Source organism: Chiloscyllium plagiosum, unplaced genomic scaffold, assembly GCF_037043375.1.
Source record: "Chiloscyllium plagiosum isolate Xiang-an unplaced genomic scaffold, Cpla_swu_hap1 HiC_scaffold_14, whole genome shotgun sequence".
NCBI classification, from domain to species: Eukaryota; Metazoa; Chordata; class Chondrichthyes; order Orectolobiformes; family Hemiscylliidae; genus Chiloscyllium; species Chiloscyllium plagiosum.
The window spans coordinates 91,663,938-91,808,116 of record NW_028270152.1 but is presented as its reverse complement, the minus strand read 5'-3'; positions in this window follow the sequence as shown (position 1 = coordinate 91,808,116).

The window sequence follows — 144,179 nt, the reverse complement described above, 5'->3', positions numbered from 1 at the left end:
CTGTTTTACTTGGGAGAAGGAGTAGACAAGTATAGAATACAAGAAGATGGACTGGGATGTTCATGAGCGGATTGATGCAAGATGTGAGCAGGAGATGAAGATTTTGTCTGGTATAAAATTGGACAAGTCCACACGTCTGGATGAGTTGTATACCTACTGCTGTTGGAAAAAAGGTAGGAAAGGCAATAACTCAAATGTTTAAGTAGAATCTCGTCACACGGGAAGTGCCAAAGGACTGGGGGGAGGGGCGCGGGGGGCACGCTTTACCGGAATGTGGGTGGAGATAGACCAGGGAACTGTAGATCAGTGAATATCAGAACAGTGTCAGGGAAACTATTGGAGAAAATAGGGAAGGAGAAAATTGATCTTCATTTAGAGATGCAATTTTGATCGGGGTAGTCAGCATGAAGTCATTAGGGGGCACTCGTACCAAACGAATTTTATTGACTTTTTTCGAAGAGGTCATTTATGTGGTTTTTCAGTCAGGCCTTTGATAAAGCCCCACGTGCGAAACTGATAAAGAAAGTACTTGCTAAGGGTTGCTTGCTAAGTGACATTCAAATTATTTTAGTGGCAGGAGACATAGGGTGGTGGTAGCAGCCTGTTTGTGTGACTTGAGACCAATATTCCCGGGTGTACCCCAGGGATCAATTCTGTGTTCATAGAACATAGAACATTACATCACAGAACAGGCCCTTCAGCCCACGATGTTGTGCCGACCACTGATCCTCATGTATGCACCCTTAAATATCTGTGACCATATGCATGTCCAGGAGTTTTTTAAATGTCCCCAATGATCCTGCCTCCATAACTGCTGCTGGCAACGCATTCCATGCTCTCACAACTCTCTGTGTAAAGAATCCACCTCTGACATTCCCTCCATACTTTCCTCCAACCAGCTAAAAACTATGACCCCTCATATTCGTCATTTCTGCCGTGGGAAATAGTCTCTGGCTAGCGAATGCAATGTTGTCTCTTATCTCAAGAGGGTTGGAATATAAAAGCAGAGATGTACTACTAAGACTTTATAAAGCTCTGGTTAGGCCCCATTTGGAGTACTGTGTCCAGTTTTGGTCCCCACACCTCAGGAAGGACATACTGGCACTGGAACGTGTCCAGCGGAGATTCACACGGATGATCCCTGGAATGACAGGTCTAGCATATGAGGAACGGCTGAGGATACTGGGATTGTATTCGTTGGAGTTTAGAAGATTAAGGGGAGACTTAATAGAGACGTACAAAATAATACATGGCTTGAAAAAGGTGGATGCTAGGAAATTGTTTCAGTTAAACGAGGAGACTAGGACCCGTGGACACAGCCTTAGAATTAGAGGGGGTAATGTCAGAACAGAAATGCGGAGACATTTCTTCAGCCAGAGAGTGGTGGGCCTTTGGAATTCATTGCCACGGAGTGCAGTGGAAGCCGGGACGCTAAATGTCTTCAAGGCCGAGATTGATAGATTCTTGTTGTCTAGAGGAATTAAAGGCTACGGGGAGAACGCTGGTAAGTGGAGCTGAAATGCGCATCAGCCATGATTGAATGGCGGAGTGGACTCGATGGGCCGAATGGCCTTACTTCCACTCCTATGTCTTATGGTCTTATGGTCTTATGGAGTCTATCTATGCCTCTCATTATCTTGTATACCTGAATTAGGTCCCCTCTCCTCCTTCTTTTCTCCAATGAAAAAGGTCCGAGCTCAGTCAACCTCTCCTCATAAGATAAGCCCTCCAGTCCAGGCAGCATCCTGTTAAGCCTCCTCTGAACACTCTCCAAAGCATCCACATGCGGTCTAAACAAAGTTTTATAGAGCTGCAAGAAGATCTCACGACTCTTAAACTCAATACCACTGTTAATGAAAGCAAAAACACCATATGTTTTCGTAACAACCCTGTCCACTTGGGTAGCCATTTTAAGGGATCTATGTACCTGCACCCCAAGATCCCTCTGTTCCTCCAAAAATCCTATCCTTCATCCTGTACTCAGCTTTCAAATTCGATATTCCAAAACGCATCACCTCGCATTTATCCAGGTTGAACTCCATCTGCCACCTCTCAGCCAATCTCTGCATCCTGTCAATGTCCCGCTACAGACTACAACAGCCCTCTACACTGTCAACGACATCTCCAACCTTTGTGTCATCTGCAAACTTGTTGACCCATCATTCAATCCCCTCATCCAAGTCATTAATAAAAATTGCAAACAGTAGAGGCCCAAGGACAGAGCCCTGTGGAACACCACTCACCACAGACTTCCAGGCAGAATATTTTCCTTCTACTATCTCTCGCTGTCTTCTGTTGGCCAGCCAATTCTGTATCCAGACAGCTATGTTCCCCTGAACCCCATTCCTCCTGACCTTCTGAATGAGCCTACCATGGGGAACCTTATCAAATCTGAATATGTGTTGCTGGAAAAGCGCAGCAGGTCAGGCAGCATCCAAGGAACAGGAGAATCGACGTTTCGGGCATAAGCCCTTCTTCAAATGCCTTGCTGAAGTCCATATACAGGAGAAAGTGAGGTCTGCAGATGCTGGAGATCAAAGTTGAAACTTTATTGCTGGAACAGCACAGCAGGTCAGGCAGCATCCAGGGAACAGGAGATTCGACGTTTCGGGCACAGGCCCTTCTTCAGGAATCATTCCTGAAGAAGGGCCTGTGCCCGAAACGTCGAATCTCCTGTTCCCTGGATGCTGCCTGACCTGCTGTGCTGTTCCAGCAATAAAGAAGTCCATATACACCACATCGACAGCTCGACCCTCATCAACCTTTCTAGTCGCATCCTCAAATAACTCGATAAGGTTTGTGAGGCATTACCTGACCCTCACAAAGCCGTGTTGACTGCATTTAATCAAGCCATGCTCTTCCAGAGGGTCATAAATCCTATACCTCAGAATCCTTTCTAACACCTTGCAGACGACAGACCTGGTCTGTAATTGCTGGGGATTTCCCTTTTTCCCTTCTTGAAGAGAGGAATTACAGTTGCCTCTCTCCAGTCCTCAGGTACGACTCCAGTGGAGAGCGAGGAGAAAAAGATGCTCGCAAGTGGCGAAGCAATTACATTTCTTGTTTCCCAAAGCAGCCGAGGACAAATCTGGTCCGGGCCTGGCGACTTGTCAATCTTAATTTTGACAAAAGTTTCATCACATCAGCTTCCTCTATCTCTATCCATTTCAGCATGCACACCAGCTCTTCAATGGTTTCATTCACTACAAAGTTTCTTTCTTTCGTAAAGACAGAAGCAAAAAACTCATTTAGGACTTCCACTACCTCCTCAGACTCCACACACAAATTCCCTATGCTATCCCTGATCGGCCCTACTCTTTCTTTGACCATTTTCTTATTCCTCACATAAGTGTAAAATGCCTTTGCATTCTCCCTAATCCGTTCTGCCAAGCCTTTCTCGTGCCCCCTCCTGGCTCTCCTCAGACCATTTTTAAGCTCCTTCCTTGACTGCCTGTAATCCTGTAGAGCTGAGCTTGACCCTAGCTTCCTCCACCTTATGTCAGCTATCTTTTTTCTTTTTGACGAGAAGCTCCACCGTTCCTTATTATTTGTGGTATATATAAATGATGTAGATGTGAATGTGGAGGGGTGGGGGTGGGGGTTGTAAAAAATAAGATTGTGTTTGATACAGAGATTGGCTGGATGGTTGGCAGTGAGGAGGAAGGCCTTATGTTAAAGGTAGATACAGATGGATTGGTCAGATGGACAGATCAATAGCAAATGGAATGTAACCCTGATAAATATGAGGTGATGCACTTTGGAAGAAGGACCCAGACAGGGGAGGACTCAGTGACTAGCAGGAAGCTCAGAGAGTGCTTCTCCACACATCCCTGAATGTGACTGGACAGTGTAATAGGTTAGTTGAGAAAGCACTGTGGATAGTAAGCATAGTGTTTACTCATCGAAACATAGATTATTATAGCTATACATGACTTTGGTTTGACCAGGATGGAATACTGTGCGAAGTTCTGGGAGTCACATTGCAGGAAGGATATGTTTGCACTGGACGGGGTGCAGAGGAGATTCACCAGGATGTTCCCTGGAATGGAGCATACCTGCTGTGGAGAGAGGCTGGATAAGATCAGGTTCTTTATTTTGGAGCAGGGAAGGCTAAGGGGGATGTGATTCAGAAGGATAAGATTGCGAGGAGCATGGACAGGGTGGATAGACAGCAGCTGTTCCTTTTAGTCAAAGGGTCAGAAACAAGACAGCAGACTTTTAAAGTGAAAGTTTGAGATTTGCAGAGGATTTGAAGATGGATTTTCACCCAGAGGGTGTTGTGGTCAGGAATAAATGCCCTCAGAGGGGAGTAAAAACGGGAAACTTCACAACTGTTAAAAACTAATTGGGCCAGCACTTAGAGTATCATTAACATTTATGGCTTCGCATCTCATCTCAGACAGTGGAACGAATGTAGATCGTGCTGCTTTTCTGAAGGTAAAGAGTCTTTGCTTCTGCAATTGTTTGATGGTGGATGCTGAAAGCAGTTAGGGAGATAAATGGTATGTTGAACTTCATTTCCGGGGGATTTGAGTCCTGGAGTAAGTGTGCCTGACTGCATCTGTACAGAACCTTGGTGAGACATCATCTCGAACATTGTGCAGTATTGTGTTCAGTTTTAGTTTGCTGACAAATTAAAGGACAAACCTGACATTGAGGGAGAGCAGCAAAGGATGACCAGACTGATCTCTGGGATGACAGGCTTGTTGTGGGAGCAGAGTTTGGGGCGACCAGGCCTGTATTCCATGGGCTTTAGGAAAATGAGTGGAGATGTCAGTGAGATATATAAAACACTGACAGCGTGAGACAGATTGGAAGCGCAGATTATATTTCTCCAGGTGGGAAGTCTCAAACAAGGGGACACATTATTAGGTACAGGCAGGCCACTCTGCATTGAGATGAAAATAAATGTCTGCACTCAGACTCTGGTGAACATGGGGAATTCTCTACCACATAATATAAATAAAGATTTCAAGACACAAAAGATATGGGGAGAGAGAAGAGTATGGAGAGGAGTTGGAGAATCGGCGATCATTACAGGTAATTCTGCAATATTGCAGCAGCTGTGTCCGATGAAACACCGTATTGTAGAAAACGTTGCAATGTAAATAATGGGGCCTAGGGGAAAAAGAGAATAAGGGCCGAATCCCCAATAAAATCAGGAAAAATCAAAACAAAACTAATAGTCAGTCTAACACAAACTATAGCACAGTGTGTGTAAATCTTCAAATCATACAGTGCCATGAAATAGTTCAGTAAATGTAATGCTTTAACATTACAGTGAGTGACTACAGCACTGCAAATTTCACCAAGCTCTTCACCAGAAAGCGTGCAGAGCTGACTGACCACGTGATGCCAAAGCGGGATTCCTGTTCTCCTCAAGATTCTCCCCCTGGTTTGAAATAAAGTTCCTTCTAACTGGAGAGTACAATTCCCAGTTTCAGGCGTTGTTTTAAGGCTTTCGGAGTGGATTACATTCCTGTTTTATCTGAACACACTGAAGGGCCATTTTGCAGACAGAGGATCCTGAGGTTGAGATTTGCTCTTCAGCTATTGCTGGGAATGGAATCGTGTCACAGTGAATGGGAACTTTCTTTATAAATAAAGGTGCGCAATTCACAAATCATATGGTAACAAAATCATGTTTAATATGATACCCGTTATCAGAAAACTGCCTATATATTGAATGGAGGAGCAAAATTGATGAACCAAAGGGACTACACCAGTTCCTATTATTTATGTGTCGATGTTAAAACATGTTAAGGGATATGAACACTTTGGGGAAAACTGCATTGAAGAGGGTTTCTTCACGAATGAGAATGGGGAAGGCTCAATGTGTCTAAGGCCTACTTATTTCTGTATATTTCTGTATAGCCTGTGGAAAGCTCTGTAAAAGCTGTCACAAGCTCTCAGATATTCGGAAGAAGACCTCTGCAGGATTGAGTTTCCCTCTCCCTTTTTCCGATATCGAGGCAGGTGTCGTGTGTTTGGTCTGGGTTTATCCTATAAGACCTCGGAGCAGTTTGATACAATAGGGTGTCTTGCTTGGCCGTTTCAGAGATCACTGAAGTGTTTATCACATGTCTGTGTATCTGGAGTCACTTTTAGTCCAGACCAGGAAAGCACGGGAGATTTTCTTCTTGCAAGTACATTGGGGAAGGAAATTGATGTTTACAATCGACATTGACTTCAAGGTCACTGTTACTCACACCAGGTTTTAGATCTCGATACTTTATTAAATGTTTTTTTAACTTCCACAAGCTGCCAGAACATTAGCCTGGTCTGGATTATTAATCCAGTGATATTTCTACAACAGCACCATCTCCACGTGGGGACCTATCAGAAATTACAGTGAGCTGGTTATTTCTGCGCTGCTTGACAGCGCTGTCAAAAGGAACTCCCACCAATTTGACTTTTGTGATGGGATTGAGGGAATGGTAATTTGTCAGATTGTAATATTCCCCTCTTAGGGGACTGGTCTTAGCTGAGTAAGTTTCCATATTGCCAGGGAATGAAACAGCTTCTCCAGGAGCACAACTTGTTGTGCAGCACAAGTCTTCAGTCCTATTGCAGGAATGGCGTCAGGGCCCAAAAGCCTTTGTCGTATCTACTGTGTTCAGCTGTTTATTCATGTCACGTGCAGCGAATCAAATTGGTTGAAAACTTGAATATGTGATTCTGTGGGCATCATGTTGAGGGTAATGTGGATCATCCACTCAACACCTCTGGCTGAGGATGGTGCAGATACTACATCCTTATCTTTTACACTGATGTACAGGGCTGTTCCATTATTGGGATGAAGACATTTGTGGCGTCCTCTTCTCCAGTGAGTTGCTTAATCGTCCATTGACATTGATAACTGGATGTGGCGGGACTGCAGAATTTAGATCTGATCTGTTGGTCTTGTTAGATATTAGTTCTGCTGTTTAGAATATAACTAGTCAAGTTCAGAAGCTTTAATTAGTTGCTATCAGGTTCAGGTAGACATGGTTCTGACCCTGGCATGTTCACCCACACTAGTCACTGAACCATAGATCGGCTTGATGGCATTGGTAGACTAGGGAGTTGTCCCAGGAAAAAAAAGCTACAGGTTGTGATTAAATGCATTTCTGCAGCAGCTGCTGCTGCTGTGATCTACGGCATCACATGAATGACTAGTTTGAGCTGCAATATCTAAAATTCAATTATACTGACTCTCCCCTAGTTCACACCGAGACCCATTCACCCACCATCCCTGTACTCAGTGACGTAACCTTGGTTTCTGATGTGGGAACACATTCATTTTCATACTCTCATTCTATTAGTTTCTCTCCCTGGTGTCACACCTCCAATTTAATACATTACCCAAACTCTTTAACATATTCATCTGAATACTTTCCATTGCCGCAATGTCGTCATCTGTGTTTGATCTGAATGTGTTTCCCTCTGTTTCTCTCCCTGACCTTGATTAACAGCTTTGTAGTGTCAGTGATGCCAGCCTTATGCAGCTGTAGAACAAATAAATGTGTTATCGTTCACTTCTCTGTGTATGGTTTTCCATGTTGGACATGGCATTTGAGCAACTTTGATACATACTTGTGGTACTTGTACAAAAACAGAAATAGCTGAAGAAACTAAGCAGGTCTGGCAGCATTTTGGCATGAAAGTAGAATTAATCTTTCGGGTCCAGTGACCCTTATACAATGCTTCGAGTTTCTCCAAAAATATTTGTGTTTTTATTTCCAGTATCCGCAATTATTTGTTTAATTGAAAATTTGTGCTGTGCCTGTGCAGTTATGGAGAAATTCAACAGGTGTGGATGCATCTGCAGAGACAGAGAAACAGAGTTAGCGTTTCAAGTCCAGTGTGACACTTTTTCAGAATTGAGAAGGATTGGAAACTGAGATTTTTAATCCCTTGCCAGAGTTGGGGGATGGGTGACAGGGAAAAGAACGCGTGGCAAAAGATAAACGGGCTTTTAGTAATGGTGAACTAGAAGATGATGTAAAATGTCTTTAAATTAAAATGCGAATGGGGGAAAGGGATTCTCTCTATTTAGTGGAAATAAAGAAGATACAAACACACAAGGTCATGGCGAGACCAGGAGGGAGAATGTATGAGAAATGGAGAATGGTGTCCAAAACGGTGTCAGGCTATGGAATTGAATATTAACTCCTACAGGCTGTAACGTACCAAAGTGTAAAGTGAGGTGTTACTCGATCTTGGGTTGTGCTTCATTGGAACATTGCAGCAGCGCAGGACCGAAATGTTAGCATGAGAGCAAGGTTTGTTATTCAAATGGGACTCAATGAGAAGGTCAGGTTTATTCCGATAGACAGAGTAGAAGTGTTCCTCAAAGCAGTCTCTGTTTGTTCTCCTCGGTGTAAGGGAGATTGCATTGACAGCAGGAATGACAGGAGACTGGATTGAAGCAGTACAAGTGAAGGGGGGAACGGAGTGAAGGCAGCAGCGTGGGAGATGGGGCCGTCACAGCTGAATGCCCTGACCACCAGAGTTAGGGGATTTCTGGTTTGAGGGGAAAGGAGGTCACATCAGAGGCCGCTCACTGGAATGTGGCATCATCGAACAGAAATGGTGGAGATGGAGAAACTGGGAGAATGGAGTCAGTCTCCGCTGATCATGTGCTCAGCCACATGCAGAAGCTCCCCCTGAACGATTGAAAAGAACCAAACATCTAAATTGAGATTTTATGTCTGGCATCTGGTCTGAAGCATGATGTGGATATAGATCCAGAGGAAGGTCAGTGGGTATACACAGGAAGACATTCAAACAGATAACCCATAAAGCTGAGCAATTATTGTTTCTGCTCAAAAAGAAGGACTCGATAAGAAGGTGAACCACCCATGGTTGACAAAAGCTGTCAAGTTTACTATTGATGAGCATGAGTGTACGGCCAGATTTATTATGCTTATTTCAGAGACCATAAGCAGATGCTCGGAATGAATTTCAGCTGTGTTTCCTGAATTACCGCCCAGAAAACCCTGCCATTGCTGTTCCATTCTCTTCCCTGCTTGTCTCCCCTTCCTGATTTCAGGTTCTCCCTCTGCAATTACAGAGCACATTCTCACCTTATCGTCCCTACACACTTCAACTAAAGCTCTTTGATCGAGTCTACCTTCCCTGCACTAGCATCAAGTTACGTTTTGTGCTGCCATTTTGCCTCTGGTCTCTGTCTGGCTCAGCCTCTTCATTCATGCTGTTTTACACCTCCCACTTACATCTCACTCCGGAAAGTTTTCTTCTTGTAGTAAACCTTATTGAAAATACCTCTCCCCCATGCACTGAGTTCACACTGTGATCCAAATTTCAAAAAAGTAAACTTAGCCTTCATCTCAGTGTGCTAAAGGTAACTGCATGCTGCCCGTATGGTATAAGAATTCCCTTTCTGACATCGATCTGGGCAGAGATGCATTTTCACTGGAGAGATCATCACCCAATACAGACGAAGGAATTCAGGTGTTTGACTTCTTATTGGCACAAGTAAGAGTTCCATGCTGCCTCAGTATTGTAACATGGAGAAAAACAAATCATATTATGAAGTTTGGGCTGAGTGTTGTTTACTTGTCATTTTGAATATTGTTTCAAATTTGTAGTGCTTATGTTTAAATGCTTGTTCTTGAAATTGGTATCAGATGGAGTGCAGGAGGTTGAGGGTTGACATTATAGAAGTTTGTAAAATCATGAGAGGCATGAATATGGTGAATAGCCAAGGTATTTTCGACAGGAAGGGAGAATTGATACATAGAGGACATAGCTTTAAGGTGAAATGGGGAAGATTTAAAACGGACGAAGCAGCAACATTTTCACACAGACAGTGATGTGTGTATGAAATAAGCTGCCAGAGGAAGAGTGGTAGAAGCAAGTACAGCTCCAACATTTCAAAGACGTTTGGACAAACATATGAATGGGAAACGTTTAGAGGCATATGGAACAAATGCAATCAGATATGACGAGGTTAGTTTGAAAAAAACTGGTCAGCATGGACAGGTTGGAGCAAATGGTATGTTCGTATTCGATATGACTGCATGAATCTAGAAAGCAGTGAAAAGGGAAGAAAAGATTTGATGTAAGCACATTGGCAGAAAACATAAAAACACGCATTATAAACTTTCCTGTGTATATAAAAACAGTTCAAGATGCGTGTGTGACCTTTAGTAGAAATGAAGTCAGGAAGGTATATTGAGGACATTTGGAGGATGTGACTGGGAAATTGGCTCAAGGGAACAGGCAGATAATTTACACCAGTATTTTACATCATTCCTCACAGGGGAAGGCACTGTTAGTATATCAATGATATAGACAGAATGGTAATCGGAAGGAAGTTCTTGAACCATGCCTAATGAAAGGAACCAGGTTTCTAAAAAGCAGATAAGAGTAAGGGTAGACAATTCAGCAGCAATTCTGAGTTTGTTTTAAAAGAAGTGGTCACAGTCTTGGGATCATTGCTCCCCGTCTATCAGATGTTAGTTCTGCTGTTTCTTTAAGTAAGCGGTAAGTGCAGTAGCTTTAATGGGTTGTCATCAGTTATTGTTACACATGGTTCTGACCCTGGCATGTTCACCCACGCTCGTCACTGAACCATAGATCAGCTTCATGGTAATGGTAGATTGCAGGATTATCCTGGGAAAAAGTTACAGATTGTGGTTGAATATAATTCTACTGCTGCTGCTTCTGTTATGATTTGCAGCATCACATGAATGCCCAGTTTGCACCGCAATATCTGCAATACAATTCTGCTGCCTGTCCCCATTTCATACCGGGACCCGTTCACCCATCACCCCTATACACAGTGACCCCCACCATCGATTCTGATGTAGGAACACTTTGTTCATCCTGTTAGGGTCTCTTAATGATGTCATGATGCAATTTATTACATTCCTCAAAACGATGTAACGTTTTCATCTGAATCTTTTCCCCTCCAGTAATACCATCTTCTGCTTGAAATGATTGTGTTTCCCTCTGTTTCTCTCCCTGACCATGATTAAGAGCTCCGTAGTGTCAGTGATGCCAGCCTTACGTAGTTTCAGAACAAATGAATTTGTGCCCATTGCGTTATTGTTCACTTCCCGACGCGTGTGAGCAGCTTTGAGAAACATATTTGAAATACTGAGCAGGTCTGGCAGCATCTGTGGAGTGAAAGCTGAGTTAATCGTTCAGGGCCTGTGATTGTTCTTCAAAGCTCCTAGTGTCTGCAACATTTTTTGCTTTCGTTTCAGATTTCATGTATCCAATGATCTTTGCTATATTGAAAATGTGTTCTGTGACTTTTCATTTTTGAAGATACTTCGTGGGTCTGGCAACATCTGCAGAGACAGAGAAACAATGTTAATGTTTCAAGTCCAGTGTAAAACTTCTTCGGAAGAGTAAAGTATTGTAAAGTGAGCATTTTAGTATCTTGGCAGAAGTGGGGATGAGTGTTTGCAGGCCCAGTGCAAAAGCCAAATGAGCTTTAAATTGTGGTGGAAGAGACACAGATGTAAAATGGGTGTAAATTAATGTGTAAATATTATAAATTGATTTTGTCTGTTGACTGCAAGATAAACAAAAACAGTCGTAGGGAGCCCAGGAGGCTGTATGAAAATGGAGAACAGCCATAATGGGGTCAGGTTGTGAAGTTATGGAATTGAATATTAACTACTACAGGCTGCAACATACCAAAATGGAAAGTGTGGTGTTACTTGATCTTGGGTTGTGCTTCACTGGAATATTTCAACAGCCTGCATTTTCTTAGAATCCCTACAGTGTGGAAACAGGCCCATACTGACCCTCTAAAGTCTATGCAAACCAAACTCATTCTCTTCCCTATGGTACATTGACCCTTGACTATTGCACCAAACCTCCACATCTCTGAGCACCAAGGGCAACTTAGCATGGACAATTCACCTAATCTGCACAACTTTGAACTGTGGGAGGAAACCGGAGCACCCAGAGGAAATCCACGCAGACACGGCGAGAATGTGCAAACTCCACGCAGGCAGTCTCCCGAAGCTGTAATCGACCCCAGTCCCTGCTGCTGTGAGACAGCAGTGTTAACCACTGAGCAAACGTGCCGCCCAGGACCGAGATATTATAAGGCCACAAGACTATACGTGCAGAAATGAAGCCATTCGGTCCATCGACCCTGCTCCACCATTCGATCATGACTGATAGATTTTTCAACCTCATTTTCCTGCTAGCTTTTCGTAACCTTTGATCCCCTTGGCAATCAAGAAATTAGCTGTCTCTGTTTTGAATATACTCAACGATCTGTTTTCCACAGCCTTTGGTGGTAAGGAATTCCACAGTTTCACCACTCTCTGGCTAAAGAAGTTCCATCTTATATCCAATCGAAAGGGTCTTTCCTTTGCTCTAAGCCAGTGCCCTCAGGTCCTTGTCTCTCCTGCCAGTGCAAACGTCCTCCCAATTTCCTCTGTGTCCAGGCTATTCAGTATTCTGTCAGTTTCAATCAGAAACCCCTCATCCTTCTAATCTCCATCGAGTATAAACCCAGATTCCTCAAACATTCCTCTTTTGTTAAGCTTTTCATTTCTGGGATTATTCTCGTGAACCACCTCTCGACACCCACCAATGCCAATGCATGCTTCCTGAGATATGAGCCACAAAACATTGAAAATGTGGTCTGACCAGAGCTGTAGAAAGCATTAGAGTCCCCACATTTATACTCTAGTCCTCTCGAGATGAATGGCAACTTCGTATTAGCCTTTTAACGACTGACTCAACCGGCAAGTTTCCCTTCGGCGAATCCTGGACTTGGAATCATAAGTCCCTTTGCACTTCAGATTTCTGAATTTCCATCCCAGTTAGTAATAGTCCATGCCTTTATTCTTCATACCAAAGTGCATGACCTCACACTCTCCCACATTATATTTCATCCACAACTCTTTTTCCCACTCTCCTAAACTGTCGAAATTTTTCAGTAGGCTCCCTGCTTCCTCAATACTACCTGCCCCTACACCTATTTTTGCATCATCTGTAAACGTAGCCAGAATGCCCTCAGTTCTGCCATCCAGATCATTAACTAATAAAGTGAAATGTCGTGGTCCCAGCACTGACCCTTGTGGAACAATACAAGTCACTGGCTGCCATCCTGAAGGACCATTTTATCCTCGCTCTGCCTCCTCATAGACAGCCAACCTTTTATCCATGTTAATACCTGACCGATAACAACATGGGTCCTTAATTTGCTCTGCAGTCTCCTGTGCAGAACCTTATCACAGGCCTTCTGGAAGTCCACATCGATAACTCCCATTGGCTTTCCTTGATCTAACCTACTTGTTACCTCCTCAAAGAATTCTCATTAGCTTGTAAGCAAGGTAGATTATCGAAATGGGAGGTGGGTGGGGGGGGGGGTTCAGAATTTCAGGGTCATTCCTACAGACAGAATGGAAATGTTCCTCAAAACAGTTTTTTTTTTGTCCGCTAATGTAAAGGAGACTGCATTTTGAGCAGCAAAGACAGGAGACTGGATTGAAAGCGTAAAAGTGAAATGCTGCTCCACCTGGAAGGTGTGATTGGTGCCTTGGTCAGTGAGGAGGGAAGAGGTGAATGACCAAGTGTTGCAGCTTCTGAAATCACATGGAAAGGTGTCATGGGGGAGTGGGGAAGTGTACGAGGTGATGGAGGGTGTCACAGAGGGGATTGTCCCTGTGAAATACTGACAGTGGACGGGAGGGGAAGATTAGATTACTTTACAGTGTGAAAACAGGCCCTTCGGCCCAACAAGTCCACACCGCCCCGCCGAAGCGCAAACCATCCATACCCCTAACCCTACATTTACCCCTTACCTAACACTATGGGCAATTTAGCATGGCCAATTCACCTGACCTGCACATCTTTGGCCTGTGGGAGGAAACCGGAGCACCCGGAGGAAACCCACGCAGACACGGGGAGAATGTGCAAACTCCACACAGTCAGTCGCCTGAGGCGGGAATTGAACCCGGATCTCTGGCGCTGCGAGGCAGCAGTGCTAACCACTGTGCCACCGTGCCGCCCCAGATGTGTTTGATGGTGCTGTCCTGCTGGAGGTGTTGGAAGTGGCGGAGGATGATTCTGTGAATGTAGATTCTAGTGCACTAGGAAGTGAGGACAAGGGGAGATCTATCATTGTTGTGGGAAGGAGTGGATCGAGTGAGGGCAGAAGTGAGGGAGATGGGGCAGTTACAACTGAAGGCTCAGTCCACCCGAGTTAGCGGATTCCTCAGTTGACAGAAAAGGTGATCATGCAGGAATCTTTCTACTGGAATGTGGCATCATCAAACAGAAATCACAGAGCCAGAGAAACTGTGAGGATGGAGTCACCCGCAGCTGATGATGTGTTCTTACACATATGCAGGTTCCCCCGAGTGATTGAAATGAGCCAGGTATTTCAGTTGCAGATTTATGCCTTATATCTGTTATAAAACGAAATGTGAAAATGGACCCAGGTGAAGATCAGTAGATATGTGGTGTAGAAATGTAAGCACATATTTCATAATGCTCTGCAATGATTGACTCTGGTCAGAAAGAAGATGATATGACGATGTGAAGATGAACCACCCATGATGCACAAACGCTCTGAAGGATCCTAATCAATCACAAACGATAGAACTCAGATTCGGGAACACTCGTGTCGGCCAACTTTGAAATGTGTATTTTTGGAACCAGAAGCAGATTGTATAAAGCAAGATACAAAGAATAATATTCCAAAACTGACAAGAAATATAAAAAACAATCTAACCACAAGACCTTTACCATATCGATTAAAAAAAAAACGTTCATGATGTGTGTGTGAGACTTTGGAACAAAGGCAGGAAAGTATATGTGGAACACCTGGAGGATGTGACTGGGGAATTGGTTTCAGAGAACAGGCAGAGAATTTAAAACAGTATTTTACATCGTTCATCACAGGGGAAGTCACAAAGCGTTTCAATAATATAATCAAAATTGTAGTCAGATGAAATTTCTTGCAATGTCTCTAACAAAACGAAAAAGGCTTTTCTCAAACAGATATGACCAATGGTAAACAGGTCATCAGCTATTCATAGCTGGTTTTAATAGAAGTTGTTACGGAGTTCTGTTGGTACTGTGTGAAATATTCCACAACTCTCCAGATTACAGAAGTGTTCCAGCAAAACTGGAGACCCTCCAATGTGGTGCCTATCTTCAAGATGAGAGTGAGTCTTCAAGAGTTTAGGTGCTCCCTTTGTCTGAATTTTGGAGTATATTTGAGAGGCCTAATGGCCTCATGACGCACTTTCATTCTGAGTGATTTAAAGAAAATAAAACTCTGCACGTTCCCCTGATTTGTTGCACACTGGGGAACGAACATTTTCCTGAACTTGGGAAATATTTGGAACATTGTACAAACGACTTCGTTTAGATAATTCTAGAAACAGCAATCAACAGGCCATTTTATAATAATGTGGGGGTATTGCGTAGGTGAGAGAGGGAGAATTTGCTGCATGCAGTACTGAGAGTGATGGAGCCTCATTCTGGAGAAGGCGCTGGAACAGATATACAGTGAGTGTGAGGGAGCAGAGAGAATATGGTGACCCTTATCCTGACAGAGCGGGAAGGTAATTGGTGCTTGTCCTGTATTGCTGAACATTTCTTCAGACTGCAGATACTGCACTGAACTGGGTGGTGAGCTCAGACCATCCTCGGTGGGTCTGGTGGTGTGGCCACCTCTGGGAAGAGAATGGCCCTCCTCTATACTAGCCCATTCATCAGGACGTCCGTGACCCTGTCTACAAACCGTGGTGTAATTTCCACTTATCTCCATGCACAGGGTAAACTGTGCAGGGCAACACCAAGCTGAGAAAGCTTACCTGTGTGACCATTGGCCGTTTAAATATTGAACCAGGGAATCACGGAATACCCAGGGGCATCCGGGCAATGGCGAGTACCTGCAGCCATGATGGGTGGGAGAATCTGGCTGGTATTGAATGAGAGGGACACCTTGGGGTGGGGTGGGTAGTTAATGAGGTGAGTTCGATAAGATAACACCAGGAAACTAGCTCGGCCTCGTGCAGAGAATCCCTCTGTCACACTCAATGAAAATAGTACTGACCCAAATTATTGTTTGATTCAGCCCAATGAGTCAAAGACTCTGCTGACCCTGCTTCCAGTTAAAAAAAAACTGCAGAACAAATGCTATCCAAAACTCTCTATCATCTTAACTCTCCAACATTTTATAAATATCCTGTTCACCAATCATTCCTGGAAACAGTCGCCTTTTTTGCAAGATGTTTTCATTTCACAATTTTTAAACCTACGATCAGGTCCTTCTCTGAAATTGTCTCGCAAACTCCCCGTCTTTTTTAACCAAGCTCCTCCCATTTGGTGGTATTTCAACGGATTCATGGCCTCTCTCTGGCAGTGATTTTCACATCCACATCACCCCCTTGTCAAGGTACAGTGTAAATGGACGGGAGCTGCACAGCCTGTCACTTCCAGCATGAGCCGCCCGCAAGTCTCCCCACACTGGACAGTGATCTAACACAGTGTTACTCAGCAATGCGGTGGTTGTTGCACACAGTTGTATATGCTGGGAAGGTAACTGCTCCAGATTAACAGATAACTTCACTGCTATTCACTGCACACTTTCCCATGCTGGACAGATACCCAGTCCGCATTTAGAGATCAATGCACTTGTGTGTTCTGCACAGCGCCCTGTGCGGAACAGATTATTTAGCCCAGGTTTATAACTCAGTGCACTTATCGACAGATATGTAGTGGACTGGTGATCCCTGAACAGTGTTCGATCCTGGACGGATTGCTGAGAGGTACACTAGCTTGGTCTTCGCAGTTCTTCATGATAAATAGATATCTCATATTGGCTTATATGTGTCCGGGCTGGATCTGTGAGGTGGAATGAGTATCCGACATAACTCCTTACATAAATATCATTCCTACATCTCGGCCCATTCCGCTGTTTAACCCCATATGTCTGCAGCATGTTGTCCATTAAGTAATTACCCAAGTAAAATCTGAATCTCTGTCGCCCTTGTTATGGACCAAAGCACCCCCTCAAAATACACACATCCCCTCGGACCGAACGTGCTTTTTGTTATATTTTAAAGGTAAATGTGAGGTGCTGTGTTTCAGATACGATTCGCTTGGTCAAAATATTCAACATTAAGCAAAGCACAATTTGTTCAAACACTGCTGACAAAATACAACAAAAGGAAGTGGAACTTGGAATATATTAATTCTGTTGAAAAACTTAACAGAATAATAGGTTACTTAACTACTAAACAGTAACAGCTCCAATTTGGCAACATCCTATAAGTACAAACTTGTCAAAAAATAAGTTCAGGAAACAAATTTTCTGACATGCCATTCTCCAGTCCAGGAGGAAAAAAGCATCAAAAGACAATTCTGAGCGAAATCTCAGAAAGAGTGTAGAAACCTGGAGAGATTTACCGCCTTCCAGCTCTGCTGCGACCCCAGCAATAACTGGCGAAAGGTAAAACTAAGTATCCTGTTTCGAGGAGAATTCGACTATCACATCACAGGACGAGGCCGCAGCTGCAAGGACAACAAGGAATGGACTGTATCTACACAGTCTATGGTGCTGTAGGAACTTGGCAAAAATGCCTAACCCCACCTAAACCGTTAAATGACTGTCAGATAAATGTCAAAGTGAAACATAAATAAATAAAACAAAAGGATACAGCAGGCTTGGCCATCAGACACAGACGGTCTCAGGAGCCCAGCAATTCCTACCCTGCCAAAACACAATAGAATAATCGAGCTTGTGAACAGAAAGCATCATCTCTCTCCCTCACCCCTATCTTTATAGTTGGAGATGTGTCAGTAACCCAATAGTCAGCAATATCAACATCCCACCTGCACCAAGTACTATTGTGACATATGAGCGTTGTTATGAAAGGGGTTTGCTAGAGCTGTTTGTTCAATGACTGCGTTTAATATCAGGCTTCCTGGACCTAACTGTGTCATTGGAAGGTTTCCCTTTTCAATAATTATGGGCTTCTTTCAACTTATTATGCCATAGTATTCGGCGCAGATTCAACCTCAACAAGATTCGGATCAGCAGCTACAGAGAGAGGGAGAGATCAGAATTTGGAGAACATTAGACTGGAATGATCCAACAATGGATCAGAATCTGAGAACATTGAACTGGGATGTTCCAACTTTAGACAGGAGTTTACCCTTGGGTCTTTACTATCTTTCTGAGGATTGGACATGGTTAGAGTTGCGGATACAAGCTGTATTGATTATTATTCAAGTAGGCGCTATCCCATCCTCTCTATTATCGGTGTTCCTGGTAAGCCTATATCTATCAATTCTATAAACGATGCTGAAGGTTATTTCTAATCCGGTTAATTACGTTTCGCAAATACATAAACTATCAGTCTCAAACTCCACTTTCTTTTCATGCATTTCCAAACTATGTACCCATAAACATGTCACAAGGAAGAAGACTGTTTGGAACCTTGATCTCCTTTTTACCCTAGACTGTTTTATTTTCCGCATTCTCTCTGTAATCAACTCTGTCGACATCCAGTCTGCAGCTCTGCCGCAGTGCTGTTGCTGAATTGCCATCATCTACCTCTTCGTTAACGATAGATTATATAGCTCCAGTTCACTTCTGACCTCTCTTCCAGTTACAAATATTTTGACCACAAACTTGTTCTTGTATCTGCAGTTACTTCACAACAGGCACTCGGTATAAGAGTAATAATGTCACTGACCCATATCATTCAATGGCACAGGTTATGACTCTCAAAGCATTGTTTGAAATTCTACCACAGCTGATTACTAAACTTAATTCATAGAACATAGAACAGTACAGCACAGAACAGGCCCTTCAGCCAACGATGTTGTGCCGACCATTGATCCTCATGTATGCACCCTCACATTTCTGTGACCATATGCATGTCCAGGAGTCTCTTAAATGTCCCCAATGACCCTGTCTCCACAACTGTTGCTGGCAACGCATTCCATGCTCTCACGACTCTCTGTGTAAGGAATCCGCCTCTGACATCCCCTCTCCACTTTCTTACAACCAGCTTAAAACTATGACCCCTCGTGTTAGTCATTTCTGCCCTGGGAAATAGTCTCTGGCAATCGACTCTGTCTATGCCTCTCATTATCTTGTATACCTCAGTTAGGTCCCCTCTTCTCCTCCTTTTCTCCAATGGGAAAAAATTCCGAGCTCAGTCAACCTCTCCTCATAAGGTAAGCCCTCCAGTCCAGGCAGCATCCTGGTAATCCTCCTCTGAACCCGCTCCAAAACATCCACATCTTTCTTATAATAGGGCGACCAGAACTGGACGCAGTATTCCAAGTGCGGTCTAACCAAAGTTTTATAGAGCTTCCATAAGATCTCACGACGCTTAAACTCAATACCCCTTTTAAAGAAAGCCAAAACACCATATGCTTTCTTAACAACCCTGTTCACTTGGGTGGCCATTTTAAGGGATCTATGTACCTGCACACCAAGATCCCTCTGTTCCTCCACACTGCCAAGAATCCTATCCTTAATCCTGAACTCAGCTTTCAAATTCGACCTTCCAAAATGCATCACCTCGCATTTATCCAGGTTGAACACCATCTGCCACCTCTCAGCCCATCTCTGCATGCTGTCAATCTCCCGCTGCAGCTTACAACAGCCCTCTATACTGTCAACGACACCTCCAATCTTTGTGTCATCTGCAAACTTGCTGACCCATCCTTCAATCCCCTCAACCAAGTCATTAATAAAAATTACAAACAATAGAGGCCCAAGGACAGAGCCCTGTGGAACACCATTCACCACAGACTTCCAGGCAGAATATTTTCCTTCTACTACCACTCGCTGTGTTCTGTTGGCCAGCCAATTCTGTATCTAGACAGCTATGTTCCCCTGAATCCCATTCCTCCTGAACTTCTGAATGAGCCTACCATGGGGAACCTTGTCAAATGCCTTGGTGAAGTCCATATACACCACATCCACAGCTCGGCCCTCATCAACGTTTCTAGTCACATCCTCAAAGAATTCAATAAGGTTTGTGAGGCATGATCTGTCCCTCACGAAGCCGTGTTGACTGCTTTTAATCAAGTCATGCTCTTCCAGATGGTCATAAATTCTATCCCTCAGAATCCTTTCTAACACCTTGCAGACGACAGACGTGAGACTTACGAATTACAAATGAGTTACGAATTCGAATGACAAAAATTGGATTGAAACCTAATTTCTCTTAAAGCAACGATAAAACATCAGGATTTATTTTGTTATTTCGCTGGGAGCCTTTGATAAAGAAACTTAACATTTTTGCCCAGTGTGGACTAAGTGTGATTTCAGACCCACAACAATGTAGTTGGCTCCATATTCTCTTGACAAATGGCCGCGTGGTCAAGGGCCATTAGTGATGGACAACAAATGCTGCCCTTGTCATTCATGTTGAAATCCCGCGAAATAACAACATTAAAGGTGAAATAAACCAAGGAACTGCGGATGCTGGATATCTGAAATGCAATTTTCTATCATCTGAAAAAATGTTGGAGAATGTCAGCAAATATGGCAGTCTGTCGGGAGAAACACAGATAACGTATCGAGTTCAGTGACTATCAAAACTGAATGCAACTGAGAAACTAATATTATTCATATCAGGAATGGTTGGAATGGTGACTGGGAGGTGAGTGTTGAATGGATGGAGAAATGTCCAGCAAGAGAGAGAGAGAGAGAAAGAGAGAGAGAGAGAGGAAAAGCAAGCAAAATGATTGCTGATGAAAGACTAGAAGGAAAATATAATGGGAAGTTATTATAACATTTCCCCTTTTACCATGTTCCTGAATATCACACTCATTTCGAGATGTCCCTACTTGAAGAGAGTTATGTTAGCTCTGACTCTTTTCTCTGAATGTGGTGATCAACTCCATCGGCAATACCGGCGCTGGCGTTATAGTAGCCGAGATACAGAGAAACGTAATATTACATTGTCAACTGCTTCTTTAGACACAAGAACTGTTACTGCGGGACTGTGCAGTGATGCAACGGCTTTCTCAGCCAGGAAGAGAAACTGAGGAAAGGGAGCCATTTTCAACACTGAATGGGTGCACCATGTGTGTGGGGAACTGACTTGCTTTTGTCATTAAAAAGTCAGTAGAGTTTCTGTAGATGGTGTTCTCAGGGTTGTGTTGTCAGCTGCTGGGATCATTCAGGGAGAGCCGAGGGTCTGGTAACCCTACTCTGGACACTGTATTTACAGAGAGGGGTCTTGGTCCATGGCATCAAATGGTACCGAGGCGAGACAGAAGGCAAGCTCTTGTAAGCAGGGTGGAGCAAGACATTGCACTTTCCATAATTTCCAGGAACATTTTCTGGACCCATTCATGTGTAAAGGGTGAAACCAGCTTGTTTCAAAATTGAGGTGGTCACTGAGCTGTGTCCCCTCCTTCAGTATAACCTACACACTCACACCAGGACTGTGCTGACACGCACCATGAAGTGAACTGTTTCAATTCTGAAAGTTTCCAGGCAGGAGTGGGTTATATATCCACCATCTCTGAAGTGCAGTCCTCCGATCTATTTACAAACTGACAGAAGCCATCTGCCTGCTGAGAGGAATACATTGGTTCCATCCAGGGGAAGGTACAGAAACTAACTTCCAGAAATAGTAGGAAACGGGAAACTGTTAAAAATGAGCAACTGCAGGAAATTAAAATTAATGAAGTGTATGCTTTTGAAAATCTAATTTAATTAAAGTTTCATAAGTTGCTGCATCTGATGAGTTACATCCCAGAGGTTTTAGAGGTGGCAACAGAGCTAGTGAAAGAATTCCTGTCTATTCTTCGAAGCTGTTTAGATTCTGGAAAGTATCCTGCAGTCTGGAAAGCAGCTATTGTAAACTTAAACATTCAAAACAGGGAGAGGGAAAAAAGAAAACTAAATAGCTTGATGTCAGCTGTGAGTAAATCATTGTAATCTTTTATTCGAATGTAACAACTAAACACTTGGAGAACAATGATCTGATATGGTAGATTCGGCCGCGATTCAGGAAAGAGAAATGATCTTTGATAAACCTGCTGGAGTTTGTGAGAATTGTCCATTGTGACATAGACAATTGAAAACCAATGTGAATGGAGTATTTGGATTTTCAGCAGATATTTGACACGGTTGAATACAGGTGCGTGCGGAATGTTAGAATCTATGTGTAGGTTGATTTGGATATATACCATATGGATTAAAAATTGGGGAATGGAGATATGAGAAGAGTAATGTTTATCTCTGGACTGAAGGCTTGTGGAGTAACAGAAGGATCAGTGTTTGGCAATAGTTATTCACGAGGCATACAAACTGAATCAGATGGGAACAACAAATATCATCATTCAGAGACGTTGGTGAGACGTTGGCGAGTGCTTTTCTTGAAAAGGACCTGGATGACCTTGGTCAAAAGTCACTAACAGAATTCTTACGTGGCAGGAATTAAATGATATGCGGCTTTTCATACAAATTGAATGAAGTATCAGAGTTACTATATCTTTCCCAATGGTGGTGTTTTGTGGAAGGGAGTATTTGGTGCATTGTGTACAGATTTGGACTGCTTTATAAATAATGATCTCTTTGTTATCGAGGCAGTGCAAAAGAGTTTCACCAGACTAAACCCTGGCATGATGGTACCACGAGGAGAGAGTGCAGTAACTGTGTGTTCAAACTGTAGCGTTGTGAAAGAATAACTAAGTTGAAATTTAATGGTTATGGATGGACACTTATTTATGTACTATGAATAATTAAGCCACGTAGATCAATTTGGAGCAGTTGATCTGTTAATTTCCTGCTCCATTTGTTTGTGATGTTAGAGCATTTCTCAGACTTTCCTGTCCCTGTGTTAGTAACCTGAGAAGCTGAATGACCTCTTCGTCTTCCTCTGTAAGTGATTCCGTGTGTGAAATAGTCTCTTTTGGATTCCGTGTAAGTAATGTGTGGAGTGGGCAGATTCCTTCTCTTCCCATGTAATTGGCAGTAGGTACTAAATGCGCGATCATACGTCTTGTCCAAACGTTTGAGGGGCTGAATGACTTCCTCATCTTCTTGTGAACCCAGATTGAGATGCTGATTGAGCAGCACCTTTTATTGTCGAAATGTGCAGTGTCTAGCAGTGCTATTGCGTGAATGTTACCCAGACTTATACAGTACGATCTTGAATGGTGTCTCGTTCTTGTTGCACATGGACATTGACTAGTTGTTCTGAACATTATGTACACTTCAGTGAGTATCCTCACTTCTGTTCTTTTGGACTAAATGGGCTGAATAGCCTTCTTCCACACTGTAAGGATTCGATGATGGTAAACTGGAGCTTCCTGGGCTGAGGAAGCTACCCTAAAGATCCCCTGCAGGTGTGTGTGTGTGTGTGTGTGTGCCTATGTATGTTGATTGTGTTCTCAGTTTGGATGGTGCTTTGACTTACTTCCCTCCCTTTGTCCCTCGTACACTGAATCCCTGATGGTTTTCACCCTCCATTTCCACCTGTACAATGGTGGGAAGAGATCAGCAGTGACTGACTGCAACAGAATGGACAGAAATGAAAGGACCTTTCCTCAGAGCTCGTGTCAGGGGGATATTATGTCACTTTAAACACCACAAAGACTGTCAGACTTGTCCCACGCTGATACACACATACGCACACTAATACAGAGATACAGAGATATTCACTAATACAGGGAACTAATACAGACATGGAGTGTCTGTCAGCATTTCCCTTGCGCCATGACAACATTGTCAATGTTTCCCACGCTCTGTCTGGTGTGCATCAGCATTTCAGTCTGTCTTCAGGGATTGTGTTAGTATTGCACTTGCTCACACCAATGGGTGATTCAGCATTTTCGTGTGGATTGTGACTGCAGGACAATTTCAATTTTCGCAGATACCGACCTGGAAGAATTGTAAAGAGTGTGAAGGTGCTGCATGCAGTCGTGAGAGTGGTGGTGCATGAGCCTTGTTCGGGGTTCGGTGTTATAACAGATATACAGTGAGTGTGAGGGAGCAGAGAGAATACGGTGACCCTTATCGCTACAGAGTGGGAAAGGTTATTGATGCTTGTCCTGTATTAATGGACATTTCAACAGACCACAGATACAGCACTGAGCTGGGTGGTGAGCTCAGACGATGCTCGGTGGGTCTGGTGGTGAGGCCCACTCTGGGAAGAGAAGGGTTACCCTCTGTACTAGCCCATCCACTAGGACTTCCGTGCCCCTGTCGACAAAACGTGGTGCAATTGCCCGTAATCTGCCATGCCCCGGGTAAACTGTGCAGGGCAGCTCCAACCTGAGAAAGCTCAGACTTTATAAGATGGCACCAATGCCAGGGATAACGGAATATCCAGGGACATCCGCGCGATAGTGAGTACCTCCAGCCATGATGAGTGGGAGAATCGGATTGGCATTGAATGAGAGGGTCATCACGGGGTAGGTGCGTAGTTAATGAGGTGAATTCGATAAAACGTCACCAGGAAACTACATCTGCTTGGTGCAGACAATCCCAATGTCCCACTCAATGAAAATGGCACTGAGAAAAATTACTGTTAGATTCAGTCCAAAGAATCGAAGACTCGGCTGACCACACTAACAGATACAAAGCTGCAGCTGGTTGTCCAAAGCTCCCCATCACAGAGAAGGAGCTAAATGTGACATACTCTTGGGAAATAAGGTAGGGCAGGAGACCGAGGTTTCGGTGGGGAAAGCACTTTGGGACAAGTAATCATAATTCTCTTAGTTTTGAATTAGAATGGAAAAGGAATTACGATCTAAAAGTTAATATTCTAAATGGAAGGGCCAATTTTGGTGATATTAGTCAAGCCTTCCAAAGTGGATTTTGCAGATAAGGGACTATTTGAGAAGAGGAAAGCCTTCAAAAATGAGATGTCAAGAGCACAGAGACAGGATGTCACTGTTCGGGTGAAGGGTATGGCTGGCAGGTGTAAAGAATGCTGGAGGATTGAAGAAATTGAGAGTCTGGTCACGGATAAGAAGAACGCATATGTCAGGTAGAGACAGCAGGAATGAATGGTTTTCTTTCAGTATTTATTCACGGCATTACGATACCACTGGTTGGGCCTGCATTTATCCCCGATCACTAATTGCCTAGAGGGTAGTTAAGAATCAATCACATTATTGTCGGTCTGGAGTCACATGTAACCCAGACCAGGTAAGGATGGTTGTTTGTTTCCTTCAAGGATATCAGTGAACCAGATGGGTTTTTCCAACAATCCGAAATGGATTCATCATCGGCATCAGCCTCTACATTCCAGATTTAAAGTGATTGTCTAGAAGAATCTCAAGCCAGTCGGAATACACTTAAGAGAGAAATCCGGAGGCCATAAAGGGGAGATGAGATAGTTTTGGCAAATAGTGTTAAGGAGAATCTAAAGGGACTCGACACATACTTTAAGAACAAAAGAGTAACTCGGGAGAGTGTTGGGCCACTTCAAGATCAGCAAGGCTGCCGATGTACAGAACAGCAGGAGATAGAGGCGATAGTAAACAAACATTTTGCAAGTTAAAGAACCTCTGAAATAAATCATAACATCGTGAAAAGTGTCTGTATCACAGAGGAGGAGGTGCTGGAGTTTGTAAAGCCTGTAAAGGGAGAAAAATCCCCGTGACCTGATCAGGTGTACCCGAGAAGTGTGTGGGAAGCTAGGGAAGTGATTCCTGAGCCCCTTGCTGAGATATATGTATCGTCAATTGTCATAGGTGAGGTGCTGGAAGATAGGAGGCTTTCTAACATTGTGCAATTACTTACAACCTTTAGGAAGGATGGTAAAGAAATGTTGGGGAGCCTGACGTCAGTGGTGGGCAAGTTGTTGGAGAGGATTCTGAGGCACAAGTTTGCATGTATTTTGAAAGGCAAGGACTGATAATGGATAGGCAATATGGCTCGAGGCGTGGAAAATTGTGTCTCACTAAATTGACTAAGTTTTTTTTTGAAGAAGTGACTATGAGGATTCATTGAGGCAGAGAGGTGTACATTGTTGACATGGACTTCATGTTGACAACTTTCCGCATGGTAGACCGGTTAGCAAGGTTTGTTCACATGTAATGCAGGGCGAACTAGCCATGTGGATACAGAATTAGTTCCAAGGTAGGAGACAGAGAGTGGTGGTGGTTGATTGCTTTTCGAACAGAAGGGCTGTATTCAATGGTGTACTACAAGGATCGCTGCTGGGTCAACTGCTTTTCATTATTAATAGAAATTATTTGGATTTGAACATAGCAGTGATGGTTAGTACGTTTGCAGATGACAGCAAAATTGATGGTGGAGTGGTCAGCGAAGAAGGTTTACCTCAGAGTACAATGGGATCTTGATCAGATGGGCAGATGGGCTGAAGAGTAGCAGATGGTGTTTAATCTAGATAAATGTGAGATGCTGCATTTTGGAAATGCAAATCAGGGCAGGACGAATACACTTAATTGTATGGTCCAGGGTGGGGTGTGGTGGTGATGATGAACAAAGACACCTAAGAATGCGGGTTCATTATTCCTTGAAAGGAGAGTCGCAGGTATATAAGATAGTGAAAAATGTATTTGGTATGTTTGCCTTTATTTGTCAGTGGTTTGACTATATGAATTGGGAGGTCACGTTGCTGCTGCGCAGCACATTATTTTAGCGACTTTTGGAGTACTGCATTTAATTCTCGTTTCCCTCCTATTGGAAAGATATTGTGAAACTTAAAGGGAGTCAGAACAGATTTAAAAGGATGTTGCCAGGATTTCAGCTATAGGGCAAGGGTGAGTAGGTTGGGCTGATTTTTCCTGGAGCGAGAATGGCATGTATAGGGTGAATAGCGAAGTCCTTTTCGCCAAAACTAGAGAGCATGGATTTCAGGTGAGAGGGGAACAACTTAAAAATGACCTAAGGAACAACTCTTTCCACAGAGAATGGTGCGTGTGTGGAATGAGCTGCCAGAGATGGTGATGGAGGCTGTTATGTTTACAACATTTAAAAGGCATTTGGATGGGTACATGAAGGGGAAGGGTTTACATCGCTGTGGGCCAAATGCTGGCAAATGGTATTGGCTTATTTTGGGATATCTCATCAGCATGGACGAGTTGAACTGAAGCATCTGCTTCGTGCTGTACATCTCCGAAAATCGATGATTCTGTCTGATCTCACACCAATATCATATTATTTAATCAATCCCGGAAATACCAGCCTATGTAACTAGATGCCATCGATATATCTTCACTTCAGCATTCTGAAACTTGCAAAAGCATTCTTCCATAATACCGACTCTGAGTCTCTGTCCACTGTCTATTTCCGAAATCCCTCCCATTTGTTGGTATTTAAACTGTTGGTATTTAAACCCTGACATCCAGTTTTAATAATCCAATTTTAATGTGAATAACTGTCCCATATCTTTCTCTGGCCTTGAATGTTGCTTACCCGAGAGCATCAGCTTCCAAAATACAAAAGCCTAGAAACAATATTCTGAAAGCATAGCTTGCGTTTTCTTTGACTTCCCAGTGTCCTGCCCTGTGCTCCCTGTTGGAAAGTGGAGTTTCAGTTTTGAGGCACAACTTGGTAACTTGCTCTCTGCCTATCCATTGATCGCCTGTGTTAATCACTCTCTGCTGATCATGTGCTCATTAATATAAGGAATACCCTCTACTCTTACTGATTCAGACCAGAATTATCACTTGCATTTGTCGTAATTCTAGTTTTGGTACGTTCGTGGAAATGCTGGGGATGGTTTCCTGGAGGCTGTGTTTTAAGCTGCTGTGGAAATTCAGGAAGGCCAGATGTTTTGGTGACCCACTCTGGATGAGTCACGATGACTGTAGTTACAGCATCTGGGTCTACAACATGACCAACAAATAGAACAGAGACTGCAGAGAGGGGAATCTCTGTAAAATGGAATGAGGGAATCAAAATCAGATCAGCAATGGTTTGGGAAAATGTTGGAGCAGGATTGAATGATTCGCTCATTCAACGTATTCAGATATTTCTGTTAGTGACAAGCCAATTCCTCTTCTCTTCCAGCGTCTCAGAGTGGTGGGGAGTGAGTCACCTCCTCCTGTTCCTGGGGAACAGAAATCTGCAGCCTCACTTGACCCCAGACATCCCCATGTTCCAGTCTGGAGCAGGTGAGTGACTGCCTCCTGTTCCTGTGTCCCAGTCTCGAGCAGTTGAATGACTCCCTCCTGTCCCGGTGTCTCAGTCGCGAGCAATTGAATGACTGTCTCGTTTTCCTGTGTCCCATTCTCGAGCTGTTGAATGACACCTTCCTGTCCAGGTGTCCCAGTCTCAAGCAGTTGAGTGACTGCCTCCTGTAATTGTGTCCCTGTCTTGAGCAGTTGAATGACACCCTCCTGTCCTGGTGTCTCAGTCTTGAATAGTTGAATGGACTGCATCCTGTTCCTGTGTCCCAGTCTCGAGCAGTGAGTGACTGCCTCCTGTTCCTGTGTACCAGTCTTGAGAGTTGAGTGACGGCCTTCAATCCCTGTGTCCCAGTCTCGAGTAGTAGAATAACTCCTCCCTTTTCTTGTATCCGAGTCTCGAACATTTGAATGACTCCGTCCTGTCCTGTTGTCCCAGTTTGGAGCAATTGAATGACTGCCTCCTGTTCCTGTGTCCCAGTCTCTGTGACTGCCTCCTGTTTCTGCCTGTTCCTGAGCAGCAGTTTCAATGCTCTAACTGCTGTCTCAAAGTTATGAAAGAACGTGATAGCATGCCATTTCAAACAAGGAGCACCATTTCAGAAAGGTATCTAAACACTTTCCCATCAGACATTTTTTGCAGGCGGTCTGTTATTTTATCCCTGACCCTATAGAAACATGGCAAAACATACGCAACCCAGCAGTGTTCCAGCAATACTCCCACATACAGGGAAGAAAGATAAAAATAGATTTTAAGATATATAGTTTATCCTTCAACAACCCCATCCATTCCATTCAAACTAAGTAAATGTTCCCCTTTGTTGTGATATGTAAAATGATGTATGGAACTGGTTAACTGAATCTGTTTGTTTGCTGACTGTGATTAATGTCAGTCTGCGTGGATTCTAATTATCCCAGTGGAGGGAGTCCATATTTTAATGATAAATGGGCTCTGTTCAATGTGTTCTCCCATAGCATGGGCGGGAGCATCACCGACGGTACCAACAGGGATCAGCAGCAGCAGAGAGAGGGGACGGAGATATCAGAATCTAAGAACATTAGACTGGAATGTTCCAACAATGAACAGGGGCTTATCCGATTACGTTAGGTTTCTTTCTACATATTATTGGTTGTCATTACCAACGCGGATCCTATATGTACTTCGCCTCATTCAATATTTTTATTATCCTATCCTGGCTATTGTTGGTGCCCCTGGTAAGTTTCACTATCCATTTATTATTTGCATTGACCATGTGCGACTGTATACTGTTCTTTTAATTTACTATACTCTGTAAACATTCACTCTCCAAACCACTACGAACAACAGAGAACTTGTTCTTTCTTCCTCTCCCTCTTTCGTTCTGACACTGTGCCTTGTGGATTTACCTACTCAGTTTCAGGTATGAATCAGGTATGTATCATTGCCCTTGCTATTTAAAAATTGAAAGCTTGGAGTTCACTTGGAGAGAGAGAGAGGAAAGGTGCTGCATGCAGCAGTGAGAGTGGTGGAGCAGGAATCTTGTTCGGGGGTAGGTGATATAACAGATATACAGTGAGCATGAGGGAGCAGAGAGATTATGGTGACCCTTATCCTGACAGAGCGATGAAGTTTATTGATGCTTGTCCTGTATTGCTGGACATTTCTTCAGACCGCAGATACTGCACTGAGGTGGGTGGTGAGCTCAGACCAGCCTCAGTGTGTCTGGTGGTGTGATCCCTCTGGGAATAGAATGGTCCCCTCCTCTACTTGCCCATCCACCAGGACCTCCGTGCCCCTGTCAATAAACCGTGGTGTGATTGACCCTTATCTGCCATGCTCGGGGCAATCTGTTCAGGGCAGCTCCAAACTGAGAAAGCTCAACCGTGTGCCCATTGGCCTTTTAAAGATAGCACCATCAAGATGCAGCCGGACGACTGTGAGTACCTCCAGCCATGATGGGTGTGAGAATCGGGCTAGCATTGCATGAGAAAGACATCATAGAGTGGGATGGATCGTCAATGAAGTGAATTTGATAAGATAGCACCAGGAAACTAGCTCAGCCTCGTGCAGACATTTGCTCTGTCACACTCAATGAAAATAACACTGAGATTTATATTTGTTAGATTCAGCCCAATGAGGCTGTCCTCACTCCGAGTTACAAAGCTGCAGAACAAATGCTCATCCAAAACTCTCCATCACCTGAACTCACAGCAATATCCCATTCACTCATAATCCTCATTAACACTGACCCGCCTTGCATGGTACTATCGAAATGGCTTCATTTCAGCATTCTGAAAGCTGTGAACATGCCCTTCCATGACATTTTTTTCTCAGTTTCCCCCTGTCTCTCTCAACTCCAAAACACACTCATTTACAGCCATACTGCACGGTAACAGGCCATTCGGTGCAGCTGGTCCGTGCCAACCAAAATGTCCACCCACACACACACCATTTCTTTGCCCTTGTTCTGTATCCCTCTAATCCTTTCCTTTTCATGTATTGGTCCAAATACTTTTTTAATGTTGTTATTGTACCCACCTCAATCACTTCCACTGGCAGCTTAGTCCATATGCGTTCCACAGTCTGTGTAAAACGTTGACTCTCAGGTTCTTCTTTATTTTTCTGCTCTCCAAACATTAGCGGATGCCCTCTAGTACTTGATTCCCCAACCCTAGGAACGAATTTGAAATATTCACCCCTATGCACGCCTCTCATGATTTGATAAGATCTACACTTCTGTACGATGCCACCCCTCACCCCCCCACCCCACACACACATTTCCCACGCTGTAAAGAAATAGGTTCTAATCTATCCAACCTCTCCCTACAACTTAGAACCTTTGGCCCAGGAAACATTTTTGTAAATTTCTTCTACAATCTTTCCAGTTCAATAATATCCTTTCTAGAGCAAGGTGAATACAATTGAACACAATACTCCAACTGCAGCCTTACCAACATCCTGTACAACTGCAACATTACGTCCCAACTTCTATACTCAATGCCCTGATGGAGGCCAGTGTGCTAAAAGCCTTCTTCATTGTCCTGTGTATCTGTGACTCAAATTTCAGAAAACCGTGCGCCTGATCTCCAACTTCCTTTTTTTCCCCACTAAACACTTTAAGGCCCTCTCTTTCATCATTAAACTCCTACCTAGATTTGATTTTCCAACCTCCATTCGTTATTTCTCAGTCCACTTCCCAACGCCTTTGCTCTGTATCCCTCTAATCCTTTCCTATCTCTGTATTTGTACGAATGCCTTTTCAGTTTTGTTATTGTATCCACCTTAATCACTTCCACTGGAAGCTCAGTCCATATGCGAACCACACTCTGTGTAAAAAAGTTGCCCCTCAGGTTGCTTTTTATATATTTTTTTCCTTTCCAAACATTAATAGATGTCCTCTAGTACTCAATTGCCCAACCTTGGGAAAAATTTTGAAGTATTCACCCCTATGCACGCCTCTCTTGATTTTATAAGAGTTGCAGTTCTATAAGAACCCTCTCAGTTTCCTATGCTGTAAAGAAATAAGTTCTAACCTATCCAACGTCTGCCTATAACTTCGAACCTTTAACCCAGGAAACATCTTTGTAAATTTATTCTACATCCTTTCTAGTTCGATAATATCCTTTCCAGAGCAAGGTGAACAAAACTGAACACAATACTCCAACTGCAGCCTTACCAACATCCTGTACAACTGCAACATAACATCCCAACCTCTATACTCAATGCCCTGATGAAGGCCAGTGTGCTAAGAGCCTTCTTCACTGTTCTGTATATCTGTGACAAAAATTTCAGACAACCGTGCACCTGGTCCCCTACATGATTTTGTTCCACTACACTCCTTAAGACATTCTCATTCATCATTAAACTCCCACCTGAATTTGACTTTCCAAAATGCAAGACGTCACACTCACCTCTGTTAAACTCCATTTGTTATTTCTCAGCCCACTTACCTAGCTGGTCAAGATGCTGCTGCAAATTCTGATAATGTTCCTCACTGTAAACGATGTCTCCTATTTTAGTGCCATTTTCAGACTTACTAACCTTGCGTTGTGCACTCTCGTCCAATCATTGATAGAGATAACAATCAACAATGGTCCCAAAACCGACCCCTGAAGCATTCCACTAGTCACAGGCCTCCAGTCCGACAAGCATCCGTCCACCATAGTCATTTGCTTGCTAACATTAAGCCAATTGTGTCGCCAATTTGCCATTTCACCTGATATTACATGCGATCTAACCTATTAGAGCAGCCAAAAACTTTAACAAAATTTGCAAGGCATGGTCTGCCATGCACAAAGCTATGCTGACTGCTCAAAGTAAAACTCTGTTTTCCAAATGTATGTAATCTTATCTCTCAGACACTTCCCAAGTGGTTTACCGAAAACAGATGTGAAGCTTACTGGTCTATATTTCCCAGGCTTTTCTTTGCAGACTTTCTTGAATAAGGGCACAACATTTTCTACTGCCCAATCTTCCGGTACTTTGGCCCCTGAACTTTCTTCACTCCCTTTCTGGATATATCTGGTCAGAACCAAGAGATTTATCTGACTTAATGCATTCTAATATGTCCAGCAGCACGTCCACTGTGATATGGACTGTACCAAGATATGACAATTAACCCCCCAACACCCCCACCCGCACCCCACCAAAGGACACAGGTCTTCATGGCTTTCTTCATGGAAAGAAAAGTGTAAATTGAGACCTCGCCCATCTCTTGCAGTTTTACATACGCATGCCCATTTTGGATTTTAAGGCGTCCTAGTTTCCCTCTCGTTGTTCTTTTTCTTTACTATACTGAAACAACATCTTTGGATTCAACATAATCTTCTCAGCCAAGGCTACCTCATGCCCACTTTTCGCTTTGGTGATTTTCTTCTTCAGTAAACTCCTGTATCCCCTGTGTACTTTCAGGGATTCCCTTGATTCCAGCTGCATGAACCTGAGCTACGCCTCCTTTTTCACTGGTCAGAGCCCCACTATCTCTTGTCATTTAGGGTTCTCTCTCCCAGACTCACTTTGGCTTCACCTTCAAAGGAACATATAAACCTTGAACTGGGGTTATCTCACTTTTAACTGCCTCCCACTTGCCCGAGATCCGTATACCTGCAAGTCCCTGTCGAATTCCAATAAAGTTCGCCTTGCCCCAATTTAGAACTTGAATGTGTCGACCAATTTTGTGCCGCCCATAACGATTTTAAAATTAGTACAACTTTCGTCACTTTTCCCAAAATGCTTCTCCACTTTACCTCCGTCACCTATTCTGCCCCATTTGCAAACAGTAGGTCGAGTTTGTCCCTTCCTGAGTAGGAACCTCTATATACTGCTTGTGGAAATGTTCCTGAACACACTTGACAAATTTCATTCCATCTAAGTCCTTAACCCTCTGGAGAGCCCAGTCTATGTTAGGAAAATTAAAATAACCTATTATGACAACCTATTGCTACTGCAAGTCTCCCCAGTCTCCTTGCATATTTGTTCCTCCAATTCCCATTGATGATTTTAAGGCTTATAGTGCAACCACTATAACATCACCAACCTCCTCTTACTTGTTTGCACCATCCACAAAACCTCATCGGATATTATTTCAGTTATTTCATCTTTCAATACTGGAGTGTTACTCGCCTGAATCAGAACAATTGGTGTTTAAATTGTTTCCATTTATATCTCGTCCTCGCAGTGATGTTCACGTCGGAAGCACCCCTTGTCAAGTTACAGTGGAGATATGCAGCTGTAAATGGATGGGAGCTGCACATCCTGTCACTTCCATCATTTGGCTGCAAGTTTCCCCACACTGGGCAGTGATCTAACACAGTGCTACCGAGCAATGCAACAGCCTGGGTTTATATATGAATGAACCAGTGCGGTCTGCACAGCTCTCCACGCTGGACATTTAGCCCAGGATTATTCATCAAGTATGGGTGTGGGTTGCACAGCGTTCCACTCTGGACATTACCGGATTGCATGCAGCTGAATGCGAGTTGGATCTACACAGTGCTCCATCCTGAACGCATAATGGATGGGCTGGTTTTGTGAGTTGGACTGCGAATTTGAGAGAACTAAACATCTGGCAATGCCTTTATTTTGTGTTTTCATTCTTGTGATTTGATCCTTCAAATCCTGACTCATCCGGTTACACCCATCCCTCTGGATGAGTCATGGTGACTGTTGTTTCTGCATCTGGGTCGGTAACATGACCAAGAAATGGAGCAGAGGCTTCAGAGAGGACAGGCTCAGTAAAATGGAATGAGGGAGTCACAATCAGATCAGCCATGGTCTTAGTGAATGGTGGGGCACCATTGAATGGACCACTAATGCAACTTATTTATATATTCCTGTTAGTAACAAGCAAACACCCCTTCTCTCCCAGTGTCCCATACTGGTGGGGAGTGAGTCACCTCCTGTTGTCCTTGTGTAACAGGATCCTGTGGCCTCACTTACCTCCAGATTTCCCTGTTCCCCAGTTTCGAGCACTGAGTGACACCCTCCTGCCCCTGTGTCCCAGTATCAAGCAGTTGAATGACTGCCTCCTATTTCTGTGTCACAGTCTCGAGCAGTTGCGTGACTGCCTCCTGATCCAAGGTTTGTTAAAATACATGTCCTCCTCCTGCCACTGACTAACAGGCTCCAAAAGCTCTGTGCTCACCTGCTGCTCCTGTGGAATGGAGTCGAGAACCTGAATGGCCTCTTCTTATTTCTTACAGCTTCTCTAGACTAAAAGCCTTTCTCCTGTTGCTGTAAAATACACATCAAAATCTGAATGATGTATTTTTGTATTTTACTCTCAGCAATTTAGCAAACAAGCTGACTGACAGAATTCAGAAGTGAATAGCCTCCTCCTGTTCCTGTGTTATACACTGAAGATGCAATAGAGTCTCAGAGATCTACAGCACAGAAAAAGACCTTTCGATCTGATCATCCATACTGACCAAATATCCTAAATAAATCTCGTCTCCCTTGCCAGCACTTGGCCCATCTCCCTCTAAACACTTCCCATGCATGTATCCGTCCAAATTCATTTTAAATGGTGTAACTGTACCTGCCTCCACTACCTTTTCTGGCTGTTCAATCCATACACACAGCAGTCTCTGTGTGAAAATGTCCCTATTTAAATCTTTCCCCCCTCACCTTAAACCTGTGTCTTCTAATTTTTGACACGCCAATCCTGGGGAAAAGACATTGGCTATTTACCTTATCTATGCCCCTCATGATTTTATAAACGTCTTTAACGTCACCTCTCAGCCTCAACACTTGAAAATAGTCCCAGTATATTCAAACTCTCCCTGTACCTCTAACCCTCCAATACCTACAACACTCTTTTAAATCTCTTCTGCATCCTTTCAAGTTTGAGGACATCTTTCTGACAGCAGGGTGACCAGAATTAAAGGCAATATTACAAAAGTAGCCAAACAATGCAACATGTCACGCAAATGTTTAGACGTAAAGCGCGCACCAATAAAAGGAAGATCACCAAATTCCTTCTTCACTGCGCTGTCTACCTGTGACAGCACTTTCAAGGAACGGAGAACCTGCACCACAAGGTGACAGAGTAGCTCAGTGGCTAGCATTGCTGCTTCAGAGCGCGGCAATCTGGGTTTAATTCCATCCTTGAATGACTGCCTGTGTGGTGTTTGCACATTCTCCTCGTGTCTGTGTGAGTTTCCTCCAGATGTTATGTTTTCCTCCGGCAGTGTAAAGATATACAGATAAGGGTAGATTGGCCATGCTAAATTGGATATAGTACCCAGGGATGTGTAGGCAAGGTGGATTAGCCATGGGCAATGCAGGCTCAGAGGGATAGGGTAGGAGTTTGTTCAGTTGGATACTGTTTAGAGGTTCAGTGTGGCCTCGATGGGCCGAATAGCCTGTTTCCTGACTGCAGGGATTCGATAATTTCGATGGAGTTCTCCTTGATTGGCAACTTTCGACAGGACCCTACCTACATGTCTTGCCTTGATTTTTCTTGCCAAAATGCAACATCTCACATTTAACTAAAATAAACTCCATCTGCCACTCTTCGGTTCACCTAAGCAAAGTCCCATTATAGTCTGAGAGATCATTCTTCACTGTCGACTGCACCACCAAATTTGTTATTATCGACAAATGTACTGACCATCCTTCATTTCCACAAACGCAAACGATTTGTACAAGTAACAAAAGGCAGTGGACCCACTATTGATCTTTGCGGCAGGCAACTGGTCACAGGTCTCCAAATTTAATGAACACATGTCCACGATCACGTCCTGTCTACAATATTCAAGAAAATTTTGAATCTAAATGGCGAGCTCTCCCTGGGTTCAAGGCAGTCAAACCTTGCTAACCAGTCTACCATGTAGAACATTTTGGTTTTCTTACTGAATTCCATAAAGACAACATCCACTGTCCTGTCTGCATCAATCATCTTCATCACTTCCTCAAACAATTACACCGAGTCAGTGAGACGTGATCTCCAATGTACAAAGCACTCTTCATTCCTTGTCTTTCCAAATGCAAATCCATCCTTTCCCTCAAAATTCCCTCCAACAATTTAGTCACCATTGACGTCAGGTACACTGATTTATGGTTATCTGTTTTTTCTTTACTTTCTTAAATAATAACACAATGTTAGCAGACCTCAATTCTTTTGACACCTCACCTGTGGAAATCAATGATATAAATATATCAGCAAAATGCTGAACAGCCTCTTTCCTAGATTCCCACAAACGTTTAGGATACAACTGATCAGATCCCAGTGATTTGTTCATCTTTTTGTGTTTTGAAATATCCAACACTTCCTTGAAATATAGACACTTTTCAAGGTATCACTATATATTTCTTCATTTTCTCGCTCTTGTGACCTCCTCCAAATTAAATACTGAGAAGAAATACCTATTTCATATCCCTCCAATCTTATGTGGTTCCACACATAGGTCGCCCGACAGACCTTTAACGTGCCCTATTCTCTCCCTAGTTTGCCATTAAAGGATTTGTATAATTTATTCAATGCCTCGTTAACCGTATTTCTAAAGCCATCTCATGTCCACATTTTCCTGGCCCGATTCCCCACTAACTATACATTTGCTGCCCTTATACACCTCTCGGGATTCACTTGATCTCAGCTCTGTTTACCTGACATATGCCTCCTTCCTTACCTTGACCAGAGCATCAATATATCTAGCCATCCAGCACTCCCTGCACGCACCAGCCTTGTCCCTCTCACTAATGGGAACACGTTGGCTCTGGACTCTCTGAAACCACGTTTTGATGGCCTTGCATTTTCCAACCATCCCTTTACCTGTGAATAGGGTTTTCCAAATAGCCTTTCACAGGACTCGCCTAACACTTTCAAAATTGGCCTTGTTCAAAGTTAGAACTTTAATATTTACATCAGGTCTTTCCTATTCCAAAACTAATTTAAAACTAATATTTATGCGTAACAGACTTGACAGGTAAATAAACACTTCCTGCCCCTCTGTAACAGGTTCGAAAGGCCTAATGGGCTCCTCATGGCCCTCTGTAATAGACTGGAAAGGCTGCATGGCCTCCTCCTGACAGCAACTCGTGGATTATTAGCATCCGTTAAACTGTATCTGATGGAGGTCCATCCCTTCCCAGTTACAGAAGCACAAACAACACAATATACTCCAGGTTCCCTCTCAGTAACACCTCATACAGCTGCGGCAACACATGTCTTTCAAGGTTGGCCAGCAGCCAACCTTGTTAACCAGTCTACCAGGTAGAACATTTTGGTTTTCTTACTGAATTCCATAAAAAAAATCATCCACTGACCTGCTTTCATCAATTATCTTCATCACTTCCTCAAAAAATTTCACCGACTCAGTGAGACGTGATTGCCAATGTACAAAGCCCTCTTCAGTACTTGTCTTTCCGAATATATATACATCCTTTCCCTCTGAACCCCTCCAACAATTTAGTTACCATTGACGTCAGGCTCACCAATCTATGGTTACCTGTTTTTTCCTTAAATTATGTTGGCAATATGTGCCAATATTCTAGATTTCCACCTTTTCAAGTAGCAACCGACTAACATGGGTTGAATGGCTTTCTCTTATCCCTCTGTAACAGGCCCATAGGGACATAATTGCTTCGGCCTGTTGCTGAGCAGCAGTCTCAATGCTCTGTCTCAAGGTTATGTAAGGGTTTGATAACTGGGCACTTAAAACCAGGAGTAACCCCACACTGGTCAGTAAGTATTATACTTTGGGTTCAGGTATCTAGAAACTTGCACAACCGACTTTTTTTCAAGCAACCGATCTGTTATTTTATAATTGTCTCCTTTCATAAACAGAGTGGAACATATATAGACCCCTGCATATACAAGTTTAAAAAAGATTTAAAAGATTTAAAGATTTATGGTCCATCCCTCAGCAACCCTCATCCATTCCATCCAAACCCAGTGAATGTTCCCATTCACAGTGAAATGAAAAGTGATGTGTTGAATTGGTTAACTGAGCCTGTTTGTTCATATTATGGGATAACACATTGAACGGCGCCCATTTATCAAAGTACAGGTTAACTGAACCTGTTTGTACAAAGTTAAAAATCACACAACACCAGGTTATAGTCCAACAGGTTTAATTGGAAGCACACTAGCTTTCGGGGTGCCGCTCCTTCATCAGGTGATAGTGGAGGACACATTTCTCAGGCACAGAATTTATAGCAAAAATTTTATAGTGTGATGTAACTGAAATTATACATTGAAAAATACCTTGATTGTCTGTTGAGTCTTTCATCTGTTTGAATACCATGACAGTTTCATTTCTTTCATGTGTAAATCACAAAACCTTTTTCTTTTAAAGTTGCATTCTCAGTTTAGCAGTAACAATGAGTGTTAGCTAGACAATATGTTGAAGGTGTTAGCCACCTGTGTTCTCTTTCTCTGCCATGATGTTTAGATTGATTCCAATCTGAAAAGTGAGATAACAGAGTTTACATGAATTCATGCAGTTTTTGAGCAAAGTACAATGTAACTCTTCAAGTACAAATTCACCCCACAAAGTATATGTGTACATGTTCGTCTTTGTTTGTGTGTGTGTTTTTCTGGGTTAGAGGTTGTGAGTTTGAGAGGGATTGTATATGTGTGTGTAGTGATGCAGAGTGTCTTAAGAATATGAGGGGGTGCATGTGTGAGTGTGGGAGTGTGTGTGCATGTCTGGGGTGGTGTTTTTTTGAGTATCAGTGAGAGAGAGTGTATATATGTGTGCATGAGTGTAGAGTGGTTTACGTCTCTGAGCGGATGCTTGTGTGAGAGTGGGTGTCTGTACGGGGGTGTGTGAGTGTTTGTGTGCGTGTCTGTGTACGTGTGTCCGTATGTATGTGTGTGTATAGCAGTTCCTGTGTGTGAGTGTGTGTGTGTGTATAGCGCAATGGTTGTCATTTGTAATGTGACATGAGCCCAATGTCCCGGTTGAGGCACTCCCTATCGGTACCGAAATTAGTTCTCAACATCTGCTCGGCCACTGTTCGCTGCTGCCTGTCCTGAAGTCCGCCTTGAAGGATGGTCACCAGAAGGTCCGAGGCTGAATGTCCGGGACCACAGAGGTGTTCCCCAACTGGGAGGGAACCCTCCTGTCTGTTGATTGTTCATCCGTTGTCGCAGCCATTGCTCAGTTTCTCAGTGTTTGTTCAGTGACTGTGCTTAATGCCAATCTCCATGGATTCTCATTAGCCCAGTGGAGGGTTTCCATCTTTTAATGATAAATGGGCGCCGTTCAATGTGTTATCCCATAATATGAGCAGGAGCATCACCGACAGCACTGACAGGGATCCGCAAATCCAGAGAGAGGGGGAGGAGAGATCAGAATCTGAGAACATTAGACTGGAATGTTCCAACAATTGATCAGAACCAGAGGACATTAGACTGGAATGTTCCAAAAATGTATCAAAATCTGGGAACATTAGACTGGCATGTTCCAACAATAGACAGGAGTGTATCCGATTATGTTTGGTATCTTTCTGCATTTTATTGTTGGTCATTATCATTGCGGATCTATTACGCTCTGTTCATTATTCAATATTTTCATTATCCCTTCCTGGCTATCGTTGGTGTTCCTGGTAAGTGTCACTGCCCAGCTTTTCCTTTTTCTATAAACCAGTTATGACTGTATTACTGTTCTTTCATATAGTCTACACTTCTTGTCACTATTATTTTCCTGGTGAAACTCTCAATCGATATATCACTCCACAGACCACTACATCAATGAATGTGTTCAATTACTGTCTCCTTCTCTGCTCTGGCAGTATTACTCACGGGTCTCTATGTTGACCTACTCAGTTTCAGCGGAGAACTAAAATGTATTGTATCATTGCCTTTGTTATTTAAATATTTACAGCATGGAGGCCACTTTCTACTGTTCTGGTTACAAACTCCACTTCCTTCCACTGTTTCCATCTCATCCCTGGCCAATATCTGCGACTGAAGCAGACAAGTCACAACTGTGGGAGATCCCTTTGACCATAAGCTGATTCCTGACACCATTTCTAACTTGAAATGCTCACTTCAGAATATATCTCACTCGTTTATTCCATCCGCTGTTTGAACCTTGAGCTATGAAATACAGTCTTAAAGAAGCCAATAATCTGCTGCTGACGCTCCTGGCTTCACGCCTGCCGTAGCAAATCTGACTCGACCTCACACCAAACTCCCATCCATCTGTCATTCATGTGCACGCCGATGTATATTGCTGTTGTGTCTGGCAATGCCTTTATTTTGACATTCTCAAACACTTTATCTCATCTGTCCATGAAACTTCTCTCGTTCTCTCTCTGTCGATTAACAAAAAGTCGGCTAGTTGTTCTTATTTAAAATAGGTTCCTCCATGTGCGTTCCTTCTCAAACAATGAGTTTCACGTTCAACCACTCCAATCGCGCACACACACGCACTCTCCCTCAGTTTCTGATTAACACTCACGCACACACACACGCAGAAAATCTTCCCATAGTAGACAGTAAACTGATGCGAGTATAGTTTGCATATGATAGTAAAGTTTGCAATACTCTCCATGCTGGGCAGATAGTGCAGTTTACTGAGCAACACATTGGAAGGTCTGCACAGCTCTCCATGATGGGCTGTCACCTTGTCCCAGTTTATGGTATTTGTGATGTTCTGTGAAGCAGATTCAGAATATGATGTAACAAACCATTTCAGCTGATCTGACAATGCCCTTATTCAATGTTCTCATTCTTGTAATTTTACTCTCGAAGATCTCACTTCTCCAGTTAGTCACACTGCCCTGTCTTTTTCCCCATATTTCCACAACATTTTTCAATTAATTAACTGTCTGTTTCTGTCTTCAATGTGAATCTTTCTGTCCCTCTGCATCTTTCCCTGTGCTTAGCTTTTGGCTCCCTAGTGTATCGAGTGCTGGCAGTGTGAAGCTCAGAAACAGTGAAATGGTGTGTGTCAGCCTGTTGTTCACGTCCCACGTGATGGTCCACGGACAGGGGTGTTTCAGAGGTTATGAGACACATCCTTGTAACTTGGTCTGTGCCTGTATTTGTCCCTCTCAGGTGACCTTGCGATCAGTAACACGAGGAAGCCCCTTAAGTAAAAGACAAGGCATCGAAATTGTGTGAAAATGCTGTCACTTAAAAAAAAGATTCTTTTCGCCTTTCTTTAAATAAGAGATCTTGAAGGCCAACCTGTCTCCTGAAAACGGTTCAAGTAAATAACTTACGATGCTTTTAGTGTTTTTAATAAATAGTCGTAACAACGGCCTAGTTACTTATCCCCAGCTGCTACTCTCTCTGAAACCTGACTTGATGCTGTTTCCTCCTGGATTTGGTGAACTGTATGCAAGAATGTATGTCTCAATGTTCCTTTTTGCCAAGGGGTTTGTTTATGGGTTGTTAGTATATTGGAGCAGTTCATTTGTAGAAGATACTGTATCCATTATTCGGTTAAGGATTCCAATAGTTAAATTATTCTAAATTCCTCTTCATTGTGTATGGATTTTCATTAGAGTGTTTAATTATGTTGTGGTTCTGTTCGCCAAGCTGGGAATTTGTGTTGCAAATTCCCAGCTCGGCGAACAGAACCACAACAACCTCCACCCGAGCTACAAATCTTCTAACAAACTTTGAGTGTTTAAATATATTGTGTTTTGTTTAATGGTGAGTGGTTTGACTATTGGCATCACATCTGGAACTCCCACTTCACATCTACCTTTAAAATAAGAAACGGTTGGCATCCAAGCTACCTTCTTAAACTAGTTTGAGGCAGTCTGGATGGTCTATAGCAAATTGGGGACTCTTGTCTGGTTCGAAATCGGTAACACCAAATTGGGTTTAGAATTACAATCCCTACAGTGTGCGAACAGTCCATTCGATTCAACAAGTCCACACCGACACTCCGAGGAGTAACCTACCCAGACCCATCCTTCTACACTAATATTGCACATTTACTCCGACAAAGGATCTAGCCCACACATCTCTAAAAACTACGAACAATTTAGCATGGCCAATTCACCTGACATGCACACCTTTGTATTGTGTGAGGAAACCAGAGTATCTAGAATAAGTTCATGCAGACACTGGAGAGTATGCACCCGGAGACTATTGGGTTCAAAGGTCGTGTATGGTAGTTGTTAGTGTCTTTTGTTGCGGATATTGAATTCGGTTGGTTTAAACAGTGTTTTGTGAATAAAGATTATTTCAGTCATTAAGTGTTCTCTGGTTGTGGAAGAAGTGAAGTTGGGGGTTTTACAAAAGGTAATGAAGGCAAAGCTGTAGGAATTGGCAGACAAGCTGGAGTTGGGGTTGTGTTTGTCTGTGAGAAAATGAGAGATAATTACAGCTATAGCTCAGCAATTACATTTTGTTGAACCGCCATCAGACTCTTTGGAAATGGCTAGAATTGGTGGGCGGCACGGTGGCACAGTGGTTAGCACTGCTGCCTCACAGCGCCAGAGACCCGGGTTCAATTCCCGCCTCAGGCGACTGACTGTGTGGAGTTTGCACGTTCTCCCCGTGTCTGCGTGGGTTTCCTCCGGGTGCTCCGGTTTCCTCCCACAGTCCAAAGATGTGCAGGGTCAGGTGAATTGGCCATACTAAATTGCCCGTAGTGTTAGGTAAGGGGTAAATGTAGGGGTATGGGTGGGTTTCGCTTCGGCGGGTCGGAGTGGACTTGTTGGGCCGAAGGGCCTGTTTCCACACTGTAATCTAATCTAATCTAATTCAATTTCAAATGAGGGACTTTGAACATGAGAATGAATTGAAGCAATTTGAATTATGATGAAAAGCAGAAATAAAAGAAAAGGAAATGAAGAAAGAAAGAGAGAAAAGGAGAGAAGAAAAGCAGAAAGTTTCAACTTAAACAGTTAGCAATTCGAGAGGAAAGTTGAACAACTTCAAAGTTGACACAGAAGGCTGAGATGAAGGCAGACGGTCGGCTGGATGAGGAGGATAGTGAGATTGAACAACCCCATTGTAATCAATGGCCTAATGGGGTTCTGTTTAAATACACCCAGGCATTATCTAAATTTGATGAGAAGGATGGGGAAACCTTTTGAAATTCATTTGAGAAAGTGGCTAAACACATCCAGTGACCAGTGACCATGTGGATTTAGTTGATCCAAACAAAGCTGATTGGTATTTGCATCCCTATCGGAGGAGGTATCTGGCCAGTATGGGGTGATGAAGAAAGCCATCTGAAGTATATATGAGCTTGTGCCAGAAGCTGACAGACAGCGTTTCAGCAATTTAAAAAAGGGTCCCTGGTTAAACGCACATTGATTTTGAAAGGATAAAACAAAGTCATTTTGAAAGGTGGGGCAAGGTATTAAAAACAGAGCAAAGCTATGACACTGTTAAGAGATTCTTAGTTTGGAGAAGTTCAACAATTCACTGCCTGCAGTTGTGCGAACTCGTGTGGAAGAGCAGAGAGTAACAATGGCAAGATTAGAAGCTGAATTGGCTGATGATGATGATTGGGTTCAGAAATCAAAGTTTGGGTTCTGCGACAGATTGAGAAAAATGTGTGAGATCTTCGTAAAACATATCCCTGTGAGAGTAAGGTTTATTGGCATAGGCCAGGAGTAGCAGGTAAAGGGGTTACAGCATTAAGAGGGACAGAAGCATGTAATTCTTTTATGCTGAGACATGAGGAGCTATGTCTTTGAGAAGGACTATTGGAGAGATGAGAAGTGCTTCATTATGTAACGTGTGGTTGGAGTGTCCAGTGGAAACACCAACAGATTTATTACACGTTGGGGAAGGAGGCCTTGAGCTTGATGATGGCGTTACAACATTTCAGCATTTAAATTGCGAATAACATACATGAGCCAAATCTTTTTAACTGATCGTGACACCTTAACGTTTTCGGAGAAGTTTAGGGTGAGTATTACCAGTCTGTTTCGATTGAGCTTATTATTTCTGCCATTCAATTTGAAATTTTGCAGGTGACAGGGTGAGAAATCATAAGTTTTGACACGTTGGGGAGACTTGGATGAAGAAAGACAAAGGCATTCTGTGGCAGGAGTAAAATGACTGAAATCGAAACTAGTTGTGAACAATTGTATAATCAGAGAAATGTAATATATATATATGCTTTGCAGACTACTAACAGTGGAAGACTAGGAGGTCTAAAATGAATCCATTGTTGTATATTGATTGGTTATTTTATTAAAGGTGGAGTCGTGAGGATACTATCACTGTAAAAAGGTTATTTTCTCTTGGTTTTTTTTTTTGAAGTGAGGTTTTAAAGGCAGAGGTGCAGAACTGCTGTCTGAAAATAGTTTAAGCAAATAACTGAGAAAGCCTTTAGGTGTCATTAAAACGGTGGTAACAATGGAAGCGCAGTGGCCAGCTCTCCCAGACCAGGTTTCTGCGTTTTGTTTTTAGCTGCACCTTTCAGTAGCTGCTGGAGATCCCAGAAGGGTTGGAACTTTCAACACATGATCCATAGCTGCTTTTCTCTCTGATATTTCTGTTGACGTTGTTTCCTCTTGGATTGGAAAACTGCTGTAAGGATCTGTATTTGAATATACCTTTATGCCAAGCGTTTTAAACCAAGAAGGAACGATAACGATTGTTTGTGTAAGTGTTCCAACGTATTTGCTATCCAAAAATATTCTTTTTGATTGTATTTTAACTAAAGACTTTGAATAGATTATATTTTGCTTAATGTCGAGTGACCAGTCACAACATATCTGGAATGCACACTTCACATCTCTATTCAAAATAAGGAAAGGTTTGGGTCTAAGCGGCCTTCTTAAAATATTTTGGAGGGATCTGGACTGGTCTACAACACTTGTAGCCGAGGTGTGTTTGAGTGACTCCTGTAATTGGACATTTAGTGGAGGGATTGGGGATGGTTTGCTGGAGGTTGTGCTGTAAGCTGCCTCAGACATTCAGTGAGACCTGAGGATTTGAAAACCCAACTCTGTATGGAGTATGGGGACTGTAGCTACAGGATCTGAACCTGCAACGTGAACAACAAATGGAGCAGAAGCTACAGAGAGGAGAAGCTCTGAAACCACGCAGTGAGTGTGTGTGGGGAAAGGGATCTGCTGTATCCATCTCGGGTTTTCCAGGAACAGCTTCCCAAGCTTCACTTCACCCAGGAGCAGAGTGTGAGGGTACACTGATTGAACAAGGAGCTTGTCACAGAGAGGTGTCACCTCCTTCGACCTGTAGCTTCACACCAGGGGGAGGACGGTGCTGCCAGTGGCTATTAGGGTCACAGTTTCATTCAGCTTCTATGATCCAGAACTTTCTAGGCAGGAGTGGGTGACATATCCATCATTTCCAAGTATCTCAACATCAATGTCACCATTCGGTGATGGAGGATATATCTGGTGGATGAGGTAAATACATTGTTTCTCCCACAGCAGGGAGCTGCCGGGTGTATCCAATGGGATTCCCGATGGTGTACATGGCATCTGCAGAGTACCCATGTCAATGAGGAGATGTAGAGGAACTGAAGGAGCTCTCTCTCTATCAATGTTACAGTGTGTCCATGCACAGTACATCATGTTGGTGAATACCTACTGTACTGGCAGCAGTCACGGCCTCTTCATTCAGAATCAGTCAGCCATTCCCATCGTCATCGGGTCTCCACGTAGAAAGAAATGAATATATCTTGGATAAAGGCCGTCCCATTGATGCACGTTTCAAAACACCATCCCTACCACCAACCAACCACATCAAAGTATTCCATGTGTATGGAGAGCAATGGCGTCACTTGGAGTGTCTGGGAGCTGACGATCAGGGATAGAGCAAAACCTCCCATGTCCGAACTGATCTTAGTGAACCCCCCGCCCCCCCCCCCCCCCCAGTACAGAGTATCATTAAGTCCTGTAATCCCTCTCCATTTCAGTAAAGTATTGCTTTCCATTATTCCTGTAAATGAAATGACAGGTTATATCATGTTAAATTCTACCTGCCAAACTATTATCTATTGCCTTTACCTCTCTGAATCTTTTTGCAGACTCTCCACCTTCTCTTGATAATTTAATCTCTTGATTACCACAGCGACATCCACAAACTCAGCATCTGCATATCTGTTCAGATCATTAATATAGATTGGAAATATTTGAGAACCCAGCGCTGGTCTCTCTGTGACTCGACTGGTTACGTTCTCTCTAACTGATTGAGACTGATTTATCCTGAGTGCCTGCTCCTGTATGATACCCAGTCCTCCCCCATTCCTGTGCAACACAGTCGAAGAGTTGAATAAGAACAAGGAGCATCTGTGAGGAATCCAACTCCTCGATGAGGCTGATGTCAACGCGGCCTCTGTTCCACTTTCCTGTCATCTCTGCATCCTAAAACTCGAGTCTCTTGTTTAAGATTGCGTCACATGAAAAAATCCACTCCACATCTACACTTTCAATTACTTTTAGCATTTTACAGACCTCAATGAGATCTCCTTTCATTCTTATAAACTCTAGAGTATAGGCCTAAACTGCTCAAATTCTCTTCATAAGACAAAAACTTCAAATATGGAATCAATCTAATGAAGCTCTTCTGAATTGCCTCCAATGGAAATACCTCATTCTGCAGGACACCCAAACTGTACTCCAGTTCCGTCCTCACATATGCGTTGCATAGCTACACCAACACTCCCTACTCTATCCTTTTATAAATAAACACTGAAATTATGCTTGCATTTCTCATTACTTGCAGTACCTGCATGCAGGTTTTCTGTAACATGCAAGCAGACACCCAGATCCCTCTGCACGTAAATACTTTGAACTTTCTCGCCATTATGATAATAATTTGTCTTTCCATTATACTGGCCAACTTAAATAGCACCGTATTTTTGTTTCCAAGGTTTGTGAAGGTTTGTAGCTCAGGTTGATATTTAGAATGTAGGTTTGCTCGCTGCGCTGTAGGTTTGATATCCAGACGTCTCCTTACCTGGCTAGGTAACATCATCATTGGCGACCTCCAAGTGAAGCGAAGCTGTTGTGTCCTGCTTTCTATTTATATCTTTCTCCTGGATGGGGCTCCTGGGGTTTGTGGTGATGTCATTTCCTGTTCGTTTTCTGAGGGGTTGATAGATGGCATCTAGATCTATGTGTTTGTTTATGGCGTTTTGGTTGGAGTTCCAGGCCTGTAGGAATTCTCTGGCATACCTCTGCTTCGCCTGTCCCAGGATAGCTGTGTTGTCCCAGTCAAAATGGTGGCTTTTTTCATCCGTGTGCAGGGCTACGAGGGAGAGAGGGTCGTGACGTTTTGTGGCTAGCTCGTGTTCGTCTATCCTGGTGGTTATCGTTCTTCTTGTTTGTCCTATGTAGTGTTTGTGGCATTCCTTGTATGGAATTTTGTAGATGACGTTGGCTTTGTCCACGGGATGTACTGGGTCTTTTAAGTTTGTTCGTTTATGTTTGAGAGTGTTGGTGGGTTTGTGTGCTACTAGGATTCCGAGGGGTCTCAGTAGTCTGGCTGTTATTTCTGAAACTTCTTTGATGTATGGTAAGGTGTTTAGGGTATCTGGCTGTGTTTGGTCTGCTTGTTATGGCTTGATCTTAAGGAATCTGCGCACTGTATTTTTTGAGAATCCGTTCTCCTTGACTACGTTGAAAAGGTGGCTCTCCTCTGTTTTCTGAAGTTCGCCTGTGCTGCAGTGTGTGGTGGCTCGTTGGAATAATGTTCTGATGCAGCTTCGTTTGTGTGTGTTGGGATGGTTACTGGTGTAGTTAAGTATTGGTCAGTGTTTGTCGGTTTTCTGTATATGCAGGTTTGTAGTTCTCCCTTGTCCTTTCTTTCGACTGTGACATCCAGGAATGCGAGTTTGTTGTCAGTTTCTTCCTCCTTGGTGATCTTTATGCCTGTGAGGGTGTTGTTAATTATGTTAAATGTCTCTTCTATCTTGTTTCGTTTTGTGATGACAAATGTGTCATCTCCGTAGCGGGCCCAGAATTTTGGTTTGATGGTTGGTAGGGCTGTTTGTTCTCATCTTTGCATTACTGCTTCTGCTATGAATCCTGATAGCCAACATTCGGCAAGGAAAATTAAAGTGAATAAATATGGCGCTTTTAAGGTGTAGGTTTGCTCGCTGAGCTGTAGGTTTGACATCGAGATGTTTCGTTACCTGGCTAGGTAACATCATCAGTGGCGACTTCCAAGTGAAGCAAAGCTGTTGTCTCCTGCTTTCTATTTATATCTTTCTCCGAGATGGGGTTCCTGGGGTTCACCACAAACCCCAGGAACCCCATCCATGAGAAATATATAAATAGAAAGCAGGAGACACTGAAATTATGCTTGCATTTCTCATTACTTGCAGTACCCGTATGCAGGTTTTTTGTAACATGCAAGCAGACACCCAGATCCCTCTGCACCTAAGCACTTTGAACTTTCTCGCCATTTCGATAATAATTTGTCTTTCCATTATACTGGCCAACTTAAATAGCACCATATTTTTGTTTCCAAGGTTTGTGAAGGTTTGTAGCTCAGGTTGATATTTAGAATGTAGGTTTGCTCGCTTCACTTGGAGGTCGCCACTGATGATGTTACCTAGCCAGGTAACAAAACGTCTGGATCTCAAACCTACAGCTCAGCAAGCAAACCTACACCCTAAAAGCCCCATATTTATTCACATTAATTTTCCTTGCCAAATGTTGACCTATTCACCCAACCTATCCATATAGTTTTAAAATCTCTTGCATCATCATTCCGAAGTAATTTCCCACCGATGTGAGTGTCATTTGAAAATATGGCATCTTATTTTCTATCCCGTCAACTGAGTTCAGTAATACCATCGATCGCAAATGATTGCGGCATGAGTACTGAAATCAATGTCACCCCACAAATTGCATTTGCCAAAAGGAAATTACACATTTAATCCATCTGACGACATTTTGTTGGTTAACCAATCCTCCAATCAAGCTAATAGATTACTCCTAAACCCATGTTGTCTGGTCTTACCACTTACTCTTTGGAGAAGCAACATATCCGATGCCTTCAGGAAGACCAGATATGTTCCATCTCCTGGATTCCCACTATCCAACTTGTTTGTGACATCTTCAAATAACTTAAGAAAACAATTCAAACACGATTTAGCCTTCGTAAAACCATGTTGACTCTGACGAATTGTGGCTTAAGTTTGCAACTGTCCTGAACAATGGACTCTATCAATTTGCCTGAAATTACAATAGTTTATTGTTACACTTTTGTCCCTTAGCTATACCATTATTATAAGTTCTTCCCTTTTGAAAACCTTTACGTTTTCTTTGAATCCCTATTAAATGGGCACAAGGCTTTAAGAGATCTGCTCCAATTGCTGTGTAAGGGGTATGTGTGGCTGAATGGACTCATCATCCTGCTGGTGTACAAACTTGATGAGCTAACGTCTTTCTGGTGTTCCCATGTTTCTATCTCCAAGGCCAGAATGACCTCCTCCTGCTGATGCTTTAGAGAATTGGGAGATTATAGAATCTTACTGTTGCTGTCGAACATTTTGCGTGGCTGATGGGTCTTCTCATACTTCTCCATAACAAGTGGATATGCTGAACGGTCTCGTCATGTATCCCGGAGATGGGACCAAGAGATTGATTGGTCTTCTCCTTGAATGGATTAGATTAGATTACTTACAGTGTGGAAACAGGCCCTTCGGCCCAATAAGTCAACACCGACCCGCCGAAGCGCAACCCACCCATACCCCTACATTTACCCCTTTAACCTAACACTACGGTCAATTTAGCATGGCCAATTCACCTGACCCGCACATCTTTGTGACTTTGGGAGGAAACCGGAGTACCCGGAGGAAACCCACGCAGACACGGGGAGAATGTGCAAACTCCACACAGTCAGTCGCCTGAGTCGGAAATTGAACCCGGGTCTCTGGCGCTGTGAGGCAGCAGTGCTAACCACTGAGCCACCGTGCCGCCCATACAACAGAAACGTGTCTAAATTACCTCTTCCTTTCTCATAAAAGAAGTCTCAGATAGTTTCTATCCTTATCCAATTCCCTTGCAATAGGGTTGGTGGATCTTAATGGCCTCCTGTTATCCCAGTGTAACAATTTCCAGTCACTGTGTGACTTCTTCCAGTTCCTATGTTACAGACTTGAAGAGACTGAATGGACTGATCCTGTTGCTGTTTAACAGGATACTGGTGCAGCATGCCCTACTGTTATATGCTCGAGTGGCTGATTGGCCTCCTTCTGTAAATGTATATCAGGCTCCAGGGGCTGAATAGCCTCGTCCTATTCTGGTGTAACAGGCTCGAAGGCCTGAATATCCTTCTGTCGTTCCTGTGTAACAGGCTGGAGAACGGAAAGGATTCCTCCACTATCTGTGTAATTCGCTTCACTTGTTGACTCCTTTTGTCATCTATGTTCAAATAAGATCATCTTTAATTTTTTGTGAACTCCAATGTTTACTGGGTCAACCTGATCATCCTTTCGTTATAAGCTAGCACCTTCATTGCAGGAATCAGTTGAGGGAACCATCTCTGAGCAGCTTCAAATATAACATCACCCTTTCTTCATTGAAGAGATTAAATCTGTACACACTACTCCACATGTGATCTCACTGAGACCATGTACAGCAGCAACACTTTATCAGCCTGTTGTAAGGTTCCCACCCAGGTTAGAGCAGTCTCAGCTCTCTGGGGGAATACAGAACATTGTTGGAAGATCATTGTCCTTCTTTACTCCATCACCATAACGGGAGATCTGGAGAAATTAAAGTTTGAGAAGATCATAAATGATGTGGCGAGATGATCTCTACAATTAATCTCCCCAGAGCCCACGTCGCTCAGATTCCACAGAATCTAGTAAGGTGGGGCAAAAATTGATGGGAATTATATATCAAAGTTAAAGCTACAATACAAATCTGGACATGTTATAAAACATGAAATGAGATATACACATTTGTGAGTACTGCAGTAATAATGTACTGTTTAAACTATATCCAAATTGTGTTAACCTAATTGAATGCTAATGCTGGGAAAAATGGATTGCATGACCACGTGTGAGATGGTTTACATGAACATTATGTCGAGCACTGAGCTTGAGATCAGGGTTATTTAGGAATTGGTGTTGAGTGATCAGAAGAGCTAATTGAAAATTTTGCTGGAAAAGACCTTTTGGGAACAGTGACCACAATGCATTGGTTTTCTTTTATGCTGTTTGAGTACACGACAGTTTTTGTTTTATTTGAAGTAACCGTTATAAATCTGAGTCATGCAAGCCATGAAGGTGTGAGGAGAAAGTGGGGACTACAGATGCTGGAGATCAGAGTAGAAGAGTGCTGTGCTGGAAAAGCACAGTCAGACAGCATACTAAGAGCAGATAAATCGATGTTTCGGGCATAAGCCCTTCATCAGGAATGAACCTTATGGGCCAAGGGGGCTGAGAGATAAATGAGAAGATGGTGCGGCAGGGGGGAGGTAGCTGGAATTGTGATAGGTAGATGAAGGTGGGGTTGAAAGTGATAGGTGATGAAGGGAGACAGAAAGCCTCATCTACTGCATCCATTGAACCAATGTGGTCTTCTCTACATTGGAGCGGCAGGAGGTCAACTTGTGGATTATTTCAGAGAACATCTCTGGGACAGCCACATTGAACAACTCCATTGCGTTGTTGCTGAGCACTTTAATTCCCCTTCCCACTCTGCCAAGGACATGAGGGCCCTGGGCCTGCTCCATCGCCAAACCAGAGCCACCAGAAGTCTGGAGGAAGAAAGCCTCCTCTTCTGCCTTGGGACCCTCCAACCACAGGGGATCATAGTGGATCTCCCCATTTCTCCATTTCCCCTAATCCCACCTTATCCTACTCCAACCTTCCAAGTCAGCACCGCCGTTTTGAACGTTCCTATGTGTCCACCTTCCTTCCTATCAATCTGGTCCACCCTCCTCTCCGACTATCACTTTCAACCTCACCTTCATCTTTCTATCAGATGAAAGGAGGCAGCTTAGAAAAATGCCAAGTGTTGCAGTAAGCCAATGGATTCAGAGAAATGTACGACTCAACAAAGGATGAACAAGAAACTGAGAAGAAAATCAAAAAGAGAAAAAGCCTTCAAACGAAAGAAAAATATAAAGACTGCTAAAAAGCGTCTATCAATGTATAAAAAAAAAACAAGGTCAAATGTGGACCAGTTGGTGTGCGTTCAGGATAATTTATTGCAGAGAACAGAGAAATCACAGGGAAAAGAAACAGTTTATTTGTGTCTATCTTCACGGAAGAATGTCCAGAAATTCTTCCAGAAATACCAAGTGACAATGGGACTTGTGTAAGTAAAGTCTAAGATCATTCTTATCAATGTTGAGGTCATCTTTGAAAAGAAAGCTGGATTGAGTATTTATAAATCTGACAGACTAGATGTACTTCATACAAGAATTTCAGAGGAAGCAGCAATAGACATGTTGATTGCATTGCGGATTTTCACTTTATTTTACGACACATTCCCGAAAGGCATTTAGCCAATTTGGATAAAGCAAAGGTTATAAATATTATCCAACAGTTTAAGAACGTTTGGAGGTGGAGAGTGGTGAACTACAGACCAGTTACCTTGTCATCCGCTGTCGGGTATCTGTTGGACTCGATTACAAAGAACATGCTACTATATATATAGAAGGTAATAACATAACTGGGGACTATGATAATGTATCGATGAAAGGAAAACCAGGAGTGGCAAATATTTTTTGGAATGATTTGAAGATGATTCTTGGAGACTGAGGCAATGAAGAACCAATGGATAACGTGGAGTTGGATATTCAGGATCTCTTTTTAAAGAACTCACACAGTAAGCTCATAAGAAAAATTAAAGCGAGAGGTATTAGGAAGAACATATGGAAATGGGCAAGTAAAACTTAAGTTGACGTTTTTGTGAATGTAATTGGAATATTGAGGATGTAGTGAACCAGTTGCATCGAGTGTTGGTGAGACTAAATTTAGAGTATTGTGTATCGTTCGGAGTCCCAATCGCAGAAAGAATATGCTGACTATAGAGGAACTGCAAATGGTATCATCCAGATTAATCCCTAAAATGATTATCCAGATTAATCCCTAAAATGGCAAGATTGTCTGATGTGGAAACTCAGCCTGTGATCTCGAGTTTCAAAACATGAGAGGTGATTGCAGTAAAACTTAGAAACATAAGGGGACTGAATAACAGAAGGACATGGAGAAGTACAAGTAGGCGAGATAAGGGAGAAACCCACGATATTCTACACGGACAAGTAGAACAGAATAATCAGCAAACAGTTAGTGCCCATTAGAAACCAAAGGGACAATCTGTGTGTCAAGCTGGAGAACATTGATGGATTGTTACATGAGCCCTTCACATCTATTTTACTTGGGAGAAGGAGGATGCAGGGACAGAATTCAAGAAGATGGACTGGGAAGCTCTTGAACAGATTGATGTAAAATATGAGCAGGGATTTGAGGTTTTGTTCTGTATACGTTTGGACCAATCTCCATGTCTGAAAGAGTCGTATCACAGGCGGCTGTTGGGATCAAGGGAGGAAAGACCCTGACTGAATATTTTATCTAGAATCTGACCAGAGTGGAGGTGCCAGAGAACTGGAGAATAGCTAATATAATTCCACTTCACAGTAAGGGTGGGAGAGATAGACCAGGGAACTATAGACGAGTGAGTATTCGATCACTGTTAAGGAAACAACTGGTGAAAATAGAGAAGGAGAAAATTGAACTCCAATCAGAGTCACAAGGTTTGATCAGGGATAATTATCATAACTTTATCAGAAGGAAGTCACATCCAATGGGTTTGATTGAATTAGTTTGAGGAGGTCGATTGTTTTGTTTTGTAAGAAGGCGTTTGAAAAAATTTCCACCTGAGAAACTGGAAAATAAAGTAAAATCTCACAATATGTACGATAACTTGACAAGTTACAACGAAAATTTCCTTAGTGGCAGGACGCAGAGAGTGGTGAGAGAAGGCTGTTTGAGCGACTGGAGACCAGTGTCCCCTGGTGTACCACAGGGATCAATGATGTGTCCCTTATTGTTTGTGTTATTCATAAAAAAAAGATGTGACTGTGGAGGGGGCTAGTTGGAAAGTGGGGGAGGTGTGATAAGTAAGTGTATGTTTGACATACAGATTGACTGGGTGGTTAGCAGTATGGAGGAAGGTGGTGTACCACAGGGATCAGTGATGTGTCCCTTATTGTTTGTGTTATTCATAAAAAAAAGATGTGACTGTGGAGGGGGCTAGTTGGAGAGTGGGGGAGGTGTGATAAGTAAGTGTATGTTTGACATAAAGATTGACTGGGTGGTTAGCAGTATGGAGGAAGGTGGTGTACCACAGGGATCAGTGATGTGTCCCTTATTGTTTGTGTTATTCATAAAAAAAATGTGACTGTGGAGGAGGCTAGTTGGAGAGTGGGGGAGGTGTTATAAGCAAGTGTATGTTTGACATAAAGATTGACTGAGTGGTTAGCAGTATGGAGGAAGGTCTTAAGTTAGATGCAGAAGGAATGGTCAGATGGGCAGATCAATGGCAGATGGAATGTAACCCTGATGAATATGAGGTGATGCATTTTGGGAGAAGGAACCAGGCAGAGGAGGACTCAATAAATGGCAGCACACTGGGAACCTCAGAGTGTGCTTCTCCATACATCCCTGAATGTGACTGGATAGATTAATGGACTAGTTAAGAATTGGACCTTGGATGTTGTGTTTACTAATCAGGGCGTAGATTATAAGAGCAATACAGGGCTTTGGTTCGGCCAAAATGGAGTACTGTGTGTCGTTGAGGGAACAACATTCCAGGAAGGATGTGATTGTACTGCAGAGGATGCAGAGGAGATTCACCAGGATGTTCCCTGGTATGGAGTATATCAGCTATGGAGAGAGGCTGGATAAGCTCGGATATTTTACTTTGAAGCAGAGAAAGCAGAGGGGTCCGTGATTTAGAAGGATAAGATTATCAGCGACACGGACAGGGGCTGTTCCGTTTAGTCGGAGAGTCAAGAACAAAGGACCACACATTTAAAGTAAAGGGTTTGAGGTTCAGAGAGGATTTAAACTTGTTTTTTTTTAACAAGAGGGTGTTGGGTTTTGGGATTACTTCCTGAGAGGGGAATTATCACGTGTAACCTCACAATCGTTAAAATGTACTTGGACGAGCACTTGGAAGTGTCAAAGCATTCCGTCTATGGGCCTGCTTTAGGAAAGTGGGACTAATATAGATCGTGCTGTATTTCTGTTGGCACAGAGTCTATGCTCCTGTGAGTGTATGGTGTGGAACGTCAATTATTGATCAGGTTAAGGCAGGAATTGGTGAGTTTCTGAAGAGTATATTCACAAGGGTTAGAAGAGTGATCTGTAATAACTTGTTACATCATGTTAATGTAAGAAATATTAGAAAACAAGTGCAGCTTCCTTACAAACAGAAACTAGAGAATGGAGGATGGAAATGGCAGAACTATGAAGCCACTACTTCAGTTCTGTCTTCACAAAACTTTCTAACAATACCAGGAAAACCAAGTCTGGTGTGGGGAAACGATATAGTACATGGAACATAGAACATAGTAAGTAAATGGTTTAGGATAAATTATTGGGACTGAAAATAATGGTCATAGACAACTAACTGCAAAACTAACACACCAGAACTGCAAAAAGAGGAAGAGGAACACCTATACAAGGTATTCGCCAAAAACGGATATCCTCGCAATTTCATCAACAGATGCCTAAGGGAAAGACAACGGGACAAGGACATGTCGCAACCCAAAGGACTAGACACACTACCATACATCAAGAACATCTCTGAAATGACAGCCAGACTACTGCGACCACTAGGACTCATAACAGCACAAAAACCAACAGCCACACTCAGACAACAACTCACCAGAACGAAGGACCCGATACCCAGCATGAGCAAAACCAATGTAGTGTACAAATTCCCGTGCAAGGACTGTACAAAACACTAGAAAGGACAAACAGGAAGACAGCTAACGATCCGCATCCAACTACCACGAAACGACACGACCAGCTATCCCTCGTAGCCACACATGCAGACGACAAGCAACATGAATTTGACTGGGACAACACTACCATTATAGGGCAAGCGAAACAAAGAATATCCAGGGAATTCCTAGAAGCATGGCACTCATCCACAAACTCCATCAACAAACACATCGACCTGGACCCAATATACTGGCCACTACAGCGGACAGCTGAAACTGACAACCTGAAGCGGCTGGGATACGCCACTATAAATGCCGGAGGAAACACCACAGAAGCGCTTCACAGGAGGCTCCCAAGCACTGAGGATGTCACCTAGACAGGGGACGAAACGTTTGCAACAAAAACTTCCAGCTCGGCGAACAGAACCACAGCAGACAACTAACATAGATTTATGAAATGGGAATTATGTTTGAGAAACAGACTGGGAGACAAATGAAAGAGAAGCAAAAGAGGTAATACATGTTGGTTTTCTGAAAACAATTGGTAAAGCTCCAAGCCCAGTCTGCAAAATCAAATCTGAGTGGATTGGGGCAAATATATGGCCATGTTTCTAGAATGGGACAGCTGGCAGGAAACAGTGATTAGAAATAAACAGACTCGTCAAGCAACAGCCTGACATTGTCTGTAAGGTATGATTCTGTGAGTATGAGTATGTCCCAGACACCCCACGTCCTTCCCCAGATATCTCCTGTATCACCAGCAGGGCAGACACAGCAGATATGGCTACACAATGGGATACAGTTGGAAAAGAATTGCTCTGGGGAATTGCTCATGAACGAACCAACAAGAGGAAATTACATACTTGACCACATCCTTACTAATCTGACAGGTGTAGAAGTATCTGCCCATGACAGTATCGGTAAGACTGACCACCGCAGAGTCATTGTGAAGATAAAGTCCCACCTTCACATTGAGAATAACATCCATCATTTTGAGTGGTACTATTACTGTGCTAAATAAGACCAACTTCAAACACAGCTAGCTGCTCAAGTCTGCGTTTCCATAAAGTGCTGTGGGTCAGCAATAGCAGCAGAATTGTACTCCAGTGCAACCTCATGGCCTGGCATATCCCCCTCACAGCAATTACCCATCAAGCCAGAGGATAAACCTTGGTTCAATGGAGTGTGCAGGAGGGCAGGAGCAACACCAGGCATAACTGACAATGAGGTATCAGCCTGGTGAAGCCACTAAACAGGACAACGTGTGTGCCAAACAGCATAAGTGATAGACAGAGCTTAGTGATCCCACAAGCAACGGTTCAAATCTAAGTTCTGCAGTCCATCCACTTCTCGTCAAGAATAGTTATGGATAATTAAACAAGTCATTGGAGGAGGAGATTCCACAAGTATCCCCATCCTTAATGATGGAATAGCCCAGCACTTCAGTGCAAAATATAAGGTTGATGCATTCTTCAGAAAAGGACATCTTCAGTCAAAAATGTTGAGCGGATGATCCACCTCAGCCTCCTCCAGTGATCCTCAGCAATTCAGTTACCAGTCATCAGCTAATTCGATTCAGTCCACGCGATATCCAGAAACAGTTGGAGACACTGGAAACTCCAAAAGGTACATGCCATGACAACATTCTGGCAATAGTACTGAAAACGTGTACTGCAGACCTTGTCACTGACCAAGCTAAACTGTTCCAGTATCGTTACAACAACATTTCCCCGATTACATGGAAAATTACCTAAGTGTCCTCATATGTAAAAGAGCAGAACAAATCCAATCCAATCAATTACCACCCCATCAGTCTACTTTCGATCAGCAGTGAAGTGATGGAAGGTGTCAGTGCATTCAAGAAGGACCTGCTCAGCAATAACCTGGTCAATGACGTTCAGTTTGGGCCCCACCAGGGCCACTCAGCTCCCGACCTCATTACCTTCGTTCAAACATGGACAAAAGAGCTGAAACCAGAGGTGGGTGAGAGTGACAGCACTTTAAAACAAGGCTGCCTTTGACCAAATGTGGCATCAAGGGGGTGTTAGTAAAACAGGAATCAATGGGTATCAGGTGCAAACTCCCCACTGGTTAGAATCATACTTGACATGTAGGAAGATTGTTATGGTTGATAAAGGTCAGTCAACCCAGCTCCAGGACAAGTCTGTAGGAGTCCCTCGGGCAGTGGCCGAGTCCCAAACATCTTCAGCTGCTTCATCAATTTGCTTTCCTCCATTTTAAGGTCAGAAGTGGAGATGGTCGCCAATGATTGCACCATGTTCAGTAACATTAGTGGCTCCTCAGATACTGAAGCAATCCATGCCCAAATGCGACAAGATTTGGACAGCATCCAGGCTGACAAGTGGCAAATAATATTCATGCCACACAAATGCCAGACCGTGACCATCACCACTAATATCCAATCTAAACACTGTCCCTTGGTATTCAATGGTGTTACTAAATCCACAGTGGGCTGCAGCGGTTCAACAAGGCAGCTCACCACCACCCTCTCAAGGGCACCTCGTGACAGGCAATAAATTCTGGCCCAGCCAGTCACACCCAGATTCAGGAAATAAATATTATTTTCACAAAAATAACAGAGGAATGTTGCTGAGATATCACAGAGATCGGTGCTCGGGCCCCTGCTGTTCATAATACCCACTAAACATTTGGTTGCGGGAATCAAATACAATATATCCCAACCTGCTGACAGAACTAAAAGATGTTGGCTTGTGAGTGGGTGAGGAGGTTGCAAAAAAGCTTCAAGATGACTAAGACAAGTGGAGTGAATGGGCAAATACGTGGCAGATGGAGAGCAATGTAGGTAGAGGTGACGGTGTGCCCTTTGGTGGGAACAATAGATTGGAAGCCTATAATTTGAAAAGGGATTGTATGAAACGTGTTGATTTACAAAGGGACGTGTGCTCCTTTTTGTTGTTTCCTTCTGTGCAGCCCTCCGAGGTCCCTGCAGCGCAGTGAGTTCTGTTCCCAGAAGTCAATACTGGGAATGTCATTGGCACATTGCCCAGTGAACATAGTGGGGAGCTATAACATTGCAAAGGATCTGGATCTCCCTGTAGACCAGTCACTGAAAGCAATATTGCAGGAGCAGAAAGCAGTTAGGAAGGTAAATAGGGTGTTGACATTCATTTCAGGGGGATTTGTGTCCAGGAGTAAGGGTATCTTACTGCAGCTGTACAGGGCCTTAGTGAGACCCCATCTCGAACATTGTGCAGTATTGTGTGAAGTTTTGGTCTCTGTACTAACAAACCACAAACCTGATATTGAGGGAGAGCAGTGAAGAATGACCAGACTGATCTTTGTGATGACAGATTTGTTGTGGGAGCAGAATTTGGGGTGACTGGGCCCGTGTTGCATGGGTTTTAGGAAAATGGTGTGGAGATCTCAGTGAGATATATAAAACTCTGACACGGCGAGACAGATTGGAAGCAGGGATGATGGTTCCCCAGGCTGTGGTGTCTAAAACAAGGGGCCACAGTATTAGATACAGACAGGCCATTCTGCATTGAGATGACAATAAATGTCTGCCTTCAGAGACTGGTGAACCTGGGGAATGCGCTGGAACCAGGAAGCCAACGCACTCAATATAATTAAGGATTTCGAGACAGTAAAGGGATGGTGGGAGAGCAGGAGAATGATGTGAAATAAAGCGCAAGCCATCATTGTATTGAATTGTGTAGCAAACTCGATGGACTAAAGGGACTACTGCACTTCCTATTTTATAACTTCCCAAGGTTACTCATATTAACGTATATATTTATTGTGTGGGATAAGTGCATTGCGGAGATATTTGAACAAGAACGGCAATGTGGAAGCTCATTGGGTTGTATGGCACAGTCCATTCCTGATGTTTCTGTGCAGTCTGTAGGAACGCTCTGTCACAAGTTCTCAGATGTTAGGAAGGAGGTCTCTGCAGTGTCAACAGGACTGTGTTTGCCGTTCCCTTTTTCCGACACTGAGGCTGGGGCCGGGTGTTCTGTCTGGGTTTATCCTTTAAGACCTCGGAGCAGTTTGATACAATAGAATGTCTTGCTTGGCCGATTCAGAGACCATTGAAAAGTTTTATCACATGTCTATGTGTCTGCAGTCATAGATAATCATAGATAACCAACAGCAATGGACCCAGCCTCCGGTCTGACAAGCATCCTTCCACTAAACACTCTGCTTCCTACCATCAAGCCAACTGTGTATCCAATTGGCCTGTTGCCCCAGCATTTCACGTGACGTAACCTTCCAGAGCAGCCTGCCGTGTCGAACCTTAACAAAGGCCTTACTGAAATCCATGGAGACGACGTCTACCCCTCTGTCCTCGTCAACCTTCCTGGTCACTTCATCAAAGAACTCTAACAAATTTGGGAAGCATGATCGCCCACTCACAAGTCTATGTTGACTGCTCCGAATCAAACCCTGTGTAAGTAATAGGTGCAGACAATGGTATGCTGTCCTTCATTTTATGATGATTCGAGTACATAAGTAAAGCCATCTTCCTGCTGTTGTAGAGCCTTGCTGAAGAGCATTCGGGGCACTCTGTACAGATTTGATCTCCTTTGTAAGGAACGATCTCCTTACCACAGACACAGGTGATGGTAACATGAGTATAGAGTGAAGAAGCTGAGTATTTAATCTATAGAGCGGTGAGAGACGAAGAAATGGTGATGCTGAAACATGCGGAGTGGCAGCGATCACTCATTTCTAAAAGATGCATTGATAGGGAGAGAAATTCCATACTTTACCCAGGATTGATTGGTTTGATTTATTGCCACGTGTACGTCAGTACAGGGAAACACTTTATTTATGAGCAGTGGAGGCAAATCAGAGTAAGCATGGCCAGGCAGATCATAGGGTGGAAATAGACTTGGACAGAGTAAGGCATACAGGTTACACTGAACAGGACGTGCACTAGACAAGATCAACATGAGCAAGACCAGCATTATTTGAACTTAGAGAGTCCATTCATCAGTCTAACGTGACTTTCCTAATAGTTTATATGCCTAAATTAACTCTCCCCATGTTATTGTGCAGTCGGCGAGTGAACCCTGCACTGAACGTCAGGTTGCTCACTATCCCCAACAGCAGCCACAATACCTTCCATCTGAAACAGGTAGCCATTCCCACCCACTTCCGCCCTACATAGAAAACACCAGGCTGTCTTCTCGGAGATGAAATGTACCTTCTTGAGACTTCACACAAGACACATGGCTTCCCTGCTCACCACTAGAAAACCACGTTAAAGTCCCACATGTGTATCATAAGCAACGGAGGCACGAGGAACAATGTGGAGCAGTCTGTCTGTGCAGCCTCTGCTCCACTTATTCATCATGTTAGAGCATCAATCCGGAGACACTTAAGACTGCCAATGCTGGAGATCACAGTAAAGAGTCGATTGCTGGGAAAGCACAGAAGGTCAGGCAGCATCCGAGGCGCAGGAGAATCGACGTTTTGGGCATCAGAGATTCATCAGGAATCAGCATCAATTACCTCATTCTGCCCCCGTGTAAGTGCATTGAGGTGGTAATAGCCTTCTCCTGTTCCTGTATAAGTGGCTCAAGGGACTGACTGGCTTCTTCCTCATCCGATTGGACAGGGCCAAGGGCCTGATTGGGTTACCCTTGGTTCCTGTTTAACAGCTCGATGTGCTGACAAGTGTGATGATGCTGTAGCTTTAAGAGGTTTTTTTTCCCTGGTTTCTTTTAAGAGTGAGATTGAACGATTGTTGCTAGGCTGGTTAGTTAAGATCACTTGAGTAAACAGCGAGCGAGACCTTAGGTTTATTTTAATGCAGCCTGAATGGGTGTGACCAGCTCTCACAAATTAAGATCACTGGGTTTTGGTTTCTCAGTAACATCAAAAACTATCAGGGTCTCCACAGAGTTGGACGCTTCAGGGAACGTCTCTTCGCTGCTCCTCTCTCTGTTTTTTTCTCTTGATGCTATTTTCAATTCATGAATTTTCCTTTTTGCCAAGGGCTGTGTTTATGGGAATTTCCTATGTTGGACTAGTTCATGAGTAATAGCCCCTCGGTCTATCATTCTGTTTAGTTATCCAATAGAATTATTCTAAATTCCACTTTCTTTGGTTTAATTTCATCTTTCGTGTTGAAAAAATGGTGTTTTGCTAACCACGGAATAGCTTGACCAGTCACATTGCATCTGTAACAGACATTTTACATTTCCTTTACAATAAGTAAACATTAGTGTCTATATTTGAGTTCTGTTCGCCGAGCTGGGAATTTGTGATCCGCATCCATGAACACCAACTGGCCACGAAACGACACGACCAGCTATCCTTAGTAGCCACACACGCAGATGACAAGCAACATGAGTTCGACTGGGAAAACACTACTGTTATAGGACAAGCCAAATAGAGAACAGCCAGGGAATTCCTAGAGTCATGGCACTCATCCACAGATTCAATCAATAAGCACATCGACCTGGACCCAATATACCCAGTGCAGTGGACAGGTGGAACTGACAACCGGAAGCGGCAGATACAAATCACTATAAATGCCGGAGGAAACATTACAGCAGCGCTTCACAGGAGGCTCCCAAGCACTGAGGATGTCACCTAGAGAGGGACGAAACGTCTGCAACACAAATTCCGAGCTCGGCGAACAGAACCACAACTACGAGTCCAGAGCTACAAATCTTCTCCCAAACTTTGAACATTAGAGTCTAGATTACTGCTTTCAAACATTTTCGAGAGGCTCTAGTGTGATCCATCACATTGGACTCCTTCTCGTCCTGAGTAATACGCTGGAGGCACTGAATGGGCTGTCCCTATTCTTCTCCAATCGTGTCAATGGGCTTAATGGTTTCCTCATATTCCTGTGAAACCAGCGTTAGGTGCTGAATAAACTCTTGTTTTCTTGTGGCAATAGGCAGTGCTGTTAGATTAATGTTACAGACACGTTAAGAGCACTCGTCTCAATGGAGTGTGGGTCTTGCTGCACATGGACACAGACCAGTTTCTGAGCTGACGGGGGATAAAATGTTCTTAACATTGTAGAATCTTCAGTGACCATCCCCACTTCTGATCTTATGGTGGTGGGGGTGGGGGTGGGGTTGGGGGCGGTGAGACATTGATGAATCAGCTGAAGTTATTTGTGAAGAGGAAGCGACCCTGAGGATCTCCCACAGAGGTGACCCAGGACTGAGATGAAAAACATCTTCCTTTGTGCCATGTTTGATTCCAAACACTGGAGAGTTTACTCTGATTCCCATGAAGTCCAGCTCCTTGATGTCAACAGAAGTCAACCACTGCCTTGATATCAGGGCCAATCATTTTTACCTGAACCCTTGTGTCAACCTCTTTTGTTCATATCAATTAGCCATGATAGAGGAGTAGCAAGTGTTTTCTTCAAACACGTGGTGTTGAATGTCAGTATTTCTCTTCTCAAGAGTGTCGAGGAGCTAGGTGACTGAAAGCATTTGAAGAGGAGGTAGATGGATATTGTCCTATCAGAGAGGTGAGGTCTCTGAGGAATTGGGCATTACAGAGGATTTCAGACCGAAAGCAGATCAGTCACGATCTTAGTGAAGGGCAAAGCAGGCTTGGGGAGTGAACGACCTGCCCCTGTTTCTGATGTACTCCCATTCTGTTACTGGAAAGTTACTGGGTGTTATTTTCATGAATGTCTGTTATTGAATGTTGCAGTCAGAGACACCAGAGGATTTTGTGAGCCATCTCTGTGTGAGGTATGGGGGCTGAATTCACAGTGAATCTTGGTCTATAACATGACCAAGAAATAGAGCACAAGTTGCAGAGAGGGGAAGCTCTGTAAAGAGAGATGAGGGGCCTCTTGCATATCCAACCTGGGTTTTCCAATTACATTTCCCAAATCACCTCAAAGCGTGTGGGACAGTCTTGAGGGGCCGAATGGTCTCCTTTGTTGCTGTGAACCAGGTAAGGGCAGTAAGTAGCCTCCAACTGCTCCTGTCCAACAGGTTTGAGGGGTTGAATGGAACACAGAAACATGGGACTGAGGAGCAGGAGTGGGTCATTAGATACTTTGAGCCTTCTCCACCAGGCACTAAGATTGTGGCTGATCAAGTTAGGGTCTCAACTCCACTTTCCTCTCTGTATCCCATTGTCCGTGACTCACTTCTCTGTCAAATATTTAACTAACGCAGCTTTCAATCAATGTGAACATAGAGGCATGATAAACTTTCAGTGAAGAGAATTCCCACTTGAAAGGTCCTTTCAGAATTTTTCATCATCCCTCTTATAAAATCAGAGAGTCATGCAGAACGGAAACAGACCCGTTACTCCAATCTGTTCACTCCGATCAGATATCAGATCTGATCCAGTCCCATTTGCCAGGATTTGGTCAATATCCCTCCTCTCAAATACTTTCTAAATGTGCGATTGTAACCGCCTTCAGCACTTCTTCGGACAGCACTTTCCATACACACAGCACTCTCTGTGTGAAACATTTACCTTCAGGTCTCTTCTAAATCATTCGTCCTCTCGCCTTCAACCGATGCTCTCCTGTTCTGGACTCCCCTATCCTGGGGATCAGAGCGTTGCTTTTCAGAATATCCATGCCCCTGATGATTTTATAAACCTCTATAATGTCACCCCTCAGCCTTTGACACACCAGGTACAAACACCTCAACCTAATCAGCCTCTCCCTAAAGCTCAAACCTCCAGTCCTGGAACATCTGTGTAAGTCATTTCTACAGACAACCAAGTTGTACACAGTATTCTTAAAGTGGCCTCACCAACATCCTGTACAGATACAACATGCCACCACAACTCCTATACTCAATGCTCTGACTGATTAAGGCAAATGTGCCTAATGTATTCGTCTCCACTGTCTACCTGCGAACCACTTTCAAGGAACAATGTACCTGTAGCCCTCGGTCCCTTTGTTCCACAACAAGCCCCAGGACCTTACCATTAAGTGTATAATTCCTGCCCTGATTTGCCTTCCCAAAATACAAAACCTCGTATTTATCTAAATTAAACTTCATCTGTCACTCCTTGTCTCTTTGTCCCATCTAATTGTGGTCTCGTTGTACTCTGAGATAATCTACTACACCACCTTTCTGATGTCATCTGTAAACTTACTAACTATGGCCCCAATATTCACATCTAAATCCTTTACATAAATGATGAAATGCAGTGATCTCAGTACTGATTCTTACAGAACACTGCTGCTGACAAGCCTCCAGTCTGAAAAATATCCCTCTTCCTTCAAGCCAATTATGACTAGCTTCTTCTGTATCTGAAACTTACTAATCTGTCTACCAATCAGAATGAAATACTAGCTATGAAGAATGGCTGAGTCGGTTAGGTTTATTTTCAGTAGAAAAAAGGAGATTGAGGGGGGACCTGATTGAGGTTTGCAAAATCATGAAGGGTATAGACAGGGTGGATAGAGACAAGTTTTTTCCCAGGGTGAAGGATTCAATAACGAGAGGGCGTGCATTCAAAGTGAGAGGTGGAAAGTTTAAGGGGATACACGCGGTAAGTACTTCACACAGAGGGTGGTGGGCATTTGGAACACGTTGCCAGCAGAGCTGGTAGAGGCAGGCACGGCAGATTCATTTAAGATGCGTCTGGACAGATGTTTGAGTAGGTGGGGAGCAGAGGGATACAGATGCTTAGGAATTGACCGACAGATGCAGACAGTGCACTTGGATCGGCTCAGGCTTGGAGGACGAAGGGCCTGTTCCTGAGCTGTAAATTTTCTTTGTTCTTTGTTCTTTCAATGAACACCTTGCTGAAGTCCATATGGACAATGTCTACCAAATTGCCTTCATCGATATTCTTTGTCACCTCTTCAAAAAACTCAACCAAATTAATGAGCCATGATTTCCCATGCAGAAAGCCACGTTGACTACCCCGATCAGCCCTTGCCTTCCCAAATGTATGTAAATGCTATCCCTCAGAATCCCCTCCAACAACTTACCCACCACTGACATCAAGCTCATCAGTCTATAGTTCCCGGCTTTTTGGGTCACTGTTTCCTTTTCTAGTCCCACTCCTCCACTGCTCACAAAAAATGTTAAATGTAACTAAGTTTGTGATATGGCCGATGATATCTGTCTCAGACTGGGTATGGATCAGTTTTAGGAACAAGTCAGGCTAGTTTCTTTAATCATCTAAAATAGCACATGTATGACCCAGAGGAATGTTACCACACACACACACACACACACACACACACCAATAAACGAAATCTCTGCAATTTTTGCTTGAAAGAACCTTGTCCAGATATTAGTGTAACTCATGACAAAAAGATAAAATTGAGAGATTGTCCAAAATGTTATTCTGCTTATGAAGTTATTCTACTCACACAAGCTGCTAGCAATGGGATTTCATCCTGGAACATTTGGATTTGGCGGAATTCCCTTTGCATAAGGCAGTGAGGCGTTCCAATGAATTCGGGTCAGGGGTCATCCAAAAGGTGGCACAGTGGCTCAGTGGTTAGCACTGCTGCCTCACAGCACCAGGGACGTCGGTTCGATTCCAGCCTCGGGTGACTGTCTGTGTGGAGTTTGCACATTCTCCCCATGTCTGCGTGAGCTTCTAATGGTAGCTCCAGTTTCCTCACACTGTGTAGATTAGGTGGATTGGTCATGCTAAATTGTCCGTAGTGTTCAGGGGCTTCTCGGTTAGATGCATTTGTCAGGGGTAAATGTTGGGGAACGGGTCTGGGAAGGTTGGTGTGGACGTGTTGAGCTGAAGGGCCTGTTTGAACACTGCAAGGATTCTATAAAAACAAGAATGGTAACGATGACTATAGAGCTTTTTTGTTTTAGTTCGCACACATTGCTGTGATGAGGAATAATGAAGGAGAGAGAGTGCAATAGGTCGTTTCTTCTCAGGCAGATTACATTTTCTCCCTCTCTGAACTGAATCACACAGTAATGTCATCCTCTCCCAAACTGGACCATGTGAGGTCTCCTTGTACATTGTCCAAACTATGCCTCTATCACATTCCCTGTTCCATGTAGGTGCAACATTGCTGCTATCATACACAGAGCCATACCCTTCGCAGATTATAGTCTCGGTCAATTTAAAATATGTTTACATGGCCCTGCGTTATTAAAAAAACAAAATGTTTAATTTATTCAGAATACCTGTGTTAAAATGAATGCATTTTTTAAGAAATACAGAAATTGGTGGAAAAGCTCAGCAGGTCTGACAGCATCCAGATGCCTTTTACATGCTGTGGTTGTACCAGCCACCACCACTTTTTCGGGCAGCTCATTCCATACGCACACTACCCTCTGCATGAAAAAGTGTCTTTTAGACCTCATCAAAACCTTTCCCCTCTCACTTTCAAGCCATGCCCTCTAGTTTTGTATATCCCTAACCTGGGGAAAAACCCTGACTACTCACCCTATCCATGAGCATTTTGATTTTATAAACGTTTACTACTGGAAAATGTGACTCCAATCACGAATAGCTGTGCTTTTAGTTATACCAAGCCTAAATTCTGAAATTCAATACTAACACCTCTTCTTTCTCCATGTGGTCACAATTCTAAATCCATTTTAATCAGTTTGTTCAAATGTATTATGAGACACTTCTGTGGGCTGTACACCGAGACCTTTTTCCCCGAGATAGGGACACTAGCATCACTCAGCAATACCCATAAATCTGTACCAGCATTCTCCTGTGTGTTTCTTCATCAGCCTGTTTTGACATGCTGTGACATATCTCTGCTACAGGCAGGACTTGAATCCAGACCTTCTAGTCCAGAGCTAGGAACACTACCACACAAGTTCAGGAATTGGAATCAAATCCAGAGCACTGGTGCAAAGGCAGGGACCCTACCCACTACACTATCATACCCAGATTTTGGATCATATTTTAGTGCCCGCTTTCAGCTTGGTGTGGATTTATTATAATCAGGTTACCATTACGGAACGACACAAAACACTTTGTATTGTTAAACAAATGCAAGATATTTGTCGCAACTGTAGGATATTGAAGGTACGTGCTATGCTATCGAAGTTAACTATGAACATCTTTAATCGCTATTATCTGTAGTCTGCAATACTACGGAAAGAAATCCTGCAGACACAGTCTGCCCAATGAACGGTCGTAGAGTCATAGAGTCATAGAGATGTACAGCATGTACAGACTCTTCGGTCCAACCCGTCCATGCCGACCAGCTATCCCAACTCATATTATTGAACACCAGAGACAGAGAAAGACCATAATTTCTACCCACAGTGCACCGATCAGTATTACCCAATTCTCATGTGTGACTGCCCGCTTCCTAAAACCATGAAATGATACCAGGCAGCTGATTACTGTCCAGCCTCCCCATCCCACTGACTTTGTCGGCAATCTGTTCCTCCTTCCCCTAACCACACAAGGCAAATCAAGCTCAGTGTCTTTGTGAAAATCAAGGCCGGGGTGTGCAGGCCTAATGGAGATGGGGAGGGTATTGTAAAATTAAACGGGGAAGGTGAGGAGGTGGTAATATCACACACTGGGCTGAGGGGTGGCAAATGGAGTCTAGTTTGGATTAATGCGAGGTATTGGGTTTGGTAAGTCAAACAACAGCAGGACCTATGCAATTAAAAGTATGGTCTTTGGCAGTGTTGTAGTACAGAAACCTAGGCCGTCAGGTATAATTCTTTAAAATTTGCATCTCATACAGATAGCGTGGTTAAGGAGGTATTTAGCACACTTGTCTTCATAGGACAGACCTTTGAGTATCGGAATTGGGATGTCATGTTGTGGTTATACAGGACATTTGTGAGACCCCTTCTGGAATACTGTGTCCAGTTTGGTCATCCTGCCCGCTCATCCCATAGGCACACCACCCTCTGGGTGAAACAGCTGCCCCTTAGGTCACTTTTAAATGTTTCCCCTCTCATCTTAACCCTATGTCCTCTAATTTTGGACTCCCAAACCCTTAGAAAATACCATGACTGCTCACTTTGATATTTTTGACCTTGATATTTTTAAGCTGGAGAGGTTTCAGAAGAGATTAACCTGGATGTTGCTGGGAATGAATGGATTGAACAGGGGATGGGTATTCTGGGACTTTTTTCACTGGAGAGTATTAGATTAAGGGGTAACATAACCGGGGTTTATAAAATAATGAGGGGTACAGATAAGCTGAAGGGTTCATGTCTTTTCCACAGAGTTGGGGGTTCAAAACTGAGGGATATTTTAAGGTGCGAGGAAAATTATTTACAAAACTCATGAGAGGTAAATATTCTAGACAGAATCTGGCTTGTGTGTGGGGTGAACTTCCAGAGGAAGTGGTGAAAGCAGGGACAGTTACAATGGTTAAAGTACATTTAGATCCATACATGGATAAGACAACCGTTTGGATGGTGCTGTGAGCTCTGTCTCGTATGTGTCAGGATTTTTGTTTTTCCATTGTCAGCATGTCATTATTCGACTCTGTCCATGGGAATATATCAGTATTTCACTTGCTCACATTCGTGAGTGGGGCAGGATTTCAGTTGCTTCATGGGGACTGTGACGCTATAACAATGTCAATGTTTGTAGATGGCACCAAACCTGGAAGAACTCTGAAGTCTATGGAGGACAGTGTGGAATTCTAACAGGACAATCACACGTTGGTATAGTGTTCAGGTGTATGGCAGATGGGGATACCGTTGTAAAGGGAGTGAACGAACAGGGAGCGCTGGGTGTATGTGAGCACAGATTATTGAAGATAGCAGGACAAATGGGGAGGGCAGTAACTATCACAGATTAGTTTCAGTACCTGAGCTGTCTGCAGGGGGAGGTGTAGGATGGAGTCTCCGTGCTCCCTTCCTGGGAGGTGGTGGTGATGATGTGTTGTGAGCCCACCCTCCTGCCCACCGAGACCGTGGGGATTCCATTTGTACCAGCTCAACACAAAAGTGAGATGGAAACAGGGCCACGGCTTCTAGGTTGTGCCGGGGGGGGCGGGGGGGGGGGAGAAACGGAGCTGCCAGTGGGTTTAAAGTGAGAATTGCCCTTCACTGAACATTGCTCCGAACTCGGTCGGTGGAACGCGGATTTTTCAGAATCTCCACACGAGGCGTCCCAGTCCTCTCTGACTCCTACCAGGGTCCTCCGCACATGGCAGGGGGAGGGTTGTGAGGGAACGGATATCGGGCACTCCACCACCCGGCTTGACACTTTCTGTCCTATTCCAGGCTGTTTCTCCTGGAATGGGAGAAAGGGAGGGAGAGAGGGAGGGTGGGAGTGGGTGGCCCTGTTGTTCGTGCTGGTGTAGGTGGTTGACGGTGTCATGGTGAGGTGTCCGGAGGGAGTCAGTCCACAGTGCTGTATCCATGCAGTGTTATTAGTGTGTGGATGGGGTAAAGTGGAGGGAAGGTGGGGGGGAAGGTGCTGCATGCAGCAGTGAGAGTGGTCTAGCATGAGCCTTGTTTGGTGGTTGGTGCTATAACAGACATACAGTGAGTCTGAGGGAGCAGAGAGAATATGGTGACCCTTATCCTGAAAGAGCGGGGAAGGTTATTAATACTTGTCCTGTATTTCTGGACATTTCTTCAGACCACAGATACTATACTGAGGTAGGTGGTGAGCTCAGACCATGCTCGGTGGGTCCGGTGGTGTGGCCCCCTCTGGTGAGAGAATGGCTCCCCTCTGTACTAGCCCAATCACCAGGACCTCCGTGCCCCTGTTGACAAACCGTGGTGTAATTGCCCCTTATCTGCCATGCTCGGGGTAAACTGTGCAGGGCAGCTTCAAACAGAGAAAGCTCAACCGTGTGCCCAATGGCCTTTTGAAGATGACACCAGTGCCAGGGATCACGGAATATCCAAGGGCACCTGGGCGATGGTGAGTACTTCCAGCCATGAAGGACTCCCATTTACAAAGCTGTAGAACAAATGCTCATCCAAAACTCTCCATCATCTGACGTCATACCAATATCACTTTTTCCCATCTTTCCTGGGAAGACAGGCTCATGTTATAGGATGCTATCGAAGTGTCTACATTTCAGCATTCCGAAACCTGGGAACATTCTTCCATGATACTGTCTCTCAGTCTCCCCCTCTCTGTCTATTTCCCAAAAACCTCCCATGTGGTGATAATTAAACTGATTCCCCCGCCATCTCTCTCTGGCAGTGATGTTCACACCCACATGGCACAATGGAGATATGGAGCTGTAAGTGAGTGGGAGCTGCACATACTGTCACTTCCAGCACGGGCTGCAAGTTTCCCCGTGCTGGGCAGTGATCTAACACCGTGTTACTGAGGAATGCACTGGGGTGGGGTACACAGCTCTACATTCTGGAAGGGTAACTGCTCCTGGTTTACAGATCAATGCACTGGGGTGGTGTACACAGTCCTACATGCTGGGAGGGTAACTGCTCCTGGGTTACAGCTCAATGCACTGGGGTGGTGTACACAGTCCTACGTGCTGGGAGGGTAACTGCTCCTGGTTGACCGATCAATGCACTGGGGTGGTGTACACAGTCCTACATGCTGGGAGGGTAACTGCTCCTGTTTTACAGATCAATGCACTGGGGTGGGGTAGACAATTCTACATGCTGGGAGGTTAACAACTCCTGGGTTACAGATCAATGCACTGGGGTGGGGTACACAGTCCTACATGCTGGGAGGGTAACTGCTCCTGCGTTACAGCTCAATGCACTGGGGTGGGGTACACTGTCCTACATGCTGGGAGGGTAACTGCTCCTGGGTTACAGCTCAATGCACTGGGATGGGGTACACAGCTCTACATGCTGGGAGGGTAACTGCTCCTGGTTGACCGATCAATGCACTGGGGTGGTGTACACAGTCCTACATGCTGGGAGGGTAACTGCTCCTGTTTTACAGATCAATGCACTGGGGTGGGGTAGACAATTCTACATGCTGGGAGGTTAACAACTCCTGGGTTACAGATCAATGCACTGGGGTGGGGTACACAGTCCTACATGCTGGGAGGGTAACTGCTCCTGCGTTACAGCTCAATGCACTGGGGTGGGGTACACTGTCCTACATGCTGGGAGGGTAACTGCTCCTGGTTTAAAGATCATTGCACTGGGATGGGGTACACAGCTCTACATGCTGGGAGGGTAACTGCTCCTGGTTTACAGATCAATGCACTGGGGTGGGGTACACAGCTCTACATGCTGGGAGGGTAACTGCTCCTGGTTTACAGATCAATGCACTGGGATGGGGTACACAGTTCTACATGCTGGGAGGGTAACTACTACTGGGTGACAGATCAATGCACTGGGGTAGGGTACACAGTCCTACATGCTGGGATAAGGTAAAGATGTGGTTTGTGTAGCTCCTTATGCTGGATACATATTTGTTTCTGGTTCACACATTAGTGCCCTGCTGTGGTCTGCACAGCTCCCGGTGCTGGACAGATATCTATTCCGGTTTTATAGATCAATGCACTGCTGTGGTCTGCACTTCTCCTGGTGCTGGACAGATATCTTGTCTGGGTTTATAGATCAAAGCACTGCTGTGGTCTGCACAGCTCCTCATGCTGGACAGATATCTAGTCCGGGATAATAGATCAATGCACTGCTGTGGACTGCACTTCTCCCCATGCTGGACAGATATCTAATCCGGGATTATAGATCAATGCACTGCCGTGGTCTGCACAGCTCTCCGTGCTGGACAGATATCTAGTCCGGGTTTATAGATCAATGCACTGCTATGGTCTGCACTTCTCCCGGTGCTGGACAGATATCTCGTCCGGGTTTATACATCAATGCACTGCTGTGGACTGCCCTTCTCCCCATGCTGGACAGATATCTAATCCGGGTTTATAGATCAATGCACTGCCGTGGTCTGCACTTTTCCCCATGCTGGACAGATATCTAATCCGGGTTTATAGATCAATGCACTGCTGTGGTCTGCACTTCTCCCGGTGCTGGACAGATAACTCGTCCGGGTTTATAGACCAATGCACTGCTGTGGTCTGCACTTCTCGCCGTGCTGGACAGATATATGATCTGGGATTATAGATCAATGTCCTGATCTGATCTATGCAGTGTTCCACTCTGGCCAGATTGCTGGATTGTATTGACCAATGCAATGGATGAATCTGGACAGATTGCTGGGTCATTCACGTTAAAGTGTGTCCAGGCACAGTACATCATGCTGGTGGGGTAGGTAGGGGGGAAAGGTGATGAACAGGTCAAGGGGTTCCCCGCAACCCTCTGTTCCAAACATTCTATAACTGACATCCCCGGAAAGTTCTGTTCCCAACATTCTATAACTGACATTCCCCGGAACGTTCTGTCCCTAACATTCTATAACTGACATTTCCCGGAACGTTCTGTCCCCGACATTCTATAACTGACATTCCCCGGAAAGTTCTGTTCCCAACATTCTATAACTGAAATCTCCCAGAACGTTCAGTCGCCGACATTCTATAACTGACATTCCCCGGAACGTTCTGTCCCTGACATTCTATAACTGACATTCCCTGGAACGTTCAGTCCCTGACATTTTATAACTGACATTCCCCGGAACGTTCTGTCCCCGACATTCTATAACTGACATTCCCCGGAACGTTCTGTCCCTGACATTGTTTGCGAACGGCCGGACGTCAGTGAATTGAACAAACGATAAGATCCCGAGGGAAGAGATCCTGTTCCAGGGAGAAGGAGACACTGTTCCGAAGGCCACTCGGGAAGATAAAGGGGTGAATACGTTTTCCCTGCGTTTACATTTCTCCACTACAGAGGATCGACCACAATTTAGACCAAAATACAGAAATTCCCAAACTCCGTTTGTCTTCAGGAAACTGGGAGATAATCCTTCAGGACAGCAACGTCCCCACCCTCCGTATAGGAAGTGGGAAGGAGTGACCTCTGTCTGCTCTCGATCGAGTGTGCGGGAATGTTCTAGAAACCATCTGTACTTATGGATCTGTCTCTGTGTGTTTGGGGAGGGAGGGTATCTTGTGGTTTATGTCACATTTTTGTCAGTACTTCAGACCTTCCCATTTGTTATTCCAGCTCCAATTATTTTAGTAAATCCCTGAATACAGGGACACATTTGAAAATCTCACTGGGTCCCCGCTCAAACGGGTCCCTTTGCCTCCAGGCTGATGGATAATGGGTTTGTTTTCCTTCCTCACAGTTAACGTAGTGACCACCTACGTCCTGCTTTATAAAGATTGTGGATTGTCTCCATGTGTCAGACGTTACCTGGGGGCCATGGCAGCGGCGGATCTCCAGGTTATTATCCTCGACCTGATCCTGAGACACATTCCCATTGTTTATTGGGAACAGTTTTATGCCGTGGTGTACTCCGTCCCCGTGTGTAATATCCACGCCGTCCTGCTTTATGCAGCCACTGACTGCTCTGTCTGGTTCACCGTCACTTTCACCTTTGATCGGTTTGTGGCCATCTGTTGCCCGAAGCTGAAAAGTAAATATTGCAGTGAGAAGACGGCGGCTGTGGTTCTGGGAGCAGTGACTGTGATGAGCTGTCTAAAGAACATTTCCTGGTATTTTATGCTCTCGGCTCGGTATCGGCTGATGAACATACCCTGGTTTTGTGATGTAACAATCGCTTTTGCAGTCTCCATTGTCTGGGTCACAATCGAGTTCCTCCACCACATTCTAACCCCGTGTGTCCCATTTCTCCTGATTCTGCTGCTCAATGTTCTCATCGTCAGACACATTTTAGTGACCAGCAGAGCCCGCAGGAGACTCCGCGCTCACACCAATGGGGACGCTCAGTCTGACACAGAAATGACAAACCGAAAAAAATCCATCATATTACTGTTTGTGATCTCTGCCAATTTCATACTGTTATGGTCAATGTTAATGCTGTTTTCTATATGGTTCCGGATGTATAATATGGAGTATTACTCTGTGTATCTGCATGACTTTGTGTTGGAATTGGGCTTCATGCTGCAGCTCCTCAGTTGCTGCACAAACACCGCGATTTATGCTGTGACTCAGACTAAGTTCAGGCAGCAGCTGAAGAATGTGCTGAAATATCCCTTCACCCAAATCTATCCATCAACCAAATTCCCTCATTAATCAATCCATCCGGGATTTTCTCATTTCAGTTCAGTGTTTCAGCGATGGAACAGCCTGTCGCTATGGTAACAGACTGAGGGTAGCGCTGGTTTGTCTATCCTTATCCCACAGGGGTGTTACAGGGAAACATTTCAATGTTTCTCACAACTCAGGGGCCAGTGAGAAAAGGCACCATCCCACTGACTGTATCCATCACTTCCATTTGTAAACAATAAAAATGTTGATTAAATCGTGCCGAGCAGCAGAGTGACCGATGTTGTTGTGTGTCTTTGTGTTGGAGAAGCTGAGCTGGACAGAGACAGACTCAGCCCCAAGTCCTGGTCCTCAGGGAAGGGTAGGGGAGGAGAACGTGCCCTGAGCTCAGGAGCTGGTTTAATTCCCTCTGTCCCTCTACTGCAGCCTGACCTCCCCTATTCCTCTCCCCTACTCTTTCTCCTCATTTCTCTCCCTCTCTCTCTGCACACTCTATCTTTCTCACCACATCAGAGGGAAAGGGAAGAACCAGGGAGACAGACTGTATCAAACAGAGAGGGAGGGATGGAGGAGGGAGAGAGATTCAGTCAAAGAGAAACATCGGGTTGTCTGGAGTAAGAGATGCAGAGGAAGGGGATCGAGAGTGAGAGAAGGCGGAGAGAGAGAAATGGGCAAGGAAGAGAGAGAGAGACAGGAGACTGCAATGAGCGAGGGGGCGAGAGAGGGTCGAGAGAGAGGCAAGAGAGATACGGAGGGAGGGAGCGAGAGAGAGGGAGGGAGTGAGACAGGGGGAGAAAGGGACGGAGGGTAACAGAGGGAGAGAGGGAAGACGGAGGGAGGGGAGACAGAGGGATAGGATTCGGAGGGAGGGAGGGGAGTCGGAGAGAGGCAGCGAGGGAGCGAGATAGAGGGATGGGGAGATGGAAGAAGGGAAATGGAGGGAGCGAGACAGAGGGAGGGAGTGAGACAAACGGATGGAGGCCGCGAGACTGAGGGAGGGAGTGAGACAGAGTGAGGGAGCGATAAGGAGTGAGAGAGCGCGAGAGACAAAGCGCGAAAGACCTAGAGAGAATGGGGCCAGGAGAAAGTAGGGCCAGTAGAGAGAGGAGTCAGGAGAGAGAGAAAGGGGGACGCGAGAGATAGGGGAAGAGAGTGAGAGAGAGGGCAGAGGGAGAGAGATTGAGGGGGTGAGATAGAGACACTGGGTGAGAGATGGGGACAAGAGAGAAAGGGTCAAAGAGTGGAATGAGACAGAGAGGGTCAAAAGAGGGAGAGAGAGGGGGTCGAGAGAGAGAGAGGTAAAAAGAAAGGGTCGAGTAAAAGAGGGGTTACGAGTGAGAGGGGGTGGAGAGAGTGGAGGCAAGGTGGCGAGAGAGAGGGAGAAAGAGAGAGAGAGAGACGAAGAGAGAGAAAGGGGGAGCAAGAGAGAGGGAGATGCTAAGAGAGAGGGGGGTGAGACAGAGATGTGTTTCAAGAGAAAGGGATGTGAGAGAGAGAGGAGTGCGTGAGAGAGATAGAAGGGTTGCGATAAGGGATAGTGTGTGGACAGCAGTGAAGTTCAGGCTGGGGCGCTGGTTGGACGGCAATGTGGGTCAAGCTGGGAGTGGTGTGTTGGGTGCAGTCAGCGTCAGGCTGAGGGTGGTGTGTGGAGAGCAGTGAGGGTCAGGCTGGGGCAGTGTTGGACAGTGGTGAGGGTGAGGCTGTGGGCAGTGTGTGGACTGTGGTGAGGGTCAGGATGGGAGCGGTATTGTTTACCGGTGCGAGTCAGGCAGGGGGTGGTATGTGGATGGCAGTGAGGGTCATGCTAGGGGCGGTGTGTGGACGGTGGTGAGGGTCAGGCTGGGAGTGGTGTTGGACAGCGATGAGGGTCAGGCTGGGGGTGGTGTTGGACGGCGATGAGGCTCAGGTTGGGGGCGGTGTGAGGACGGTGGTGAAGATCAGTCTGGGGGCGGAGTGTGGACGGCAGTGAAGGTCAGGATGTGGACCGTGTATGGACAGCGTTGATGGCCAGGCTGGGGGCAGTGTGTGGACGGCGGTGACGGTCAGGCTGGTGTCGGTGTTGTACGATGGTGAGTGTCAGTCTAGGGGTGGTGTGTGGATGGCAGTATGGGTCAGGCTGGGGCAGTGCTCTACGGTGGTGAGTGTCAGGCTGCGGGCTGTGTGTGGACGGCAGTGAGGGTCAGGCTGGGGGTGGCGTATGGACGGCGGTGAGGGTCAGGCTGGGGGAAGGTTGGGCGGCAGTCATTGTCAGGCTAGTGGCAGTGTGTGGACGGCAGCGACGTTCAGGCTGGGGCTGTGTTGGACACAGGTGAGGGTCAAGCTGGGGTTGATGTTGAACGGCGGTAAGTGTCAGGCTGTGGGCGGTGCATGGACGTCGGTGAGGGTCAGGCTCGGGGTGGTTTGTGGATGGCAGTGAGGGTCAGGCTGAGGCGGTGTAAGGACAGCGGTTGGGGTTGGGCTGTGTGCGGTGTTGGACGGCGGTGAGGGTCAGGCTGGAAGCAGTGTGTGGGCAGCGATGAGGGTCAGGCTGGGGATGGTATGCGGATGGCAATTTAGGTCTGGCTCGCAGCGGTGTGGGTCAGGCTGGGGTCGGTGTGTGGACGGTGGTGAGGGTCAGGCTGGATGTGGTGCCGCTCAGCGGTGAGGGTCAGGCTGGGGCAGTGTTGGGCGGCGATGAAGCTCAGGTTGTGGGCTGTGTGAGGACGTCAGTGAGGGTCAGGCTGTGTTGGTGGTGTGTGGACAGCATTGACGGTCAGGCTGGTGGCGGTGTGTGCACGACGCTGAGGGTTAGGCTATGTGTGGTGTGTGGACGTCGGTGAGGGTTAGGCAGTGGGGCGGTGTGTGGACGGCAGTGAGGGTCAGGAAGGGGGCGGAGTGTGGATGGCAGTCATGGACAGGATGGGGGCGGTATGTGGGCGGCAGTGAGGGTCAGAATGGGGGCGGTATGTGGGCGGCAGTGAGGGTCAGGATGGGGGCGGTATGTGGGCGGAAGTGAGGGTCAGTCTGGGGGCGGTTTGTCGACGGTAGTAAGGGTCATGCTGGGGGCGGTGTGTGTGTGGCATTGAGGGTCAGGCTGGGGCAGTGTTGCACAGCGGTGAGAGTCAGCCATGGGCGCTGTTGGACGCCAGTTAGGGTCAGGCTGGGAGTGGTGGTGGGCGGCGGTGAGGGTCAGGCTGGTGGCGGTGTGTGGATGGAAGTGAGGGTCAGGCTGGGGATGGTGTGTGGCAGCGGTAAGGGTCAGGCTGGGGACATGGCTGGGCGGCAGTGGGGGTCAGGCAAGCGGTGGTGTGTGGACAGCAATGGGGGTCAGGCTGGGGGTGGTGTGTGGACAGCAATGAAGGTCAGGCTGGGGGCGGTGTGTGGACAGCAGTGAGAGTCAGACTGAGGGCGAAGTTGGACAGTGGTGAGGGTCAGGCTGGGGGCGGTGTGTGGACGGCGGTGAGGGTCAGGCTGGAGGCAGGGCTGGGCGGCAGTGGGAGTCAGGTTAGCGGTGGTGTATGGATGGTAATGAGGGTCAGACTGCAGGCGGAGTTGGATGGAGGTGAGAGTCAGGCTGGGTGCAAAGTTGGATAGAGGTGAGGTGAGGTTGCGGGTGGTGTTGGATGGCGACCAGGGTCAGGCTATGGGTGGTGTGTGGACCGTGGTGAGTGTCAGGCTGGGGGCAGTGTGTAGACGGTGGTGATGGTCAGGCTGGGGGCGTTGTTGGGTGGTGGTGAGGCGCAGGTTGGGGGTGGTGTGTGGATGGCGGTGAGGTTAAGGTGAGGAGCGGTGTGTGGACGGGGGTGTGGGTCAGGCTGGGAGCGGTGTGTGGATGGCATTGACGGTCAGGCTAGTGTCGATGTGTTGACGGCGGTAGGCGTCAGGTTGGGTACGGTGTTGGACGGCTGTGATGCTAAGTCTGGGGACGGTGATTGACGGAGTTGAGGGTCAGGCTGGGGCGGTGTTGGACGGATGTGAAGCTGGGCTGGGGGCGGTGTTGGACGGGGGTGAGCATCAGGCTGGGGATGGTGTTGCGTGTTGGAGAGGCTCAGGTTGGGGGCAGTGTGTGGACTTTGGTGATGGTCAGGCTGGGGGCGGTGTGTGGACGGCGGTAATAGTCAGGCTGTAGGTGATTTGTGGACAGCATTGATGGTCTGGCTGGGGGCCGTGTGTGGATAGCGGTTGAGGTCGGCCTGGGTGTGGTGTTGGACGGCAGTGATGGTCAGGCTGGGGGCGGCGTTGAACGGCGGTGAGGGTAAGGCTGTGGGTAGTGTGTTAACAGTGGTGAGTGTTAGGCTGGGGGCGGAGTGTGGACAGCAGTGAGGTTCAAGCAGGGCGCGGGCCATTTACGGAGGTGAGGGTAAGGATGAGGACGTGCGTAGACGGCGGTGAGTGTCAGGCTGGGGGCAGTATGTGGACGGCAGTGAGGTTCAGGCTGGGGGCAGTGTTGGACGGCAGTTCACGGTCAGGCTGGGGCGGTGTGTGGACGGCAGTGAGTTTCAGGCTGGGGGCAGTGTTCGACGGAAGTGAGGCTCAAGCTGGGGACGGTGTTGGATGGAGTTGAGGTTCATGTTGTGGGCGGTCTTGGACGGTGGTAAGTGTCAGGCTGCGGGCGGTGTGTGGACGGCAGTGAGCGTCAGTCTGTGGGCGGTGTATGGATGGCAGTTGGGGTCGGGCTCTGTACGGAGTTAGACGGTGGTGAGGGTCAGGCTGGGGGCGTTGTGTGGACGGCAGTGTGGATCAGGCTAGTGGTGGTGTGGGTCAGGCTGGGCCTGGTGTGTGGACGGCGGCGAGGGTCAGGCTTGGTGTGGTTTTTGATCGGTGGTGAGGGTCAGGCTGGAGGTAGTGTTGGGCGGTGATGAGGCTCAGGTTGGGGGCTGTGTGAGGACGGTGGTGAGGGTCAGGCTGTGGGTGGTGTGTGGACCGCATTGATGGTCAGGCTGAGGGCGGTGTGTGGACGGCGGTGAGGGTTAGGCTGTGGGGTGGTGTGTGGATGGCAGGGAGGGTCAGTCTGGGGACGGTGTATCGACGGCAGTAAGGTTGAGGCTGTGGGTCAGTGTGTGGGCAGCAGTAGGGGTCAGGCTGGAGGCAGTGAGGGTCAGGATGGGGGCGGTGTTGGATGGCAGTGTGGGCCTTGCAGGGAATGTTTTGGATGATGAATAGCGTCAGGCTGGTGACGGTGTGTGGACAGCAGTGAGGGTCAGGCTGGGGCTGGTGAGAGTCAGGCTGTGGACAGTGTAGGATGGCGGTGATGTCAGGCTGGTGTTGGACAGCAGTGAAAGTCAGGCACGAGGTGGTGTGTGGATGGCAGTGAAGGTCAGGCTGAGCCGATGTGTGAACGGTGGTGAGAGTCAGGCTGGGGGCGGTGTGCAGACGGCGGTGCGGGTCAGATTGGGGGCGGTGTTGCATGGTGGTGAGAGTCAGACTCGGGGCAGTGTTGTACGGTGGCAAGGTTCAGGCTGGGGGCGGTGAGTGGACTGCGGTGAGGGTCAAGTTGGGGGCGGGATGTGTGCAGCAGTGAGTGCAGGCCGGGGGCAGAGAGGGTCAGGCTGGGGTGGTGTGTGGAAGGCGGTGAGGGTAAGGGTAGGGTCGGTGTTGGATGGAATTGAGGGTCAGGCTGGGGGTCGTGTGTGGACGGCGGTGAGGGTCGAGCTGGAGGCGGTGTTGGATTGTGCTGAGCGTCAGGATGGGGGCGGTGTTTGACTGAGGCGAGGGTCAGGCTGGGGGTGGTGTGTGGACGGCAGTGCGAGTCGGGCTGGTGGTGGTGTTGGACAACGGTGAGGGTCAATCTGGGTGGTATTGGACAGTGGGGAGGGTCAGGCTGAGGGCGGTGTGTGGATGGTGGTGCGAGACAGTTGGGGGCAGTGTGTGGATGGCGGTGAGGGTCAGGTGGGGGGCGGTCTGTGGGCGGCTGTGAGGGTCAGGCTGGGGTGCGGTGTGTTGAAGGCAGTGAGGAACAGGCTGGGGGGCGGTGTGTGGATGGCAGTCAGGGTGAGGCTGGGGTGGTGTGTGGATAGCGGTCAGGGTCAGGCAGGGGGCGGTGTTGGACCGCTGTGAGGGTCATGTCGGGGCAGTGTGTGGGCGGTGATGAGGGTCAGGCTGGGGGCAGTGTGTGGACGGTGGTGAGGGTCAGGTGAGGAGCGTTTTTGGGCCATGGTGAGGGTCAGGCTAGGGGCGGTCTGTTGACAGCAGTGACGTTCAGGCAGGGGAGCGATGTGCGGACTGCGGTTAGCGTCATGTGGGTGAGGAGATGGGCGGCAGTTACAGTTGGCTGCTGATGGTGTGTGGACGGCGTTGTGGGTCATGCTGGGGATGGTATGTGGACAGACGTGAGGGTCAGGCTTTGGGCGGTGTTGGACGGCGGTGAGGTCAGGCTGGGGGAAATGTTGGGCAGCAGTGAGGGTCAGGCTAGAGGCGGTGTGTGGTCCGTGGTGAGGGGCAGGCTGGGTCGGTGTGTGGACGGTGGTCATGGTCAGGCTGCGGGCTGTGTGCAGACAGTAGTGAGTGTCAGGCTGGGGGCAGTGAGTGGACTGCGGTGAGGATCAAGCTGGGGGCGGTATGTTGGCAGCAATGTGGGTCAGGCTGGGGGCAGTGAGGGTCAGGTTGGGGGCGGTGTTGGATGGCAGTGTTGTTCAGACGGGGGAGATGTTGGACGACGTTTAGGGTCAGGTTGGTGACGGTGTGTGGACGGCAGTGAGGGTCAGGCTGGGACCGGTGAGGTTCAGGCTGGGGCTGTGTGGGACGGCGGTCAGGGTTAGTCTGCATCGGTGTGTGGACGGTAGTGAGGGTCAGGCTAGGTGCGGTGAGTGGACGGTCGGAATGAGGTAAAAACAATGACTGCAGATGCTGGAAACTAGATTCTGGATTAGTGGTGCTGGAAGAGCACAGCAGTTCAGGCAGCATCTAAGGTGCAGCGAAATAGACGTTTTGGGCAAAAGCCCTTCATCAGGAATATAGGCAGAGAGCCTGAAGCGTGGAGAGATAAGCGAGAGGAGGGTGGGGGTGGGGAGAAAGTAGCATAGAGTACAATATGTGAGTGGGGGAGGGGATGAAGGTGATAGGTCAGGGACGAGAGGGTGGAGTGGATAGGTGGAAAAGGAGATCGGCAGGTAGGACAAGTCCGGACAAGTCATGGGGACAGTGCTGAGCTGGAAGTTTGGAACTAGGGTGAGGTGGGGAAGAGGAAATGAGGAAGCTGTTGAAGTCCACATTGATGCCCTGGGGTTGAAGTGTTCCGAGGCGGAAGATGAGGCATTCTTCCTCCAGGCGTCTGGTGGTGAGGGAGCGGTGGTCCAGGAGGCCCAGGGCCTCCATGTCCTTGGCAGAGTGGCAGGGGGTGTTGAAATGTTGGGTCACGGGGCGGTGTGGTTGATTGGTGTGGGTGTCCCGGAGATGTTCCCTATAGCACTCTGCTAGGAGGCGCCCAGTCTCCCCAATGTAGAGGAGACCGCATCGGGAGCAACGGATACAATAAATGATATTCGTGGATGTGCAAGTAAAACTTTGATGGATGCGGAAGGCCCTTTTAGAGGCGAGGGAGGAGGTGTGGGCGCAGGCTTTACAGTTCCTGCGGTGGCAGGGGAAAATGCCAGGATGGCAGGGTGGGTCGTAGCGGGGTGTGGACCTGACAAGGTAGTCGCGGAGGAAACGGTCTTTGCGGAAGGTGGAAAGGGGTGGGGAGGGAAATATATCCCTGGTGGTGGGGTCTGTTTGGAGCTGGTGGAAATATTGGCGGATGATTTGGTTTATGCGAAGGTTGGTAGGATGGAAAGTAAGCACCAGGGGCGTTCTGTCCTTGTTACGGTTGGAGGGGTGGGGTCTGAGGGCGGAGGTACGGATGTGGACGAGATGCATGGACGGCATCTTTAACCAAGGGGGAAGGGAAATTGCGGTCTCTAAAGAAGGAGGCCATCTGGTATGTTCTGTGGTGGAATTGGTCTTCCTGGGAGCAGATACAGCGGAGGCGGAGGAATTGGGAATACAGGATGACATTTTTGCAAGAGGTAGGGTGGGAAGAGGTGTAATCCAGGTAGCTGTGGCAGTCGGTGGGTTTGTAAAACATGTCAATGTCAAGTCAGTCGTCATTAATGGAGATGAAGAGGTCCAGGAAGGGGAGGGTGGTGTCAGAGATGGTCCAAGTAAATTTAAGGTCAGGGTGGAATGTTTTGGTGAAGTTGATGAATTGCTCAACTTCCTCGCGGGAGCACGAGGTGGCGCCAATACAGTCATCAATGTAGCGGAAGAAGAGGTGGGGAGTGGTGCCAGTGTAATTACGGAAGATCAACTGCTCTACGTAGCCAACAAAGAAATAGGCATAGCTGGGGCCCATACGTGTGCCCATGGCTACCCCTTTGGTCTGGAGGAAGAGGGAGGATTCAAAGGAGAAATTTTTAAGGGTGAGGACCAGTATTGCCAAACGAATGAAAGTGTCGGTGGAAAGGTACTGTTGGGGACGACGGTGAGCGGCAGGTTGGGGGTGGTGTGTGGACGGCGGTGAGGGTCCGGGTGAGTGTGGTGTTGGGTGGTGGTGTGGGTCAGGTTGAGACCAGTGTGTGGGGTGCAGTGAGGGTCAGCTGAGTGCGGTGTGTGTACGGCAGTGAAAATCAGGCTGGGGTCAGTGTGTGGGCAGCGGTGAGGGTCAGGCCTGGAGCGGTGTGTGGACGGCAGAGGGTCAGGCTGGTGATGGTGTATGGACAGCGGTGACGGTCAGGCTGGGGCGGAGTGTTGACTGCGCTGAGGGTCAGGTTCATTGCGGTGAGTGGACGGTGGTGATGGTCAGGCTCTGTGTGGTATTGGACGACGGTGAGGATCAGGCTGGGGACAGTGTGTGGATGGCAGTGAGGGTCAGGCTGGGGGTGGTGTTGGACGGTGGTGTGGGTCAGGCTTGGAGCGATATTGGATGGCGGGTATCAGGCTGGGGCCGATGTGTGGGGGGCAGTGAGGGTCAGGCTGGGGGTGGTGTGTGTACGGCAGTGAGGGACAGGCTGGGGGGCGGTGTGTGGGGGCAGTGAAGATTAGGCTGGGGGCAGTGTGTGTGCGGCGGTGACGGTCAGGCTGGGGGCGGTGTGTGGGCGGCAGTGAGGGACAGGCTCGGGGGCAGTGTGGGGACAATGAAGATCAGGCTGGGGCGGTGTGTGGATGGCGGTGATGGTCAGGCTGGGGTCGGTGTGTGGGCGGCAGTGAGGGACAGGCTCGGGGGCAGTGTGGGGACAATGAAGATCAGGCTGGGGCGGTGTGTGGATGGCGGTGATGGTCAGGCTGGGGGCGGTGTGTGGGCAGAGGAGAGGGTCAGGCTGTGGCGGTGTGTGGACGGTGGTGAGGGTCAGGCTGGGGGTGGTGTGTGGACGGCGGTGAGGGTCAGGCTGGGGCAGTGTGTTGGCGGCAGTGAGGGTCAGGTTGCAGGCGTCTTGTAGACAGCATCGAGGATCAGGCTGGGGTGGTGTGTGGGCAGAGGTGAGGGTCAGGCTGGGGTGGTGTTGGATGGTGGTGAGGGTCAGACAGAAGACGATGTGTGGACGGCAGTTTGGGTCAGGCTGGGGGCAGTGAGTGTCAGGTTAGGGCGGTGTTGGATGGCGGTGTGGATCAGGCAGGGGGAGGTGTTGTACGACGGTTAGGGTCAGGCTGGTGACGGTATGTGGACGGCAGTGAGGGTCAGGCTGGGGCCGGTGATGGTCAGGATGGGGGCGGTGTAGAACAGCAGTGATGGTCAGGCTGGGGGAGGTGTTGTACAGCAGTGAGGGTCAGGCTCGAGGCGGTGTGCGGACGCCAGTGAGGGTCAAGCTGGGTTGGTGGTTGGACGGTGGTGAGGGTCAGGCTGGGGGCAGTGCGCAGACGGCGGTGAGGGTCAGGTTGTGGGCGGTGTTGTGCAGTGGCGAGGGTCAGGCTGGGGTCGGTGAGTGGACTGCGGTGAGGGTCAAGTTGGGGGCGGTGTGAGTGTAGCAGTGAGGGTCATGCTGGGGGCAGTGTGGGTCGGGCTGGGGTGGTGTGTGGACGGCGGTGAGAGTCAGGGTAGTGTCGGTGTTGGATGGAGGTGAGGGTCAGGCTGGGGATAGTGTGTGGACGGCGTCAGGGTCGAGCTGGAGGCGGTGTTGGATGGCGATGAATGTCAGGATAGGGGCGGTGTTGGACTGAGGTGAGGGTCAGGCTGGGTGTGGTGTGTGGACGGCAGTGCGGGTCGGGCTGGTGGGGGTGCTGGATGGTGGTGAGGGTCAGTCTGGGGTGGTGTTGGACAGCCGGGAGGGTCAGGCTGAGGGCGGTGTGTGGACAGTGGTGAGAGTCAGCTGGGGGTGGTGTGTGGATGGCAGTCAGGGTCAGGCTGGCGCGGTGTGTGGATGGCGGTGAGGGTCAGGTGAGTCGCGGTCTGTGGATGGTGGTGACGTTCAGGCAGGGGGCGGTGTGTGGATACTAGTGAGGTTCAGGCAGGGGGCGGTGTGTGGATGGCGGTGAGGGTCATGCTGGGGCAGTGTGTGGACGGTGATGAGGGTCAGGCTGGTGGTGGTGTGTGGACGGCAGTGAGGGTCAGGTGAGGAGCGGTCTGTGGACAGTGGTAACGTTCAGGCAGGGGGCGATGTGCGGACTGCGGTGAGGGTCAGGCTGGGGGAGGAGATAGACCTTAGTTACGGTTGGTTACTGACGGTGTGTGGACGGCGTTGTGGGTCATCCTGGCGACGGTTTGTGGATGGAAGTGAAGGTCAGGCTTTGAGCGGTGTTGGACAGCGGTGAGGTCAGGCTGGGGGAAATGTTGGGCAGCAGTGAGGGTCAGGCTCGAGGCGGTGTGAGGACGGTGGTGAGGGTCAGGCTTTGGCCGGTGAGGGTCAGGCTGGGGCTGTGTAGGACGGCGATGATGGTCTGTCTGGTGTAGGTGTTGGACAGCAGTGAGGGTCAGACTGGGGTGGTGTGGGGACGGTGGTGAGGGCCATGCTGTGGGCAGTATTGGATGGTGGTGGGGGTCAGCCAGGGGACAGTGTGTGGACGGCAGTTTGGGTCAGGCTGGTGACGGAGTGTGGATGGTGGTTAGGGTCAGGTTCATTGCGGTGTGTGGACGCTGGTGATGGTCAGGCTCTGGGTGGTATTGGACGCAGGTCAGGATCAGGCAGGGGGCGGTGTGCGGACGGCGATAATGATCAGTCTGGGGAAGGTGTTGGATGGTGGTGTAGGTCAGGCTTGGGGCGGTATTGGATGGTGGGGATCAGGCTGGGGCCGGTGTGTGGGGGGCAGTGAGGGTCAGGCTGGGGGCGGTGTGTGTATGGCAGTGAGGGACAGGCTCGGGGGGGCGGTGTGTGGGGGCAGTGAAGATCAGGTTCTTGCAGTGTGTGGGCAGTGGTGAGGGTCAGGCTGGGAGCGTTGTGTGGGCGGCACTGAGGGGCACTGAGGGTCAGGTTGCAGGCGTCTTGTGGACGGCATCGAGGATCAGGCTGGGGGCGGTGTTGGACACCAGTGACGGTCAGACTGGTGCGGTGTGTGGATGATGGTGAGGGTCATGCTGTGGGTGGTATTGGATGCTGGTGAGGGTCAGACCGGAGACGGTGTGTGGACGGAAATTTGGTTCAGGCTGGGGACGGTGTTGGGCGGCAGTGAGGTTCAGGCTGGGTGCGGTGTTTGACGGCGGAGAGGGTCAGGATAATGGCGGTGTGCGGATGGTGATGAGGGTCAGCTGAGGGCGGTGTGTGGGTGGCGGTGAGGGCCAGGCAGGGGGCGGTGTGTCGGTGGCGGTCAGTGTCAGGCTGGGGGCGATGTTGGATGGTGATGAGGGTCAGGCTGGTGGCAGTGTGTGGACGGCAGTTAGGATCAGTCGAGGAGGATTTTTGCGCTGTAGTGAGGGACAGGTTGGGGACAGTGCCTGGACTGCAGTGAGGTTCAGGCTCGGGGTGGTGTGTGGATGGCGGTCAGTGTCAGGCTGGGGGCGGAGTGTGGATGGCAGTGAGAGTCAGGCTCGGGGCAGTGTGTATGGCAGTGAGGGACAGGCAGTGGGTGGTGTGAAGATGGCAGTGAAGTTCCGACTGGGGGCGGTGTTTAGTGGCGGTGATCGTCAGACTGGGGGCGGTGTGTGGAGGGTTGTTAGAGTCAGGCTGGTGACGGTGTATGGACGGCGGTGAGGGTCAGGTTCTTTGCAGTGTGTGGATGGTGGTGATGATTAGGCTGTGTGTGGTATTGGACGACGGCGAGGGTCAGTCTGGGTGTGGTGTTGGATGGAGGTGTGGTTCATGCTTGGAGCGAGATTGGACGGTAGAGATCAGGCTGGGGGCACTGTGTGTACGGCAGGAAGGGACAGGCTGGGGGCGGTGTGTGGGCAGAGATGAGGGTCAGTTTGCAGGCGTCTTGTGGACGGCATTGAGGATCAGGCTGGGGGTGGTGTGTGTACGGCAGTGAGGGACAGGCTGGGGGGCGGTGTGTGGGGGCAGTGAAGATTAGGCTGGGGGCAGTGTGTGTGCGGCGGTGACGGTCAGGCTGGGGGCGGTGTGTGGGCGGCAGTGAGGGACAGGCTCGGGGGCAGTGTGGGGACAATGAAGATCAGGCTGGGGCGGTGTGTGGATGGCGGTGATGGTCAGGCTGGGGTCGGTGTGTGGGCGGCAGTGAGGGACAGGCTCGGGGGCAGTGTGGGGACAATGAAGATCAGGCTGGGGCGGTGTGTGGATGGCGGTGATGGTCAGGCTGGGGGCGGTGTGTGGGCAGAGGAGAGGGTCAGGCTGTGGCGGTGTGTGGACGGTGGTGAGGGTCAGGCTGGGGGTGGTGTGTGGACGGCGGTGAGGGTCAGGCTGGGGCAGTGTGTTGGCGGCAGTGAGGGTCAGGTTGCAGGCGTCTTGTAGACAGCATCGAGGATCAGGCTGGGGTGGTGTGTGGGCAGAGGTGAGGGTCAGGCTGGGGTGGTGTTGGATGGTGGTGAGGGTCAGACAGAAGACGATGTGTGGACGGCAGTTTGGGTCAGGCTGGGGGCAGTGAGTGTCAGGTTAGGGCGGTGTTGGATGGCGGTGTGGATCAGGCAGGGGGAGGTGTTGTACGACGGTTAGGGTCAGGCTGGTGACGGTATGTGGACGGCAGTGAGGGTCAGGCTGGGGCCGGTGATGGTCAGGATGGGGGCGGTGTAGAACAGCAGTGATGGTCAGGCTGGGGGAGGTGTTGTACAGCAGTGAGGGTCAGGCTCGAGGCGGTGTGCGGACGCCAGTGAGGGTCAAGCTGGGTTGGTGGTTGGACGGTGGTGAGGGTCAGGCTGGGGGCAGTGCGCAGACGGCGGTGAGGGTCAGGTTGTGGGCGGTGTTGTGCAGTGGCGAGGGTCAGGCTGGGGTCGGTGAGTGGACTGCGGTGAGGGTCAAGTTGGGGGCGGTGTGAGTGTAGCAGTGAGGGTCATGCTGGGGGCAGTGTGGGTCGGGCTGGGGTGGTGTGTGGACGGCGGTGAGAGTCAGGGTAGTGTCGGTGTTGGATGGAGGTGAGGGTCAGGCTGGGGATAGTGTGTGGACGGCGTCAGGGTCGAGCTGGAGGCGGTGTTGGATGGCGATGAATGTCAGGATAGGGGCGGTGTTGGACTGAGGTGAGGGTCAGGCTGGGTGTGGTGTGTGGACGGCAGTGCGGGTCGGGCTGGTGGGGGTGCTGGATGGTGGTGAGGGTCAGTCTGGGGTGGTGTTGGACAGCCGGGAGGGTCAGGCTGAGGGCGGTGTGTGGACAGTGGTGAGAGTCAGCTGGGGGTGGTGTGTGGATGGCAGTCAGGGTCAGGCTGGCGCGGTGTGTGGATGGCGGTGAGGGTCAGGTGAGTCGCGGTCTGTGGATGGTGGTGACGTTCAGGCAGGGGGCGGTGTGTGGATACTAGTGAGGTTCAGGCAGGGGGCGGTGTGTGGATGGCGGTGAGGGTCATGCTGGGGCAGTGTGTGGACGGTGATGAGGGTCAGGCTGGTGGTGGTGTGTGGACGGCAGTGAGGGTCAGGTGAGGAGCGGTCTGTGGACAGTGGTAACGTTCAGGCAGGGGGCGATGTGCGGACTGCGGTGAGGGTCAGGCTGGGGGAGGAGATAGACCTTAGTTACGGTTGGTTACTGACGGTGTGTGGACGGCGTTGTGGGTCATCCTGGCGACGGTTTGTGGATGGAAGTGAAGGTCAGGCTTTGAGCGGTGTTGGACAGCGGTGAGGTCAGGCTGGGGGAAATGTTGGGCAGCAGTGAGGGTCAGGCTCGAGGCGGTGTGAGGACGGTGGTGAGGGTCAGGCTTTGGCCGGTGAGGGTCAGGCTGGGGCTGTGTAGGACGGCGATGATGGTCTGTCTGGTGTAGGTGTTGGACAGCAGTGAGGGTCAGACTGGGGTGGTGTGGGGACGGTGGTGAGGGCCATGCTGTGGGCAGTATTGGATGGTGGTGGGGGTCAGCCAGGGGACAGTGTGTGGACGGCAGTTTGGGTCAGGCTGGTGACGGAGTGTGGATGGTGGTTAGGGTCAGGTTCATTGCGGTGTGTGGACGCTGGTGATGGTCAGGCTCTGGGTGGTATTGGACGCAGGTCAGGATCAGGCAGGGGGCGGTGTGCGGACGGCGATAATGATCAGTCTGGGGAAGGTGTTGGATGGTGGTGTAGGTCAGGCTTGGGGCGGTATTGGATGGTGGGGATCAGGCTGGGGCCGGTGTGTGGGGGGCAGTGAGGGTCAGGCTGGGGGCGGTGTGTGTATGGCAGTGAGGGACAGGCTCGGGGGGGCGGTGTGTGGGGGCAGTGAAGATCAGGTTCTTGCAGTGTGTGGGCAGTGGTGAGGGTCAGGCTGGGAGCGTTGTGTGGGCGGCACTGAGGGGCACTGAGGGTCAGGTTGCAGGCGTCTTGTGGACGGCATCGAGGATCAGGCTGGGGGCGGTGTTGGACACCAGTGACGGTCAGACTGGTGCGGTGTGTGGATGATGGTGAGGGTCATGCTGTGGGTGGTATTGGATGCTGGTGAGGGTCAGACCGGAGACGGTGTGTGGACGGAAATTTGGTTCAGGCTGGGGACGGTGTTGGGCGGCAGTGAGGTTCAGGCTGGGTGCGGTGTTTGACGGCGGAGAGGGTCAGGATAATGGCGGTGTGCGGATGGTGATGAGGGTCAGCTGAGGGCGGTGTGTGGGTGGCGGTGAGGGCCAGGCAGGGGGCGGTGTGTCGGTGGCGGTCAGTGTCAGGCTGGGGGCGATGTTGGATGGTGATGAGGGTCAGGCTGGTGGCAGTGTGTGGACGGCAGTTAGGATCAGTCGAGGAGGATTTTTGCGCTGTAGTGAGGGACAGGTTGGGGACAGTGCCTGGACTGCAGTGAGGTTCAGGCTCGGGGTGGTGTGTGGATGGCGGTCAGTGTCAGGCTGGGGGCGGAGTGTGGATGGCAGTGAGAGTCAGGCTCGGGGCAGTGTGTATGGCAGTGAGGGACAGGCAGTGGGTGGTGTGAAGATGGCAGTGAAGTTCCGACTGGGGGCGGTGTTTAGTGGCGGTGATCGTCAGACTGGGGGCGGTGTGTGGAGGGTTGTTAGAGTCAGGCTGGTGACGGTGTATGGACGGCGGTGAGGGTCAGGTTCTTTGCAGTGTGTGGATGGTGGTGATGATTAGGCTGTGTGTGGTATTGGACGACGGCGAGGGTCAGTCTGGGTGTGGTGTTGGATGGAGGTGTGGTTCATGCTTGGAGCGAGATTGGACGGTAGAGATCAGGCTGGGGGCACTGTGTGTACGGCAGGAAGGGACAGGCTGGGGGCGGTGTGTGGGCAGAGATGAGGGTCAGTTTGCAGGCGTCTTGTGGACGGCATTGAGGATCAGGCTGGGGGTGGTGTGTGGGCAGAGGTGAGGGTCAGGCTGGGGCGGTGTTGGACAGCAGTGACGGTCAGACTGGGGTGGTGCGTGGACTGCGGTGAGGGTCATGCTGTGGGCAGTATTGGATGGCGGTGAGGGTCAGACATGGGACAGTGTGTGGACGGCGGTTAGGGTCAGGCTCATTGCGGTGTGTGGACGCTAGTGATGGTCAGTTTCTGGATGGCATTGGACGAAGTTCAGGATCAGGCTGGGGACGGTGAGCGGACGACGGTGATGGTCAGTCTGGGGGAGGTGTTGGATGGTGGTGTAGGTCAGGCTTGGGCCAGTATTGGGTGGTTGGGATCAGGCTGAGGCTGGTGTGTGCGGGGCAGTGAGGGTCAGGCTGGGGGCGGTGTGTGTACGACAGTGAGGGACAGGCAGGAGGTCGGTGTGTGGGGACAGTAAAGATCAGGCTCTTGCAGTGTGTGTGCAGTGGTGAGGGTCAGGCTGGGGGCGTTGTGTGGGCAGCACTGAGGGTCAGGTTGTAGGCGTCTTGTGGACGGCATCGAGGATCAGGCTGGGGGCGGTGAGTGGACCGTGGTGAGGGTCAGGCTGGGGGCGGTTTTGGACAGCGGTGACGGTCAGACTGGGGGCGGTGTGTGGATGGTGGTGAGGGTCATGCTGTGGAAGGTATTGGATGCTGGTGAGGGTCAGACCGGCGATAATGTGTGGACAGCGTTTGGGTCAGGCTGGGGGCGGTGTTGGGCGGTAGTGAGGTTCAAGCGATCGGCGGTGTGAAGGCAGCAGCGAGTGTCAGGCTTGAGGCGGTGTGTGGACGGTGGTGAGCGTCCGGCTGAGGCAGTGTGTGGACGGCAGTGAGGGTCAAGCTGGGAGCGTTGTGTGGACTGTATCGAAGATCAGGCTGGGGGTGGTGTTGGACGGAGGTGATGGTCAGGCTGGTGGCAGTGTGTGGATGGCGGTGAGGCTCAGGATGGGTGCGGTGTTGGACAGTGGTGAGGGTTAGGCTGAGGGCGGTGTGTAGACGGCGTTGAGGGTCTGGCTGGGCGCGGTGTGTAGATGGTGGTGAGGGTCAGGCTGGGCACGGTGTATGAACGACGATGAGGGTCAGGCTGGGGGCAGTGTGTGGAATGGCGGTGAGGGTCAGGCTGAGCACGGGGTGTAGATGGCGGTGAGGGTCAGGCTGGGCGCGGTGTGTGAATGGCGCTGAGGGTCAGGAGGGCAGTGGTGTGTGGATGGTGGGGGGTGATGGCTGGGGGCGGTGTGTGGATAGCCATGAGGGTCAGGCTAGGGGTGATGTCTGGGCAGCGGTTAGCGTCAGGTTTGAGGCGGTGTGTGGGTGGCGGTGAGGGTTAGGCTGGGGTTGGTATTTGATGGCAGTGAGCGTCCGGCTGGGGGCAGTGTGTGGACGGTGGTGAGCGTCAGGCTGGGAACGGTGAGTAGACGACAGTGAGAGTCAAGCTGGCTGTGATGTGTGGATGATGGCAATTGTCAGGCGGGGGCGTGGTGCGGACGGCGGTGAGGTTCAGGCTATGGCCGGCTTTAGGCCGCGGTGATGGTCAGGCTTGGGGCGGTGTGTGGATGGCGGTGAGTCTCAGGCTGAGGGGCGGTGAGTGGATGGCTGTGAGGCGGTATTGTATGCTTATTGTTAAGAATACACTCTCTGTCAGTACCCTTTGTCATTTGTAGGAGAGTGTCACTTCAGACAAGACTGTGCAGCTTCGTGACATCTGTGCGAGAGAGTTGGGGGTGTACATCTTTTCGGAGACATGGGAGGATATTTGTGAAAATGCTCGAAGTATTTGGTCTGTAATAGGATTCATTCCATGCAGTTGAAAATTATTCATAGGGTCTATCTGACACCAGATTTTCTCTCAAAATTGAAGGTGGGATTATCTTCAGCATGACCTAAATGCAGAATGACTGCAGGCCCTCTTACTCATTGCATGGGGTCCTGCTGCAGGTTTCGCATATATTGAGCACTGTGTTCGGTGTGCTAGAGTGGGTCTCGGGGACCGAATTGGAGATGGACCCGGTTTCTCTTTCCTGGGCCCGCACAGAGTATCTTATGCAGTTGCACATGGGGAAAAAAAATCCTTACTTTCTGGGCTAGGAACAATATTCTGTTGTGCTGGATGTCTGAACATTCCCCAGGTCTGTTGGGTCTTTGTAAGCTCATCATGCAGAATATCCCTTTGGACTTTCTCAACAGTATGGTGAACCAAAAAAACAAAGATTAATATATGTCATGGAGTCATAGAGATGTACTGCATGGAAACAGACCCTTCGATCCAACCCATCCATGCCAACCACATATCCCAAACCAATTTAGTTCCACATGCCAGCACCCTGCCGATAACACTCCAAACCCTGCCTCTTAAATGGAGCACTTGTACAAGCCTCCCCCACTTCACCTGGCAGCTCATTCCTTACACGTACCACACTCTGTGTGAAATAGTTGCCTTGTAGGTCTCTTTTATATCTTTCCCCTCTCACCCTGAACCGATGCCCTCCACTTCTGGATTCCCCGGCCACAGGGAAAAGACTTTACCAATTTACCTTACCACGGTCCTCAAAATTTTGTAAACCTCTATGATGTCACCCCGCAGCTTCTGATGCCCCAGGGAAAACAACCCCAGCCTGTTCAGCCTCTCCCTGTAGCTCAAATCCTCCAGCCCTGGCAACATCCTTGTAAATCTTTTCTGAACCCTTTCAGGTTTCACTACATATTTCCGATAGGAAGGAGACCGGAATTGCACGCAATATTCCAACAGTGGCCGAACCAATATCCTGTACAGCTGCAACATGATCTTTTAACTCCTGTACTCAATACTCTGACTCATGAAGGAAAGCATACCAAACGCCGTGTTCACTATCCTATCTACCTGCGACTCCACTTTCAAGGAGCTATGAACCTGCACTCCAAGGTCTCTTTGTTCAGCAACACTCCCTCGGACCTTACCATTAAGTGCATAAGTCCTGCTAAGATTTGCTTTCCCAATATGCGGCACCTCGCATTTATCTGAATTAAACTCCACCTGCCACGTCTCAGCCAATTGGCCCATCTGGTCAAGATGCTGTTGTAATCTGATGTGACTCTCTTCACTGTCCACTACTCCTTCAATTTTGGTGTCATCAGCAAACTTACTAACTGTACATCTTATGCTCGCATCCAAATCAGTTACGTGAATGACAAAAAGTAATGAATCCAGCACTGATCCTTGTGGCATTGCACTGGTCACAGGCCTCCAGTCTGAAAAACAACCCTCCACCACCACCCTCTGTCTTCTACCTTTGAGCCAGTTTTGTATCCAAATGGCTACTTCTCCCTGTGTTCCATGAGATCTAACCTTGCTAATCAGTCTTCCATGGGGAACCTTGTCGAGCGCCTTACTGAAGTCCATATAGATCACATCCAACCTTCTGCCCTCATCAATCCTCTTTGTTACTTCTTCAAAAAACTCAATCAAGTTTGTGAGAGATGATTTCTTACGCACAAAGCCATGCTGACTATCCCTAATCAGCCCTTGCCTTTCCAAAAACATGCACATCCTGTCCCTCAGGATTCCCTCCAACAACTTGCTCACCACCAACGTCAGGCTCACCGGTCTATAATTCCCTGGTTTGTACTTAACACCCTTCTTAAACAGTGGCAAAATGTTAGCCAATCTCCAGTCTTCCGGCACCTCACCTGTGACTATCGATGATACAAATATCTCAGCAAAAGGTTCTGTGCAGGATCTGAGGTCAATGTTGACTTTGTTCACGACTGCTTGAAGTTTAGTCGTGATGTCATGGCCCAAGGTGGGGTCAGAGGAATTACCTTTTGGCCTTTGCTGGGCAGAGGTCAGTATGTTAAGCAACAACAGCATGTTACATCTTCCATATCCTTTTCCACAGTAAATACTGATGCAAAATACTCGTTTAGTACCTCCCCCATACTTCCTGAGCCAGGATCAATGTTCTGTTGTGTTGGATTTCTGAACAACCCCCCACCTCCACCCCCCCCCCCCCCCCCACACACACACACACACACACCACCCCCGAGTCTGTTGGGTCGTCGTAAGCTCGTCACCCTTTGGACTTTCTCACCAGTATGGTGCACCAAAAAGCGGAGATTTATATAAGATATGGCAGCCCTTTTTGGATTACCGCGATGCAGGCTTACCTGCCAATCTATAAAGGGCTTTTATACAGCCATGACGATATTGTCTAATGAATCAAATATGAAGAATTGTGAACATATGAATGTGTATCAATTAATGCTCTCGAAGAACAAGAGCTATCGTTTTGTTATTCTGATCCGTATTATTTATTTATTATTTATTGTTTATTTTTGTTTACCTGCTGTCCATTTATAGACTTCAACTTGTTTTGTATGCACATGAACGCGGGTTTAATTTTGTTCAGTTATTTGATTTGTGTTGTTATTGGCTTAATATAATAATAAAAAATCTATTTTTCAATGAAAAAGTTTTGTTAAAAAAATTAAAATGCTAACATTGATAGAATAGCTCCCAAAGAACTCTCATTAGATAGACCAGTCATGGTGGTTTACGCTGAAGGTCACCACACCTCAGGTGATGGGGTGAGGTTGAGAGACCATCCCCTTCATTGTAACCTCAGTCAGTGTGGGGAATTGAACCTGCTCTGGTGGCCTCACTTTGCATCACAAACCAACCATCCAGCCAACTGAGTGGGAGACTGTGTAACTGTTACACACAGAATCAGTCACAGACAAAGGGCAAAAGAAACTTTCATAATAAGGAAAAATATATTTGAGATACCGGTCATGATAACGGCTGAGGATAAAAATGTTCTCTGCTAGAAATTGTATTTTATAATGAGACAAGTGTTTGGAAGCTTTCTTTGGCTGAAGACAATAAGGTGAGACAAGTGAAATAACCAGAACGACTAATTGGGATTGGATATCGATAACCATAAAATAAGTGCATGTTTTTGATTGGTCTATGGAAAGCATGCTGACTGTTGTATGAATTTATAAAGCAGATGAAATATATTGTTAGGAGATTCCGTCCCCATGGGAAATGCCTTCTGAACATGTGCTAGAAGAAACCCGGGTTAAAAAGTGTCTGAGAATCGTCTGCTAGGTAACAGGGACCTGGGCGTAAAATGACTGAAAGTTCCTGTAACATGGAGCTGAGAAAACCATCAGATCAGCCCCAAACGTATTGAATATTGGAGCATATTTGAAGTACTGAATGGCCTCATGATGGATTTTAATTGCGTGTGATTTGAAAAACGTACATCTCTACTCCTTCCTCTTTCGTGTTACACACTGGGGCACAGCCGTTTTCCTGAATCTGGGAATAAGTTGGAACATTATCTGGAACATTCCATAATTGAAATTCTCCAGAATATTCTATAACTATGTGGGGGGCATTATAAAAGCAAGAGAGAGAGGGAAGGTGCTGTATGCAGTAGTGAGAGTGGTGGAGCATGAGCCTTGTTCGGGGGCCGATGTTATAACAGATATACAGTGAGTGTGAGGGAGCAGGGCGAATGAGGTGACCCTTATCCTGACAGAGTGGGGAAGGTTATTGATGCTCGTCCTGTTTTGCTGGACATTTCTTCAGACCCCAGAAACTGCACTGAACTGGCTAAGGAGCTCAGACCATGCTCGGTGCGTCTGGTAGTGTGGCCCCCTCTGAGAAGTGAATGGTCCCCTTTTCTACGAGCCCATCCACCAGGACCTCCATGCTGCTGTCGACAAACCATGGTGCAATTTCCACTTAGCTGCCATGCTTGGGGTAAATGTGCAAGGCAGCTCCAAACTGAGAAAACGCAACCGTGTGCACATTGGCCTTTTAAAGATGGCACCAGTGTCAGGGATCACGGAATATCCAGGGGCATCCGGGCGACTGTGAGTACCTCCAGACACGATGGGTGAGAGAATCGGACTGGCATTGTTTGAGAGGGACACTATGCAGTGGGATGTGTAGTTAATGAGATGAGTTTGTTAAGATAGCACCAGGAAACTAGCTCGGCCTCGTGCAGAGAACCCCTCTGTCACACTCAATGAAAATGTCACTGAGACAGTTTTTTGTTGGATTCAGCCCAGTGAGTCGAAGACTCTGCTGTCCTCACTCCCAGTTACAAAGCTGCAGAACTAATGCTCATCCAAAACTGACCATCGCCTGAACTCACAGCAATATCCCTTTCACTCATAATTCTTTGAAATATTGACTCATGTTGCATGATACTAGCGAAATTTTTTCATTTCAGCGTCCTGAAACCTGTGAACATATCCTTCCATGACATTTTTTCTCAGACTCCCCCCCCCCCCCCCCCCCCACACACACACATACACCCTATCTCCACCCCAAAACACACTCATTTACGGTCATATTGCACGAGACTGCCAGTATGACTGACGATTTGGCCCAGCTGGTCCATGCCAACCAAAGTGTCCATCTACACTCACCCCATTTCCCTGCCCTTGCTCTGTATCCCTCTAATCCTTTCCTATCTGTGTCTTTGTCCAAATGCCTTTTCAATGTTGTTATTGTACCCACCTCAATCACTCCCACTGGCTGCTCAGTCCATATGCGTACAACACTCTGTGTAAAAAAAGTCGCCCCTCAGTTTCCTTTTTATATTTTTTATCCTTTCCAAACATTAATGGGTGTTCTTTAGTCCTCGATTCCCCAACCTTCGGAAAAATTTTGAAATATTCACCACATACACGCCACTCATGATTTTATAAGAGCTACACGTCTATAAGAACGCCATCAGTTTCCTATGCTGTGAAGAAATATGTTCTTACCCGTCCAACCTCTGCCTATAACTTAGAGACTTTAGCTCAGCAAACCTCATTGTAAATTTGTTCTACATTCTTTCTTGTTCAATAATATCCTTTCCAGAACATGCTGAACAAAACTGAACCCAATACTCCAACTGCAGCCTTACCAACATCCTGTACAACTGTAACATAATATTCCAACTTCTATACTCAATGCCCTGATGAAGGCCAGTGTGCCAACAGCCTTCTTCACTGTCCTGTGTATCTATCGCTCAAGTTTCAGACAACCGTGCACCTGGTCTACAACGTCCTTTTGTTCCACTACACGCCTTAAGGCATTATCATTCGTCATTAAACTCCTACCTGGATTTGAGTTTCCAAAATGCAAGACGTCACATTTATCTATATTAAACTCTATTTGCTATTTCTCAGCCCACTTCCCCAGCTGATCAAGGTACTGCTGCAATTTCTGATAACGTTCCTCACTGTAAATGATGCCTCCTAATTTAGTGTCATCTGCAAACTTACTAACGTTGCGTTGTGCACTCTGGTCCAAACCATTGATATAGATAACAAACAGCAATGGGCCCAGGACCGATCACTGAGGCACTCCACTAGTCACCAGTCCGACAAGCATCCCTCCACCATAGCCATTTGCTTCATAACGTCAAGCGAATTGTGTTGCCAATTTGCCAGTTTACATTGCAGTCCATTCTATCTAACCTTCTAGAGCTGCCTTCCATGTGGAACCTTATCAAAGGCCTTACTGAAATCCACATAGACTATGTCCACCACCCTGCCCTCGTCAACCTTCCTGGTCACTTCCTCAAAAAGCTCTATCAAAATTTGTAAGGCATGATCTTCCACACGCAAAACTATTCGAACTGCTCCAAGTCAAACTCTGTCTTTCCAAATGCATGCTTATCTTATATCTCCGAACCTTCTCAAGTGGTTTCCGGAAACAGATTTGAAGCTTCATAGACTCTCTTTCCCTTGTTTTTCTTTGCAGCCCTTCTGAATAAGGGCTCAACATTTGCTACTGGCCTGTCTTCCGGGACCGTGGCCCCTGAACTGTCTTCTCTCGCCTCTTGCAGTGGTCTTAGATATATCTGGTCAGGACCAAGAGATTTACCTGGCTTTATGCATTCGAATATTTCCAACAGCACCTCTACTCTGATATGGACTGTACCAAGATATGACAATCAACTTCCCAACGGTCACAGGTCTTCATGTCTTTCTTCATGGTATACACAGAGGGGACATCGAGTACCTCAAACATCTCTTGTGGTTTTACACATGAATGCCCATTTTGGATTTTAAGACGTCCTATTCTCTCTCTAGTTTTTCTTTCTCTTTATGATACTGAATTTGCTTTCACCCTGATCTGCTCAGCCAAGGCTATCTCATTACCCCATTTTCAGCCTGCTCATTTCCTTTTCAGTAAACTCCTGTATCCCTTGTATACCTCCAGGGATTCCCTTGATTCCAGCTGCCTGAACCTGAGCCACGCCTCCATTTTGCTGGTCAGAGCCTCAATATATCTTGTCATCCAGTGTTTTCTCTTCCAGCCTCACTTTCCCTTCACCCTCACAGGAACGTGTAAACTTTGAACTCGAGCTATCTCACCTTTACAGCCCTCCCTCGTGCCCAACATCCTTCTACCTGAAAACAAACTACTCCAATTAAGCCCTGCAATCTGCTGTCGAATTGCAACAAAATATGCCTTGCCCCAATTTAGAACTTGAATCTGTGGACCACTTTTGTCCCTCCCATAACTATTTTAAAATTAATACAACGCTAGTCACATTTCCCAAAATGCTCCCCCACTTTACCACCGTCAACTATCCATCCCTATTTCCCAACAGTAGGTCGCGTTTGTCCCTTCCCATGTAGGACCCTTTTTTATACTGCTTGGGATACGTTCCTGAACAAACTTAAAAAAAATATGTTCCATCGAAAATTTTAACCATCTCGTCTATGTTAGGAAAATTTAAATCACCTATTATGACAATCCTATTGCTCACCAGTTTCCCTGCATAATTGTTCCTCCTATTCCCATTGATGATTTGGAGGCTTACAGTGCAACCACTATAACATCATCATCCCCCTCTTATTTCGTTTCACGATTCACAAAACCTCATAGAGTATTATCTCAGTTATTTCAACTTTAAATATTTGTGTGATACTCACGTTAATCACAACAATTGGTATTTCACCTGTTTCCATTTACATCTCTCCCTTGCAATGATTTTCACATCTGCAGCACCCCTTGTCAAGGTACAGTGGAGATATGGAGCTGTAACTTGATGGGAGCTTCACATCCTCTCACTTCCAGCATGGGCTGCAGGTTTCCCCACACTGGGCAGTGATCTAACACACTGTTACCGAAAAATGGAACAATCTGTGTTTATATATGAATGAACCAATGCGGTCTGCACAGTTCCCCATGCTGGACATTTATCCCAGGATTATAGATCAAGTATTGGCGTGGGCTGCACAGAGTTCCTTTCTGGATATTGCTGGGTTGCATTCAGCAGTACGCTCGACATATCTACACAGCGCTACATGCTGAATGTATTATGGATGGGGTGGTTATGTGAGTTTGATTGCGAATGTTAGAGAACTAAACATCTGGCAATTCCTTTATTTTGTGTTTTCATTCTTGTGATTGGACCCTTCAAATCCTGACTCATCCGCAGACCCGACCCTCTGGATGAGTGATGGTGACTGTTGTTAAAGCATCTGGGTGTGCAACATGACCAACAAATGGAGCAATGGCTGCAGAGATGAAAGACTCCGTAAAATGGAATGAGGGAATCACCATCAGATCAGCCGTGGTCTTAGCGAATGTTGGGGCAGGATTGAATGGACGACGAATGCAACATAGTCATGTATTTCTGTTTGTCCCAAGCAAACTCCCCTTCTCTCCCAGTGTCCCATACTGGTGGGGATTGAGGCACCTCCTCCTGCTCCTGCGTATTAGGACCCTGGGGCCTCACTAACCTCCAGATTTCCCTGTGACGCACTTTCGAACAGTTGAATGACTGCCTCCTGTTCCTGTGTCCCAGTCTCGAGCAGTGGAATGACTGCCTCCTGTTCCTGTGTCCCAGTCTCGAGCAGTTGAATGACTGCCTCCTGATCCCAAGTCTGTGAAAATAGATGTCCTCCTCCTGTTCCTGTGTAACTGGCTACAATAGCTCTGTGCTCACCTGCTGCTACTGTGGAATGGAATTGAGGGACCGAATGGCCTCTTCACATTCCTTACAGCTTCTCTTGACTAAAAGCCATTCTCCTGTTTCTGTAAATCACCATCAACATCTGAATGATGTATTTTTGTTTTTTACTCTCAGTAATTGAGCAAACAAGCTGACTGACATAATTCAGAAGCTAAATAGTTTCCTCCTGTTTCTGTGCTTTAAACTCAAGAGGCAATAGAGTCTCAGAGATGTGCAGCACAGAAAAATATCTTTCAGTCCGGTTGTCCGTGCCGACCAAATATCCTAAATAAATCTCGTCCCCCTTGCCAGCACTTGGCCCATCTCCCTCTAAATACCTCTCATGCATGTAACCATCCAAATGCCTTTTAAATTGTGTAACTGTACCTGTCTCCACCACTTCTGTTGGCTGTTCAATCCATACACGTAGCAGTCTCTGAGTGAAAATGTTGTACCGCATGTCCCTTTTTATCATTCCCCTCTCACCTTAAACCTTTGTCTTCTAATTTTGGACTCGGCCATCCTGGGAACAGACATTGACTCTTTACCTTATCTATTCCCCTCATGATTCTATATACTTCTTTAAGGTTCCCCCCTCAGCCTCAAAACTTTAAAATAGCCCCAGCCTATTCAAACTCTCCCTGTACCTCTAACCCTCCAACACCTGCAACATTCTTTTAAATCTATTTTGTACCCTTTCACGTTTGACAACATCTTTCTGACAGCAGTGTGACCAGAATTAAAGGCAATGTTACAACAGTGGCCAAACCAATGTCCTGTACAGATGCAACACGTCGTGAAAATGTTTAGACTCAAAACACACACCAATAAAAGGGAAAATCATCTTCACTGCGCTGTCTACCTGTGACGGCACTTTCAAAGAACGGAGAACCTGTACCACAAGGTGACACAGTAGCTCAGTGGCTAGCATTGCTGCTTCAGAGCGCAGCGATCTAGGTTTAATTCCATCCTTGAATGACTGCCTGTGTGGGGTTTGTACATTCTCCCCGTGTCTGCATGAGTTTCCTCCAAATATACAAAGATATACAGATAAGGGTAGTTTGGCCGTGCTAAATTGCGTAAAGTACCCAAGGATGTGAAGGCGAGGTGGATTAGCCAGGGGAAATGCAGGCTCAGAGTGATAGGGGAGGGGTTTGTCCAGTGGAATACTATTTAGAGGCTCGGTGTGGCCTCGATGGGCCGAATAGGCTGTTTCCTCACTGCAGGGATTCGATCATTTCTGTGGAGTTCTCCTTGATTGGCAGCTTTCGACAGGACCCTAAAAACATATCTTGTCTTGATTTTTCTTGTCAAAATGCAAAACCTCATATTTAACTAAAATAAACACCATCTGCCATTCCTCGGTTCACCTCAGCAAAGTCCCATTATAGTCTGAGAGATCATTTTTCACTGTCGACTGCACCACCAAATTTGGAATTATCTACAAACTGACTGACCATACTTCATATACTAAAATGCAAATGATTTGTATAAGTGACAAAAGGCAGTGGACCCACTATTGATCTTTGCGGCACGCCACTGGTCACAGGTACATAGAACATAGAACATAGAAGAATACAGCGCAGTACAGGCCCTTCGGCCCTCGATGTTGCACCGATCCAAGCCCAACTAACCTACACTAGCCCACTATCCTCCATATGCCTATCCAGTGCCCGCTTAAATGCCCATAATGAGGGAGAGTCCACCACTGCCACTGGCAGGGCATTCCATGAACTCACGACTCGCTGAGTATAGAACATACCCCTAACATCTGTCCTATACCTAACCCCCCCCCCCCCCCCCCTTAATTTAAAGCTATGCCCCCTTGTAATAGCTGACTCCATATGTGGAAAAAGATTCTCACTGTCGACCCTATCTAAACCCCTAATCATCTTGTACACCTCTATCAAGTCACCCCTAAACCTTCTTTTCTCCAATGAAAACAATCCCAAGTGCCTCAGCCTTTCCTCATACGATCTTTCTACCATACCAGGCAACATCCTGGTAAACCTCCTCTGCACCCGTTCCAGTGCCTCCACAGCCTTCCTATAATATGGCGACCAAAACTGCACACAATACTCCAGATGCGGCCGCACCAGAGTCTTATACAACTGCAACATGACCTCAGTACTCCGGAACTCAATTCCTCTACCAATAAAAGCCAGTACGCCATATGCCTTCTTCACCGCACTATTTACCTTGGTGGCAACTTTCAAAGATCTGTGTACATGGACACCAAGATCCCTCTGCTCATCCACACTACCAAGTATCCGACCATTAGCCCAGTACCCCATCTTTTTATTACTCTTACCAAAGTGAATCACCTCACACTTAGCTACATTGAACTCCATTTGCCACCTTTCTGCCCAGTTCTGCAGTTTATCTATATCCCGCTGTAACCTGCCACATCCTTCCTCACTGTCTACAACTCCTCCGACTTTCGTATCATCCGCAAACTTGCTCACCCAACCTTCTAACCCCTCCTCCAGGTCATTTATACAAATGACAAACAGCAATGGTCCCAAAACAGATCCTTGCAGAACACCGCTAGTGACGGCACTCCAAGATGAACCTTTGCCATCAACTACTACCCTCTGTCTTCTTCCAGCCAGCCAACTCCTAATCCAAACCTCCAACTCACCCTCAATGCCATACCTCCGTATTTTTTGCAGTAGTCTACCATGGGGAACCTTATCAAATGCCTTACTAAAATCCATATACACCACATCTACCGCTTCCCCCTCATCCACCTCCTTAGTCACCTTCTCAAAGAATTCAATAAGGTTTGTGAGGCCCGACCTGGCCTTCACAAAACCATGCTGACTATCCTTGATCACATTATTCCTATCCAGATGTTCATAAATCCTATCCCTTACAATTCTCTCTAAGATTTTGCCCACAACAGAAGTGAGACTCACCGGCCTATAGTTACTAGGGTTATCCCTACTCCCCTTCTTGAACAAGGGAACCACATTTGCTAGCCTCCAATCTTCTGGCACTACTCCTGTAGACAACGAGGACATAAAAATCATGGCCAATGACTCTGCAATCTCCTCCCTTGCTTCCCAGAGAATCCTAGGATAAATGCCATCAGGCCCAGGGGACTTATCTATTTTCACCCTTTCCAGAATTTCCAACACCTCTTCTCTACATACCTCCAAGCCATCCATTCTACTTAATTGTGACTCAGTACTCGCATTGACAACAATGTGCTGTACCTGATTGAATACTGACGAAAAGTATTCATTCAGTGTCTCCCCAATCTCTTCAGCCTCCACACGCAACTTCCCACTACTATCCTTGACTGGACCTATTCCTACCCGAGTCATTTTTTTATTCCTGACATACCTACAGAAAGCCTTAGGGTTTTCCCTAATCCTACCAACTAAGGACCTTTCATGTCCCCTCCTTGCTGCTCTTAGCTCTCTCTTCAGGTCCTTCCTGGCTACCTTATAACTCTCAATCGCCCCAATTGAACCTTCACGCCTCATCTTTACATAGACCGCCCTCTTCCCTTTAACAAGGGATTCCAATTCCTTATAAAACCATGGCTCCCTCACACAACCCTTTCCTCCCTGCCTGACGGGTACATACTTATCAAGGACACTCAATAGTTGCTCCTTGAACAAGCTCCACATATCAATTCCACCCTTGCCTTGAAGCTTACTTTTCCAAGCCACACATTCTAAATCATGCCTCACCGCGTCATAATTTCCCTGCCCCCAGCTATAACTCTTGCCCTGTAGTGCACACTTATCCCTCTCCATCACTAGAGTAAAAGTCACCGAATTGTGGTCACTGTCCCCAAAGTGCTCACCTACCTCTAATTCTAACACCTGGCCTGGTTCATTACCTGAACCAAATCCAGTATGGCCTCACCTCTTGTTGACCTATCTACATATTGTGTCAGGAAACCCTCCTGCATACATTGGACAAACAATGACCCATCTAACGAACTTGAGCTATAGCTTTCCCAATCAATATCAGGAAAGTTAAAGTCCTCCATAACAACCACGCTATTACTTTCACTCTTCTCTTGAATCATCCTCGCAATCCTTTCTTCTCCAAGTTTAAAGAACAAATGTCCACGATCACGCCCTGTCTCCAATATTCAAGAACATTTTGGATCTAAATGGCGAGCTCTCCCTGGATTCCAGGCAGTCTAACCTTGCTAACCGGTCTACCATGTAGAACATTTTGGTTTTCTTCCTGAATTCCATAAATACAATATCCACTGTCCTGCCGTCATCAATCATCTTTATCACTTCCTCAAAATATTCCACCGAGTCAGTGGGATGTGATCTCCAATGTACAAACTCTCTTCAGTCCTTGTCTTTCCAAATGCAGATCAATCTTTTTCCTCAATATCCCCTCCAACAATTTAGTCACCATTGACGTCAGGCTCATCGATCTATAGTTACCTGTTTATTCCTTACTTTCTTAAATAATGACACTATGTTAGCAGACCTCCAGTCTTTTGACACCTCACCTGTGGAAATCAATGATACAAATATATCACCAAAATGCTGAGCAATCTCTTTTCCAGCTTCCCACAAACATCTGTGATATAACTACTCAGGTCCAAGGGATTTGTTCACCTTTATGTGTTTTAAAATGTCCAACACCTCCTTGTAATATAGACACTTTCAAGGTATCACTATATTTCTTCATTCTCTCGCTCTTGTAACCTCCTCCACATTAAATACTGAGGAGAAATACTTGTTTAGTATCCCTCGCATCTCCTGTGGTTCCACACATAGGTCGCCTTACTGATCTTTAAGGGGCCCTATTCTCTCCCTAGTTAATCTTTTGACATTAAAGGATTTGTATAATTTCTTCAATGCCTCGTTAACCGTATTTCTAAAGCCATCTCATGTCCACATTTTTCTGGCCCGATTTCCCCGTTGACTCTCCACCTGCTGCCTTTGCACACCTCTCAGGATTCACTTGATCTCAGCTCTGTTTACCTGACATATGCCTCCTTCCTTACCTTGACCAGAACATCAATATATAGAACCATCCTTCACTCCCTGCACCCACCAGCCTTGCCCCTCTCACTAATGGGAACACATTGGCTCTGGACTCTCTGAAACCAAGTTTTGATGGCCTTGCATTTTTCAACCATCCCTTTACCTGCGAATAGTATATTCCAATCAGCCTTTTACAGGACTCGCCTAACACTTTCAAAATTGGCCTTGTTCAAAGTTAGAACTTTAATGTTTATATCAGGTCGTCCCTATTCAAAAACTAATTTTAAACTAATATTTATGCGTTACAGAAAGTTAAAGAAACACTTCCTGCCTCTCTGTAACAGGCTCGAGAGGCTGAATGGGCTCCTCGTGGCCTTCGGCAATAGACTGGAAAGGCTGAATGGCCTCCTCCTGTCCTTGTTTAACAGACCCAAGACATTAAATGACACAGCAACCCGTGGAATATGAGCAGCCGGTAAACTTTATCTGATGGAGGTTCCATCCCTTCTCAGTTACAGAAGCACAAACAACACAATGTACTCCAGGTGCCCTCTCAGTAACACCTCATACAGCTGCAGCGACACACCTCTTTGTTTTGAATGATTCTGTTGGCAAAATGTACCAATATTCTAGATTTCCAACTTTTCAAGTAGTAACAGGCTAATATGGGCTGAATGGCCTTCTCTTATCCCTCTGTAAGAGGCCCATAGGGACAGAATTGCTTCATCCTGTTGCTGAGCAGCAGTCTCAATGCTCTGTCTCAAGGTTTTGAAATGATTTGATAAAAGGGCACTTAATACCAGGAGTCGCCTCACACTTCTCAATAAGTATTATACTTTGGGTTAAGGTGTCAAGAAACTTGCCCACCCGAATTTTTTTTATGCAACCGATCTGTTTTTTATTATATATCTGTCTCCTTTCATAAACAGAGTGGAACACATACAGACCCCATGCAGTGTCCTGTTAATACTCTCATATACAAGTTTTAAAAAAAGATTTAAATATTTATTGTGGTTCTGTTCGCCGAGCTGGAAATTTTTGTTGCAAACGTTTCGTCCCCTGTCTAGGTGACATCCTCAGTGCTTGGGAGCCTCCAGTGAAGCGCTTCTGTGGTGTTTCCTCCGGCATTAAAAGTGGCCTGTCCCTGCCGCTTCCGGTTGTCAGTTTCAGCTGTCCGCTGTAGTGGTTGGTATATTGGGTCCAGGTCGATGTGTTTGTTGATGGAGTTTGTAGATGAGTGCCATGCTTCTAGGAATTCTCTGGCTGTTCTTTGTTTGGCTTGCCCTATAATGGTAGTGTTGTCCCAGTCGAATTCATGTTGCTTGTCGTCTGCGTGTGTGGCTACTAAGGATAGCTGGTCGTGGCGCTTCGTGGCTAGTTGATGTTCATGGATGCGGATCGTTAGCTGTCTTCCTGTTTGTCCTATATAGTGTTTTGTGCAGCTCCTTGCATGGGAATTTGTACACTACATTAGTTTTGCTCATACTGGGTATCGGGTCCTTCGTTCTGGTGAGTTGTTGTCTGAGGGTGGCTGTTGGTTTGTGTGCTGTTATAAGTCCTAGTGGTCGCAGTAGTCTGGTTGTCAGTTCTGAAATGCTCCTAATGCATGGTAGTGTAGCTAGTCCTTTGGGTTGCAGCATGTCCTCGTTCCGTTGTCTTTCTCTTAGGCATCTGTTGATGAAATTGCGCGGGTATCCGTTTTTGGCGAATACCTTGTACAGGTGTTCCTCTTCCTCTTTTTGTAGTTCTGGTGTGCTGCAGTGTGTTGTGGCTCTTTTGAATAGTGTCTTGATGCAACTTCGTTTGTGTGTGTTGGGGTGGTTGCTTTCATAGTTCAGGACTTGGTCTGTGTACATGGTATTCGCCAAAAACCGATACCCGCGCAATTTCATCAACAGATGCCTAAGAGAAAGACAACGGAACGAGGACAAGCCGCAACCCAAAGGACTAGCCACACTACCATGCATCAGGAGCATTTCGGAACTGACAGCCAGACTACTGCGACCACTAGGACTTATAACAGCACACAAACCAACAGCCACCCTCAGACAACAACTCACCAGAACGAAGGACCCGATACCCAGTATGAGCAAAACTAATGTAGTGTACAAAATCCCATGCAAGGTCTGCACAAAACACTATATAGGACAAACAGGAAGACAGCTAACGATCCGCATCCATGAACATCAACTCGCCACGAAACGCCACGACCAGCTATCCTTAGTAGCCACACACGCAGACAACAAGCAACATGAATTCGACTGGGACAACACTACCATTATAGGGCAAATCAAACAAAGAACAGCCAGGGAATTCCTAGAAGCATGGCACTCATCCACAAACTCCATCAACAAACACATCAACCAGGACCCAATATACCAACCACTACAGCGGACAGCTGGAACTGACAACCGGAAGCGGCAGGGACAGGCCACTATAAATTGCAAAGGAAGCACCACAGAAGCGCTTCACAGGAGGCTCCCAAGCACTGAGGATGTCACCTAAACAGGGGACGAAACGTTTGCAAGAAACATTTCCAGCTCGGCGAACAGAACCACAACAACGAGCACCCGAGCTACAAATCTTCTCACAAACTTTAAATATTTATAGTCCACGCCCCAGCAACCCTCATCCATTCCATCCAAACCCAGTAAATATTCATTTTATAATGATATGAAAAGTGTCGTGTGGAACTGGTTAACCGAGCCTGTTTTGTTCAGTCATGCTTTGGAGATGCTGGTGTTGGATTGGGGTGTACAAAGTTAAAAATCACACAACACCAGGCTGTAGTCCAACAGGTTTAATTGGAAGCACTTTAGCTTTCGGAGTGCCACTCCTTCATCAGATGATAGTGGAGGACACACTTCTCAGGCGCAGAATTTAGAGCAAAAATTTACAGTGTGATTGATGTAACTGAAATTATACATTGAAAAATACCTTGATTGCCTGTTGAGTCTTTCATCTATTCAAATACCATGATAGTTTAATTTCTTTCATGTGTAAATCACAAAACCTTTTGGTTGTAAAGTTGCATTCTCAGGTTAGCCAGAATAATGAGTGTTAGCCAGTCAATGTGTTGAAGGTGTTAGCCCCCTGTGTTTTCTGTGCATAGCATAATGTTTAGATTGATTCTAATCTGAAAACTGAGATAACAGAGTTTTACATGAATTCATGCAGTTTTTGAGCTCAGAGGGTTACATGAATTCATGCAGTTTTTGAGCAAAGTACAATGTAACTCTGCAATTACAAATTTACCCCACAAAATAAATGTGTGCATGTGGGTCTTTGTCTGTTTGTGTGTGTGTGTTTGTCTGGGTTGGGGGTTGTGAGTGTGAGAGGGAGTGTATATGTGTGTGTAGTGATGCAGTGTGTCTTTAGTCTGTGAGGGGGTGCATGTGTGAGTGAGGGAGTGTGTGTGCGTATCTGGGGTTGGGGGTTATGTATCAGTGAGATAGAGTGTATATGTGTGTGCATGAGTGTAGAGTGGTGTAAGTCTCTGAGCGGATGCCTGTGTGAGTGTGGGAGTGTGTGTGTTTGTAAGGGTGTGTGTGAGTGTCTGTGTGCGTGTCTGTGTACATGTGTGTCCGTATGTATGTATGTGTGTGTATAGTAGTGTGTGTGTGTGTGTGTGTGTATATAGCGCAATGGTGGTCACCTGTAATGTGACATGAACCCAAGGTCCCGGTTGAGGCCCTCCCTATGGGTACCAAAATTAGTTATCAGCCTCTGCTCGGCCACTTTTCGCTGCTGCCTGCCCTGAAGTCCGCCTTGGAGGATGGTCACCAGAAGGTCCGAGAGAATGGGGTTCAGAAACAATTCAGTCAGAATCAAATGGTATGGCAGACTTAATGGACCAAATGGTCTAATTCTACTCCTCTATATGATGGTCTTACGGACGGTGCTCATTCCATAGGTTTGTAAGTGTGCAGTTAGCATTTCTTGCACATTGTTTACCGTACATGCCAGCACTTTCCTGATTACTACCATCACGTCTTGGCTTCAGATTGACTGCAGAAAGCTACACCACGGACTAACTTGGGAATCCTTGTGAATAAATCTCAGAAAGGTAGCATACAGGGTCAGCATGTCATAGAGAAGGCAAATGGTATGCTAGCATTGATTCCAAAGGAAATGCAAAATAAAAATAGGGAAGGCTTGTAACAACTGTTGATGACTCCAGTCAACCCACACTGAGAATACTGTAAACAGGTTTGGTCACCTATTTGGAGGGAAAATGTTCTTGCATTGGAGGAAGCCCAGAGAAGGTTCACCAGGCTATTCCTCAAAATGGAGGGATACTGATGAGAAGAGGTGGAGAAGATTGAACTTAATTGAGCCAAATTTATTGATACACTGAACATTCTTGTGTTCTTACAGGGTCAGTACTGAGACGTTGTTACCCTGAGCAAGGATCTATAATCGGAGATAAAGCAGAAAGCAGGCATTAGAGAAGGTTACAGAGAAAATCTGGGTTGGAGAGATTGGAGGATGTTACAGATGTTCGGGTGGTTTGAGATCAACATTGTTGGTTAGAGATCAAATAGTGGGATGAACGATGTCAAGGTGAGTTACGGGGTTATCAGTCCTGAAGGAGTTACAGAGATAGGGATGAATATCGGGAGTAGAAATTACACTGATGGGGTAGTATCACAGAAGCGCTTCACAGGAGGCTTCCAAGCACTGAGGATGTCACCCAGACAGGGGACGAAACGTCTGCAACACAAATTCCCAGCTCGGAGAACAGTTAGTCAGAATTGCAGGACTTACAGAAATAGGGACGTTTGTCGGGAATGGGGAGTACACAGATAGGGATGGTGGTTGGAGCTGCAGGTTTTTATAGAGATCGGGAGGATTGTTGGGTCTGGGGATTACATTGATATGGACAGTAGTTGGAGCTGCAGGAATCAGTGAGATAGGCAGGGTTGAAGGGGCTTGATCAAGTCAGAGCCAGTGATAATTGCAGGGATTAGAGGAGCCAGAGATGCTGAGGATTGTCTGGCTGCAGGAGTTCAGAGAGCTCGTGAGGGCTGTGAAGGCAGGTTTGCAGCATTCCCATCAGTTACACAGAGATGTGGAGTGCTGTTCTGGAGGAGGTTATAGAAATCTACAGGGTTGGAGATGTTGGAATATGTGACAAAGACAGTGAGCTGTAGTACTTGAGGAGGTTACAGCGACAAGGTGTATTGAGGAGTTGGAGGCTGCTACATGTATTAAACATGCTCCAGGCGATCAATAACCTTACATCGATCAGGAGGATTGGAAGGTTTGGAGATAGAGAACGAGAATTGCAGACACTGAAGACTATCACAGAGATGGGGAATAACATATGAGATAGAGGAGTTATAACATGAGATGATCTGTAGGCAATGGAGTCAGGAAAGATACAGGGAGATCCGAAGGGATTAAAGATGCTAAAATGGATAGTGAGACCTCTCAGTGTCTGATGGGGGTAGTTTACGCAGACAGGGAGTATTTTGCGGAATGTTGCTATTTGCAGAGATTGAGAGAGTTATATAGAATTGAGGAACGAACAGAGATATGGAAGGCTGTAGTCAGTGAAGACATTTGCCGATGTTGGCTGTTGGGGTTCTGGAGGTTATATCGATGTGGGAAGGCTGGAAGTCAGGAAGAGCTTACAGACAGGAACAACAACAAGCCCTGAAGACACGAACACAAATAGGGAGCATGGCACAAACTGGAGGAGGTTCCTGCCAAAGGGAAGGTTGTAGGGGAGGGTGACATTTACACAGATAGGGCTGCAAGAACTGGAGACGGTTATAGAGATGATTAGATGGAATGATATACTAGAGGAGCTTATAATGACAGGGTGGGTGATAGCGGTGGGAGAATGTTACACAGATAGTGAGTCTTCCAGGAACTGGATTGGGAGAGTCACGGGCATTGGACTGGGTTCTACAGGTTGGGAGTATTGTAGTGCTCTGAAAGGATTACACAGATAGGGAGGATTGTGGGGTCTCCAAATTTTCCGAAGGTTTCAGAAAGAGGTTACACAGACAAGGAGGGGTGTTGGAGCTGTTGGAGTTCACAGACACTGAGACGTTTGGAGCTGTTTAATTGTTAGATGGATATTTTAGGCTGAGTAATATGAAACGCAGAGGGAGAGTTTAGAGTTTATTACGTTTCCTGTAGTATGGAAACGGTACTTCGGCCCAACCAGTCCACACCAACTTTCCAAAGATTAATCTACCCAGACCCATTTCCCTCTGACTAATGTACCTAATGCTGTGGGCAGTTTAGAATGACCAATTCACCTGACCTGCACATCTTTGGACTGTGGAAGGAAACTGGAGCACCTAGAGGAAACCCATGCCGACACTGGGTGCCAACTCCATACAGACTGTCACCGAAGGCTGGAATCGAATCTGGGTCTCTGACGCTGTGAGGCAGCAGTGCTCACCACTGAATTTCCATGCCACCCTAAACTGCAGAGCTACACAAAGAGAGGGTGTTGAGGTGCAGGGAGGAGCACAGAGAGATGGGGATTGATGTTGCAGCTGGAAAAAGGTCTGGTGGTATACAGATAAGGAGCTCGGTAGGGATGGGCGATAGGTACAGAGGTCGTGTGGTGCTGCTGGACAAGACGTAGGAATGTGATCAGGCCTGCAGAAGTTTACAGTGATATCATGTTCGCCCGGGGTTTTAAGGAAGGTACATAGTTGGGCATTGTGGTCCAGAAATAGACATTATTTACTGCGTGAAAGATGAGGTTATTGAGATTGAGCATTTTAGCGAGACTGGAGCAATTTACACATAAGGAGAGGCGTCAGCATTTGTGTATGTTTCAAATATACGGCAGGATCCTGGGTGGGGTGAAGGTTACAGAAATATGAACGTTTCTGGTAATTACTAGCATTCAAGATACTGGCACAGATGAGTTGGACCGAAAGGCATGTTTCCTTGCTGTATGACTCTATCACACGACCAGAGATAGTGTGCGGGGGGAATATAGAACAGGTGCAACAGAGTGTTACAAGGGGACATAAATTAAAGGTGAAGAGTATAAGGTATAGGGGAGATGTCAGGGGTGGGTTCTTTACCCAGAGAGTGGTGGGGGCATGGAATGCGCTGCCTGTGGGAGTGGTAGAGTCAGAATCTATGGTGACCTTTAAGCGGCAATTGGATATGTACATGGATGGGTGCTTAAGCGAGGACAAATGTTCGGCACAACATCGTGGGCCGAAGGGCCTGTTCTGTGCTGTATTGTTCTATGTTCTATGTTATAGAAAGATACCAGGTTTCAATACTATTTCCTTGAGGGAGGTCTGCTTTCGCCTCTGTTGTCCCGATGCTCACTAAGACAGCACAGGCCTGGATTGATAACTGTTAACTTCCTAATTGTCAGAGGAAGGCTCAGAACAGCAGAGATGAAAGTAAACAAGAGGAAGGGGTTTGAGCCTGGGACCATCCTGCTCTGTGTTCACACTTCAACACTGTATCTGTGTCAGGTCCTCTTGACCAAACTTCGATCTCTTAAATTCGCTCTCTTCTGTTCACTCTGAGTGATCTTACCTCGCTGCAGGATTTATTGAAGGCTCCAGATCTCCCTGCCCTCTGGCTGACCAATTGCGTTTAATGAGATGATGAATGAAAGACCCAGCAGTTGGGAAGTTTATTGAGTCAGGAATATCCTGAATACATGCAGGTGACAGAGAAATAGACAGAATGGGAAATTAGACTGATGCAGTGAGGGTCACACAGGGAGAATGGCACGGAGTACCACAGTAAACTGGAAAATCCCAGTCTCCATCCCTGGTCTGTGTTGCCTCATCTCCCTGGAGTGGAGAATTCTGTTGGCTCAGGATCTGGAGTAACTACAAAAGCTGCAGTCACCGGCAGCAATTAGACCCTCACAGTGACAGATACCACATGAAGATATATTGAGTGATAGCACCAGAGTGCAGGAAGGTATCAGGATCAAACCACGGTCAGGAAGAAGGTGATTTGATTCATGGTGCACTGGGATCAGTACTCAGGGATGAGGGAGCTATCAGTGGGCCAGGCGATGGTCTAGTGTTACTCTCACTAGACTGTTCATCCAAAATTTAATACCAGTGGCAGGGATACCCATCTGAATTCTCAATATCCTTTCAGGAAGGAAATCTGTGATAGGCAGCTGGTCTGACCTACATATGACTCCAGACCCACACCAATGGTTTTGACTCTAAATTGCCCTCTGTAATAGTCTCACAAAGCACTCAGCTCAAAGGCAGCTCGGGGGTGGGCATGAAATGCTGGCCAGCCAGAGACAGCAACATCCCACGAGTGAATTAAAAACCACACTGCTGGAAGGCAGTGTCCTGGCAAATGATGTCGGTAGGTTTATGGACAGGCTTTACACTGACAGAGAGGATACAGGGACAGGGTTCAGATGAAAGGAGCTTTCCAAATCCAAAGAGAAAAGGCGAGGCATCAGAACAGCATGAGAATGTTGCTGAAGACAAGCAGAAAGGAACAGGAGGAGACAGAGTTTAATCGGTTTGTGACAGGACATTGTGGGAAAGAGTAAATTGTAATGATTTTTTTTGAATTGCCAAAGTATCTGCAATAAGGTAGATGTACTTGTGACACAAAGATAAATGGGATGTAGTCAGCAGAGACACGTGGTTACAGGGTGAACAAAAGGTGGAACATAAATATTCAATGGTGCACAACCTTGTGGGATCTCAGGCAGAATAGGAGTGCAGGATGGGTAACCCTGACAGTAATCAATAACAAAGGCAAAACAGAGAAAACATGTGGCCTCATATGATGTGGCTGAATCAGCCTGAGTGTGAATTCTGAGTCCCATGTGCCACAAACCCAACCAGAAGAACTTTTGTTTAGGCTGTCTAGCAGCATTTCATTGTTCATTCCTGCATTAAACAGGAATTCCTTGGCATTATGATAATTTTGGGAGACTTCAATCCTTACATGTTCTGGGCAGTCACACAGGCAATAGTGATATTATCCGAGCTCCTCTTTGAATGTTTTTTTGTCAGTGTTTCTTTGAATAACATATTGTGCAAATGGCTAGGGATGTCACTATTTCAGATCGACCATTGAGTGGTGAAGATGAGTGAAGGAGTGATGTCACACAGAGATCCTCCAAGAGAATGCAATATAGTGGAATTAAAAGAGATTGTCAAGTTTTCAAATGACCATAAAGCACACCCGAGCATCAGAAACAAAGCCAATTACATGAGTTTGAGCGGAGAACTGACCAAGGTAAACGGGAAACATACTGAAATGTCAGGCTGTAAATGAATAGTGAAAACCAATTAGAGTCATAGAGATGTACAGCAGAGAAACAGACCTCTCGGTCCAATTCGTCCACGCCGACCAGATATCATAACCATTCTAGTTCCATTTACCGGCACGTATCGCACTAAACCCTTTCTATTCATATACTCATCCAGATGTCTTTTAAATGCTGTAATTGTACCAGCCTCCACCACTTCCTCTGGCAGTTGATTCCGGACACACAACACCCTCTGTGTGAAAAGGTTGCCCCTTCAGTCCCTTTCGAATCTTTCACCTCTCCACCCTGGACATACGCCCTCTAGTTCTGGACTCCCCCACCCCAGGGAAACGAACTTGTCAGTTAATCTTATCCATGCCCCTCCTGACTTTATAAACATCCGTAAGGTCACCCCTCAGCCTCTGACACTCCAGGGAAAACAGCACCAGTAGATTCAGCCTCTCGTTGTAGCTCAGATACTCCAACCCTGGCAACATCCTTGTACATCTTTTCTGAACCCTTTCAAGTTTCACAACATCCTTCCGATAGGAATGAGACCAGAATCGCACGCAATATTCCAAGAGTGACCTAATCAATGTCCTGTACAGCCGCAAGATGACCTCCCAACTCCTGTACTCGGTATTCTGTCCAATAAAGGAAAGCATATCAAACGTCTTCTTCACTATCCTATCTACCTGCGACTCTACTTTAAAGGAACTATGAACCTGCACTCCAAGGTCTCTTTGTTCAGCAGCACACCCTAAGACCTTACCATTAAATGTATGAGTCCTGCAAAGATATGCTTTTCCAAAATGAAGCACCTCACATTTATCTAAATTAAACTCCGTCTGCCATTCCTCATGCCATTGGCTCATCTGATAAAGAGGAGACAGTGAGGTCTGCAGATGCTGGAGATCAGAGTTAAGAATGTGGTGCTGGAAAAGTACAGCAGGTCAGGCAGCATCCGAGGAGCAGTGAAGTCGACGTTTTGGGCTGGAGCCCTTCATCAGGAATGAGGCTGGGAGCCTCGGGGTGGAGAGATAAATGGGAGGGGATTGGGGCTGGAGAGAATGTAGATGGAGGTAGATGGAGATGGGAGTAAGAGTGTAAGGTCGGAGAGGAGGGTAGAGCGGATAGGTGGGAAGGAAGATTGACAGGTCATGAGGGCGGTACTGAGCTGTAAGGTGGAACTGGGGTAAGGGGAGAAGGGGAAATGAGGAAACTGGTGAAGTTCACACTGATGCCAAGGGATTGAAGTATTCCGAGGTGAAGACCAGGCGTTCTTCCTCTAGGCGTCAGGTAGTGAGGGAGTGGCGATAGAGAAGGCCCAGGATATGCATGTTCTCGGCAGAGTGGGAGGGGGAATTGAAATGTTTGGCAACAGGGCTGTGGGTGATTTTCAGTTGCCCTGGAGATGTTCTGTAAAGCGCGCTGTGAGAAGGCATTCAGTCTCCTTGTCTCCTCTACACTGAGGACACTAGACACCTTCTCGCAGAGCACTTTAGAGAATCTCTTCAGAGACCTGCACCAATCAACCTCACTGCCCTGTTGGGCAGGATTCGAACCTGTGTGGGCAAGCCCCAATGGATTTCTAACCCATCGCCTAAACCACTCGACGACAACTACACGCTTACAGAGCTAAGGAGGATTGTAGGGACTGGAAGAGGTTTCACAGTTTAAAAGTATAGTGCGGACTGGAGGAAAATACCAAAATAAGGAGGGTTTAACATTGAAGGATTCTGCAGAAAACCTTTACAGGGATAAGGGCAGGAGTCTTGACAGTGAGGAGTAACAGAAAATCTTGGGGTCAACGTCCCAAGATCCTTCAATGTTGGCACCCAAGTTGTAAGGTTTGTTCAGAAAGCCAATGATGTGTCGGCTTCCATTAGCAGGGGGATTGTGTCTAAGCGCTGTGAGATTATGCTGCAGCTCGATACAGACCATAATTGGAATAATGTGTTCAGTTCCGGTTGCCTCATTACAGGAAGGATGTGGAAGCTTTGGAGAGAATGCTGAGGAGATTTATCAGGATTCTGCCTGGATTGGAGGGGAGGTCTAATGAAGAAAGGTTGAGGGATCCAGGGCTTTTTTCTTTGGAATGAAAAAGGATGAGAAGTGACTTGATAGAGGTGTATGAGATGATGAGAGGCAAACATAGAGTGGGTGTCCTGATATTTATCCCAGTGTGAAAATGGCTAGAACTAGGAAGCAAAATCGTAAGGTAATTGGAGGAAGGTTGAGGGGAGATGTCAGAGGTAGCTTCTTTACACAGAGTATGATGGGTGAGTGGAATGTATTGCCAGTGTCGGTGGTAGAGTCAGATACATTAGGGACATTTAAGTAACTTTTGGATACGCACATGGATTTCTCAAAATGAATTTCTCAAAATGGAGACCTGTGACCAGTGGTGTTCCACAGGGATCCATGCAGGGACCTCTGTTGCTTGTGATACATATCAATGATTTGGAGGAAGGTATCGGTTCCTTGATTAGCAAGTTTGCAGATGGCACGAAGATTGGTGAGTAGCAGACAGTGAAGGGGACTATCAGATAATACAGCCGAATATAGATAGATTGGAGAGGCGGGCAGAGAAATGGCAGATGGAGTTCAATCTGGGCAAATGTGAGGTGATGCATTTCAGAAGATCCAATTCAAACGTGGATTATACAGAAAATGGAAAAAGTCCTGGGGAAAATTGATGTACAGAGAGATTTGGGTATTCAGGTTCATTGTTTTCTGAAGGTGGCACCCCAGGTCAGTAAAGTGGTCAAGGCGGCATATGGCATGCTATCCTTCATTGTACGGGGTATTGAGTACAGGAGTTGGCAAGTCATGTTACAGTTGTATAGGAATTTGGTTCAACCACATTTAGAATATTATGGACAGTTCTGGTCGCCTCATTACCAAAAGGATGGGCATGCTTTGGAGTGGGTGCAGAGGACGTTCACCAGAATGTTGCCTGGTATAGAGGGCGGTCGCAATGAGGAGAAATTGAATAGATTCGGATTATCTTCATTAGAAAGACGAAGGTTGACTGGGGTCTGTTTGTGGTCTGCAAAATCATGGGATGCATAGACAAGTTGAATAGCAAGAAGCTTTTTTTCCCTTAGAGTGCGGAACTCAATTACAAGGGGTCATGAGTTCAAAGTGAGAGGAGAAAGGTTTGGGGCAGATATGCCTGGAATGATCTTTCCGCAGAGGATGGGGGGCCTCGAAAACTTTGCCAATGGAGGAGGTACAAGTGGGAATGATAATGTCACTTAAGATGCATCTGGACTGATGCATGAATGAGCAAATGGATACAGATGCTCAGAAAATAGGTGATGGGTTTAAACAGAGGATCTGGATCAGCGCAGGCTTAGTGGGCTGAAGAGCCTGTTCCTGTGCTGTGATTTTCTTTGTTCTTTGAATGGCCTGCAGGTTAGATTGATCTTAGAGTTGGATAAAAGCTTGGCACAACATTGAGGGCTGAAGGTTTTGTACTGCGCTGTACTGGTCCGTGTTCTAAACAGGGATGGTTACAATGGCAGGAATAGGTTTCGGGAGGCTAGAGAGGATGCGATCTGAATGAATAGATACATTAGGAAGTTTTGCGAGGATTGTCAGAGGTCTGATCTGGGGCAGACGACCCAGACGGAAGGGTTCTGGTGAATGGAGGTGGTTTCACAAGGAGGCAGGACAGTAGGGCTACAGGAGATTACAGAAATGTGGAGAGCTGTAGGGCCTTCAGGGATTCATGGTGATGGGGAGGCTGGGAGAGAGGGAGCAGTTTACAGGTAGAAGAAAGTTTGTCGGATGGAGTGGTTTACACAGACAGGGATGGTTTTCGGTGAATGGAGAAGATGACAGAGATAAAGTAGGTTGTACAGATTGGAGGACCAAAGAGAGATATGGAGGGTAGTCGTGACTGAAGATGTTTATAGATTTTGGAAGGTTTCTTTCTGTGGATTATTTCGATATGGAGGGTGTGGAGTCTGACATTTTCCAGAAGGGCAGTAATTTTGCTTTGAAACATTTTCACAGATGAGGGAGCATTAGTAACCTCCTCCAGAATGGTCAAAGTGGGAAGGGTTGTAGGGGAGGGTGACATTTCCACAGATAGGGGTGTGAGAGCTGGAGAAGGCTATGAAGGTGAGGAAATAGATGGAGATACAGGACAGCTTACATTGATAGGGTGGGTGTTATTGATGGGATGATGTTACACAGATAGTGAGTCGTGTCGGAACTGGATTGGGAGAATCACAGGCTTTCAGCGGGTTCGACAGATCGGGAATGCTGCAGGGACCTGAGAGGATTGTTGAGTCTCCACCGAGTAATCTTCTGTTTAGGACTGGAAGAGGTTACATAGATACGGAAACATTGAAGACAATGTGTGACTTCCTCTTTTTCTTGGGCAGAGCCTCAATATCTTTCATCAACCAGGGATTTCTCAACCTGCCAGCTTTTCCCTTCACTCTAACAGGGACATATTGGATTCTTGAGATCACACTTTTCAAAGCCTCCCATTTGCCAGTCATTCCTTTTCCTTCAAACAGACTCACCCAGTTGATGGGAGCATGATGTGGAAGAGACGGTGTTGGACTGGGATGGGCAATGCTAAAAATCACACAACACCAGCCAACAGTCCAGCAGGTTTATTTGGAGGCACTAGGTTTCAGAGCGCTGCTTCATCACGTGGTTGTGGAGCACAATCATAAGGCACAGAATTTATAGCAACAGGATAGGAGTGTCATAGAATGTAATATCAAACACATTTAGTTTAAGCCTTTCACCTTTCAGAATGATGACCTGCACTGCGAAAGCTAGTGCTTCGAAATAAACTTGTTGGACTATAACCTGGTGTTGTGTGATTTTTAAATCACCCAATCTACCTCTGATAGTTCCTGCCAATTAGCCCCAAAATTGACCCTGCTCCAGTTTCGCCCCTTAATCTGTGGAGCTGCCTGATCTTTGTCCATAACTATGTTAAAAAGAAGACAGTTGTGATCACTGGAACCAAAGTGCTCTCTGATTGACACTTCAGTCATTTGCCTGACCTCGGTTTCTGAGGGGAGGTCCTGTGTTGTGCCCGCCTGAGTAGAGTGGGGCCCTCTCTTTATTGTTCTCGGAACCTTTCTTGGACACATTTGACAAATTCCACCTTGTACGGGCATTTTACACTCTGGGTGGTCCAGTCAGTACAGGGGAAGTTAAAATCTCCAACCAATACTATTCTATTATTTCGATAGGTAACTGCAATCTCTCTTCACATCTGCTCCTCTCGTACCCGCTGGCTATTTGGGGGTGCAGAACACCATCCAGCACACTGACTATCCGCTTTTTGTTTCTAACTTCTAACCATATGATCTCATTTGATGACCCCTTATGTTTATCCTCTCTAAGCACTGTTGTTACGTCCTCTCTTATCAAAAGGGCAGCTCCGCCTCCTCACTTACTTGTCCTTCTGACACGCCTGTAGCTTATGTATCCTGGAACACTGAGCTGCCAGTCCTGCCCTTCTCTCAGCCCTGTTTCTGTTATGGCTATAATATCCCAGTCCCCAGAGCCAATCCATGCTCAGAGCTCATCTGCCTTCCCAGTCAGGCCTCGTGTGTTGAAATAAATGCCCTTTAAACAAAAAGTCTTGTCCCTCCCTTGACTGTGCCCCAGGATATCCTGGATAGGAAACTTGCTCTCGATGGCTGATGCATTTTTCCCTTGAATGGTCGATGGTACCTCTCTTTCTCAAAGTCCAAACCCCCTGTCAAACGAGTTTAAATCCTCCGCACGCAACATGAGCAAATCTCCCCCCAGGGATACTGGTGTCCCTCTGGTTCAAGTCAAACCCATCCCCCTTGTTCAGGTCATCTCTACCCCAGAAGAGATTCCAATGATCCAAGAAATGAAAACTCTGCCCCTCCACCAGCTCCTCAGCCACACATCCATCTGGTCGATCTTTCTATTTCTATCCTTATTGGTATGTGGCATTGGGAGTAATCTGGAGATCACAATCCTTTAGGTCCTGCTTTTGAACTTCTTTCCGCACTCTCTGTAAGTATTTCACAGGATCCCATCTCTTTGACTAACTGTGTCATGTGTACCGATGTGCACAATGACCTCGGTGTAATTACCCTTTCACTTCAGAATGCTCAGAGACACCCATTACCTGGGACCCGTGAGGCAGCATAGCATCCTGGGGTCTCTTCTGCAGTCACACAGTCTCCTGTCTGTCCCCCTCACAACTGAGTCTCCTATCAGTATCACGATCATGAGAGAGGATCTGGCAAACAGAGACTGGGAGGACTATCTGCAGTTGGGTCCAGATTTGGAAAGTGGGAGAATGTTAAAGTAATCCAGTGAGAATTCAGGGCCAGTGTGTCCCTGACGAGGGAATAGTAAAGGCCGCATGTCCAGCAAATACTAATTAAGTGATATCGTGAGTTTGATAAAGAAAATACAGTGCAATAAACACCGGTGAAACCATTAGAAAGTATAGGGAGAGCAAGGGGGTTCTTGAAAAATGAAGGACAAACAATTGTCATTAAATATCCTTGGTAGATAGTATTAAGGAAAAGCCACAAGGTATTTTAGCAGTATAGTTAGAATAAGAGAATTACTGGGGAAAGAGTGGGGTCTGTTAGAAACTAAATGTACAATGTGTGCATGGAGCCAGCGGAAGGAGGTGAGGTCTTCAATGAATACTTCCCATCTGTATTCACACAGGAGAAAGACATTGTAGTCAGGGATTTCAGTTGGAATGGCGAGGTTCTCAAACATGTTAAGATCAATAAGGCAGAAGTATTGAATTTTTTCACATGCATAAAGTTGGAGAAATCCACAGTGCCCAATGAAATGCGTCCCAGGCTGCAATGGGAAGTAAGGGAGGAGATTGCTGGGGCCGTTGTGGATATATTTAATATTTTGCTGGCCACAGGTGAAGTGCTGAATGACTGGAGGATCGCTAATGTGGTTCCTTTATTCAGGAAGGGCAGCAGGGCTAGGCCAGGTAATTACAGAGCAGATAGTCTGACAGCAGGGGCAGGGAAATTATTGGAAACAATTCTGAGGGACAGAATGAATCAACACTTGGAAAGGCAGAAATTGATAAGGGATACTCATCACGGATTTGGTAGAGTAAGACCCTCTTCCAAATTAAGCTGAGCTTTTTGTTGAAATTACGATTGAGAATTTTGATGAGGGCAGTGCAGAAGATGTGGGTTGCATTGAGCTCAATCAGGCGCTTGACAAGGTCCCTCATGGAACGCTGGTCCAACGGACCAATGGGATCCAAGGCAATTTTGCAATCTGGATCCACAACGGTGGAGGGTTGATTTTGTGTTTGAATTTATTTCACCAATGGGTGTACCACAGGGATCTGCAGCAACCATTGCTGTTTATTATAGAACATAGAACAGTACAGCACAGAACAGACCCTTAGGCCCACGATGTTGTGCCGAGACTTAATCCGAATGCAAAATATAGTAACTCAACCTACGGACCCCTCAACTCACTGCTATCCATGTACATGTCCAGCAGTTGCTTAAATGTCCCCAATGACTTTGCTTCCACCACCAAAGCTGTGGTGGTTACACAACTCTCTGCGTAAAGAACCTACCTCTGATGTCTCCTTTATACCTTCCTCCTACTATCTTCAAACTATGAATTCTCGTACCAATCTATCCTGCCCTGGGGAAAAGTCTCCAGCTATTGACTCTATGTATTCCTCTCAGTATTTTGTACAGTATTATGGGCATTAATGAGTTGGATGTGAAAGCATAAGGTATCATTAGTAGGTTTGCAGTTGACATGAAAGGTGAGGCTGTTATCCACAGTGAGTTGGATGGTCTCAGGCTGCGGTCTGAAGGTTGAGGCTGGGACAGAATTTCAAGAGAGTCATTTAAATCGACAAGGCAGGCAACAGCACAGCAGGCAATGAGGGAAAACTGATCAATTAAAATGCATTTATTTCAAAGTTAGAGGCCTAAAAGTTAAGGCAGATGAACTCAGTGCACGGATGGGAACATGGGACTGGGATACCATAGTATGACAGAAACACAGCTGAGGGAGGGGCAGGACTGGGAGCTCAATGTTCCAGGGGACAGTTTCTACAGGAAGGAAAGAACAGATGGTGCGAGAGGAGGAAGAGTGGCAGTTTTGACAACTGAAAATAAACTGCAGCACTTAGAGAGGATAGTCCTGGGGATCGCCCAGTGAAGCGATAATAGTACAACTAAGAAATGAGAATGGGTCATCAGTTTGATATGATTGTATTACAGGCCCTCAACAATCAGCGAGAATTTGAGCAGAAAATATGTCGGGAGATCTCAGATATCTGTAAGAATGATAGCGTTGTAATGGTCGGGGATTTTAACTTTCCAAATCGAGACTCTGACTGCGAGAGTGTTTAGCGCTTTAACGGAAGGGATTTGTTTGTCATGTTCAAGAAAACTGTCTCAGTTAGAATGTAAATGGTCGGACTGGAGGAAGGGGTAAATCCTGACCTCCCCTTGGGAGGCAAGGAAGGGAAAGGGACTGAGTTATTAGTGGGGCAACACTTTTGCAAATTGATCACAATTCTATCAGTTTGAAAATAGCAATGGAAAATGACAAGCCTAGTCCACAAGTTAAAGATCAAAACTGGCCTTGCCCCAGTCCAGAAGGTATTAGTCAAGAGCTTTCAACAATTGATTGTGGAGGCTAGTTTCAGGTAAAGGGACGTCAGGCAGGTGGGAAACTTTCAAAAGAGGAATAAAATGAGAGTTCAGGGCCATCATATTCCAGTTAGTCTGAATGACAATGCTGACACAATGGGGAAACATTGGATAATGGGGGTATTGAGACTCTGCTCAACAAGATGGGGGCACATGTCACATATAGCCGCTGGATTATGGGAATCCATTGAAGAACATTGCGGGTGGAAATCAGGAGGGTCCAAAGGGGACGACAGAAAGCTTTGGCACATCAGAGGAAAATCCAAAGAGATTCTACATGTATATGAACAACAGAAGATTAACTAGGGGCAGAATGTGGCTCCTTGAACATGAATGAGGCCATCCAAGTGTGCAACCACAGGAGATGGGTGAGGTACTAAACGAAAGCTTCACGTTTGAACTTACTGTGGAGGAAGACTGGTGAAGTCGGGGAAAAAAACAGTGATGTCTTCAAAAGACTCCAGATAACAGGAGGTACTGGAGGTTTTAAAATGCATATAAGGGGGACAAGTCCCTGGGAACTAATGAAGTATATCTCAGGATATTGTGGGAAGCTCAGGAAAAAATGGCGGGGTCCCATAAAGAGATTTTTCTAACACTGATAGCCAGATGTATCAGTGTTTCCAGGGAGCCTGGAGGATGGCTAATGTAGTGCCAGTGTTTAGGAAAGGCTCCGAGGCAAAGCCTAGGACATCAACCCCCACCAATTAGCTTGATGTCAGTGGTGCATACGTTGTTGGAAGCGATTCCACAGGACAGCAGTTTTTTTTGCATTTCCAAAGGCAAGGATCAATTACGGATAGTCAGCACAGTTTTGGAACGCTGCGTAGAATTCTGACCATCCTGATTTCGGAATCATTTCCTGAAACTGTAAATGGTGCAAGGATTGACCAAGATGTTACTGATACTGGAGGGTTTGAAAGAAACGGAGAGGCTGGATAAGTTGGAAAGCAACATGGGGGTGGGGGGTGGGGGGAGGATGAGATAGTTTTGGCAGATAAGGTAAAGGAGAATGCAAAGTGTTTTCTCGGCACACACGTACAAAAAAACAACTGGAGAGACACTAGGGCCCCTCAATGATCAGTGTGGCCATCCAAGTGTAGAACCACAGGAGATGGGTGAGAGGCTAAATGAGCATTTCATGTCAGAACGTACTGTGGACAAAAATTAGGAAACAAAAGGAAGAAACAGTGATGGCTTGTAAAGAGTCCCCATTACGTAAGAGATGGTGCTGGAGGTCTTAGAACACAAATGTAGAGAAAGCCCTAGATCCTGAACAAGTGTATCCCAGAACATTGTAGCAAAGTTCTGGCAGGGTCCCGAGCAGGGATATTTGTATCATTGGCTTTCGCATTTCCACTGGGCGTAGGTGGCTGAGGGGTGAACTTATAAAGGATTAGAAAACCATGAAGGGTACAGGTAAGTTGATTAACCAACGTCTTTACCCCAGGGGAGTGGAGTCCATAACTGGATGGGATTGAACTGCAGAAGGAGAAGGTGTTAGCAATTCTGGAAAGTGTAAAAATAGGTAATTCCCCTGCGCTGGATCGGAATTATCCTTGGTTCTCTGGTCAGCCAGGAAGGAGATTGCCGAGCCTTTGGCTTTGATCTTTATGACATAATTGTCTACAGGAATAGTGCCAGAAAGCTGGAGGTCAGCAAATGTTGTCCCTTGTCCAAGAAGGGAAGTAGAGACAACCCTGGGTAATTATAGACCTGTGAGCGATACTTCGATTCTGGGTAAAGTGTTGGAAAGGCTTGTAAAAGAAGCTCGCATTTATAATTATCTGGAGATGAACACGTTGATGAGGCATAGTCAGCACGGTTTTGTGAAGGGTAGGTCACGCCTCACAAACCTTATTGACGTATTTGAAAAGGTGACCAAACAGGTGGATGTCGGTAAAGCAGATCTTAGTAGTGCAGCTGAACAGAGAGATCACTGTGTTCATGTACATGTATCATTGAAAGTTGCCACACAGGTTAATAGAGTTGTTAACAAGGCATTCAGCATGTGAGCTTTTATTGGGATTGAGATTCAGAACCATGAGATAATGCTGCAGTTGTACAAAACACTGGTGCGCCCGCATAAGGTATGTTGACTATGGTCCAGGTCACCGCATTACAGGAAGGATGTGAAAGATTTGGATAGGGTTCAGAGGAGACTTACTAAGATTTTACCGAGTCTTGAGTGAAGGTCTTATGAGGAAGGCTGAGGGACTTGAATCTGTTTCTGTTCGCGAGAAGACGTTTGAGGCCAATTAATTGAGAAATATAAGATAATCAGAGAGTTAGATGGATTGGACAGTGAGAGCCTTTTCCCTCGGATGGCGATGCCGAGCGCGACGGCAGTCAGCTTTAAATTAGATAGTATTATTAATAAATAGATATGGGACAGATGCTGCCAGAGGTAGGTTCTTTACTCAGAATAGTCGGGACATGGAATGCATTGCCTACAACAGTAGTGGACTCACCAACTCTAAGGGTATTTAAATGGTCATTGGATAGGCATATGGACAAGAATGGACCAGTGTTAGCTACTTGGGCTTCAGATTTGTTCCACAGATCAGCGCAACATCGAGAGCCGAAAGGCCAGTACTGCACCGTCATGTTCTGTGTTCTAGAGGGCATAAATATGAGATGGGAGAGGAAAGACGTCGATGGGATCAGAGGAGAACATTTTTCACACCGAGAATGGTGCAGGCATGGAATGAGCTTCCGGGGAAGTAGTCGAGAAAAGTACAATAACAAAATGTAAAAGACAATTGGGCAGGTACATGGAGAGGAGAAGGTTTGAAGGGATATGGGTCAAGTGCAGGGAAACACAACTCGTTCAGGTACTCTGGTCAGCACGGACTAGTTGGATCGAAGGAACTGTTTCCGTGCTGATGGGCTCTGTCTCCAGTTAATGGAGGAGGAGACGACCGAGATAAGGCATGTTGTAGGCACTGAAGCAAATTACAGGGATAGGGATGGTAGTCTGGAATGCAGTGCATTTCAAATATGTGGAGGGGCTATCGGAAAGGGAGGAGGTTACATAGACAGGAACTGTTACAGGAGTTACAAATTATTGAAGAACTGGTGCACAAGACATGCCACAGATACAGTGTTGCAGAGTAGTGAGTCTTAGAACAATAGAACTGACAGTAGGGGTGGGGATTTAGCCTGGGGTGTGTCAAAATGTGTTCCCCTCCAGCACTGTATCTCAATCATGTCTTGTTAACCCATGTTTGGAGCCCTCTCATAGCTCTCTGCTCTGTGCACTGTGAGTGATCTTACCTCAGTGCAGGATTTATTGAAAGCACCAGATCTCCCTTCCGTTTGCCTCTCTAGCTGACCAAATATCTTCAATGAGGTGATGATTGGGACACACAGCAGCTGCAAAGCCTAATGAGTCAGGAACTTCCTGAGTACCTACAGGAGGTAGAGAAATAGACAGAATGGAAAATTAGATAGATGCACTGAAGGGTACACATGGAGAATGTGTGACTAAGTCACACAGAGATCTGGAAAATCCCAGGCTCCATCCCTGGCCTGTGCTTCTGCGTCTCTCTGGAGTGGACAATTCTGTTGGCCCAGGATCTGGAGTAGCTGCAAGAGTGAGACACACTGACAGAGACTGCAATTAGACCCACACATTGAGGGATACCACATGAAGAGAGACTGAGCGATATCACCAGACTGCTGGTAGATGTCAGTATCAAACAATTGTGTCGGAAGAACGGGTTTTGCTTCATTATGCACTGGTATAACTGGTCAGGAATGAGCAACCAGTGAGCAGGTGAGATGTTGGCCGAGTGGTATTATTGCGAGAGCTTGTATCCAAAACCTCAGCTAATGTTCAGGGGAGACAGGTTTGAATCCCACCATCAGAAATAGTGTAATTTTAAATCAATAATTAAAAACAAACTTGCAATTAACAATTCATTAATAAGTATGAAGCCGTTGCTTTTGTCCAAAATAATCTTTGCTCATCAAAAGACACTGGTCCTTCAGAGAAGGACATCTGCCCATCTTCATGTGGTCTGCACGACATACCCACAACAAAGTGTTTGCCTCTCAATTACCCTCTGAAATGGCCGAGCAAGTTACTCAGCTCAAGGGCAGCTAGAGCCGGGCAAGAAAGGCTGGTCATCTAGAGACACCCACATCCCCCGAGTGAATAAAAACAATCCCATTGCATTGGGTCCCACTGGAACCGTGCTGGGACCAGTGTCCCGGCCAATCATGTCAGTAAGTTTATGGACAGGGATTTAAACTGACTGAGAGGATGCAGGGACAGAGTTCAGGTGAAAGGAGCTTTCCAAATCCAAAGAGAAAAGGTGAAGCATTGGAACAGCATGGAAATGTGACAGAAGACAAGCAGAAAGGAACAGGAAGGGACAGAGTTTAAATAAAACTGTACATCAGTGAATATGTTTGTGAGGGAGATTGTGGGAAAAAAATAAATCATGGTTTTTTTTGGAATGGACAAATTCTATGCAATAAGGGAGACGGATTTGTGACACAGATGAAACAGATTTAGGCACCAGGTTGAGTGGTTACACGGCGAACAAAAGGTGGAACATAAATATTCAATGGATCACAACCTTGTGGAAATTCAGGCAAAATGGACAACGCTAACAACAATGGATTACAGAGGTATCACAGAGAAGGGAATTTGGTCTCAGATCATGAAGTAGAGTCAGTCTGAATGTAAATTCTGGCTACTACTTGCCAAGGACACAAGCAGCAGAACAATTTTTGGCCACCTAACAACATTTTATTGCTCATCACTGCATTAAGCAGGAATTCATTGGAATTTTTTAAAAAGGCATTATGGTAATTTTGGGATATGTCAATATTTGCATAAAATGGGACAGTCACACTGACAAGAGTGATATTGGAAGAGGAGTTCGGAGAATGTTTTATTTGTGTTTCTTTGTATACCTCATTGTGCAACTCGCTAGGGATGTAACTATCTCAGATTGACCATTGTGCAATGAAACTTAGTGAATGAGTAATGTCACCTGGAGAGATCCTCTGGGAGATTGTGATAAAGTGCAGTTTAAAGAAATATAAAGTTTTCAAGTGAATCACAGAAAGGACAAGGTACAATTGGAAACAAAACTCGCTGATTACATGAGTTTGAAAGGAGAACTGACCAAGGTAAACAGACGAAACAAACTGAAATATGTGTCTGTAAATGAACAGTGGAAAACGTTTGAAGGAACAGTGTAAAACACGCAACAAAAGGACATTCCATTGAAACAGACAAAACCTCAGCAAGAAATCCCCACCCGGCCCTCACTCAGGACAAAATGGATCAAATTAGATTGTCAGGCTTTGAAGATCACCGAAAGTTCTAAAAATCCTGAAGAAGTGAGAGTGCTATAGCAGTAAGTTTTAAAAGGATTGCAAAGGGTCTGCAAGCAGGAGGAGGACAGTGGGAAGGGGAATCATTGTCAGGGTTTAATGTCATGATAGGAACAGCGAGATGTGAAGGTGCTGGAAATGGTGAGAGTATTACAGAGCGTGGCCAGGGCCTGAACAGTGTTACAAAACCAGGACGAATTGCTGCAGCTGGAGATGTTAATAGAGGTAGGGAGGGACATATGTATTTTTATTTATTCATTCATGGGATGTGGGTATCACTACCTCGACCGGCATTCTTTGCCGCCACTGATAATCATCCAGAGGATAGTTCAGAGTCAGCCATATTGTTGTTGGTCTGGAACCACATGGAGGCCAGACGAGGTTAGAAAGTCAGATGTCCTTCCCTAATGGATGTAAGTGAACCTGATAAGTTCATCCGACTGATCAACAATGCTCTTATGGTGGCCTCACCAATGTATTATACAGCCACAACATGACATCCCAACTCCAACTCTCAATGCTCTGCCCAATGAAAGTAAGCATCCCAAATGCTTCCTTCACCAGCCTGTCTACCTGTGACACTACTTTCAAAGAACTGTGTACCTGCATCCCTGGGTCACTGACTGACAACACCACCCAGGGCCTGAACATTATCTGTGCAAGTCCCACCCTGGTTTGTTTCACCAAAATGGAACACTTCACATTTATCTAATTAAACTCCATCTGCTATTCGTTAGCCCACTATCCCAGCAGTACTGTTCATCCTGTTGTATCACAGATAACCTTCTTCACTGTCCACTTTACCACCAATTTCAGTGTCACCCAAAAAACCTACTTACCAGGAAACCAATATTCCCATCCAAACCATTTATCCAAATGACAAACAACAGGGGACCCACTACACCGCTGGTCATATGCCTCCAGTCAGAAAAACAACACGTCTCCCATCACCCTCTGTCTCCTACCATCAAGCCAATTTTGTATCCAATGGGCGAGCTCCTCCTGAGTGCCATATCCATTTGCATTGATCTGAGCTTATTACTCAGTTCACTATATGGAAGGTAGAACACAGAACAGTACAGCACAAGACCCTTCGGCCTGATGTCATGCCAACTTTTTATCCGACTGTAAGATCAAACGAACTACACCCCCTTCATTCTATGATCATTCATGTGCCTATCCAAGAGTCTATTAAATGTAACTAATGTATCTAATTTTACTATCACAGCTGGCAGTGCATTCCACCCAACTGCCACTCTGTGTAAAAAGACCTACCTCTGACATCTCCCCTTAACTATCCTCCAATCACCTTAAAATTATGCCACCTCATAATAGCCAGTTATGCAATGCGAAAAAGAAGTCTCGCACTATTCACTGTCTATGCCTCACACCATCTTGTTCATCTCAATCAAGTTGCCCCCCACCCTTCTTCACACCAATGAGAACAGCCTTAGATCCCTTAACCTTTCTTCGGAAGACATTTCCTCCAGTACAGGCAGCATCCTGGTAAATCTCCTCTTTACCCTCCCTAAAGCTTTCACGTCCTTCCTGTAATGAGGGAACCTGAACTGAACACAATATTCCAACTGGGGTCTAACCAGGGTTCTATAGAGCTGCAGCATAGCCTCACCGCGTTAAGACTCAATCCTTCAGCTGATGAAAGTCAACACAACATATTCCTTCTAAACAACCCTATCAGCTTGGGTGGCAACTTTGTGGGGTCTATGGACATGGAAACCAAGATCCCTCTGTTCCTCCACATTACCAAGGCTCCCGCCTTTAACCCTGTAACCTAAAATCAAGTTCGAACTTCCTAAAAGAATCACTTCACATTTTTCCACACTGAACTCCATATGCCACTTCTCAGCCCAGCTCTGCATCCTGTCAATGTCCCGTTGCAACTTACAATCGAACTGCATATTATCCACCACTCCACCAGTCTTCATGACATTGGCAAACTTACTAACCCACTCTTCCGCACCTACATCCAAGTCATTTATAAAAATCACAAACAGCAGAGTTCCCGGAACCGATCTCTGCAGAACACCACTGGTCACAAAGTTCCATGCTGAATGCTTCACATCTTTCATCACCCCCTGTCTTTTGTGAGCCAGGAATTCTGTATCCAGACAGACAGGTTTCCCTGTGTCCTATGCCTCCGTAATTTCTGAATGAGCCATAAACGTGTTTTGTCACAAAGTTTGTGCGAAGATTTGTAGCTAGGGTGCTCGTTGTCGTGGTTTTGTTCGCCGAGCTTGCAGTTTTTGTTGCAAACGTTTCGTCCCCTGGCTAGGCGACATCATCAGTGCTTGGGAGCCTCCTGCGAAGCGCTTCTTTGATGTTTCCTCCGGTGTTTATAGTGGTCTGTCCCTGCCGCTTCCAGTTGTCAGTTTCAGCTGTCCGCTGTAGTGGTTGGTATATTGGGTCCAGGTCGATGTGTTTGTTGATGGAGTTTGTGGATGAATGCCATGCCTCTAGGAATTCCCTGGCTGTTCTCTGTCTGGCTTGCCCTATGATAGTAGTGTTGTCCCAATCGAATTCATGTTGCTTGTTGTCTGCGTGTGTGGCTACGAAGGATAGCTGGTCGTGTCGTTTCGTGGCTAGTTGATGTTCATGTATGCGGATTGTTAGCTGTCTTCCTGTTTGTCCTATATCGTGTTTAGTGCAGTCCTTGCATGGTATTTTGTACACTACATTCACAGTCTCGAAGTATTGAATATGATTTGTGACATATGACCTGCCCCTTACAAAGTCATGCTGACTATCTCTAATCAAAGTATGAATCATAAATCATGTCTCTCAGATTCCTCCTCAATAATCTGCACACGAAAGACATCAGACTGACGGTCTGTAATTCCCAAGATTATCCCTATTAACTTTCCTGAACAAGGGAATAACATTTTCCTGCCTCCAATCATCAGATACAACTCCAGTGGACAGTGAGGGTGCAAAGGTCACCGCCAAAGGCGCAACAATCTCTTCCCTCGCTTCCTGTAGTAACTTTGGACATATCCCTTCGGGTGCAGCAGATTTATCTATTCTTATGTTTTACAAAATTCTAAGCACATCCTCCTTCTTAACATCAACCTGTAAACATGTATCAGTCCTTTTCATGCTGTCCTCACAAATGTCAAGGCTCCTCTTAGTAGTAAATACTGAGGCATAGTGTTTATTACGGGTCTCCCCTACCTCCTCCAACTCCAGACGCAAGTTCCCCCCACTATCCCTGATCGGGCCTAACCTCACGCTGAACATCCTCTTGTTCCTCACATAAGTGGAGAATGCCTTAATGTTTTCCTTCATCCTTCCCAACAAACCTTTCTCATGCCCCCTTCGAGGTGCCCTAAGTACATTCTTCAGTTCCTTCCTGGTACCTTCAGAGAATCCCTACAGTGTGGAATCATGCGATTTGGCCAAACAACTCCATACCAACCCTCCAAAGAGTATCCCATCCAGACCCATTCCCCCACCATATTACTCTCAATTTTTCGTGACAGTAATGCCAAACCGACACATCCTTGAACACTATGGGTAATTTAGCACGGCTGAGTTACCGAACCTGCACAGCTTAGGGACGTCGGTGGATAGTGGAGCACCAGGAGGAAACACACGCAGACGATGGGAGAACATGCAAACTCCACAAACAGTCGCCGGGGGCTGGAATTAAAATCAGGTCCCTGGTGCTATGAGGCAACAGTGTTAACCACTGAGACACCGTGCTGCCTCATGTAACCCTCTAGAGTTCTATTTGATTCTTGCTTTCTCAACCTTAAGTCAGCTTCCTTCTTCCTCTTGACTAGATGTTCTACATCCCCTGGGACCTTGTCAAATGCTTTGCTGAAGTCCATGTGGACATCATTGACTGCTCTGTCTTCATCTATCTCTTGGCAACCTCCTCATTTTTGATGAAGGGCTCCAGCCTGAAATGTCGATTTTCCTGCTCCTCGGATGCTGCCTGACCTGCTGTGCTTTTCCAGCAACACCCTCTCAACTCTGATCTCCAGCATCTGTAGACCTCACTGTCTCCACCTCCTCGAAGAGTTCATCTGATTTGTGAAACACTGTTATCCACTCACAAAGCCATGCTGACTATCTGTATTCAGCCCTTGCCATTCCGAATATACGTAGCTCCTTTCACTCAGAAGCTCCTTCAACAACCTAGCTATCACTGGGCTGTAATTTCCTCGCTTATCCCTGCAGCCCTGAAGTGATGGAACAGCATTGGTCGCCCTCCAGTCTTCCAGTATCTCATTGTTTCTGTTGGTAATGTAAATATTTCTGTTAGGGACACTGCAATCTCTTCCCGAGCTTCCCACAATGTTCCAGGATTGACCTAATGAGCTGCTGAGGATTGATCGACCTTTACTTGTTTTAAGATTTCAGCACTTTCTCTTCTCTGTTGAGGATTCTTTCCAAGACATCACGATTTATTTCCCCAAGTTCCCGAGCTTAAATCTCTTTCTCCACAGTAAATACTGACAAGACTGTTTTGTCTAATATCTCACCCATCTCCTCTGGTTCCACACATGGGTGACTTCATTGATCTTTAACGGGCCCTATTGTCTACCAAGTAACTCTTTAGCCCTTCTTGAAACTTGTTCAAAGGTTTCTGAAAATTCAAATAATCCATATCCTCCGTACCACCACACATCTCCTACGCCCTTATCTACTCTGCCATTTATATTCACACCAATAAATAAAATCCAACAGGCTCAATAACAAATTCTCTGTATAAAATGTGTTTCTAAGGGTCCAGTTATTGCATATTGACACATCCTTTCTAACACATTTCAGCATGCTCCTGACTTAGATTAGATTACTTACAGTGTTGAACAGGCCCTTCGGCCCAACAAGTCCACACCAACACGCCGAAGCGCAACCCACCCAGACCCATTCTCGTACATTTACCCTGAACCTAACACTAGGTGGAATTTAGCATGACCAATTCACCTGACCTGCACATTTTTGGATTAAGGAAGGAAACCGGAACACCCGGAGGAAACCCACGCAGACACGGGGAGAATGTGCAAACTCCACACAGTCAGTCGCCTGAGGTGGGAATTGAACACGGGTCTCTGGTGCTGTGAGGCAGCAGTGCTAACCACCGTGCCACCCATACTGTCAGGCTAACAGTAATTGGTTTCATACTGGCAACAAAAGGGTTGTGGGAGTTCTTGTTTATCGATATGAAAAAGGTAGCTTACAGGTTCAACAGGTAATAGAGAAGGCAAATCAAATGCTGGTATTTATTACAAAGGGAATGGCGTCTAAAAAGAGGGAGATCTAGGGTAAGGTACAATCAGACCACACCTAGAATATTATGAGCCGTCTGAGTGCCCTAAGGAACGACATTGTCACATTGGAGGCAATCCAGAGAAGGGTCACTTGGCTGATCCTGAGAATGGAGGGACGTTCTCTTGAGAAGAGGTGGAGAAGATTGAGGTTGAACCCATTGACGTTCAGAAAACATAAGAGAGAAATTTAATGAAACTTTGAAGATTCTGGGGGGCTTTTACAGGTTAGATGCTGGGAACTTGGAAAACAGAATGGTAGAGCACAGTGGCTTCGGCCACCATGGCTGTGCTGTCCATGATGCTATTCTAAACTAGTCCCATCTCCCTGCACATGGTCCATATCCCTCTATGTTCATGTTTCTGTCCAGATGCCATTTCAATGCTTTGCTCATATTTCTGCGTCTCCGACCTCCCTCAGTAACTTCCACTCTCTATGTTAAAAAAATGTGCCTCACACATCTCGTTTAAACTTCCTCTTTCTCACCTTAAATCTCTGTGCTCTGCTATTTGAAACTTAAACATTGGAAAAGAGATTCTGACTATCCACATTATCTGTCCCTGTCATAATTTTATTTTCCTGTACCTGGTCGTCTGTCAGCTTCTGATACTCTCACAAAACAATCCAACTTTGTTTAATTTCCTCTTATACCTAACACTCCCTTCAAAAGCCTAACACAGGCAACGTGCTGCTAAACCCCTTTTTTCACCCTCTCCAAAGCATCCTTCCTATTGTGTGGAGATGAGAACTGCACACAGTACTCCAAATGTGGCCAAACAAACGTTTTATACAATTACAACATCAGATGCAACCCACTATACCCAACGTTGTGACCGATGAAGGCCAGTGTTCTATTTGTTTTCTTTCCCTTCTGAACCACTTCTGTTGCCATTTTCAGGAAGTTACTGACTTGCACCAAGATGCTTCTGCATATCAATGTCCCTCGGTATCCTAACTTTCTTTTTAACTTTGAAATCATCTCACACTTGTCCCGATTAAAGTCAAATTGCCATTTCTCTGCACAGATTTCCAACTGGTCTGTAACCTCCTGCAACCTTGGATCACCTTGCTCATTAACCCTAACTCCATCAATCTTCATGTCATCTGTAACAATTACCTTTGTTACTTCCTTTCGTTGCATTGGTGTCGGAATCTGTCACCAGAGGGTATAAAATCCCAGGAAGGGCTCACCCATTGAGGATAGAGATGAGGAGGAATATCTTCATTCAAAGGGTAGTGACTCTGTAGGAATTCCTGACTGCAGGGGGCTGTCGAGGCTGCGTTATTGAGAATATTTACAGCAGAGATGGTCGGATTTTAATGAATCTGGGAAACAAGGGTTTTGTGGAATGGACAGGAAAGTAGTGTTGAAGAGAATCAGATCAGACATGAGCTGATTGAAGGGCAGAACACACTCAATGGATCTAATGGTCCTACCTTTCATGGTCTGATCTCAAACACTGTATCTACATTATAACATTACGGGTCTCTGCTCACAAAACCCCTTTATGATGGGATTATTAGATATTTATTATTACGCAGGATTTGACCTGCAATGGACAATTTTGTTGATGACTCCTTGATATGAAGTTAAAGAAAACCATCTCGTATCCAATCCAGGATTCCATCCATTACAGCGTCGATACTCATTAGTTGTCCAGTTGGGATGGAGAGCATTGTCACACACTTGCCCTTGCTACAAGTACATTCAGTTTCCTGACTGTAACCATATTGACATTACCATCACTGTCTGGTGCCTATGAAAGAATTCCTGCTAACGGTTGCTGCTGTTTGCTTATGCTCAGCTCCACTCAAATAAGACTCCAAAATTTGATCTTCAGGTCCACGCAACTATCTCATTAATGCATTAACCTCAGCCTTTCTTCACAGCTTGTTGGCTTGTTGTCTATCCTGCGTTGACCCCACAACCCTTCAATATTCCCTTCCCGGCGATGGTCATTCTCAGCTACATCTCTGGAATGATAGTTCCATCATATCTGTTCACTGTCATTCCATCTGCCTAATGGCGAATACAGGGAGTCATTCCTCAGTAGTGGGGGGATTGAACGGATGGGTAGAGGTTACAGAGACAGGGAGGCTTACAGGGGCTCGAGGATGTTAGAGTTAAACAGAGTTACATCTGGGCAAGAATGTTCATTGGACAAAGGGGTTTGGGGATTGGAGGAATTCACAGAGATAGAGGGAGCTGGATTAGATAGTGATAGGGATGGATGTAGGGAGAGGCAGGCAGACGGAGAGGCACAGACAGGGGGTGTTTCAGGGAGAAGAGTATTGTACATGCTGAGAGAGAAATGGAAGGTTGTAGTGACTGAAGATGATTACAGATAGAAGGTGGCTTCTCGGTTCTGGAGGCTACGGAGTTAGGAAGGCAATGGAGAATGCCACGTTGCTGGGTTGGAGATTTTAACACAGCTGAGGAGGGTTTGCACAAACTGAAAATGATTCCTGTGGTCGGGTAGGATGTCCGGATGGTGGGGCGGAGGATGGAAGAAGAGGGTGAAGTTTAAATAGATTAAGATCGAAAAATTGGAGAACGATAAGAAGGTTACAAATTTTTCACAGATAAGGAAGAGTTGTAGGAACTGGAGAAGTTTACCCAGATGGGGACGGCTGTAGTGGTTAAAGGCAAAACACATTGACATGGAGGGTGGCATTGGTAGGAGGAGCTTACAGGGATAGACGGGACTGTCAGGGTTTACAGGGATGAAGGAATTTAGTATCTACTGGAGAGGTTTAGGTGTTAGGGATTGGAGAACCTGACAGAGACAGAGAGCATTGTGTAGACAGGAGGATTTTCCAAACAGAGGAAGGATTATTGGGACTGGAGGATATTACAGAGATCACTAACAAAGCATGGGCCAGGTGTGCTGCCTGGGACCTCCTGTGCTGTCTCAGTGGGAACCAGTACAGCAGAGGTGAGAGCAGGACCCTCACAAATGGTGGGAATGAAGCCTTGAATGTTGCTGTTCCTTACCCAGCTCTGTATCTGTGTCCTGTCTTCCGGGTCTGAATATAGAAGGCCACTAATCCCCTCTGTGCTGTTTACTGTGAGTGATTTTACCGGCTGCAGGATTTACTGAAGGCTCCAGATCTCCCTCCCCATCTCTCTCTGGCTGACCAATCATTTTCAATGAGGTTATGGACGAGACGGGAGTCAGGATAATCCTGATTACCTGTATGAGAGACAGAGAAGGAGACAGAATGGGAAATTAGACTGATGCAGTGAGTGTAACTCATGTATCGTAGCATTGTGTCCAGCAGGGATTATGAAAATCCGAGTCTCCGTCCCTAGCCTGTGCTGTTGCATCTCTCCGTATTGCAGGATTCTGTTGGTTCAGGATCTGGAGACCGAGAGACGCTGATAGAGGCAGCAATTTGACCCCCGGTGTGAGGGATACCACATGGAGAGACACTGAGTGATAGCACCAGAGTGCTGGAAGATTTCCGGATGAAACCATGGTGTCAGAAGAAGTGGTTCTGATGTAATGGGCACTGCTACCAGTACTCAGGGAGGAGTCAGCTATTGTAATGTGATGGTACGGTGCTGTGGCCAATGCCATGGTCAATCATATGACCAGGATTATGCAGTGTGCTTTAAGCTGACACAGATGAGGAGGGACAGGGCTCAGCTGAAAGGAAATTCCCAAGTCCATAGAGGAAAGTTGGAATATTGAAACATGGGGCTGTGGCTGAGGATAATCAGAAAGAAACAGGAAGATACTGAGTTTAACTAAAATTATACATCAGCATATAGGTTTGTGACAGGAAATTGTGGTAAAAAAAATAATTACTGGTTCTTAATTTGAATGCATGAAGCATTTACAATAAGGGAAATGCACGTGTGACTGTGATTTCTGTGTAATCGCCAACACGGAACCATGGTCACAGGGTGAACAAAAAGGTGGAGCATGAATATTCATGGCTAGACAACATTGTGGAAAGACAGGCAGAATGGGAAGCTGGATGGGGAACTCTCGTTGTTCGGGATAACATTGGGATTACCAAGAAAATATGTGGCCTCAAATGATGAGGGAGTATGAATCCAAATCTGGGTAATAATGGTCAGAGTACAGACGTGGAAGGGCAGTGTAAACGCCCCTTTACAGCATCACATTGTTAGACACTGCATTAACAGGGAATTGTTGGAATTTGTAGCAAAGACACTGGGATATTTGTGAGGGGATTCAATCTTCCTATCTCACCATCTCATTGGCGGTGTTACACAGACGAGGCTGACTCTCTCTGTAGGTAGCTGTACAGACCGATGTGCCCTTCCACAGACTCTGTTACGTTTGGGGCAGAAGGTGGCCGTGGGTGGGGCGTTGGTGTGACAGTGTGCTCCTTGTGCTGTTTTCTCCTGGATTCCCCTTTCTCCCCACGGCAAGTCTCGAGGAGCTCGACATCTTCCCAATGCTCCTCCCCCACTTCGGACGGTCTTGGTCCAGTAATTCCCAGGATTTACCAGACTTCATTAAGCGATGCTAAGAAGACAAAAGAAAGCTTAACAATGCTTTAGAAATATGCAGGTATTTGTTAAAGGGATCACGAGGGGTCTACTAGCAGGAGGAGTTGACTAGGAAGAGGAAACATTGTCAGGGTTTAATGCGATGATAGGAACAGGGAGAATTGACGACGCTGAAGGAGGTGAGAGTGTTACAAATAGGGACAAGTTCCTGAACAATGTTACAAAACCAGTACGAAATGCTACAGCAGATGTATGCAGCGGTAGGGATGGAAGTATATATTTTTATTTATTCATTCATGGTCTGAGGATGTCACTGGTTGGACTAGCGTACATTACCCTACTGCTAAATGCCCAGAGGGTAGCTCAGAGTCAGCCATATTGTGGGTCTGGAGTCACATGTGAGCCAGACCAGGTTAGAATGTGAGATGTCCCTCCCTAAAGGACATAAATGAACCAGGTGAAAGTTTCCACATGATCAACAATGTTTTTATGGTGGCCGCACTAATGTCTTGTACAGACACACCATGACATCCCAACTCCTAGTCTCAATGCTCTGCCCAACGAAGGTAACCATCGCAAACGCCTGCTTCACCAGCCTGTCTACCTGTGATGCCACTTTCATATGAATGATGCACAACAGTGACCCAGCACCGAACCCCATGGCACACTCTCGCTGAACACGCTCTGTCTCCCCACCTACTGTCAATCCTATTTTGTATCCAGTTGGTGAGCGCTCCCTGGTTACGTGTGATCTAAACATACTAACCAGTCTGCCATACAGAATCTTATCAAAGGCCTTGCTAAAGTTCATGGAGACATCATCCACTGCTCTGCCTTTATCTACTATTCGTCTATCGCCACAGACACTCAGGTTTGTGAGACTTCATCGTCCACACACAAAGCCATGCTGATTATCGCTAATCATTCCTTGCCTTTCCTGACAAGGTCCTGGGGATTTATCCACCTTTAAGCATTCCAAGATATCCAGCCCATCTCCTCTGTAATATGGAGATTTTTCAACATGTCACCATCTATTTCCCAACATTCTGTATCTTCCATGTCCTCCTCACAGTAAACACTGATGCAAAACAACTGTTTATAATCTCCCCCATCTCCTGCAGCTCCACATGCAGCCTGCCTTGCCGATCTCCCTATGTCCTTTATGTATTTGTAAAAAGAACCCTTTGGATTCTCCGTAACCCTGTTTGCCAAGGCTATCCCATGTCCCCTGTTCACCCTCATTGTTTCCCGCTGTAGTGTACTCCAAATGCCTTTCTATGGATCACACGATCTTTCCTGTCTATACCTAAGATATGCTTACTTCTTTTTCTTAACAGAAACCTCAATTTCTCGCCTCATCCAGCATTCCGTACACCTACATGTCTTTCTTTTCACCCTATTAGGAATATGTCTCCTGTATCTGGGCTGCTGCTCACATTTTTGAAGGCTTCCCAATTCCCAATGATAAAAGTTTCATTCGCTCAAAATGGAAACTCCCCAATTCCTGCATCTCCAGAAACTGTCATTTGAAAGAAATTACAAAATAAAAAACTTTCCAAGGGAAGGCCTTGACGAGGTGAGCTCTGGTCAGTAACGTAGAACTGGAGGTCACCACAATGCACCGAGAGTGCTTTCTACCAGAGCAGCACCAAGTTAGTGTCAGTCACACAGACAGAACGGGCAAATAGATTCACATCTGAACTCCCATCTCCCAGCCTGGCAATCTGAAGCTATGCACAGCCATTCTAGAGAGTTATGCAGATATCAGGAGTATTGCTGTGACTAAAAGAGGTTTCAGTAATTTGGAGGTAAGATAATAATACAGCAGGTTACAGAGCTGAGGAGGATTGTCAGGTCTTGAAGAGGTTTCCCAGTTTACGAGTGTTGGAGGAAGTTATCAAAGTACGGAGGGTTTAAGATTGAAGGATTCCGCAGACAACCTTTACAGAGATAAAGGCAGGATTCATGACAGTATGCAGAAACAGAACAATCTTGGGGTCCATGTCCATTGATCCCTCAAAGCTGCTACTCAAGTTGATAGCCTTGTTCAGAATCTGCATGGTGTGTTGGCTTTCATTAGCAGGGGAATTGAGTTTAAGAGCTACGAGGTTATGCTGAAGCTCAATCGAGCCCTGGTTAGAAAACCCTTGGTATATTATAGTCAGTCCTGGTTGCCTCATTATGAGAAAGATGTGGAAGCTTTATGGAGAGTGCAGAGGAGATTTATCAGGATGCTGCCTGGACTGGAGGGGAGGCCGCGTGAAGAAAAGTTGAGGGAGTTAGGACTTTTCTCATTGAAATTAAAAAAAGGATGAGAGGTGACTTGATAGAGGTAAACGAGATCATTTGAGGCCTAGATAGAGAGAATAACCAGAGAGTTTTTCCATTACAAAAGTGGAAGTAACGAGGGGGCATAAATTGAAGGTGATTGGTGGAAGGTTTATAGGAGATGTCAGAGATGGGTTCTTTACACATATTGTAGGAGGTGCGTAGAATGCACTGCCAACAATGGTAGTAGAGTCCGATATATTAGAGACATTAAAGCAACTCTTAGATAGGTACATGGCTGATAGTAAAATGTAGGATCTGTAGGATAAAAGGTCAGCACAACATTGAGGGTCGAAGGGCCTGTACTGTGCTGTACTGTTCTACGCTCTAAATAGGGAGGGTCACAATGGCACAAAGAGGTTTCAGAAAGCTGGAGAGGATGGGATTTGAATGAAGAGACACAAATAGGAAGGTGTGCTCGGATTGTCAGGAGGTAACACGGACAGCAATGGTCTGACCTGGAGCAGATGACCCAGACTAGGAGGGGTGTGAGGGATGGAGGTAGCTTCAAAGGGAATGAGGACCATAGAGCCACAGGGTGTTACAGAAATGTGGAGAGCTGGAGGGCCTGAAGGAGTTCATGGAGATGGAGAGGTTGGGAGAGATGGAGCGGTTAACTTGGATGGATGTTGGTAGGATGGGGTGGTTTACACAGACAGCAGTGTTTTAGGTGAATGGAGCAGGTTATGGAAATCAAGACGGTTTTATAGATTAGAAGAACAAACAGATATGTGGAGGGCTGTCGTGATTGACGATGTTTATAGTTATTGAAAGACTTTGGTTCTGCAGGTTACTTAGATATAGAGGGTGTGGAATCTGACATTTGTACAAGGAGATAAGGACAGCAATTTTATTTGGAGACAGTTTCACAGATAAGGGAGCATTAGTAACCCTCCAGTTTGGTCAAAGTGGGAAGGGTTGTAGGGGAGGATGACTTTTATACAGATAGGGGGTGTAAGAGCTGGAGAAGGTCATGGAGATGAGTAGATGGATGGAGAGACCGGAGGAGCTTGCATTGATAAGGTGGGAGATAACAACGGGAGGTTGTTACACAGATTGTGAATCTTTTCGGAATTGGATCAGGAGAGTAACAGGCATCGGAGTGAGTTCTACCGATGGGAAATGCTGCAGGGACCTTAGAGGATTGTAGGGTCCCCACAGATTGATCGGGTCTTTTGGACTCGAAAAAAAGATACGGACAGCTTCAACCCAATGTATGCTGTTTTCTTTGTTCCTTAACAGAGCCTCAATATCCTTCATCAGCCAGGGATCCTTGAACCTGACAGCTCTTCCCTTCATTCTGACAGGGACATATTAGCCCTGGATTCGGGAGCACAATTTTAAAAGCTTCCCAATTGCCAGTCATTCCTTTTCCTTCAAAAAGACTCACCCAGTTGATGGTAGCATCATGTGGTTGAGCCGGTGTTAGACTGGGTTGGACAAAGTTAAAAATCACACAACACCAGCTTACAGTCCAACAGGTTTATTAGGAGGCACTAGGTTTCGGAGCACTGCTTCTTAATCAGGTGGTTATGGAGTACAATCATACGGCACAGAATTTATAGCAACAGGATTGCAGTCTCATGGAATTTAATATCAAACAAATTTAGTTTAAGCTTTCATCTTTTAGGCTGTTCACAACGCTTCGAAAGCTGGTACTTTGAAATAAACCTGTTGCACTATAACCTGGTGCTGTCTGATTTTTAATTCACCCAATCGACCTTTGTGCGATCCTGTCAAATGGGCCTGCTCCAGATTCACACCTTAATCTGTGGAGCTGCCTGATCTTTTTCCAGAACATTGTTAAAACGAAGACAGTTGTGGTCACTGGACCCAAAGTGCTCTCTGACTGACACTTCAGTCACTTGCACAACCTCGATTTCTGAGGGGAGGTCCAGTGTTGCACCTGCCTGAGTAGAGTTAGGCCTTGTTAGAGTTACATCTTGATTCAGGAAACTTTCTTGGATACATTCGACAAATTGCAGTCTGAGCCAAACCTTTTTAAACCCTTGCTGAAGATGTGTTGCTGCTAAAGCACAGCAGGTCAGGCAGCATCCAAGGAACAGGAGAATCGACGTTTCGGGCATAAGCCTTCATTCCTGATGAAGGGCTTATGCCCGAAACGTCGATTCTCCTGTTCCTTGGATGTTGCCTGACCTGCTGTGCTTTACAAGCAACACATTTTCAGCTCTGATCTCCAGACCTCACTTTCTCCTCCTTTTTAAACCCTTCCCAAGTAACACGAACAAATCTCCCCACCCCCCTCCCCCCGCCTCTGGAATACTGGCGCACCTCTGGTTCAAGTCAAACCCCTCCTCTTGTATAGGTCACCTCTACCCGAAAAGAGATCTCACTGATCCAAACCTTACCCCCTCCCCCAGCTCCTCAGCCACACATCTATCTGGCCTACCATTCTCTGTCTATCCTCAATGGGACAGGTGGCACTGGGAATAATCTGGAGATCACTTCCCTTGAGGTCATCCTTTTTAACCTCTTACCTAACGCCCGATACTCATTTCACAGGACCCCATCCCTTTGTCTATCTCTGTCATGTGGACTGACATGCACAATGACCTCTGGGTATTTACCCTGCCATTTCAGAATGTTTAGTAACCGCTCAAAGACATCCTTGACCCTGGTACTCGGGAGGCAGCACACCACCCTGGGGTCTCTTCTGCAGCCACACAGTCTCCTGTCTGCCCCGCTCACAGCTGACTCTCCTATCAGTATCAATATCATTAGAGAGGATCTGGCAGACATATACTGGGAAGACTATCTGCAGTTGGGTCTATATTTGGAAAGTGGGAATATGTTAAAGT